At 43.2% G+C, this 144,179-nt stretch overlaps 1 protein-coding gene across 4 annotated transcripts; it reads right to left on the reverse strand.

The window, feature by feature from the left end:
• Window positions 1-264: 264 nt before the first annotated feature.
• On the reverse strand, window positions 265-80,662 carry RHOC (ras homolog family member C). Of its 4 annotated transcripts, none has more exons than XM_056558298.1 (5): window positions 80,390-80,662; window positions 13,882-14,039; window positions 11,792-11,912; window positions 10,832-10,962; window positions 265-3,496 (listed from the first exon to the last, which is right to left on the reverse strand). In XM_056558298.1, the coding sequence occupies exons 2-5, from the start codon at window positions 14,035-14,037 to the stop codon at window positions 3,323-3,325; spliced, it is 582 nt and encodes a 193-aa protein (XP_056414273.1). In that variant the 5' UTR covers window positions 14,038-14,039; window positions 80,390-80,662; the 3' UTR covers window positions 265-3,322. The 4 variants fall into 4 exon arrangements, with proteins under 4 accessions (XP_056414273.1, XP_056414271.1, XP_056414272.1 ...); XM_056558296.1 differs by lacking the exon at window positions 80,390-80,662 and adding an exon at window positions 36,362-36,516; XM_056558297.1 differs by lacking the exon at window positions 80,390-80,662 and adding an exon at window positions 36,358-36,507.
• Between the last annotated feature and the right edge of the window lie 63,517 nt (window positions 80,663-144,179).

The raw sequence follows: 144,179 nt of genomic DNA on the forward strand, positions 1-144,179 counted from the left end.
AAGAGGACTTGGGACCCCCATTCTAGTGATTTATCATCTACCAAGTATAAAGATGCAATAAATGCAACAATAAATGCAATCAAATACATATAGAAAAAGAAAGAAAAAAAACTTGCCCTCCGCATTTCACCCATGAATGGACACACAGTTTGCATTTATTTTCTCATTGTACATTTGTTTATTTTTCTTTTTTACATTCGAAAAGTTACGTGTCAAACTTACAGGCAGAGAACAGAATACAAAAACAGACTGACAAACAAAAAGTTATTTTACAATTATAAGCTTTATTTTTATAAAGGAATTTTAAAAGGCAGAAATGTGGAACACAAGCTGAAGGTCTCGAGAGAAGATAAAGCTAGTCTGAGTTTTGTTGTACAAAGCATGGGAAAAATGAATATTCAGTAGACAAAGCACAGAGACAGGTGGGTTCTGCAAATTGGTAATTCCATCTATCAAAAATGCTGGTGTATAATGTGTGCATTATTTAGCAATAGTGTGGGGGAGACTTGGTTCAAAGGAGTAGGAAGTGAAATATTTTAATACACAATGTAAAAAGTTGATCCCCCTCCAATATTTTGCAGAATAAAATGCTATTAGCTTAACCACAAACGCAAAGTACAGTCATGGCCGTAAATGTTGGCACCCCTGAAATTTTTCAAGAAAATGAAGTATTTCTCACAGAAAAGGATTGCAGTAACACATGTTTTGCTATACACATGTTATTCCCTTTGTGTGTATTTGAACTAAACCAAAAAAGGGAGGAAAAAAAGCACATTAGACATAATGTCACACCAAACTCCAAAAATGGGCTGGACAAAATTGTTGGCACCCTTTCAAAATTGTGGATAAATAAGATTGTTTCAAGCATGTGATGGTCCTTTAAACTCACCTGGGGCAAGTAACAGGTGTGGGCAATATAATACTCACACCTGAAAGCAGATAAAAATGAGAAGTTCACTTAGTCTTTGCAATGTGTGTGTGTGTGTGTGTGTGTGTGTGTGTGTGCCACACTAAGCATGAACAATAGAAAGAGGAGAAGAGAACTGTGAGGACTTGAGAACCAAAATTGTTGAAAAATATCAACAATCTCAACAAATCTAGATTTGAGTTTGTCCTCAGTGTGCAACATTATCATGACGTTTGCAACCCACGGCACAGTAGCTAATCTCCCTGGGTATGAACGGAAGACAAAATTTTATAAAAAGGTGTCCATGCATGATAGTCTGGATGGTGGATAAGCAGCCCCAAACAAGTTCCAAAGCTATTCAAGCTGTCCTGCAGGCTCAGGGAGCATCAGTGTCAGTGCAAACTATCCGTCGAAATTTTAATGAAACAAAACGCTATGGCAGGAGACCCAGGAGGACCCCACTGCTGACACAGACATAAAAAAGCAAGACTACATTTTACAAAAATTAACTTTAGTAAGCCAAAATCCTTCTGGGAAAACGTCTTGTGGACAGATGAGACCAAGATAGAGCTTTTTGGTAAAGCACATCATTCTACTGTTTACCGACAACTGAATGCATCCTACAAAGAAAATAACAGTACCTACAGTGAAATATAGTGGAGGTTCAATTATGTTTTGGGGTTGATTTGCTGACTCTGGCACTGGGTGCCTTGAATGTGTGCAAGGCATCATGAAATCTGTGGATTACCATTGGATTTTGGGTCACACTGTACAGCCCAGTGTCAGAAAGCTGGGTTTCCGTCCGAGATCTTGGGTCTTCCAGCAGGACAATGATCCCAAACATATGTCCAAAAAGCACCCAGAAATGGATGGCAACAAAGCGCTGGAGAGTTCTGAAGTGGCCAACAATGAGGGTGTGCAACCAAATATTAAGTTAAGGGTGCCAATAATTTTGTCCAGACCATTTTTTGGTGTGACATTATGTCCAATTTGCTTTTTTGGTATAGTTCCAATACACACAAAGGGAATAAACCTGTGTATAGCAAAACATGTGTTACTGCAATCCTGTTCTGTGAGAAATATTTTATTTTCTTGAAAATATTAAGGGGGGCCAACATTTACGGCCATGACTGTATATGGTTTAAATTGTGCCTTATTACAAGGACTATGGGGCTTGTCCCTTTAACCCCACTAATCCCCAATATTATTCATATACACATATATATATATATAAATAAAACAATACCCTTGTGCAGTGGTATGGCCCTGGTTCCCACTGAGAGCCAAAGTAGTATTTACTTAACCTGGTCTAGTAGGAGCATACAGCGTATATGCTACTTCCAGAAAAGAAGGGTCCAAGGAGACTGTGCGATTTTGGCACACATTGTAGGGAAGTGAGCAATAGGCATAAAAACAGGGCAAGGAACCTGCAGGTTTGCTGTGGCTGCATAACTAAAACAAGTGGAGAAAAGATCAACAAGTTTCATGTCCAAGTTTAATTTCCTGTCCTGTTTCTAGTCTCTGTAGCCCATTTGTCTTCTACCACTTATAACTTGCCCTCATACCAATCTTGTGACATGTGGGCATGTTCGAACATAACAACTGCTTATTGTTTAAGTCTGAACTATTATTAACACAAGAAGATTACTATCAATATACAAGACAAACATTGTCAGAGTTTCTATGAACATTCCGTGGGTCATAGCAGTCAGTCTTTTTGAGCTAAAGAACTGCATGGATTTCATAAAGCAGCTATTAAGCCTGAAAGACTGAAATAATTCATTTTAAGTAGCAAAGAACTGGGCAAAAATGATACCACCACAAGAACCGAGAGGACTTGAAAATGAAAAGGTGTGCAGAAACCATGTCCTGGATAACAAGATAGTGCAACTTGCTTATTGATCATATTGTGCTATGCAAATACAGCTAACCCATCAAGTACAAATGGTATTTCCTATGCCAATGTTGCTCCAATGCTACTAGATTGCCATCATAAGTCTAGTAAGCCATTTCAGAAGGGGAAATCCAAACAAAGATGAGATCAGATCAAGAAGGTTCTAAAACAAAAAATATGGCACAGAAAAATAATCAAACTCCCAGAATCCCACATGTGCTTTTCACTTATAAAACAAGACTGTTAAGGAGTATAGATTATGGGGAGAGAAGGAGGCACGGCAAGTACATTCTATGCTTCCTGAAGACTTTTCCACAATCCCACTCGTGCCTAACGCTAGATAGACGTTTATGTGGAGAAACAAATGAAACAAAACCATTGATACATACATTTACAGTACAAACGGTGCATATAGCTCTCTGCTACTGAAGTCTCTGGCATTGTATAGCAGGTGGTGCAGCAGCAAAAGAGGCTACTCACTTTGTTCTTCTATTCTTTTCAGAAAGGTTCTAGGACTTTATTTATAGGATGGAGCAACGTTGCTTCTTCCTGTGTTTTCGCACTTGCAGTGCTGCCCGTGTTGCCATTTCAAACACTTCCCGTACGCCATCCTTTGTCTTAGCAGAACATTCAAGGTAACCAAAGGCATTAATTCTATTAGCCATTTCTCTTCCATCTTCTGGCTTAACTGGCTCCTACAGGGGGTAAAATTAACATTGAATTTTCTTGGATGCATCTATGATACTCACTTTACCATTGCTCGATAACAAGTGATTTTGTATCTACATTTGTCTCCAGCAATGCCAAGAAGGCTTTCTAACTATAGTATGCCCACTAGAAGGGCTGACCGTGAACAAAAGTTGCCCGTTGCCTATAATCTGCTATGCTGAGTGAGAGGTGAAAAGAAATACATCTAAATATGATTTATAATTGCAGAAGAGGCATTCTGGGTAACTCAGAAATATATACATGTTGTATGGGTATTCTAATTCAAGGAGACACCTGTGCGGGTGCATACACATCAACACTGGTGTAATTGTCTACTATTACCTGTATGTACACATATGTGTGGAGGTGGGAGTGGCTACTCTGAGCTGATATATATATATATATATATATACACATATACACACATATACAGCAACAGAAGAATGCAGCAGCACACTGCCAGCACAAGGATATAGATGCAACATGAATATGCAGTTAAAACATGGAGAGCTATACAGCTATGGTGTAATAGATGCAAATGTGAAACTATGAAATAGTGAGGCACTTAGCTCGCAAATTTGTCTCCGCCGGCGGTCAAATAGCTTGGACCGTCCCACCGCGATAAGGTAGCCTCCTGGGACGGTGGGACGGTCCCAGGAGGCTACCTTATCGCGGTGGGACGGTCCAAGCTATTTGACCGCCGGCGGAGACAAATTTGCGAGCTAAGTGCCTCACTATTTCATAGTTTCACATTTGCATCTATTACACCATAGCTGTATAGCTCTCCATGTTTTAACTGCATATTCATGTTGCATCTATATCCTTGTGCTGGCAGTGTGCTGCTGCATTCTTCTGTTGCTGTATATCTAGCCTAGTAGCGTGCACCTTTAGGCCAGGTCCATATAATAGTTTGGTATCAACTAAAGTGCTGGCTGACTTATTCTTTGTCTGTATTACACACACATATACACACACATATACACACACACACACACACACACACACACACACAGGTCCTTCTCAAAAAATTAGCATATTGTGCTAAAGTTCATTATTTTCCATAATGTAATGATAAAAATTTAACTTTCATATATTTTAGATTCATTGCACACCAACTGAAATATTTCAGGTCTTTTATTGTTTTAATACTGATGATTTTGGCATACAGCTCATGAAAACCCAAAATTCCTATCTCAAAAAATTAGCATATCATGAAAAGGTTCTCTAAACGAGCTATTAACCTAATCATATGAATCAACTTATTAACTCTAAACACCTGCAAAAGATTCCTGAGGCTTTTAAAAACTCCCAGCCTGGTTCATTACTCAAAACCGCAATCATGGGTAAGACTGCCGACCTGACTGCTGTCCGGAAGGCCATCATTGACACCCTCAAGCAAGAGGGTAAGACACAGAAAGAAATTTCTGTACAAATAGGCTGTTCCCAGAGTGCAGTACCAAGGCACCTCAGTGGGAAGGAAAAAATGTGGCAGAAAACGCTCCACAACGAGAAGAGGTGACCGGACCCTGAGGAAGATTGTGGAGAAGGACCGATTCCAGACCTTGGGGGACCTGCGGAAGCAGTGGACTGAGTCTGGAGTAGAAACATCCAGAGCCACCGTGCACAGGCGTGTGCAGGAAACGGGCTACAGGTGCCGCATTCCCCAGGTCAAGCCACCTTTGAACCAGAAACAGCGGCAGAAGTCCATGACCTGGGCTACAGAGAAGCAGCACTGGACTGTTGCTCAGTGGTCCAAAGTACTTTTTTCGGATGAAAGCAAATTTTGCATGTCATTCGGAAATCAAGGTGCCAGAGTCTGGAGGAAGACTGGGGAGAAGGAAATGCCAAAATGCCTGAAGTCCAGTGTCAAGTACCCACAGTCAGTGATGGTCTGGGGTGCCATGTCAGCTGCTGGTGTTGGTCCACTGGTGTTTTATTAAGGGCAGGGTCAATGCAGCTAGCTCTCAGGAGATTTTGGAGCACTTCATGCTTCCAGCTGATGAAAAGCTTTATGGAGATGAAGATTTAATTTTTCAGCACAACCTGGCACCTGCTCACAGTGCCAAAACCACTGGTAAATGGTTTACTGGCCATGGTATTACTGTGCTCAATTGGCCTGCCAACTCTCCTGACCTGAACCCCATAGAGAATCTGTGGGATATTGTGAAGACAAAGTTGAGAGACGCAAGACCCAACACTCTGGATGAGCTTAAGGCCACTATTGAAGCATCCTGGGCCTCCATAACACCTCAGCAGTGCCACAGGCTTATTGCCTCCATGCCACGCCACATTGAAGCAGTCATTTCTGCAAAATAATTCCCGACCAAGTATTGAGTGCATAACTGAACATAATTATTTGAAGGATGACTTTTTTTGTATTAAAAACACTTTTCTTTTATTGGTCGGATGAAATGTGCTAATTTTTTGAGATAGGAATTTTGGGTTTTCATGAGCTGTATGCCAAAATCATCAGTATTAAAACAATAAAAGACCTGAAATATTTCAGTTGGTGTGCAATGAATCTAAAATATATGAAAGTTTAATTTTTATCATTACATTATGGAAAATAATGAACTTTAGCACAATATGCTAATTTTTTGAGAAGGACATGTGTGTGTGTGTATATATATATATATATTTATATTGTGTGTGTGTGTGTGTGTGTGTGTGTAGGTGATCATATGGATTATGATTTGATCCTTACCTTTATGAAGCAGAATTTTTGTTAATATGGGCAAATTGATGCCCTGTTCTTGACACTGTTGGATCTATTTTGTATATTTAGCACTAGAGGTGTGCACATTGGATACTCTGAGATGTATGGAACACTACGCTATATAGTATCTCCACCCCTCCCTTAGTCACTTTGATGAGGTCATTTTTTTTTTTTTCCATTTAATTTAGAAATATATACATGTTGCAGGGGTTGTCCAGGCTTTTCTCAAACTTGACTAGGGAGTGCGAGGATACATAAAAATAAATCATTAAAATACACACCCCTCCGCTAGCGTTCCTTCATTAACCCCAATGTCATTATATACACTCTGCTTGGGGCACTGCAGTCAATACTTTATCTTGCACTTCTGTTAAAGACCACACAGCGAATCAGCACCGGACCAGAAGTGACCAAAGGGAAGTGTTTGTTTTTTAAAACAGCTTGTGTTTCACAGTAGCATTATTAACCATATTATTCCAGAATGGAGCAGAAGAATGCATTACAAGCATAAAATAAATCTGCAGAATAGCAAAAGGGTCATCAAAGATGCCCAGTTAGCATACCTTAAAAGGGGTACTCCACTGGAAAACATTTTATTTTAAATAAACTGATGTCAGAAACTTAAAACATATTTGTAAATGACTTCTGTTAAAAAAATCTGAATCTTTCCAGTACTTAGCTGTTGTATACTACAGAGGAAGTTCTTTTCTTTTTTGAATTTCCTTTCTGTCTGGACAGTTCCTAAAATGGACAGAGTTGTCAGAGTAGGAGCAAATCCCCATAGCAAACCTATCCTGCTCCGGAGAGTTCCTTACATGGACAGAGGTGTCAGCAGAGAGCACTGTGGTCAAAAAGAAAGCAACTTCAAAAAGAAAATAACTTCCTCTGGAGCATTCAGCATCTGATAAGTACTGGAAGGATTAAGATTTTTTAATAGAAGTAATTTACAAATCTGTTTAACTTTCTGACACCTGTATATTTATAAGAAAAGGTTTTCCAGTGGAGTACCCCTTTAAGAGATGGTGCATTTGGAAAACCAAACTCTGGGAGATGCATTTAAGATGCAATTACTGCTTCCACCAACACAACTGCTACCAAATGTTGTAGGCAGTGCACTGGCCTGCATAAATGTGCGATCACAAGATTCCTTCTTCAAACAAGGCATACACTGTACTTTTGTGAGTACCTACTACTATAGCCAATTTTTACTTAGATTAGACAAATGCAGAAAAAAAAAAAAGGTATACGTACAGCAGCTCTAATTGATATGAATGTTAAAATGGTGCAGATGGAAAGTACAGCTCATAGTACAAAAAGCTAGGTAAATGTAAGATATAATTACGGCTGTCGAATTGTGTTTACAGAAAGAATATATATTACATCCTTTAATGGGGGTGATACATTTTTTTATTGTTGTGACTTAAAAATATTCAGAAATTTTGTTGCAAAATTTTTATTTATTTTGCAACTGTATTTATACCTGTGCATCATAATATTAGGGCAGCTCTGAAAGCGCTTTAATGAAAGAATTAAAGAAAAACATGTCCAGTGCCAAGAAATGTAAAAATATCTGATCGCAGGGGGTCCGAATGCTGGGACTCCTCGCAGTCTCCCGTATGGGGCCCTGACTCGGCCCTAACACACACAGCAGGTCAGCTGGTACAAACAAGCCTCCGCCATTCATCTCTATGGGAGAGGCGGAGACACAACGTTTGTCTCCGCCTCTCCCATAGAGATGAATGGAGGGGGCTTGTTTTTACCAGCTGACCTGCTGTGTACAAAAAGCACTCTAGCAGCGCAGAGCGGCCCATGTGGATAGGGGATAGATTTCTCAGCACTGGACATCTTTAAGGGTATGTTCACACGGTGGAATATTTACAATTCCACAAAAATTCTGTTCAGCAAAGCACGCTGAAAGGAATTAATTGAGGCAGAATTTGTGTTCTCAGAACATAGAATTCAGCCGAAATTCAAGCCCCATTGACTTCAATGGGATTCCACAGTGGAATTCCGCAAAATATAAGTCTGATGGAAATTCTGCTGTCTGAATAGGACTGCGGAATCCCATTGAAACACATAGGCTAAAAAATTTCAGCTGTATACGTTTTTGATATGGCCAACCAACTCTATAGAAAATTACAGCAGATTATGCTATCCTATGTTGTATAACAATAATGAATAACATACGTATACATACATTTGGGGAGAACTGCAACAAGTAGCACATCTGTCTGGATGACACAGTGCATCCATGTAGGAACACTAGGCTTTCTAGTGTTTATAACAGCTGATCAGCACATGCTAAGGGACATAAGTGTTGTCTAAACCAGACAACACCTATAAAAAAGGGAAAATGACAAGATCACCTCCACTAACCTGCTAACATAGGTTAATAGTGCAGGTGATGCCTATTCGGAAACAGGTTACCTTTTTCATATCCGTTGCCCCCTTCATTCCGGTATGGACAAAAGAGGCTACATTAGAGTTTGTACTACTACCCCCATCATGGAACAGACTGTTCCATGATGGGGGTTGTAGTACCGGGTCTCCCTTCTGAGACCCGATGCGATCAGAAGTTATTAAACAGGGGAGTGGGATGTACAATGTATTTTCACTTTCATTTTTAAAATTCCCCGCCGGGAGCCCTGAATGGCCGGTACGGAGGGGCCATTAAGGGCTCCTAGCGGGGTTTTTAAACTTACGATGTGCCTAATTACTGTATAATTACATTCCCCCTGACTCAAGTATATTCATTTTATTCCACCATGTGCATATGTATGATTCCCCCCTGCCTGCTTCCCAGTCATCTTCTAGCGCTGTCACAGCGCACAGAAGGGACATACCATTCCATTCCCTGCTGCTCATCTCCGTACTTGACAGATGAGCAACCGTGAATGGAGGGACCTGTCCCCCTGTGCGCTGCTTCATTCATTCACCTCGGCTGTCGGTTCCTGACATGTCCACGCTTCTGCCTTGCTCCAAGCGCAATCAGAGCGCACAGCAGGGACATGTCAGTCTATTCCCCACTGCTCATTGCTCATCTCCGTACCAGTCGGGCGGTGATGGGGACAGGTCAGGTACCAGTGGCGGCGGGGAATGGAGCGCTATAACAGCGCACAGGGGAGACCGTTCCCTCCATTCTCCGTTGCTCCTCTCTGTCAGATATGGAGATGAGCAGCTGGGAATGGAATGGTATGTCCCGGTTGTGCGCTGTGACAGTGCTAGAAGATGACCAGGCAGCAGGCGGTGGGGGGGGGAAAGAAAATGAATATTCATAAGTCAGGGGGAATGTGATTATACAGTATTTAGGCACACTAAGTTTAAAAACCCCGCTGGGAGCCCTGAATGGCTCCTCCGTACCGGCCATTCAGGGCTCCCGGCAGGGAATTTAGTAATGAAAAGTAAAAATACATTGTACATCACAGGGGAGCGGAGCATGCCGCCCACTCCCCTGTTTAATAACTTCTGATCGCATCGGGTCCCAGAAGAGAGACCCGGTGCGATCAATCCCTCAGCCCCTGTACTACAACCCCCATCATGCAACAGAGTCTGTTCCATGATGGGGGTAGTAATACAAACACTAATGTAGCCTCCCCAGCCACCGGCAGACTCCCGCAGCTGGGGAACTCCTACTCCCATCACGGAAACAAGTCTGTGCCATGATGGGAGTAGTAGTAGTCCCTGAGCACTGCAGCAGTCTGCTGATGTCACCTATTCTGAGCATGCTCAGAAATAATAACAGATATTATAAACCGGGTGCAAACCGATGACATTAAAGGCTCATATATTTGCCAAAGACTTCAATGTTAAAATTTTAACGGCCGTTATTCCACCGTTATTTTTGACGGAAGAAAAATTAGTGCATGTGCGGTTTTTCTTCCGTCACAAATAACATCCGTTATTCATGACCGGCTATAACAGGTCTTAACGGATAATCAAAAAATCCCATAGACTTTAATGGGATTTTGTAACAGCCGTTTAACATCCATTTTTAAAGGTTTTTCTAATGGAAGTTTATAACGGGTCTTTTAATGGAGCAACTTTATAGTGTTAAAGGGGCCTTTGCCTTTACCGTCCACTTTAAAAGTTACTTTTCGGTGGTGCTCTATCCAATGTAGCAACAGTAAAGTACTTGTATACAGAGTAAAAGATGGCACTCACTAAGTAGCAGGAATATTTTCCATTTATTTATCAGACAGCATAATTCCAAGATGTAGAAGGCCAACAGGCCGTTTCCCACAATACAGGGTGCTTACTCGTGACCTCTTACTTGCACAGTTTTGCCCACCTGAACCAGCCCTGAAATATACCTCCCTTCATGAATAACCTCATTCCTCTCTTAAGCACACTGCCAAAATGTGCTGTGTCATCATGCATGCATGCGCTGCTTTCCTGAGCGCACGGTACATATCAGCGATGTGCTGGAGAGAGGAATATGAATATTTATCACAGGGCCAGTAAGGGCAGGCTGGGGAATGGGACAACAGATCTGAAGAAGGTAGCCAGCATTTGAACCTGCCTCACCCACACCATTAACATGTATAAGAAGTTGTCAGTTTCCCTTTAGGAATTATATTTTGTATTTTTAGGTTAGGTCACTTCTTACTTGTTTCATTTTTGTTAGCTCCCTCCGGGTATGTTCATCATTTCTAAGATCTTTTTTGTTCCCTACTAGAATGATGGGAACATTTGGGCAGAAATGTTTTACTTCAGGGGTCCACTTCTCTGGAATGTTCTCTGTTTAAAAAGAAAAAACAACAAAAAATAAATTAGAAGGCATAAGTGTAACTGAAACTATGACAAATACATGGACAATACAACAACATAGTCATAGGCTTGTTTCCACTCTATGTAGGATATCAAAAGGGTGGCCAACATGCTGACTATGCAATGTTATAAAGGTAAGTTATACAACTAACTCCATGGGTTGATGGGGGTATTTGGGAGTAACAACTTATCCAGCGGTGTCCAGTCTTGGCCACTGATCGGCTGAGCTGGCAGGTCCTTCTCCCAGTGCTCTTCTCAGAGGCAGGAAGAAGAGAGAAGCTTTGTGGGACCAGAGCTAAGCAAATACGGTATGATTTTTCTATTTTTGCCCCACCCCAGCACAATTAAAAAAAAATAATAATATTATATATTTTAATAATCATAATAATAAAATGGAATATCCCCTTTAAAATGAGGTGGCTTATAGAAACACCTATCTGCAGTACAGGGTCTGAACAGGTGGTGCATGACATGGGAATTCAAAGGACACTATAGTGAGAAGCCATAGGTCACACACAATTGTCTTAAGCCATGCACTCATTTCTACCCAACGTTTACCCTACGTTAACAAAAGGAGTTTCTAAGATCCATTAAAATTTTGTATTCATTTATTATTATTATTATTTTTTTTTTTTTTTAACCAAATTAAAATAATCATGAATCTTAGGAAAAGGAGGTAAAAACCAGAAACTATGCAATGCCCTTGTATACAATCCATGAAATTAAATAATCCCCTTTGAATTTGCCTCAAATTTCCTTTTCCATGTAGTTGTTATCTCAGGTGTGTGAATTTTCTTACCTAAACTGTCTGGGCTGTCAATTGAGAAACACATCAGGATAACATCGGTATCAGGGTATGAGAGTGGGCGCAGTCTGTCGTAATCCTCCTGTCCTGCTGTGTCCCACAGAGCCAGTTCCACCTACATTGAAATAACCGAATTAGTTTGCACAGAAGGAGAGGAAGGATTATAGGATTAGGAACGAGCAGGAGAGATAAAGAGAAAAGTGGAACTTGAGAGATGCTCAGCGTTTAGCACATTCAGATTGTATACACTGGCACAAACACCAAGAAGAATCCAAAAATCCAGCTAAGAGCCATCCAATTAAAATGTAAACTCTCCTCTAAGATAGTTTTTGGTTTGCCATTCTTTAAGAGACACAATGTATTTGTATACAGCAAAACCCCATACGAAGACTGAACTGAAACCAATTCCTGCAACTTGAAAACCAAGAAGGTCTGGTAAGAATTAGCAAAAGGTATCTCTTCATCCTTACATGACCAGAGCAAAATTGGAATGTTGCATTCTAAGGGTAGGATCACACAATGGCCCAGATTTATCAAACTATGTGAGAAAAAAATGGTTGCTATGGGAAAATCACTCAATCACAGCTCAGCTTTCACTTTACCACAGCTCCTAGCTGAGCTGTGATTGGTCGCTGTGGGGAAAAAAAAAAAAAAAAAAAATCAAAATTTTTTTTCTCACATAGTTTAATAAATCTGGGCCATTATACGTAGCGTATTTCATGCTGCACAAAATCTGCAGTGCAGCGAGAAATGCCCTGCATATTCTCCTATGAGCAGACACACAGGGCAACCTGGTGGCCGCCCTCTGTGTGCAGTGAGGTTTAGAGGAAGGCCCACGTGATAGTCAAAAGTTTTGCAAAAAAGGTCTTCTTTTCTAAGCCCAAAAACTGATTTTATATGAGGCACACAGTGGGTGTTTTCTCTGTTAAGAATTTCATTTTGGTAAAAGGGTTGATGATGTGATAATGACCAAACAAATCTGTTCATATTTTGGCAGACCATTTATTTCAGTGTGCTAGTGGGACAACACACGCACAAAAAAAAAAAAAAAAAAAAGAAAAAAAATAATAATATTTAAAAAATATTATATAAATATATATATATATATATATATATATATATATATATATATATATATATATATATATATATATATATATATATATATATATATATATATATTTTTTTTTTTTACATTAGAATAAATACCGTATTTTTCGCCGTATAAGACGCACTTTTTCTCCCCCAGAACTGGGGGGAAAAAGTTGGTGCGTCTTATATGGTGAATACACAACTATCGGGTCGGTCCCTGCGGCCATCAACTGCCGGGACCTGTGGCTAATACAGGACATCACCGATCACGGTGATGCCCTGTATCAACCCTTCAGACGCGGCCATCAAAGCTGACCGCCGCGTCTGAAGCCAAAGGGACACTAACCCGGCTGCTCAGTCGGTCTGTCCGGGACCGCCGCGGTGAAATCGCGGCGTCCCGAACTGCTTACAGGACACAGGGAGGGAACTTACCTGCCTCCTCGGTGTCTGCTCCGGGCTGGGATCCCCTGCATGGCAGGCGCTCTCAGACGTCATCACGTCGTCGGGCACGCCGTCCTGTCATCCAATAGGATCGGCATGCGTAGCGACGTGATGATGGCGACGGAGAGCGTGGATCCCGGGGAAGAAGACGTCCGGAGCGTCGGGGACACCCCGGGGACGCGGTGACAGCGATGGAGCGACATCCAGGGCAGCGGTGACGGGTCCGGAGCGGCGGGGACACGTGAGTACTACCTCCTATACCAGTGGTCTTCAACCTGCGGACCTCCAGATGTTGCAAAACTACAACTCCCAGCATGACCGGACAGCCGTTTGCTGTCCGGGCATGCTGGGAGTTGTAGTTTTGCAACATCTGGAGGTCTGCAGGTTGAAGATCACTGTTGGGTGCAGAATCTTTTTTTTTTTTTAGATTTTGCACCTTTAAAATTGGGTGCGTCTTATATGCCGGTGCATCCTATAGGGCGAAAAATACGGTACATGGAATAAATAAGTCTTTTCATGCTGTTTTATGAATACACTTTGTAGGTGCTCACCTGTTTTCCATCTACTTCAATATCAGCAATGTAGTTCTCGAAGACAGTTGGCACATACACCTCAGGAAACTGATCCTTGCTGAACACAATTAGAAGACAGGTTTTCCCGCATGCACCATCTCCAACAATTACCAACTTTTTCCGAATCGCTGCCATTGCTGCAAAGAGAATAAGAGATTTTAATCATTCACAGAATAACCTGTTACCGGACAGGGTCATATAAAACCTATTTTAAAGTAAAATGCAGTAAAGTCATTTTAATCTGTTTAATTTCTGAAAAACTACTGTGTTTTTGAGACTAAAGTAAAGATGAAGCAGAAGCCCCCACAGAAGAAACACAGTATAACATGGCTGCCAAAAAAGATTGGCTGATCATGTAATACAAGGACAGCTAAAAGGGGTACTCCGGTGCGAAAACATTTTTCAAATCAACTGGTGCCAGAAAAGTTAAACAGATTTTTAAAATCTCAATCCCTCCAGCACTTAACTGCTATATGCTCCAGAGTAAGTTGTGTAGTTCTTTCCAGTCTGACCACAGTGCTCTCTGCTGACCCCTCTGTCTGTTTCAGGAACTGTCCAGAGCAGGAGAGGTTTTCTGTGGGGATTTGCTTCTACTCTGGACAGTTCCTGTGGTCTGACTGGAAAGAAAACATTTGTTTTCCACCGGAGTTCCCCTTTAAGTCTGTAAAAATGGCAACTGCTCCCACAGGGCAGTCTCCGTTCTGGCACATAAGGGGTTACTGAGAAGGGGGCCCACCTCCTATGAGGTTCTGAGCACAATCATAGCATCTGTGACCGATTCAGTCACCTTCTAGTTTTTCAGAAACTCAAACTCCATTTCAACTCAAATTGCCTCCTTTTATATACATTTATGACATCTCTAATGCAAAAAATAAATAAATAAATAAATAAATATAAAAAAAAGCTTCAGTTAACCATGTTCTCAAATTCTAGATGTTGGAAAGAAGAAGTTCCATGTTGATAATGGGTGCTAGACATACATTTTAATAGATGTGGGCTACAGAGGTATGACTTCTACCTAGCAGATATTAATGGCATCCCTTGGTGGATTGGCATGCCCCTTTAAAGGTAGTCACCGGTGGCATTTTTTTTTATGCTTTCACAAAATCTGCAGAACTTGACCTGCGGTGCATATTCGACATCCACAACCTGTAAATTTATGCTGCAGAACTATTGTGGATTTTCCCAATTAATTTCAGAGACAGTCTAAAGTCATAGCATATTGTACCACAAACACTACATGATTTGGTGCAGAATAGCTGTGGACTTTGCACTGTGTGTAGCTGGTCCCTTGAAGCCAAATGTCCACAATCAGATATCGGGGTCAACGCTATGGTGAAGTTATACAGTCAATTCTATCATTCTCTGGATATCATTAACCCAATGAGTATGTAAGGGAAGAGAAATGCAGGAACAAGATATCATAAGAATGGAATTTTGGACAACATTATAGAATCTATTCAACTGGGGCAGTACCAAAATAATGTGAAGTAAGGTTCCCTTTCCATCGCCAACATATCTGGGAGGCTGGTAGGAATATTGAATGGAGTTTATAATGCCCACAATGGCAAGGAGTGAGCAGCTTGTAACCATTTTTCTTATATGGGAAAATCAAATGCTTGGTTCCCTTTTATTACTTTATAACTCCAATATCCTCACCATCCTCTGTGAATGTTTTTGCCCCCAGGGATGTTGAGGATATTGAAGTTATAAAGTCTCCCCTGCCGCCTCGTAACTAGTCCCCTGGGCAGGGATCTACACTTACATGGTCCCATCGTTCTGACCACAGTGACGCCCTCTTCAGCGTGATTGACGGTCTGCGGCACCACTCTGCTCCGTCTGCTTAGAGTGACGACCCAGGCTGTCAATCAGGCCGAGGGGACAACTTTATAACTTCACATCCTCACCATCCCTGGGGGAAAAAACATCCCCAGATTATGGCGAGGATAGAGATTTTACATAAATAATGCATTGCCAAGAGGTATAAATGGAAAAATCTAATGCTTGGTTCCCTTTAAATTTGGCAGCAATAGATAGTGAGACAGTTTTTTAATTTGTGCATAAATCTTCTGACTAGGAAAAGCCTGAACCACTTTCCTAGCTAAACAAGTGGGAGGTGAGAAATGCTGCAAACAAGAGACAGGACCAAATTCAGAGGGAGTGACAAACAGGGTAAAATGTTCACCTATTAACACAGTGATATATATACCCAGTTCAGACTCCGAGCTCAATTTTGTAGGATATTAAACTCCAAATCCATTGCACAAGGTGGGATGATAACATTCGGTCTGCTTTGAGCCACCACGAGGGAGCTTAGGGTATACAGTTTTATGATCAAATTCAATGCATTAAATTATCACCTAATTCAATTAGAATGATTAAGCTTTTAACTGGTGTAAAACCTGGAGGTTTTAGGGTGTATTCCCACTTTTCAGTTTTAATTTTTTCTGTCAAATCCAGGAATGGATAATAAATGGAGAATTAGGCTATGTTCACAAGGAAAATCTCAATGCAGACAGTCTGACATGTCGGCGCTAGGACCACTCGAAAATTTGCTGTCTCAAACGGCAATGCATTCTGTGCGTTGTCCGCAGAAAGAAAAAAAGTCTACTGTTTCTGCGGACATCAGAATTTGAATTTCCACGCCAGATGTTCCCGCCGCAGAAATTCTACTATATAGACAGTGCAGCAGACTAGGGCTGGGCGGTATACCAGTTCATACCGAATACCGAAATTTTTGTCCTGCACGATATGAATTTTTGCCCATACCACAATACCGGTTTGGCCCCTCTCCCTCGGGAATGAATGAGTTATCAGCCCAGCGCTGCACTGTCCCCACATCGGGGAACTAATCATATGTGACCCGCGAGCACTGTTCTGCCCCTCCCCCAATTAATGATCAGCCCAGCGCTGCGCTGCCCCTATCAGGGTAAATACTCACATATCACCCGCAAGCGCTGCCCTCATCGTCCTCCTGTTTGGTGCAGGCTGCCGGCGCTGACACTCTATACTGTACGCTGCATCCCTATGCCCGGGCTGCAAAAGGTAAACAAAATAAACTTTAACTCCCCTTCCCCATCAGTCTGGACCAGCTTCCTGGGGAGGGTGACGTCTGACAGTCGTCAGCCTATCACCGGCCGCAGCGATGTTCTGCCTCGGCCGGTGATAGGTCGAGCGCACTGTCATGTAAGAAGCCGGCTTCTTACATGACAGTGGGCTCAGCCTATCACCGGCCGAGCTGGAACATCGCTGCAGCCGGTGATAGGCTGACGGCTGTCCAACGTTCACGTCCCCAGGAAGAGCGCAAGTCCGACATAGGAATGTGCGTTTAAGTTTATTTTGTTTACCTTTTGCAGCTTGGGCATAGGGATACAGCGTACAGTATAGAGGGTCTGCGCCGGCGGCCCGCAACAAACAGGAGGACAAGGAGGGCAGCGCTTGCGGGTGATATGTTCTGGGCTGTGTGTAGCAGAGTAAAGGAGGAAGTTCTCCCCAGTAGGGCTTCAGATGATGTCACACCTGCTGGGGAACACCCCTTCCCAGTCTGTGGAGCTGATCGAGACTGAGTTGAAGATACACAATAATAAAGAAGGTAGGAAATGAAAAAAAAAAAAGTATGGGTAGGTTTATCATAATGGGGGTTGTGAATTGGGAGGATTAAATAATTTATCAAGATCATGACAAGCACTTTTAAAGTAAGGCTGGAAACACGTTGCTATAGCAAGTCTTATATAATAGCCTAAAATATTATTGTGTTAACAGGATTTAGACCTTGAAAAAGAGAACAGCTAAACAGATCAAACCGAGGCAGAACACGGTGCTAATCGTCATAGCTAAACTGGTAAACCGTTTAATTCATTTATAGATTTGAATAAACAGTGTGAAAGGCATTGCAATAAGCAAGACAAACAATTGAAGAGAATGTGTCTGTCAATGTATATTAACTACAAGACTCTACCCACTAAAGGCTTATAGTGAGGGATTAGACGTAAACAGCAAGAGCCAATATCACAAAGCTGCAGTGACATGCATTCACATATAAAAGACAGAGTTATTACAAGGAAATGTACTTATACTTCCAAGGATAAGCAGATGATTATATTTTAGAGTAATAGTTTGTATACAGTATTTTCTGTCCAGGGTATTGGGACACTGATTCCTTGGGACCATGTTGGGGGTTCCCCAGAATATTTACAGTAGGCCAGATGTAACTGTAGGGGTTTCCTCAGGAAGGCAACAAAATTATATAATATATATATATATATATATATATATATATATATATATATATATATATATAAAGGGCTGGAAATAGAGTTTGCCTAAGCGAGATGAGCTGTGGCACTGTTTACCCCTCAGTCACACGGGCATTACGGAGGGGCTGTATAAGACATCCGTGGAGACACAGTTTACATTTTAAAATTGCAAACATACATACGTTTCAAGGTTGGGTGCACTATTATGCAGTACTCACTTAAGAAACCAGGAAGTAAAAAAAAATCCACAAACTGGGGTTTTCCAAAGTGTGATAGATAGTATGACTTCCTTGAAGAATTTACACTATGTATGCCAGCCTGTGAATTTCATGAATGTTCTAGTTTGCACTCTTAGGTAGTGTTCACACGCACAGTATCCTGCACATATTTGAGGGCAGTAAATTAAATCTCCTGCCAAGCTTTTGGTTATTGGGGTCTGTCTCGGTGGCTCTCTTTCCTTGGAAAACTTGTACCACCAGAGGGATAGAACAGTGTCTCTGTACTGCAGTTCAATATATCCGCACTCTTTACATATGAATAATAAATTATATAAGGGGTGTTAGTCACTTGTGACCAAGTCTCCATTGAAAAATAAACCTGCATACTCAGATCATCCGGATATCTAGGTTTAAGGAGGAGATGGGTGGGATAGCCATTTAGCTGAGAGTTATTTTAGGATTATGACCAGCTGAAGGTAAACTCCTGTTGACTCACTTTCTCTCCAGCATAGCTGCAGTCGAGCTGTAGTTTTACTACAGTAAACATCACTCGACTGGCTTGGCAGATGACAGTTTCAGTATCAGCAAAGCTAAACCCTGTAAACCATGTAAACTATCCAGTTAAACCACAAATCTTCTATAGCCCTAAGGAAAAGAATCGGCACAAAAAAACCTGCAATAGAACAAACACTGTCGTCCTGGAATGTAGATCCAACCCACAAAGGGGATGGAAAAGGACCGGTATTGTTATCAGAGACAGGTGTGGACTTTATTCAAAGTTATATAACCTTGACTGAATTTCACAACCTTTAATGAAGTAATATGAGCCACGATAGGAAAGGAAGACAGTAGTACAGACTAGAGAATAAATAGATAAATCACATTGTAGAAGGAAAGCTTGTCAGGTTTCTTGCCAACAACTAAATAACAGTATACACGAAAGGTTGCAAAGACCCATCTATTACCTCACCTGTTGACTTCCCACCCCTGTGACATGATGACGCTTCATACGCATGCCTATAGCACTACAATTTTCTGCATGACAGTACGTATCTGAAGGTCAAAGGGTGTAGCCTTAGTGAGAAAGATATGTGACTTACAATAGCTAACGCATAACTTAACAGCCCATATGACAGTAAGGAGACCATCTCTGTGCTTGGTATTCTACCATAAATGCAGTGGTAGTTGCGTACATGACATTTAACACAGGCATTTAACGTTCAGGAGAAACAATATAGGTCAACTTGAACTAAATGAAACTTCACTCAAAAAGCTAAAAGGACAATTATGTAAAAAATAAATATATAATAAAAAGAGTGAAATTGAACCCAAGCTCTAAGTGGTTGGATTTTTTCAGCCGTACTATTTATCCAGCCACAGAGGAAATGTATAGAGATCTCCAGTGAAGAGAGGGAAGCATTCATAGAATTCCAACCGCATTCCTTTTAAAAGCAGATTAGCTTCTACTTCTAACACATTATTGATCCAACATATCAAATTCACTCTCAACCACAAGATGCATCACGTCTGCCTGCACAGAATGTATGTTTCATCAATCTATCCAAACCGGATTGTTGATTTTACCAATTACTAGTCAGTACCAGACTTTGTTCACAAACCTGTCCAAATCATAAAAATAAAATTAAATAAAATCTAAAAATTCTCCTTGTGATCCTTCATTGTGTGATCACAAAACAGCCAAAAAACTATTAGACCTCTCTTGATATAGGTGTTCACCCTCTGGATTTTCTGAGCATAAATTTTCTGAGCTTGGGAATTACCATGCAGCAGAATCCCATTGCTATGATTTTGACGCTAAGGATTTCGTAGTGTGAACCTAGCCTAAGAGCAGAGCTGGGGTGCTAGAATACTCACTGGTTTTACATGTGTATTTTTGTGTCCATACTACAGATTTAAGTCCTACCCAGACTGATGACCTGAACTGACAAGTTGTAGAACAATTAAATGTACACTGTCACTATTGATATGTTGTAGAAACAGGTCAAAAGATTTGATCGACCGGGGTCCAAGTGTTCAGACCGCGACCTAGAACTAACTAGGAGAAGAGCATGCTAAGCAAGACAAACTTTACTATGCAAGTCTATGGGATTGTCTCGCTCAGCTGTGACTCGCTCATTTTAATAAGTGGTCGGGGTCTGAACAGTGCCATGTCAATTTTTTTACATTTTTTAAGCCACATTTGTAGTTTATTAATTACCTACAGAAATCATAGGATATAACCCCTTATAAAAATTATCCAATTGCCACGCTTTGAGGATGTTTATCTGTTTTTACTTTGTCAAAAATGGCAGATATGATACCATACAATGTTTGACAGCTGAACATTTGTACTTTGAACACACATCAAACCATGGAAGGTATAGGGGGAGATTTATGAAGCTTTTTAGTCAACTTAATCAAAGTGGTGTTTTTGCGAATAATGTGTGATTTTTTGCAAAGTAATTTTTTTTCAAAAATGACTTTGGTGCACACTTTTGGACCAAAGTTATGAAGTACAACTTTTCTTTAAACATAAAAAAATTATTGCAAGTTGTCACAGAGCCCTCAAACAAACAGGAGAATTAAATTGTCACAAATCAATAGTACAGGTGAATGTAAGAAGCTCTGTAATATATATCTTATTGGAGAAAAATGCTTCTTTCTCCCCTTTAAGTCTACTATCTACCCTATTGTGCTAACTTTTCATTCACTAAAACAAGAAAATTTAAAAATGAAAAAACACAAACACACACACACACACACACACACACACACCGCAACCCCCACCGCTACATTCTGGCTAGCAGCTTTCTGAGGGATCAGATTCCATGCTGTCCATACCAGTCTATAAAAAGGGGATAGGGCAAGGTGTGTCAAAGACTACAGTATTCAAGCTTTGAAAGGTTGAAAATAGACGTCTGCAGAGCAGAAATCTAATCAATGAACCACGTACAAGTGGTCAGAAATTAAACAGTATATCATATAAGTGAATACACCCCTAACATTTTTGTAAATATTTGATTATAATCTTTTCATGCGACAACACTGAAGAACTAACTCTCTGCTATAAATGTAAAGTAGTGAGTGCACAACCTGTATAACAGTGTTCAATGTTGTGTCCCCTCAAAATAACACACAGCCAATAATGTCTAAACTTTAGCAACAAACGTGAGTATACCTCTAAGTAGAAGTGTCCAAATTGGGCCCAATGACCGATATTTATCATAGTCTTGAGACAGTTTTTGTGTCTAGAAAAGGTGCCTTTTTGTTTACACATTTCTGCTGATTTTGAGATACAATCCACAGATTTTGGCAAAAACACATGATATGGAAAGGTTTTATGAACTGCGCCTTTTTGTCAAAAGGCGCAAAGCCACTGAAAAGTCTGTAAAACTACACTAGACCAGACTTTACTTAGCTTTTAGGTGTATGTGAAGAGAGAAATTTCAGAAAATGTGACCTACACAAAATGTATCAAATGCTCTGTGACCATATAATAAATTTGGTGTTCCTACACATTAACAGCACACAAAAAAGGTGTAGAAAAATGCTTCACTTACACCTACAATGATAAATGCTGGCCAAAGTGTCTATATTTTGTATGGCCATTATTATTTTCCAGCACTGCCTTAAGCATCTTTGTCATGGAGTTCACCAGAACTTCACAGGTTGTCACAGGAGTCCTTTTTCACTGATCACATCACGGAGCTGGTGCATGTTAGAGACCTTGCGCTCCCCCCACCTTCCATTTGAGGATGCCTCACAGATGCTCAACAGGGCTAAGGCCTGGAGACATACTTGGCTGGTCCATCACCTGTACTCTCCACTTCTTTGGCAAGGCAGTGGTCATCTTTGAGGTGTGTTTGGGGTCTTTATCATGTCACATTTCATGTTGGGATTCATGGTTCCCTCAATGAACTATAGCTCCCCAGTTCCAGGAGCACTCATGCAACACAAGACCATGACACTCCCACACCATGCTTGACTGTAAGCAAGACACACTTATTTTTGTACTCATGACCTGGTTCCCACAGCACATGTTTGATTCCACCTAAACCAAATAAATATATCTTTGTCTCATCGGACCACAAGACTTAGTTGTTTGCCTTCCGCAACGGTTTGCTGGCTTTGTGCTTTAGAAGAGGCTTCCTTCTAGGAGGGCTAAAACCAAGCAGTCCAATTTGATGCTGAGAGCAGGATATGGTCTAGGCACTGTCAGGCTGACACATTGAGGGTATTTAGATAAAATATGGGAAGATAATGGTTGTCATAATATAACAACTACTGTTGATGTAAAACCCTCTTTAATGACTGTTAGCCACAATTCAGGAAATCTGAAAGCTTATATTAACAGGTATTCTGGTACCAGAAAATTGTACACTGGTCCCCCGACATACAATATTAATGTTTTGGGACATCCATAGTATGTTGAGTCCATAATCTTCTGGAAAACTTGTAAGTAGTCCCAGAGCTCTCAAAACGTCAACCCAAAATAAGAAAATATGAAATTAAGCACAAAAATAGAATAATGTGTATTGTATACAGTACTGGATATGATGTGACAGCTGTACAGCACTGAACACTATAATACAAATTTTAAAACAGTGATAGCATCTGGGTGGGATACTTCATAGCATTGCTACACTGTTGCTTAGAGCTTTAATGTCTATTACTGGGAGGAGACAATAAGGGAGATTTAACAAAACCTGTCCAGAGGAAAAGTTGCCCAGTTGCCCATACCAATCAGAGCACTTTCATTTTTAACAAGGCCCTCCACAAAATGAAAGAAGCAATCTGATTGGTTGCTATGGGCAACATTTCCTTTGGACAGGTTTTGATGATCTCCCCCATTGTCTTCAGCTCCCTGTTTCCTCCCTCACTGCAACAACATTGCATCTTCCTCTGCTGTCTCAGGGGGCTTGGCTGAATCTTGTCCCTGAGCTTCAGTCCCACCTCTTGGTGAGGACATCTTCTCTGACCAGTCTCTACAGCCTAAATTACCATCTCCCTGTCATATACACATTTACTTCTTGGGACATTTAGGTAGAATAAGGTCTGTATGCACTATGCAGCCTTGTGATGAACCAAGCAGAGAAGCAGACAGGGAGTGAATAGCAGGTGCTGCAACCACACTGATTGTGCAACAGGCTGCTGTGAAACAAGATGTTCTGCAACAGCATTGGGTGGGAAACTGGTAGGAGTGCTTTGGAAATGGAGTAGTCTAGGTGGGAAAATTGTGATTAACTGAGGGAAAGCAATGCATTCTGGGAATTGTTATACTGAGCAACTGATCAATCAGTCCTGTACTTCATAAGACCCCCAAACCAAATACAATTTTGGTGGTTTCAGAACTGGGACAGACAAGTAAGCTAGCTATAAGCTTCTGCACTTTTTGATTCTCTACCAGACGTCAGAATACCCCTCTAATCACAAATATGGCAGCATTGTGTTGGCAAGCAGAGTAGTCATGGAATACATAACAGTAATGCCAGCACTGTAGAAACAAAGTGTTCTTGGTTCTATACAATGCAATTTAAAATGTTTTTTCAAAAGATAAGAACGTTACTCTTTTGTATTGGCCATCATCATCAGATCGGTGGAAAGAAAACTCTTTGCATCCCCACTGATCAGCAGTTAAAGAGCATGTGCACAGGGTCAAAAAAATGCTTGTGTGCAGCATTGTGGCTTTTTCTCAATAGTAAAATGTATTTTTCTATGTGGTCCTCAATCTACGGGTATACTCCACACTCGCACCATATTTTTGGCAGGGAGAATTTAAAAAAACTGTCTGCTGCTAGTCCAGCCAGACCACATTCATTTGAATGAGCCGGACAGAGTCAGATAATGACTCTGGTTACCTCCTTTTTGAACCGTATTCAGTTTTTCCGGACTACTAAGCGTGGTCTGCCACAGTGTTAGTCTGGGTGACATGTTGGATCCACTAACGATCCAAACCACCTCCTGTGAAAATAGGGGAGGGGATGCACGGCTACAGAGGGAGCCACTCCCCCCAAATTTGCACAGCAAAGAAAAAAAAACTGAAAATGTAGCCAGCACCTAAACCCAATACACGGGTGCACGCTGCTGTGGCAAGTACAAAACATGTAAAAAAAGAAAATGGCAGCAGCACACTTGGTCAACAAAATGGAGGCTCTTAGCGCACTTTTTGATCAAAACGTGTCCCCCATCCACCACGCGGAGGTTACATTTTCAGTTTTTTTTTCTTTGCTGTGCAAATTTGGGGGGAGTGGCTCCCTCTGTAGCCGTGCATCCCCTCCCCTATTTTCACAGGAGGTGGTTTGGATCGTTAGTGGATCCAACATGTCACCCAGCCTGAGGTAGGTGAGTGTTTAGGGACCCATCCGATAAGAGGCCACCTCCGCGTGGTGGATGGGGGACACTTTTTGATCAAAAAGTGCGCTAAGAGCCTCCATTTTGTTGACCAAGTGTGCTGCTGCCATTTTCTTTTTTTACAGTGTTAGTCTGGCAATGAAACGGATATGGTTCAAAAATGAGGGGTACTCCGCTGCTAGACATCTTATCCCCTGATGTCTGATCGCAGGGGTCCCGCTGCTGGGCCCCGCAATCTCCCGCAGCACCCGGCGTTCTAAACAAATGCTGTATTCCTGCGGCAGTGGTCATGACATCACACCATGGTGCATAATAAAAATAATGTCACACCAAACTCCAAAAATAGGCTGGACAAAATTATTGGCACCCTTTCAAAATTGTGGATAAATAAGATTGTTTCAAGCATGTGATGTTCCATTAAACTCACCGGGGCAAGTAACAGGTGTGGACAATATAAAAATCACACCTGAAAGCAGATGAAAAGGAGAGAAGTTCACTTAGTCTTTGCATTGTGTGTGTGTGTGCGCCACACTAAGCATGACCAACAGAAAGAGGAGAAGAGAACTGAGGACTTGAGAACCAAAATTGTGGAAAAATATCAACAATCTCAAGGTTACAAGTCCATCTCCAGAGATCTAGATTTGCCTTTGTCCACAGTGCGCAACATTATCAAGAAGTTTGCAACCCATGGCACTGTAGCTAATCTCCCTGGGCATGGACGGAAGATCAGGGAGCATCAGTGTCAGTGAGAACTATCCGTGGACATTTAAATGAAATGAAATGCTATGACAGGAGACCCAGGAGGACCCCACTGCTGACACAGAGACATAAAAAAGCAAGACTACTTATTCTACTGTTTACAGAAAACGGAATGAGGCCTACAAAGAAAAGAACACAGTACCTACAGAGAAATATGGTGGAGGTTCAATGATGTTTTGGGGTTGTTTTGCTGCCTCTGGCACTGGGTGCCTTGAATGTGTGCAAGACATCATGAAATCTGAGGATTACCAATGGATTTTGAGTCGCACTGTACAGCCCAGTGTCAGAAAGCTGGGTTTGCGTCAGATCTTGGGTCTTCCAGCAGGACAATGACCCCAAACATATGTCAAAAAGCCCCGAGAAATGGATGGCAACAAAGCGCTGGAGAGTTCTGAAGTGGCCAGAAATGAGTCCAAATCTAAATCCCATTGAACACCTGTGGAGAGATCTTAAAATTGCTGTTGGGAAAAGGCGCCCTTCCAATAAGAGACCTGGAGACGTTTGCAAAGGAAGAGTGGTCCAACATTCCGGCTGAGAGGTGTAAGAAGCTTATTGATGGTTATAGGAAGCGACTGATTTCAGTAATTTTTTCCAAAGGGTGTGCAACCAAATATTAAGTTAAGGGTGCCAATAATTTTGTCCAGCCCATTTTTGGAGTTTGGTGTGACATTATGTCCAATTTGCTTTTTTCCCCCTCACTTTTTGGATTAGTTTCAATACACACAAAGGGAATAAACATGTGTATAGCAAAACATGCGTTACTGCAATCTTTTTCTGCGAGAAATATGCAGAGACACCCTTCCCATTCATAACAGTCTAGCGTATAGAGAAAAAAATTGAAAATAAACAAATTAGCACAAAAAAAAAAAAAGGTTTTCAGTATCTGTCTCTGTTTACATGGTGCATTTTTTCATGAATGCCAGAAAACTTAACCCCGCAAAAAAACAAACAAAAAGCATGTGTGTTTGATGTTATTTTTTCCAAAAGGTCCCCTGTGAAACCCACACTGTCAATAACTGCATCACAATACTGCTGTAAAAAAGGTATGTATGTGTTTGTGCTAAATGTTTTCCTCAGATCTTGGAAGCTGAGCTGCATAACCCAGTTCAGCCACCACACAACGTATAAAAGCAAAGTATAAGTCTGCTTCTGGGATATTCACTGTGTATTGTGGGTGCCACCACTCGCAAACAGCTTATCAGTGGGGTGCCGGATGTCAGATATTGACGGCCAATTCTTAGAGCACCATAAAGTCAATGGGTCGCAAAATCAGCTGCAGAAAATATGCAGCAAAATATAGCATGTGTGACCCTACCCTTAAAGGGGTACTCCAATGGAAAAAAATAAGGTTTTCAAATAGACTGGTGCCAGCATCATAGCGATTCGGGCCCGGCCCGGGACCCGTGGCTAATAGCGCGCAGCACTGATCGCGGTGCCGCGCGCTATTAACCCTTTAGACACGGCGTTCAAAGTTGAATGCAGAGTCTAAAGTGAAAGTAAATCACTGCCGGTTAGCTCAGGGGGCTGTTCGGGATCGCCTCCTGGTGTCCGATCGCCGAATGACTGCTCAGTGCCTGAGATCCAGGCATGAGCAGTCAAGCGGCAGAATCATTGATCACTGGTTTCCTATGAAAACCAGTGATCAATGATAAAGATCAGTGTGTGCAGTGTTATAGGTCCCTATGGGAGCTATAACACTGCCAAAAAAAAAAAAAGTGAATAAAGATCATTTAACCTGTTCCCTAATAATAGTTTGAATCACCTCCCTTTTCCCATTAAAAAAAAAAAACAAACATGTGGTATCGTCACATGCGGAAATGTCAATTATAAAAATATATAATTAAACCGCACAGTAAATGGCGTACGCGCAAAAAAATTCCAAAGTTCAAAATTGTGTATTTTTGGTCACTTTTTATGTCATGAAGCGATCAATACAAAAATGGTACAGCTAAAAATTTCAGATCACGGCGCAAAATATGAGCCCTCATACTGCCCCACATGTGGAAAAATTAAGTTCTAGGGGTCAGAAGATGACAATTTTAAACGTATAAAATTTTTCTGCATGTAGTTATGATTTTTTTCAGAAGTACGACAAAATCAAACCTATATAAGTAGGGTATCATTTTAATCGTATGGATCTACAGAATAAAGAGAAGGTGTCATTTTCACCGAAAAATGTACTACGTAGAAACGGAAGCCCCCAAAAGTTACAAAATGGTGTTTTTTTTTTCCATTTTGTCTCACAATGATTTTTTTTTTCATTTCGCTGTAGATTTCTGGGTAAAATGACTGATGTCATTACAAAGTAAGCCATCATATGGATTTTTAGGTGCCAAATTGAAAGAGTTATGATTTTTTTTAAAGGTAAGGAGGAAAAAATGAAAGTGCAAAAACAGGGGTCCTTAAGGGGTTAAAAATCTTAGGGGGAGATTTATCAAAACCTGTCCAGAGGAAAAGTTGCCCCATAGCAACCAATCAGATTGAGTCTTAAATTTTTCAGAGGCCTTTTAAAAAAATGAAAGAAGCGATCTGATTGGTTGCTATGGGCAACTCAATTTTTTCCTCTGGACAGGTTTTGATAAATCTCCCCCTTAATCTTTCCAGTACTTAGCTGCAGTATACTACAGAGAAAATTGTGTAGTTCTTTCCAGTCCGACCACCATGCTCACTGCTGACACCTCTTGTCCATGTCAGGAGCAGTCTAGAGCAGGACAGGATTGCTATGGGTAGTTGCTCACGCTCTGGAAAGTTCCTGACACAGACAGAGGTGTCAGCAGAGAGTACTGTGGTCAGACTGGAAAGAACTAAACTTTATCTGGAGCATACAGCAGCTGATAAGTACTGGAAGCCTTAAAGGGGTTCTCCTCTGGAATTTTTTTTATTTTTATTTTTTATTAACTGGTACCAAAAAGTTAAACAGATTTGTAAATTATAATAAATTTACAAATTTGATTAACTTTCTGGCACCAGCTGATTAGAAAACATTTGTTTTCCATCGGAGTACCCCTTTAATGACTTCATTCTTGAGATGGGGCAGGTATCTCATCTGTTCAACCCCCCCCCCCCCCCCCAAAAAAAAAAAAAGCTCACTATCTCAACTGACATAATATAGAATAACTGTATTAATGGTAGTATTTTAAAATATGTATAAAAAAAAAAAGTTTCTATTTTTCCAGAAATGACCGTATGTCACGCTGTCCATGATCTGTATCAGATATTTCAGCCCAGTCCAATTTACTTTAAGTCTGAATCACAATACCAGATACAGCCAAAAAAAAAAAAAAACTCAAGCACTGCTCTTTGTGGAGACAGCCATGTTTTTCTGTCAACACACTATAAAGGGTATAAGGACATATTCACATGAGCAAAATCCATACCCCCTTCTTTGAGCTGCATTCAGACCAGGGGAAAGTGCCATTGATTTCCCTGGGAGCTTTAGAGCATTACTGTGCAGAAAAGTAGTGAGATATTATTTTTATTGTTTAAACCATGCTGTTTTCACAGTTTTTTACCCTTATATATAATACTCAAATTTTGAACTCTGGACTAAAAGTATATGTAAAGACCAATTACATGGCGTGAACAGGTCGATATTGCTCTGTGTAATAGGACCAGTGATCAGCCGATGAACAAACCTAATATATCTACATTTATCCAACAAGAACAGAATTTATCGCTCTAGTTTTTCTAGAAACTCCAGGCAAAAAAGGATAGGGGATAAGTTATAGATCGCGGGAGGTCCGAGCGCTGGGGCCTCCCGGGATCTCCTGGACGGGGCCGTGGCAGTCCGCAGTTTTGTCCCCAGCAGAAAGCCGTGGCAGACACGCCCCCTCCTTGTATCTCTATGGGGTACATGGAGGGGGAGTGTCGGCCGCCACGTCATGCGGGGACAGAACACCTCCTTTCCAGCATACTGCCGCGGCCCCGTCCAGTAGATCCCGGGGGCCCCAGCGCTCGCCCCCCCCCCCCGATCTTAAGTTATATTGCACTACAGATGTCCTTTAACATGTAACAGATCTAATAACTAATCGGAATGGAGTCTTCTAATACTGCATTTGTAAATATGCCATATGTTTAGGGTTTCCTGTTAAGTAAGACCAAAATGTGTCACTGCATTCCATGCTATTTTAACCCCTTAAGGACTCAGCCCATTTTCACCTTATGGACTCAAAACAATCTTCGTTTTTGCACTTTCGTTTTTTCCTCCTAATCTTCTAAAAATCCTAACACGTTCAGTTTTGCACCCATAGACCCATATAAGGGCATGTTTTTTGTGTCACCAATTGTACTCTGTAATGACATCACTTATTTTATTACATTATCTGTGGTGAAACAAAAAAAAAAAATTATCATTTGTGGGGTGAAATGAAAAAAAAAAAAAAAAAAAAGCCATTTTGCAACTTTTTAGGGCTTCAGTTTCTACGCAGTGCACTTTTCGGTAAAAATGACCCATTATCTTTATTATGTAGGTCCATATGGTTACAGGAATACCCAATTTATGTAGGCTTTATTTATTTTACTACTTTAAAAAAATGATATCTACATGCACCTAAATTAGTATGTTTAAAATTGTCCTGTTCTGACCCCGATAACTTTTTTTTATTTTTCAGCGTATGGGGCTATATTATGGCTTATTTTTTGCGCCGTGGTCTGTAGTTTTTATCAGTACCATTTTTTTTGATGGGACTTTTTGATCGCTTTATTAATATTTTTATGGTATATGAAGTGACCAAAAGGTACGCCTTGAGTCCTTAAGAGCTTAAAGGGGTGCTCCACTGGAAAAAATTATTATTATTATTTTTTTTTTTTTTTAAATCAACTGGTGCCAGAACATTACACAGATTTGTAAATTACTTCTATTAAAAAAATCTTAATCCTTCCAGTATTTATCAGCTGCTATATGCCCCACAGGAAGTTCTTTTCTTTTTGAATTTCCTTTCTGTCTGACCACAGTGCTCTCCACTGACACCTCGGTCCATATTAGGAACTGTTCAGAGCAGGATAGGTTTGCTAAGGGGATTTGTTTCTACTCTGCTGACATCTCTTGCCACTTTAGGAACTGTCCAGAGTAGAAACAAATCCCCTTAGCAAACCTATCCTGCTCTGGACAGTCCCTAATATGGACAGAGGTGTCAGCAGAGAGCACTGTGGTCAGACAGAAAGGAAATTCAAAAAGAAAATAACTTCCTGTGGAGCATAAAGCAGCTGATAAATACTGGAAGGATTAAGATTTTTTTTTAATAGAAGTAATTTACAAAATATGTTTAACTTTATGGCACCAGTTGAGTACCCCTTTAAACTTTAAGACCAGAGCTTCAGGACTTAGTCAAAGGGTCAAATGCCAGAGTTGACAAATTGGCAGATTAAGCCTGAGAATGTATTAGGGCTTCCAAAAAGAAAGACATTTCAATTATTTTCTTATTAGAACTGATAGGATGTTAATGAAGGCTGGCAGACCATCCAGTGATCACGATAGCTGCAATCTGCCAGAATAACCATTGTTTAGCTGACAAGATTATATTGCATCCCAGGTAGAGCCAAATTACATAGCAATTACTGGATCTAGATCAACGATCGGTCCTTTATACAAGTTGTTTATGAATCTATCCAAGTAAATGCTCATGTCATGCTATGGGGAAACGGTGCACATTTGTGTGACGTCCTATTTAATAAAACTGTCACCTCCAACACCCCTCCCTAAACTACAGTTATCAGGTTAAAGGGTTATTCATATCTGGGATATAGCAGTTCATGAAAAAAAATAATAATAACATGCCTAGGCTGTTACAGGCTCATCGACCACCTCTGGTGGCTGCAACCAGGTTGGAGGGGGCTGAGGTCCCTGGGGCTCAGATCCTAAAATTTGTCATTTTTATCTTTCTACTCACTTGCATTCCCAGCTATACACCTGAATATAGGACATGTGCTGCATGCTGATGCATAGAGTGGACTACTAAACTTGGTGCTACAGTATCATAAAGGGGTGGACTAATACTCCTGCATTTGCCTGTTTACGTCGAGAGAATGAAAGTAACAAAGATTACAGAATGTAATACATTACAGATTTGGACTTTTAAGCCATTTATCAATTACTGTATTTTGGAGGTGGGTTCAGAGGTGTCAAGCTTTTCAAATTATTACAAGTATATTACAAGTATTCCAGTTATGATGTAGTTAAAGGGAATGTGCCTTAAAAAAAATTAACTATTGTTTAAATCAAATTTTTTTTGTGTAGAATTATGCATGATATTTAGTTAACTAAACATCTTAAAGGGGTACTCCACTGGAAAAAATTTTTTAATCAACTGGTGCCAGAAAGTTAAACAGATTTGTAAATTACTTTGTTGTGTTCCAGTACAGGTACACATTTCTAATGTGTATTTGCACTGTTCTAACTTAGCAATCCGTTATTAGGTGTCTGTAGCTTTAAGTATGTTACCTAGCAACCTCATGCTTAGTCAGGGTATGTGAGAGTGGAGGACCGAGGGCTAGACAACTTTTGTGTAAGGTGTTAGATTATGTTATTACTTGTATGTAACTTTATTGTAAATCCTAAAGGGGATACAGACAACTCTATGATCCACAGCTGCCTGGCCAATGGGCTTTAGTTTAGCCTTCCCTTATAAGGGGTGGCATTTCCTGTGAGTCAGAGAGTAGGTGTGGAGTAGGAGGAAAGGAGAAAAAGCAGTTCATTCAGTTCAGAGTACAGAGTACAGAGTGGAGAAATATCAAGCCTTTACTTCAGCCTTGATCAGAGAATTCCTAAAGGACAATTCATTATCTTCTGGCGAAAAGCCACAAATCTACCGACACTTCAGTAAGTGACTTTAATCTCAAGCCTAATATGGCGCAGACCTAAAATTCCTAGTCCGGCCGTAAGAGCCAAGCATATATGCAATATCAAGTCCAGGCACGGCAAGCTGTGTGGTCCTCTAGAGACTGTCTGTTAAACCTTTGGGAGACTTTGGTTGAGCGCTGTGGAGATTGTACCACCTATCTTCAAGTTAGTAAAGCCTCCGTTAAACTGCAACCTAGTGTGGAGTCAATTCCTTCCTTGCTAGCCTGTGGGGAGACTGAGTTCCCCGGACCTGTAGTACCCCGGGAGATACCAAGACTACAGTAGAGTCACATGACATTAAGGGTTGATACCATCCAACCCTGGGTTCATAACCCCCCCCCCCCCCCCAAGAACCAAGTAGCTAACCCCAGCGTAGTGGCGATCGCGGGCTTCACTCGTGGTCAGCACAACTTCTATGTAAAAATCTTAACCCTTCCAGTACTTATCAGCTGGTGTCTGCTCCACGGGAAGTTCTTTCCTTTTTGAATGTCCTTTCTGTCTGACCACAGTGATCTCTGCTGACACCTCTGTCCATGTCAGGAACTGTCCAAAGCAGGAGAGCTTTGCTATGGGAATTTGCTCCTGCTCTGGACAGTTCCTGACATGGACAGAGGTGTCAGCACAGAGCAATGTGGTCAGACAGGAAAGAAATTCAAAAAGGAAAGAACTTCCCGTGGAGCATACACCAGCTGAAGTACTGAAAGGGTTAAGATTTTTTCATAGAAGTAATTTACAAATCCGTTTAACTTTTTGGCACCAGTTAATTAAAGGACATATCCAGTGGTGAAAAACTTATCCCCTATCCTAAGGATAGGGGATACGTTTTAGATTGCGGGGGGTCCGACCGCTGGGGCCCCCTGCGATCTCCTGTAAGGGGCCCCGACAGCCCGCAGGAAGGGGGCATGTTGACCACCGCTAGAAGCGGTGGCTGACACGCCCACTCAATACAACTCTATGGCAGAGCCGGGGCACTGCCTGCGGCAATCTCTATGGAGGGGGGAGTGTCGGCCGCCGCTTCGTGCGGTGGTCAACACGAGCCATCTGGCCAGCGAGCCGGGGCCCCGTACAGAGAGATTGCGGGGGCCCCAGCAGTCTGTCCCCCCCACGATCTGAAACTTATCCCCTATCCTTAGGATACGGGATACGTTTTTCACCACTGGACTACCCCTTTAAAAAAAACTTTTTTCCAGTGGAGTACCCCTTTAAGTGCCTTTCTATTTACCAACATTTGAACTAAAATTAGACTCAAAAGAAAATCCACACAAGCACTGGGAAAACACAAAAACTATGCTAACCACTGGGCCACCAAATGTTGCCTTAGAGCTGTTAGGTCACATGTGGAGTTAACCTCCTATCAAATAAATGCACCAGACGTGAAAATATAAATAAAATAACAAGCTTTATTAAACATAGATAATAATAAAATAAAAAACATAAATATTGAGAATCAGCAATAGCCAGAAAAAATGTGTAATGATCTAATAAAGACTATTCTCTTACAGGTTTGCCATTACTAGTTAAACATATACTGCAGAACAGCACTGCGACATAAGGCACACATAGAAAAGGCAAACAAAAAATAAATGATAATAAGAGAAGAGAGAGAAAAAAACGTGTACAGGTGATCTATTGGTGCACTGTGGGAGCCTGAGAAACCTAGAGAAAAAGGTGTGTTGATATGAGACCTGAAAAAATTAACAAGTACATCCACAGCAACATCACTGCACTAGGAAAATACACCAGCCCTCGGAAGGGAAAAGAGGATAAACACGCTGCCACAGTGCATCCAGAGTCACCACGTTCTACTCACATCAGAAATCACACACAACCCCTACGCCGTTTCGCTACCCGCTTCGTCAGGGAGTTAAGCTGAACCATAAATTTCTTACGTTTTACCTAGAGCAGTATAGTGGTTCAGTAGTTAGCAGAAACGTCTGCATGGAGTTGTATGTTCTCCGTTTCCTCCCATTCTCTAAAAACATATTTGTAGGTTAATAAGGTTAATTTGGAATTCAGGTTATGAACTTCATTGGGAACAGGGACAAATGTGAGCAATGACAATGGAGGAAATTTATCATTGCTTTTAGAGCATTTATTCTGCTTACTCCAGGCGCACAAATTGTTGCATGTGCGCCTAAGCACTTTTTATGCGACTTTAGTGGGTACGCATAAAGTAGGAAACACCCTAAGCAATTTTCAGTTCTCTCTTTGCAGTGGTCACCAATTTATGAAGTGCGAATGTTGCACTTATACAGGAATACAGGAGGCAGGGCTCTGCCCACCGAGGACAGGCAGGGCTCTGCCCACCGAGGACAAGCAGGGCTCTGCCCACCGAGGACAAGCAGGGCTCTATGACATGCTCCCGGCTCACAGCAGGATGATTGACAAGCCAGGAGCCTGCACAGAGCCCTGCTTGTCCTGCCCTCACAGCATATATTTGGTCTCCTCCTAGATACACACAGGCAATAGCTGCAGGGACAGCATTTTTTCACCCCAAAATAATTTTTTTTAATTAAATATACATATAATGGTATTATCTACATTATATAAAAAAAGTTTTATGTTAAGGACAGGTAGACTTTTACAGACCCTAAACTGGTTAAAGAACAATGGGCACCACCAGGTCCCATTGATTTTGCATGAAGTTCTTCGGGTGTCTGTTATTTTGGGAGGAATTAAGCGGAGAAAACTACCAGACATTAGGGATGTAAGAAAAAAAAAAAAAAATCGATTCCCGCGATTTTTCACTTGCCGATACTGAATGGATTCAAAATACTTTTAGTGATGTGGAATTTGTATCTCCTGATCCCCGGAACAGCATGTCCCAGGCATCAGGAGATACAAGTTCCACATTTTGTCAGCCGGATCTGACGCGGCGGCGCTCTGGGTGTACGGAGCGGGCTCCGACTCGTGCCCGCTCCATACTCTGCAGCCCCCGGCTGTTTTCAGTAGCCAGGGGCCGCCGCTAATAGCCGCGGCTGGCTATTAACCCTTTAGATCGCCGCTGTCAAAGCTGACAGCGGCGTCTAAAGGGACATGTGTATGCTCCCTGGTGGGCTAGATCGCCCCCCCGCAGCGCGATCGCGGGCGGGCGATCCACTGTGGAGGTAGCCGGAGGGCTTACCTCTGCTTCCCTGCTGTCCCGGCTCTGTCATTGATAGAGCCTGGCTGGACCAGGCTCTATCAATGCATCGCAGATAAATGGAGTTTAATAGAACTCTATTCATCTGTCTGAGGAATCTAATGATTCCTAAAAGACTAATAAAGTGTATAAAAAAAAAAAAAAGAAAAATAAAGTTTTAATAAAAGTGTAAAAGACATTGTTTTTTAGACAGAATCGGGATATATCGCGATGTATCGTCACCTAGACGGTATCGCGATATATCGGGATATATCGAATCGCCACACTTGTATCGCGATTCGAATCGAATCGCCAAATTCTTGGCGATTCACACCCCTACCAGACATGTAGTAGTTTTTTCTCCACTCAACTCCTGTCATTTTGTAACAAAACTCCCTTTGGCGGACCTCAGTGGCAGTGTGAAAGTAGCCTTACAAACTGCATTTGAAGAGCACTTTAAAAAAATATATATATAAAAAAAAAGTCTCAAAAAAAGCCGCTACTGAGAACTTTTGTGCAGAAAAGTCTCAGAGAAGGAATCATACAAAATGGTATTATGAAGGGATTTAATGTTTTTTGCTTATGTAAGCCAAATTGAATCAACCCCTGTGAGAGCATAATAAAAGTCTCACATAAGCAAAACCAAAAGGGGGAGAAAAAAAAATAAAAATAATAATTACTTTCCAAAGACAACAATGATAAATATCCCCCATTTCTGTACAACGCTGCTTAATATGTTGGCTTTATGAATGGCTCATACTATAAATATTAGACTAGTGTTTTTACAGCTCATCAGTCCTTGAGGGATCAGCAAATGGTCCATTATCTGTTGAGTGCAGTATGGCTAAAAGGGTTATCCATTCTTTGAAGAGAATTTAAATAGGATGCCCAAAGTTTAATAAAATGACATACCAACCTTTACCTCAGATTTCTGATCCCCAGAAACCCAGCACAGAAGTCCCTGTTTGTCCCCCGGTCTGTTTATTAGTGTTTACTAACTGTTGAAGCCAACTGTCACATGCTATACTACAGTCACATGCTATACTACTGGCATCCCCGCTTAGCAATGGAAACCATGATGCCAGCAGCATGGCACATGACCACTGCAGTGGTCATGTGCCGCCATTTGTTTAAAAAAAAAAACTGGGGCACCTAATGCCATCTAAAGTAAAGCATTACATGAGTGACTATTTTTTGGGACACCAACAGCTTTCCAAGCAAAGCATATGGCAATTTAGAAACAAACTCCACTTTTTGTACTAAGTTAGTAATACGATATCCACTTCTTCATGCCATCATAATAATAATGGCACCAGTAACCTACCAGTAAGTTTTGAGGTGTGGGAGGAAACCAGAGTGGCCAGAGGAAACCGATATAAACATGGGGAGAACATACTCCATTCAGATGTTGTCCTAGGTTGGACATCAGCACCAGGTTTCAGTTATAATGACTAGTATTGGAATTAGCCGTTTAACCTCTTCAGGACGCAGGGCATATGCATAGGCCCTGCATCCTGATTCTTTAAGGAAGCAGGGCGTACAGGTACGCCCGTGGGAATTTCGGTCCCCACCGCTAGCCGGTCTGTGACCGGACATAGATGCCTGCTGAAATCATTCAGCAGGGGGGTCCTGAGTCAATTCAGACCGGCGATCTGCAACGATTTCGGGTCATACAGGTCTCCGGTGACCCAGAAAATAAGGGGGATCGGGGAATCCCCCTGAAGGGTTAGGAGTGAGGAGGCAGGGGTGCCACCCCTCCTACTCCTGCTATTGGTCAGTCAGAAGCGACCAACCAATAGCAGATTGGCGGGGGGGGGGTTAAAGTTCGGTTCCCCCGCTCTGCCCACCCACGATAGTCCGTGCAGAGCAGGGGAACAGTGATGTGAGTGGCGGCGGAGGTCCCTTAATGGTCGGCGATCCTCCAGCTTGCGCGGCATGTAACGATCCTGCGGCAGGTGGCGAGTAGTTGCCTAGCAACATCTGCAGGGCGACAGTTTGGAGACCACTATGCAGTGGTCTCTAAACTGTAGCCCTCCAGATGTTGCAAAACTACAACTCCCAGCATGCCCAGACAGCTGTTTGCTGTCTGGGCATGCTGGGATTTGTAGTTTTGCAACATCTGGAGGGCCACAGTTTGGAGATCACTGTGCGGTGGTTTCTAAACCGTGGCCTTCAAAATCTTGCAAAACTACAACTCCCAGCATGCACGAACAGCGAACGTCTGTCTCGGCATGATGGGAATTGTAGTTGCATACCTCCAGTTGTTGCATAACTACATCTCCCAGCATGCAATCAGTACATGCTGGGAGTTGTAGTTTTGCAACAGCTGGAGGCATACTGGTTGGAAAATACCGAGTTAGGTAACAGAACCTATCTGAAGCTTTTCTGACCAGTGTGCCTCCAGCTGTTGCAAAACTACCACTCCCAGCATGCACGGTCTTTCAGTGCATGCTGGAAGTTTTAGTTTTGCAACAGCTAGAGGTCTGCCCCCGATGTGAATACACAGGGTACATTCACACGGTCGGGGGTTTACATTGAGATTTCTGCTTCAAATTTGAGCTGTGGCAAAATTTTCTGCCGCAGCTCAAACTCCTAGCGGGAAACTCCTTGTAACACACACTAACACAAAATAAAGGGTAAAACACAACATATACACACCCTTACACTGACTGTCCCTCCCTCCCCCCCCCCCCCCAATAAAAAATAAATGAAAAACATATCGTACAGCAGGGTTTTCAAAACGGAACCTCCAGTAGGTGCAAAAACAACAACAACAACAACTCCCAGCATCTCCAGACAGCCATTGACTGTCCAGGCATGCTGGGAGTTTAGCAACAGCTGGAGGCACCCTGTTTGGGAATCATTGGCGTAGAATATTTTTAATAGCGGAGTCAATTATAACGCTTGCATCAGAGTCCACCCCTATCTCTAATTTAGGCCTCAAATGCACATGGCGCTCTCTCACTTCGGAGTCCTGTCGTATTTCAAGGAAAAAGTTTAAGGCCACATATGGGATATTTCTGTACTTGGGAGCAATTGCTTTACAAATTTTGGGGGGCTTTTTACCACAAAAGAAAAGGAAAATTTAGGGTCTACACCAGCCTGTTAGTGTAAAAAAAACAACATTTACACCAACATGATTGCGTTGCCCAATACTTTTCAGTTTCACAAGAGGTAAAAGGAAAAAAGACCCCCAAAATTTGTAACACAATTTCTCCCAAGTACGGAAATACCCCATATGCAGGCGTAAAATGCTCTGCGGGCGTACAACAAGGCTCAGGAGTGAGAGCGCACTATGTACATCTAAGGCGTAAATTCGTGATTTGCACAGGGGTGGCATATTTTACAGTGGTTCTGACATAAAAAGCAAAAAAATTAATACCCACTTGTGAACTGTTTTGGAAACTACACCCCTCACGGAATGTGACAAGGGATATAGTGAGCCTTAACACCCCACAGGTGTTTGACGAATTTTCGTTAAAGTTGGATGTGAAAATGGAAAAAAAAAATGCTGGTGTTACCCTAAATTTGTCATTTGCACAAGTGAAAATAAGATAAAAGTCCCTCAAAATGTGTAACCCCATTTCTTCTGAGTAAGAACATACCCCATATGTGGAAGTAAAGTGCTCTGCGGGCGAACTACAAGGCTCAGAAAAGAAGGAGCGCCATTGGGCTTTTGGAGAGAAAATTTGTCCGGAAGTGAAGGCCACGTGTTTACAAAGCCCCCATGGGGCCAGAACAATGAAACCCCCCCACATGTGACCCCATTTTGGAAACTACACCCCTCACATAATGTATTAAGGGGTGCAGTGACACCCCACAGGTGTCCGATAGATTTTTGGAACAGTGGTTCGTGAAAATGAAAAATTGTATTTTTAATTTTCACAGCCCACTGTTCCAAAGATCTGTCAAGTGGGGTGTAAATACTCACTGCATCTCTTATTAAATTCTGTGAGGGGTGTAGTTTCCAAAATGGGGTCACATGCGGGGGGGGGGGGGTCCACTGTTCTGGCAACACGGGGGGGGGGGGCTTTGTAAACGCACATGGCCCCCGACTTCCATTCCAAACAAATTCCCTCTCCAAAAGCCCAATGGTGCTCCGTCTTCAGAGCATTGTAACGCGCCAGCAGAGCACTTTACGTCCACACATGGGGTATTATCATACTCAGGAGAAAATGCCCCCCAAAATTTGTAACCCAATTTCTTCTATTACCCCTTGTAAAAATTTAAAATTTTGGGAAAACCAGCATTTTAGTGAAAATTTCTCTTGATTTTACACATCAGACTTTTCATTTAAAGTGGTCAGACATCTGGGGGGTGTTAAGGCTCACTGCACCCCTTGTTACGTTCCTCGAGGGGTGTAGTTTCCAAAATAGTATGCCATGTGGATTTTTTTTTTACTGTTCTGGCACCATAGGGGCTTCCTAAATGAGACATTCCCCCAAAAACCATTTCAGCAAAATTTGCTTTCCAAAAAACATATGTGGCTCCTTCTTTTCTGAGCATTGTAGTTCGTCAGCAGAGCACTTGGAGTATTTCCTTACTTATAAGAGATGCAGATACAAATTTATGGGGGGCATTTTCTCCTATTACCCCTTGTAAAAAAAAAAACAAAAAAAAAAAACCAGCATTTTAGTGATATTTTTTAAAATTTTTATTTACACATCCGACTTGAACAAAAAGTCGTCAAACACCTGTGGGGGTGTTACGGCTCACTGTACCCCTTGTTAAGTTCCTTGAGGGGTGTAGTTTCCAAAATAGTATGCCATGTTTTTTTTTTTTGCTGTTTTGGCACATAGGGGCTTCCTAAATGTGACATGCCCCCCAGAAACCATTTCAGCAAAATTCCCTCTCCAAAATCCCATTGTCGCTCCTTCCCTTCTGAGCCCTCTAGTGCACCCACAGAGCACTTTACATCCACATATGAGGTATTTCCTTACTCAAGAGAGAAATGGTGTTTTTTTTGTTTGTTTTTTTTGGGGTGGGGGGGGGGGGTATTGGGGTGAATTTCTCTCCTTTTACCCTTTGTAAAAGTTTAAAAAATGGCTCTACAAGAGAGAGTGTAAAAAATGAAGATTTTGAATTTTCTCCTTCACTTTGCTGCTATTCCCGTGAAACACCTAGAGGGTTAAACTTTCTGAATGTAATTTTGAATACTTTGAGGGTGCAGTTTTTATAATGGGGTATTTCTAACATGAAAGCCTCTCAAATGGGGCTTTGAAAGCCCCTCAAATGGAGTAATCTGGAACAGATAACATGGAGTCCAGGAGAAATGGGACTACTTAAAAGACGCATTATTGAAGGCAACAGAAAATTGCAAGGAAGAGACCACTGTGGTACTCAGCAGAAGTGGTCAAAATCATAAAAAACTAAAAGCTAGCATTTAGTAAATATAAAACAACCCAGAGAAATGAAGATAGGGAAATCTACAAGACTAGGCAGAAAGAGGCCAAGCAAGTTATAAGAACTTATACAGCGCAGGCAGAAGAAAAAAAACTCTCTCAGTCTGAAAAAAGTAGATAAGATAATCTTCAGGTATATAAATGAAAAAGGAAATTAAAACAAGGTATAACAAAATTAAAAAACAAAACAAAGGAAGGTATGTAGAAGAGAATAAAGGGCTAGCTGACTGCCTTAAAGGGGTACTCCGCCCCTAGATATCTTATCCCCTATCCAAAGGATAGGGGATATGTAGTCAGATCGCCGTGGTCCCGCTGCTGGGGAGCCCCAGGATTGCCGCTGCGGCACCCCGCTGTCATTACTGCACAGAGAGAGTTCGCTCTGTGCGCAATGACGGGCGATACATGGGACAGAGCAGCGTGATGTAATGGCTCCGCCCCTCATGACATCACGGCCCGCCCCCTTAATACAAGTCTATGGCAGGGGCGTGACGACCGCCACGCGCCCTCCCATAGACTCGTATTGAGGGGGGCAGGCCGTGACGTCACTGGGGGCAGAGCCGTGACGTAACAATGCTCTGGCACCTGTACTGCCTGTCATTACGTGCAGAGCGTTTACCTTTCTGGCACCAGTTGACTTAAAGAGAAAAAAAAGAAAAAGAAAAAAAAAAAAAAAAAAACGTTTTCTTGCTAGACCACTGGACATCTTGAGTCATAACTTACTAAAGAGCCAAGTGTGGAGTTTGCTCAGATTGTATTTTAGTTTGGGTGACACCATGACCAGTGAAGCTCCATGTTTCCAGAAATGGCTGCTATAATAAACTGCAATGCAGCCACCTACATAGGCACCCTCCCACATTCCTACCTACCCACCTACTGTATTATGTACTGTTGGAATACAGCATATGGACTAATTTCTTAAGTGGAGTAAGAGTAAATGGATTAATTTATACATGGGGATACAGTATATGGTCTAATCTCATGTGTGGATTATAGTACCGTATATGGAATACATTTATATGTGGGGTTACAGTATGAATAAATGTATATGGGAACTCAAGAGTATTAATTAAAACACAGGGTACAGTATATAATTCATATATTAGAAGGCACAATGTGCTAATTCATTTATGTACAGTATATCAATAATTCATACATGGATAGCAATACATAATTCAATTATTTGTGGAGCACAATATTATTGTTTTCAAGGGGGCCCAGTGTGTTTTGATATTCAGGGTTATAGTGCATATTATAAAGTTTCCGGAGCGGCATGGTTTCAGGGGCTATTGTATGTGGCAGTATAATATTTTGTGGTAGTGTTTTATTCAGGTGGCATGGTGTGGGTTAGTAGTACATTCAGAGGGAACAGTGTGTGGCAGGGTTATATTTAGAGGGTACATTGAGTGGCAGGGATAAATTCAGGGGTTACAGTGTGTAGCAGTATTATATTAATATTAATTATATGCTATAATTAGTCCCCAGTGGGGACATAAAACATTTATTTAAAAAAAAAAAAAATGCTGTTTTGGTCATATCACATTCCAAACAAAAATTTAAAGAAAAAATCCGATCAGATAGTCATGTACACTGCTCAAAAAAATAAAGGGAACACTAAGAGAACATCATAGATCTGAATAAATGAACTAATTGTATGAAATACTTTCGTCTTTACATAGTTGAATAAGCTGACAACAAAATTACACTAAAATTATCAATGGGAATCAAATTTATCAACCCATGGAGGTCTGGATATGGAGTCGCACTCAAAATCAAAATGGAAAAAACCACACTACAGGCTGATTCAACTTTGATGTAATATCCTTAAAACAAGTCAAAATGAGGCTCAGTAGTGTGTGTGTGTCCTCCACGTGCCCGTATGACCTCCGTACAATGCATGGACATGCTCTTGATGAGGTGGTGGATGATCTCCTGTGGGATGTCCTCCCAGACCTGGACTTAAGCATCCACCAACTCCTGGACAGTCTGTGGTGCAACGTGGGATTGATGGATGGAGCGAGACACTATGTCCTCAATCAGATTCAGGTCTGGAGAACGGGCGGGCCAGTCCATAGCATCAATGCCTTTCTCTTGCAGGAACTGCTGACACACTCCAGCCACATGAGGTCTAGCATTAGGAGGAACCCAGGGCCAACTGCACCAGCATATGGTCTCACAAGGGGTCTGAGGATCTCATCTTGGTACCTAATGGCGGCAGTCCAGCTAGTTCTGGCAAGCACATGAAGGACTGTGCGGCCACAAAGAAATGCCACCCCACACCATTACTGACCCACCGCCAAACTGGTCATGCTGAAGGATGTTGCAGGCAGCAGAACAATCTCCACGGTGTCTCCAGACTGTCACGTCTGTCTCATATGCTCAGTGTGAACCTGCTTTAATCTGAAGAGCACAGGGCGCCAAAGCTGAATTTGCTAATCTTGGTGTTCTCTGGCAAATGCCAAATATCCTGCATGGTGTTGGGCTGTTAGCACATCCCCCACCTGTGGATGTTGGTCCCTCATACCACCCTCATGGAGTCTGTTTCTGACCGTTTGAGTGGACACATGCACATTTGTGGCCTGCAGGAGGTCATTTTGCAGGGCTCTGGCAGTGCTCCTCCTTTCACAAAGGCAGAAGTAGCGATCCTGCTGCTGGGTTGTTGCCCTCCTATGGCCTCCTCCGCGTCTCCTGATGTACTGGCCTGTACAGCATTCAAAAGTGTCCCAAACATCAGCCAGGAAGCATAGGAACTGATAAGTTGTCTGTGGTCACCACCTGCAGAACCACTCCTTTATTGGGGGTGTCTTGCTAATTGCCTATAATTTCCACACCAGCATGTGAAATTGATTGTCAATCAGTGTTGCTTCCTGAGGAGTGGACAGTGGGATTTCACAGAAGTGTGATAGACTTGGAGTTACATTGTGTTGCTTAAGTGTTCCCTAAATACCAAAATAAACTACAGATCACGGCGCAAAAAAATTGCACTCAAAAATGTGAAAGTTATAGGGGTTGAAATGGGGCAATTTTAAACATACAAATAACTTTTTGGATTGGCTGTACATCATATGGTAAAATAAGTGATGTCATTACAAAGTACAATTGGTCATGCAAAAAAAATAAATAAAAAAAAAAACACACAAGCCCTCAAATGGGTCTGTGGATGGAAATATAAAAGAGTTATGATTTTTAGAAGAACGAAAAAGCAAATATCAAAATTGGCTTTGTCCTTAAGGTTAAAATCAGCTGTGTCCTTAAGGGGTTAAAAAGTGTATGCACAAAAGACAACAAATTAATTCCATCCAGTTATAACTGAAGGGGCTAGTGTCAAGCAAAAAGCTGGCGAGTTAAATGGGCATTTTCATTAAAACTAATTTTTGCTATTGAACTCCTTATGGTAAATAAAAATATAAAAAAAATCTTTCTAATGTACTTTGTGTAAAAAAGAAAATAAAAGTTTTCTATGTTTTATTTATTTGTGTTTAAAAGAGCTGCCACTAGGTGTCTCCCTACTTGTCCAGAGCACATTTTCCCCTCTCTCTTGCACAGACTTTGGACTCCTGCTGGCCTGGCAGAAGTCCAAAATCAGGAAATGCAGTCTGGAGTGCTGAGGGGTGTGTATGCAGCCTTAGCCAATCATAGCTCACCTCACACTAAACTGCTCTTGGCTGTGTGTAGCAGAGTGAGGAAGTTCTCCCCTGTATGGCTTCAGATGATGTCACTTCCCAGTCAGCGAATCTGACAGACTGAGCAGAAAATACAGAGCAATATCAAGGTAGAGAACTAATAAATAAAAAAAAAAGGTAGGGGGTGGTTTATCATGGTGGGGGCAGTGAACTGGGAAGATTATAAAATTTAACAAGATCATGAGAAGTACTCTTTAAAATTAAAGGAGATCTGGAGCTGCATATAACTTATCCCCTATACGCAGGATCCCCGCCTCTCCCAAAGAGCTGAATGGAGGGGACGTGTCTGTCGACGGGTCCTGGTATGGGAGATCGTGATCAGACTCCCCTTTACTCCTTTAACTATGGGGGTATTGGCACACTTAGTGCTGAGCTTGGCCTTTGTAATTATTAGAGATGAGCAAAGTTACAGTAATTCGATTTGTCACAAACTTCTCGGCTCGGCAGTTGATAACTTATCCTGCATAAATGAGTTCAGCTTTCAGGTGCACCAGTGGGCTGGAAAAGGTGGATACAGTCCTAGAAGACTCTCTCCTAGGACTGTATCCACCTTTTCCAGCCCACCGGAGCACCTGAAAGCTGAACTCATTTATTCAGGCTAAAGTCAGCAAACGCCGAGCCGAGAACTTTGCTCATCTCTAGTAATTATGAGCACTTGCAAGTTATTCTTTCCTTTTCTGGGCCAAGGGGACTATGCAAGGTATTATTTATGACTGGAAGGCTTAGGTTGAGAATGCAAGTGTGGGGTATTGCTGCTATATTTTGTCACTTTACCTGACAGTCTTGTTTTGCACAGGCACCTTTGTACCCTGAACATTCCCATCTATACAAAATGGGGAATACTCAGCCCATACCCCCATTTATATCAACATTTTTGGAGCAAAAATCACAGACACCAGCCCCTTCTGTTATTACTGGGTCGGATCCATTTGCCATCTTTTGTGTATACCATTTTTAAAGTGTTTTCATGTTTTGTTGCTGTTTATGTGAACTCAATAAAGATTATGTACTTTGATTAATTGAAATCTACCATGATCATTATAGGATTTATTTCTTGCTTTGGGTAGCATGCGGTTGGGGTGGAATTTTTTGCAGAATTTATATTCCAAAGTGTCAGAAGCCAGATCGGTGGTCTTCTGCTGATCTTTGTAGTCTAAAACTTTGTTGTCTCAGAGGGCACAGACACACACAGGTCAAAGAATTAGGTTCTTGTCCTGTTCAAAGCTCACCAATAATCTGTCAAAAACATCCAGATTTCTCATTTTGAGGCTACACTTTATCAAAACCTGAAGATCGTATCACCACACTTCTCCCACTGTCAATATTTATAAAAATTAGCCATTAACTATATGTGTATACTTCCCACTAGGTTAAACGACATTATGGTTATTTTTGCATTCAAAAAGAATGTGCTGAAGACTTAATGGGCTACACAATGCTCTGTATAATCTTTATCAAGGAGACCATCAGGCAAACAATGCCAGGTTTCCATAGTAACCTTCTGACAGGCTCCACTGGAGCGAACAAGGCCCATGTCTACCATCTCTCATTGTAACACCCCGTATAAACAAGGAAGGTGAAGTCTTGCTTTACATGGATGTACGTAGATTTGCATTCCACAATTCTCACTTTCACACATTTTGTCAGCTTTGTATTTCCATTATTCCCCCCCCCCCCCCCCCCCCAATTTGTAAACCTTTATATCTTTACAGTAACCAGTGTTAACAGGCGTGAGAAATCCACACCTATTCAGTACAATATTAATAGCCCATAAAGTTTCGGCATGCTGAGGGAACATTTAACGTCCAGTTCAGTTCACAATATGGACAGCACCTCACTGTAGTCAAGAAATAATTACAAGATTCGAAAAAAAACATGGCTGCCAAGATGTGCCAAAGCTCCCCACTGGTTGTGTTGTGGTATTTATGTTGCAGGTATCAAATTATTTAGTTCCATATATTATCTATACCCTATAACTAAATTAATAGCAAATCCAATCTACACATTTTATAGACAGATGCTACAAGTACAGAAATAGCCAAATTCAGGAAAACACCCACACATGGTGGAAGACTACAATGCTTCATTGTCAGAATGCTCTAGATCTATACACAACACCAGTCCTGTTTTACCTTCACCCCCCCCCCCCCCCCCATTCAGGAAGATTGTTCTGTATACAGGCAAACATGAATCATTTCCAGCAAATTAGCAGTCAAATTGTTTTACAGAGGGGTAACCGGAATATCTGCTCCAAGTGCGTTTCCCGAACGTGGGCTATACAGGGGAATTCCATATTCACATCTCTATCATCCTGCCTCATACAAAACAAAGGTAGACAATGCAGCACCATGACTTGCAAACCTCCAGAGGGTGGGGTGATGGGAGGTAAAAGAGCAAAATGACAATGTACTACGATAAGTCAGACCATTAGTCATTGCCCTATATATGAAGCAATCTTACATCAAACAGACTTATGCTATGTATAAGTAAGGTCAACGCATTTACATATTACTGAATCCATTTACATTTCATTTGAGGGAAATAGAAAAGAAAAAAAAAGGCATAAAACATAACATAATTAATATCAATAGGCATTTAAGGTGGGGGCATCGCAGGAATAAGTCATCAACCTGGAAGATATCCAAACCGAAGGCTTATAAGAGGCTGCAAATACAAACCATACCTCACAGTTCACATTTGGACAACAGACCAAAAGTAGTCACTAGCTTCAGATTCAATAGATTTATAATCCATCTACAACAATAAGGCGAAATCCATGAAAATCTGCAATATAGTTAAGGTAATGAGGATGCAGCATGTTTAATTTTCCATGCATAAAAGATCTGTGGTACTGGGAAGAGATTTATCATCTGCAATGTACTGTGTGCAATGTACTGTGTGCGTTTAGTTTCACTGCAGATGTCACCTCTTAAGGGTAGGGTCACACGTAACAGATCCACAATGTATTTTACGCTGCAGATCTGCCGGTGACCAGTCCCATTTTGTGCCTCTAGCTGTTTCCACCCCCTGTTCCCCTAGCTCGCCCTGCCCCTGGCCTGCTCGCACAAGTCGGGGAGGTCACTTGACATCACAGAGCAGCATGTGCAGTGCACTCAGACATCGCGGCTGCTCGGTGATGTCAGAGTGCACTGGCTGCTCCATAGCAACGGATTGCCGCTGCAAGCAGGTCGGGGGCAGGGTGAGGTGGGGGAATGGGGGGGTGGCAACAGCTGGAGGCACAAAATGGGTCGGGTAACCGGCTGATATGTTACGTGTGACCCTACCCTAAAATGGAGTAGGGCTGAAATACAAATTTTACATGTCACAGATTTTAAGTTTAATGGGGTACTTTGGTGGAACAATTTTTTTTCTAATCAACTGTTTTCAAAAATGTAAACAGATTTGTAAATTACTTCTATGTAAAAATCTTAATCCTTCCAGTACTTATCAGCTGCTGTATGCTCCAGAGGAAGTTATATAGTTCTTTTCTGCCTGACCACAATGCTCTTTGCTGACACCTCTGTCTTTGTCAGGAACTGTCCAGGGAAGGTGCAAATTCCCATAGCAAACCTCTTCTGCTACGGACAGTTCCTGACATGGACAGAGGTGTCAGCAGAGAGCATTGTGGTCAGACAGAAAAGAACTATACAACTTCCTCTGTAGCATACTGCAGCTGATAAGTACAGGAAGGATTAAAGGGTAGCTCCCACCATCCTCTTTTTTTTTTTTTTTCTGTCCCTGCCTATTGCCCATCTATCCCTAACCCCATTCCTGCCTTTATTTTTTTTTTTTATCTTAAAAATGGCATTTTGTCTGCCTGGTAGTGTGCTCACTACCAGGCAGACTTCCCTAGCAGGCACCACGTCACTGATGCCTGCTGGGGGCCGACTTCCGCCCTTAGTTCTCCTGACAGGGTGCCTCCAGCTGTTTCACCACTACAACTCCCAGCATGCCCTGACATCTATTTGCGGAAGATGACAATTTTAAACACTCATTTTAGTGCATGTAGCTATAATTTTTTAGAAGTAGTAAAATAAAATAAAAACTATATAAAAATTAGGTATCCTTGTAACCGTATGGACCTACAGAATAAATATAAAGGTGTCATTTTTCCCTACAGTGCACTGCATAAAAATGGAAGCCGCAAAAAATTACAAAATGGCAAGTTTAAAATTTTTTTTATTTTGCCCTACAAGTAATTTTTTTGGGTTTCGCCATAGATTTTGTAGTAAAATGACGGATGTCATTACAAAAGTAAAATTGGTGGGGCGTAAAACAAGCCCAAATATAGGTCTGTACGTGGAAAACAGAGTTATGATTTTTAGAAGGTGAGGAGGAAAAAATTTAAGTGCAGAGTCCTTAAAGGGTTAAACAAAGTTCCACAAGATAAATATGCTGAAGGTTTCAAATCTATCACGACTGGATCCATCCATACATTGAATTGAAGAAATATGCAGTGGGAAAAAAAAACACTATCCATTGCCGCAAAACAGAAGGAGCATGCTGCAAAACCGCAGCATGCTTTAATTTTTTTCTAGTACATCCACTAAAATGTAAATTGCTATTGGTTTGTGGAGCAGAATCTGCAAATCTGTTGTGCCCGGACCCTGCATTTTAGTTCAGTTTTGAGACCTATCCAGACTGGAGGGGTATAGGAAGCTGCATAAACTCCTCCAATACAAAGCATTTACATGTAGCAGCTTGCATTAGAAATTAAGAATGCATGCTTTGTGTGCAAGAGAATGTAGGTCAGATAATTGAACCAAACTTATTTCGGTTACCTGGTGGGTGTAAAAGCAGCTTTACTAAAGGTAAAGGTGTGTCCCTCTATTCACTGAGGAGTGCGGCCCTCTTCCAGCCAGTGAAAAGCAAAACTGTTGCGATAGAAATCCACTGCTGTTTAGCAGAATCATTCCCTGAACATTTGCAGTTTCTTGTAAATAGTCCCCTGTGAGAAACATTGGGGAGTTTGTTCATGAAAGGGGATAGATACCTTGACAGGGGTTGAATGTGCCAACGTGAAAAGCTTCAGGCTATGTTCACACATCAGAATTTCAGTGCGGAATCCTGCAAGGAGATTCCGCTGCAGCAGAGTCCCATTGAATTGAAAAGGATTCTGTTGCGCTATGCACATGGTGGAATTTCACAGAAAAAGAGAACGTTAAAAGCTGGTCTTACAAATACAATAGCTATAACAATGCTTTTCCCATCTCAGACACTAAAAATAAAAATTTCAAATCTTACTTCAACATGTATGACTCCCTAATGTTTACAAATCTTATTAGGAGCATTTCTAAGAGGCTGTGCTGGTGCGGAGATTTCTAAATGACACAAATATTTGAGCAACTAGGGCTTTGCAAATTTGCAATAAATATATGCCAGTCAATGATGAATCCCCCCACCCTCCCAATATAAATAAGGCTTGGTTAACATTTCCCTGCCATATTGGGCCTACAGTTTGCACATAGGCCCAAGTTACTCCATTATAACAGACTACAAACTCACTGTTCCCAAACTCTGTTGGTAATGTACATTTGTTTAGTTAGCAAGAAGATACAGATCAAAAACAATATAACTTCAAGAGCAAACTATGAAGTTTGTTTGTTGTTGTCGGCTACCATAGAGTCACATAGGTCTAAACAAGAACCATAGGCACATAACTATATTTACATATTGGTAAATCTGCCTCATTTTAACTACACTGGAGCAATAAACCCTGTTTGTGTAGGGTTATAATCTTTCAAGGGCTTAAATAAAAATTACTTCAATGCTCACTTCAGTGTTCTACGGTACATACATTATCTTGTAAAATGACCTGTGTTATTTAACTCTTAAAAATGAATCGCTGTGTGAGGACAGAGAAATCTAGATGAGTGCGTCAGGACAAGTAGAAAATGTACACACTGCATGCCAGATTATAAATCACAAAAACAGAACAGCATAGGTTTGTGTGCAACCACTGAATGCTACACCAAAACCATATATAAAAGTCAACGCTTACAACTGAGTATAACAAATTATACCTTTATTAATCAAAACAGAGAAGAAGAAAAAAAGGAAAACTGTCAGCTTTCTCCCCCACAGTAATCAGCGGTACTGGCTGGTAGTGTAGGGGGCGCTGATCAGTTTGGTCCTTACTGTGCCCGGATCCGTCGTGCCGTTAGGCCGTAATCTTCTATTTTCGCAATATGCAAATGAGGTGCTAACTGGCACCAGCCGGGCTAACTGGCACTCTGACGTCAGTGCCGCCTGCCGCAGCGCCACCCAGCTCGTCAATATTTCTCCCTTCTCTCCATTACAGAGCGGGGAGAAGAGGGAGAGGCGGAGGGAGGGGTGGAATATTGATGAGCTGGGCGGCGCTGCGGCAGGTGGCACTGACGTCAGAGTGCCAGTTAGCCCGGCCGGAGCCAGTTACCTCATTTGCATATTCAGAAAATAGACGATTACAACCGAACGGCGTTGGGGACCGGGCACGGTAATTATCAAACTGATCAGCGTCCCCCAAACTACCAGCCAGTACCGCAGGTTAGTGCGGGGGGAGAAAGCTGACAGTTTTACTTTAAAATGGATATGGACATCAGGACACCTACTGAACAGTGTATATGGGAAGACATATTGACACTGGACCACAGGACAGACATGCAAAACCAAGGTTACCTATAGATATTAAATAATGGCAGATAGGACGCCCCCTGAAGAAGATCCCAGTGAAACATGCATGGGGCTGGGTATGTATAGTTATCACACCACACGTGGTTGTTCAGGGTTATCCCTTGTAAATCCCAGGATTTTCTTTTCATCTTTACTATACTTTGTTACCACTTTATTTATCCTGTTGAGTGCAGTATTTTCTATTTAGTATCATAGATAACCTTGGTTTTGCATGTCTGTTTATCTATCCAGGGTCAGTGTGTTCATATCAGTAAAACATTTTTGTGTGTTTGTTTAGAGTATAATGTTATACTCATTTGTAAGCGTGCACTTCTATATTTTGTTTTGGTGCAGCATACCAGATTATAACTGGAGACCTTTGTTAAAACTCTTACGTATGGGTAGACAAAGTAAGGACTGCACCAAACATGTGAACAGGAGTGATGATACAGCTGTCCAGCGAGGTAACGGACTCAGCTGAGCCAATAGACTGGGAACTAGCCGGGCGGTGGTGCTAGGATAAGCAAGAGAGATAGCTCGCAATATTATGTGTCAGGAGAGGAAAAAAGGTATATCCGCAAACTCCGCCGGGTTCGACTTCAATCGTTCCCAAGTGGAAGCGTCCACGGGACCATGAGGCCGGATGATGCACATGTGCGCGAAATAGCCGGTTATCGCCTGTGAGCGCACACAGCGTTATCTCCGCTCTGATCCCGTGGACGCTTCCACATAGGAACGATTAAAGTCGAACCCGGCGGTGAGTGCGGATATACCTTTGTTTAAACTCTGTGAATGGGTCCTTCACAATACCATATGCATACATATAAGATCCAGTTAACTTCGTAAAAAATAGGGATTCTCAGGCACTGACAGGAACAAAGAGGCTTCACAAAGAGGCTTCAGGTAGGTAGGTTCAGGTATAAAAAGCTTTATTCAGCCAAGATGTAATGCGTTTCGCTGCGCCTGCGCAGTGAAACGCGTTGCATCTTGGCTGAATAAAGCTTTTTATAACTGAACCTACCTATCTGAAGCCTCTTTGTTCCTGTCAGCGCCTGAGAATCCCTATTTTTTTTACGAAGTTCACTGGATCTTACAAGCTTTTATGGAAAGGCTGCAGACTAACGCAATAATCCTTGCTTCCACACGTGCTGACCATTGTTGTGTATGTCGGTACTCAACCGGAGCGGGTAAGAGACCATCTGTGCCCCCGTCCCTGTCCGGCATTAGCACGTGTGATGCTCCACAGGGAGCTACTCTGCTTTGTGTTTTAATATGCATACATAAGCTTTTTTTTTATTTTTTTTAAGGCTGACCACCACAAAACACAAATTGCTACCATACAAAGAAATGAAACAAACGAATAAAAACTCAAACATCAACAGTCAATTATAAACAGCATCCAAGAGGAGGGTGGGTAACATCGAGTGGAAAACTATCGCTACTCAAGTAGAGAAACCCTTTCTCATATTTTGTGGCCTTTCCAGCTCTTAACTTTTGACATAGATCCACGTGGAATAAGTTGACATTTTCTGCATCACAGTGTACCTTAAATTTGCTCTTCTGACTTTTTTCTTTAGTTTTTTTTTGTTATTGTTTTCCTTATGTTCTTCTTGTTTGCCAGTTATTATTTTGATAGGTAACTTCACTGACTATCCCAGTGCTTATAATACTCTAAATAAAACGTGTACATTATTGAACAAAATTCCTAGTTGTATCCATGTTTTTTCGAATTCTCATAATAAAAAAGGTAGGTGACAAACAAAACAAAACCAAAAGTACAGTTTTTTTCCACGCCTGTGACTGGAGCATTCACAACAGACAAACTTTCTATTTTAGGTAGCATGTGCTGGGCAGGATACCTAATAAGTTACTATCCACATGGCCCCCATAGGTCACTGTGGGTAAATGTGTGACTGACAAAAGTTCTGTCAGCTGTGGAGGGTCTAGCTAGAGGTACTCTCCCCCCCCCCCCCCCCCATACATAGTACTATACAGAAGCAGGTGACCACATTGGTGTCAAGCAGGGGTAAGCTATAGGGGGTGTGGGGGACTATATTGCACCTAATGTGGGGGGGGGGGGGGACTATATTGCACCTAATGTGGGGGAACATACTGCTGGCCTTTTGTGTGAAAATCATGTTTTCATTGTTTTGTTCATTTTGTGCACCTATGTATAAATATATACCGTACTTAAATATATACCTCCTATGTTTTGAATTTGAAAAAATCATATTTTATTTGTCCAATTAAGAGGGGTTCGGTGAATGCGCATATGAAACTGGTGGGGTTCAGTACCTCCAACAAGGTTAAGAACCACTGATCTATACTATCATAGCATTAGTCTGGGAGGTACAATATCCATGACAAATGCACTTTAAGCATGTGGGGAATACACAACTGTGTGATAGCAATACAAAAAACTATATGTATTCCGATTTATTCTCTCCCTCCCCCCCCCCCCCCCATTGGAGGAGGGGAGAAGAGGAAATGCTTAGTATGCACTGCTGTATTAAAGTAAAAAAGTATCGCATCCTATTCCTGTTTTTTGTGGGAAACCTGACTGACAACTCCTATGGCTACCATTATAGCTACGACAGAGGTTCTTGCCCAGATTCTTTAAGGCCTAGAGTATAAAAATGTACATCAACAATCTCTGTGGGGCTAAACACACACTAGATAACATACAAAGATCCACATTAACATTAGACTTGTTAAACCAGTCGTAAGAAGCCACATAATGTTATTAATAGTTACATAGTTCGTATGGTTGAAGAAGGGCATACGCCCATCAAGTTCAACCAAGGAATTGAATGGAAGGGGTATGGTTGGATGAAGGGGAAGGGATGGGATTTTATATTTCTGCATAATCATTAATGTTATATTGTTCTAGGAATGTATCCAACCCTGTTTTGAAGCTTTCATTAATAAGCAGCAGTACAAACCATCTGCAACCCTAGGTTATCAGAATATCAAACTTTGTAATAGAAATTAAGCTTTAACCCCTTAAGGACCTGGGCTTTTTCCATTTTTTCATTTTCAATTTTTTCTCCTTAACTTTAAAAAAATCATAACTCTTTAAAATTTTCACCTAAAATTCTATATGATGGCTTATTTTTTGCGTCACTAATTCTACTTTGTAATGACATTAGTCATTTTACCCAAAAATCTACGGTGAAACGGGGGAAAAAAAAATCTATGTGCGACAGAGTTGATGAAAAAACACTATTTTGTAAGTTTTGGGGGCTTCCGTTTTTACGCAGTACATTTTTCAGCAAAAATTATACCTTATATTTATTCTGTAGGTCCACACGGTTAAAATGATACCCTACTTATATAGGTTGAATACATGCTGGAAAATTTATACATTTAAAATGGTCATCTTCTGACCCCTATAACTTTTTTTTATTTTTCTGCGTTCAGGGCGCTATGAGGGCTCATTTTTTGCACCATGATCTGAAGTTTTTAGCGGTACAATATTTGTTCTGATCAGACTTTTTGATCACTTTGTATTCAAAGTTATTTTTGGACTTTGGAATTTTTTTGCGCGTACGCCATTGAATGTGCGGTTTAAAAAGCGGTATATTTTTATAATTCGGACATTTCCGCACGTGGCAATACCACATATGTTTATTTTTATTTACACTGTTTTTTATTCTTGAAAATGCCGGGTGATTCAAACTTTTATTAGGGGAAGGGATAATTGAAAGGGTTAATGATTTTTTATTTTTTTTTTACACTTTTCTTATGCAATATTATAGCTCCTATACGGGGCTATAATATTGCATTAACTGATCTTTTACACTGATTGATCCATTCCTATGGAGATGAATCAGTGTTTTCGGCCATTGAATGCTCAAGCCTGGATCTCAGGCTTGAAGCATTCATTCGGCGATCGGACAGCGCAGGAGAAGGTAAGAAGACCTCCTCCTGTGCTACAGCTGTTCGGGATGCCGCGATTATGCCGCGGCGATCCCGAACTGCTCCCTGCACTTTTACTTTAGTTTTTAGCCGCGCGGCTCAGCTTTGAGGCGGGTCCCGGCGTCACTATGACGCCGGGCCCGCCGCGATATGATGCGGGGTCACCGTGTGACCCCGTGTTATATCGCAGGACCGGGACCCAGGACGTACCCATACGTCCTGGGTCCTTAAGAGGTTAAAAGAACAACTGTCTCCAGCAGCCAACGTGGCAAAAACAAGGTTGTTTCTTTATTGTTGTAGAATTCGATCATGACAGTGCAGATAAAAGCAATAGTTCCAATGCGTTTCGGCCTGTGCAATGGCCTTAAAGGGGTACTCCGGTTGAAAACCATTTTTTTCAAATCAACTGGTGCCAGAAAGTTAAACAGATGTGTAAATTACTTCTATGAAAAAAATCTTAATCCTTCCAGTACTTAGCTACTGTGCAGAGGAAGTTCTTTTCTTTTTGAATTTGTTTTCTGTCTGTCCATAGTGCTCTCTGCTGACACCTCTGTCCATGTCAGGAACTGTCCAGAGCAGGAGAGAGTTACTATAGGGATTTGCTCTTGCTCTGGACAGTTTCTGAAATGGACAGAGGTGTCAGCAGAGAGCACTGTGGTCAGAAAAAAGAAATTCAATAAGAAAAGAACTTCCTCTGTAGTATACAGCAGCTTATTAGAACTGGAAGGATTAAGATTTTTTTAATATAAGTAATATACAAATGGTTTTCCAATGGAGTACCACTTAAATGATGGACGATGGTCCAGGATTAAGCACTTTGGATAGGCCGAAACGCTTTGGAACTATAGCTTTTATCTGCACTGTCATGATTTAATTCTATAACAAAGAAGCAACCTTTTTTTTACTGCATTGGCTGCTGGAGATCGTTGGACTTTTGGAGTTATTGGACTCATCCGAGGTCCAGCGGAGTGGCTCTCCATGCTCCTTGCACCCATGCAGGTATTGTAGGAGGAGGGCTGATCATTTCCACACCTGCCAGTAGTGGATACACTCCGTTTATTCAGAAATTAAGCTTTGTACACTAAGGGATATAATGTTTTTTTGATATTTTTGTTTCAAGTTGTATTTCAAATTTTAAGTCATGTAATGTTCATATGAATGGTAGCAAACCAAGGGAAATAAATATTCATATAATCTTATGAGAAAGAAGCAGGATACACTTTATTTCATGTTTCCTTACCTTCAGTGCATATACATGGTTGAAAGACTGACATAAGAAGAGTACCAGAAAATACCTAAATATTCAAGTGGATACACATTGGCCCTCATTTACTATTGCAAACCCGACATGTTTTGTTGGGTTGTGCGCCAGATTCTGTCGCATTGCGCCAGAAATTGTTTGCGCCAGAATTGAAAAAAATAAAATAAAAAAAGCCGGGGAAAGGGGGCGTTGTGTCCGAAAAGGGGTGTGTTCCCAAAATTTTCACAAAAAAACAACATATATTTACTAGGGATCGACCGATTATCGGTATGGCCGATATCGGCCGATAATCACGATTTTGGGCATTATCGGTATCGGCAATTATCTTGCCGATAAGCCGATAATGCCCCGCCCCCCACCGCACCGCGACCGCCACCCCCTCGACCCGCCGCACCGCACCCCCCACCGTGATGCTAGGCGGTATACCAGTATGGATTTTTGCCCATACCGCTATACCGGTCGGGCCCCTCCCCCACCCTCCGAGTCAAAAAAATTTAACTTACCCGTAATGGGGGTGGTCCGGGCCATCCATCCTTCCTGCCTGTAGTGTCCGGGGGCGTTCCGGGTGAAGAGCGAACCGGTCCGGGCTGTCCTCCGGCGGTCATCTTCTCCACTCCGGGCAGGCTCCGGCCTAGTACGCTGCATAGACGCCGCTACGCCGTGACGTCTGTGCGCAGCGGCGTCTATGCAGCGTACTAGGCCGGAGCCTGCCCAGAGTGGAGAAGATGACCGCCGGAGAAGAAGGACAGCCCGGACCGGACCACCTTCCACCCGGAACGCCGCCGGGCACTACAGGAAGGAAGGATGGATGGCCCGGACCACCCTGACAGGTAGGGGGAGAGAAGTGGGTGGTGGCGGCGGCGGCCTATGACCCCGCAAAAGCCACTGCAGATCATTGATTTAAAGCGCCCGCTTTAAATCAATGATCTGCAGCGGTGTCGCAGGGGGTTAAATAGCCGATAACTTATACCGGAATATTGGTATAAGTTATCGGCTATCGGCCCTAACCTGCACCGATTATCGGTATCGGCCCTAAAAAAACTATATCGGTCGATCCCTAATATTTACTAAGGTTTCCACATAAATTGTGGACAACTCAGAGCATGTGTAAAAAAAGCAAAGTGTAGGGAAAGTGGAAAATGTAGGGAAACCTTAGTAAATACCGTGGGAAATAAATTGTAGGGAGTTATAACCCACAAAGAAACCTACACTCCACTCTTAGTAAATAAGGGCCATTGAGTCACAGTTATTACAATTACATACTTGCATATATTCTGTTTTGTTTTACAATGTTAACATGTTACGGTTTATGAAAAATTTCAATACATTTTTCTTCATTGAGCCAAAATATTTAAGTTTTTTTTAGATAGATTTAATGTAAAGCCAAATGAGAAAGAAGAAAAATTATTATACAGGAAAACATTACATTAAGGTTGAGGCTACATTGACAAAACAAAAACTGCCTTGCCATATATTTAGTCACAAGTCGCATGCGACAGTGACCGAATTGCAACTTTGCTATGTTTTACAGCCAAAGCTCAATTGTGAAAAATCTGCCAAAAAAATAATTAGCCACGTGACTTATGTTGCCATGTAGCTCTATCCTTAGGATTGCTTATTCTAATGAAATGATAGCCCTGGTTGAATCAGAGTTTAGGCTAGCCAACAAACTAGTCCATGGCTTATATTCGTAGAACATACCTAATGTTGAAATGGTTGAATTTACATTGCTGGAACCCAGCCAGGCCAAAGTAAGCATTTGCCAACCACAGTGAATGAGGCCCACATGCCTTTTCGCTTGCAGAACCATGCAAATTTCCAGTGAATTTCAAAGTAAACCCTCAATCAGATTTATTTTAACTACCCAGTAAAGATGGAATATGCCTAGATTTTAGATTATAACTAAAGTGATTACATAAGTAAAAAACACCAGCCTGATTTTTCCCCCTGCCAGTAGAAGAAAGCACATTGTACAAGGCATTACAGCTTGCAAACAGGTGTCTAATTTAATTCCCAGTAAATAAGTGTGTGGATATATTTTATATTATTGTTTTAAGTGAATGGGACTGAAAGGCAAGAACAGGCGCTCTAAGTGTAAGCCGGTGCCAAGAGTAAGCTCATGTCCGACTCTGTTGACCATCTGGATCATCCAGGATACAGTAAGGTAACTTGTAAAAACTGTACCAAGCAATGTGTGTGGATCCCCTGTACTACTGAACAGGTTTGGCTTTGGGCCACATGCTGAAGCAGAGTTTGAACTCTCGAGGTCTTCCCCTAAAGGGTACAAGGGCTCTCCAAGCATGGTCTTCATGTGGGTAATGGCTGGCCCAGCAAACCAGATGAAACCCCAGCATGGCACCAAGAGGTGGTGGTGGGGCAGGCAAGTAGGCACAGTCAGCAGTATGGCTGGAGCACACAGCAGTAGGCACAACACACTAATAACAGACAGAACCACAGTCAGACACAGGCATGGTGGTCAATGCAGGTAGCAATCCAAGTGGGCAAAAGGAGAGGCTGTGGGGTGTACAGGTCGGATCAGGCAGTGCCAGAAACCAGGGGATGGACACAAGTCAATACACAGAAAAGCAAAATCAGATCTAGCACACCTGCACTAATAGACACTAGGAATCACAACCATCCTCTAGTACAAGATAATGGGGGGAGGGAGGGGAAATCAGTCTAACAAAAGGACATGCTGAGGGTGGATAAGTGGGGGAAGGTTATAGGGATGTGTGCACTGGTCCTTTAAACAGGCAGCCATATGCTTAGGTCCAACTGCAGGATGTGACCATGAGAGGATAGTGGGGCACCCTGCGTGGCGGAGAGCAGGATGATGCCAGCATAGAGTACTTGTCGTTGTTCCTTAAATACAACAGTACAAAAATAAAAGACATGGTAAGAAAGCAGAGCTAAGAGTTCATATTTTATAAACATAACATACAACAACAGTACCTAGATAGAAAGAACGGTGTGGAATGGTCTTGGAAGGGCTCGTTGGTTGTTATGGAAACTTATTGAGCTAGCTCTTAAATTTGTGAGTCACCTACAAGATTTGACTAAGAGCAGATAAATGCAGTCATATAGAAAAAAAATATTTTTGTTTATATCTTTTGGGAAATATAGGCAGATTGCAGAATTTCTGAGCCTTAGGCACTCCATGTGCTGTAGTATGGTGCCTTCATACGGTACCCTAAGGAGCCCTAGAAGAGCTGCTTCTATAGGAGACCACCTTCATAACTGCAACATTTTATAGCATATGAAAAAATGGAATTTTGATTGCATTCTTACTTACAGTATAAATGTAATCGGTGGCCTACTAGAGTTTCATACAACACACATTTGTGTCATGGGCATGGAGGTCATTGTATATTAGTCACCAAGAATAGGAAACATATATACATCATTGTTAATTTCAAGAATACTATTAAAGATACATACTTAAGCTCTCTTGGGAAGTAAAGCTCCTTATTGTGTGTACGTTTATGCTGGGAGCTGTCTGAATTATCACCCATAAATGTATGGCATGGCACAAGAACTACCATATACCGTATATACTCGAGTATAAGCCGAGTTTTTCAGCACGATTTTTCGTGCTGAAAACACCCCCCTCGGCTTATACTCGAGTGAACTCCCCCACCCGCAGTGGTCTTCAACCTGCGGACTTCCAGAGGTTTCAAAACTACAACTCCCAGCAAGCCAGGGCAGCCATCGGCTGTCCGGGCTTGCTGGGAGTTGTAGTTTTGAAACCTCCGGAGGTCCGCAGGTTGAAGACCACTGCGGCCTTCAACATCATCCAGCCCCCTCTCACCCCCTTTAGTTCTGAGTACTCACCTCCGCTCGGCGCTGGTCCGGTCCTGCAGGGCTGTCCGGTAAGGAGGTGGTCCGGTGAGGAGGTGGTCCGGGCTGCTATCTTCACCGGGGAGGCCTCTTCTAAGCGCTTCGGGCCCGGCCTCAGAATAGTCACGTTGCCTTGACAACGACGCAGATGCGTCGTTGTCAAGGCAACGGCTCTATTCCGGGCCGGAAGCGCGGAGAAGAGGCGCCCCCGGTGAAGATAGCAGCCCGGACCACCTCCTCACCGGACCACCTCCTTACCGGACAGCCCTGCAGGACCGGACCAGCGCCGAGCGGAGGTGAGTACTCAGAACTAAAGGGGGTGAGAGGGGGCTGGATGATGTTGAAGGCCGCAGTGGTCTTCAACCTGCGGACCTCCGGAGGTTTCAAAACTACAACTCCCAGCAAGCCCGGACAGCCGATGGCTGCCCGGGCTTGCTGGGAGTTGTAGTTTTGAAACCTCTGGAGGTCCGCAGGTTGAAGACCACTGAGGGCGAATGATGAGAAGAGGATGATGAAGGGGGGGGGGTGTGGGGATGATGAAGGGGGGTGGGGATGATGAAGGGGGGGGTGTGGGATGATTACAAGGGGATGATGAAGGGGGGATGTGTGGGATGATAAGGGGATGTGTGGGATGATGACAAGGGGATGATGAAGGGGGCATGTGTGGGATGATGACAAGGGGATGATGAAGGGGGGATGTGTGGGATAAGGGGATGTGTGGGATGATGACAAGGGGATGATGAAGGGGGGATGTGTGGGATAAGGGGATGTGTGGGATGATGACAAGGGGATGATGAAGGGGGGATGTGTGGGATGATGACAAGGGGATGATGAAGGGGGGATGTGTGGGATGATAAGGGGATGTGTGGGATGATGACAAGGGGATGATGAAGGGGGGATGTGTGGGATGATAAGGGGATGTGTGGGATGATGACAAGGGGATGATGAAGGGGGGATGTGTGGGATGATGACAAGGGGATGATGAGGATGTTAATGACGGGTCTGGATGATGACAGGGGGGGATGAGGTATTTCCCACCCTAGGCTTATACTCGAGTCAATAACTTTTCCTGGGATTTTGGGTTGAAATTAGGGGTCTCAGCTTATACTCGGGTCGGCTTATACTCGAGTATATACGGTAACAATTAGAACTGTTAGATTGCGTATAAAAATCAGACAATAATAGAGGTACAGTAAAGCCCCAGATAAGTAGAAAGGTACTGTAATTGAGTAAGTGATAATTCATACATGCACAAGGCCAACATAAAAATAAAAATTGCACTTACCGTATATTGGAGGTACAAATACTTTCAATGGGCACTGTCAGATACAAAAACTCTTGATATGTTGTAAAGCATGCAAAACCAATAGGTTTTGCAATTGCCTTCATTAGAAAATGCCCCCCGTCTGCTTGGACACATACTAGTCCTGCTGTGTCCATGCATCATCACCTACATCATGGACACACACATCCTTGATTGACAGGTGTGAGTGCAGGGCTCACAGCTGGAGGAAAAATCCTCCCACTGTCAGCTTGTGTCCCGCTACTGTCAGTGAGGGCAAGCTGGGAATTGTAGTTTTGCTAATGCTAGGGAAGATGTGAGCTGACGGCATACTGACGGAGGGGCTCGGAGACCAGCACAGTGAGGCCACACCCTCTCCATTTGAGAGGAATTCAGACTAGTGAGCTAAATTAAAAGTGTAATAAAAAAATAAATAAAAGGTGCTAGACACAAAAATTAGATATACATAGTCAGGATTAGGTACTGAGTGATATATTTAAAAAAAAAATGATTTTTTGGGGGGATCTGACGGAAAATTAATCCGCCAGAAAATTCTGCTTGGAAATGCAGTTTCAGCAGAATCCCATTGTATTAAAGGGATTCTGCTGCAATACGGCGGAATTTCCTGATTCTTGGAGTGGATAACTTGCAGCGGAAATCCTGATACCTAGCTTTTCCAGGCAGGCATTCTGCCGTGTGAACATACCCTAAGGGTAAATCAGTTAACCTCCTCTCAAAAACAGAGGGGAATTAATCATAGTCTTACTAAATAAAGTTGTTTTTACCACCATTTGCCTGGGGGTACATGTGTACTTTCCCCACATTTATCAAAGAAGCGCACATTCTTCATTAATTGCAAATTTTTTTTTTTTTTTTTACATGTTTGTAAGTCTAGTCCAGGCAGGTGTGAGTTTGTGACAGAATTTCATGTTTTGAGCAATTTTTTGCGCCTACATATTAAGAGTGGGGGGGGGGTAGGTCGTCCGGTGGGATAGTCATTCCGGGCTGCCATCTTCACTGGGGGGCCTCTTCTCCGCGCTTCGGGCCCGAAATAGAGGCGTTGCCTTGACGACGACGCAGAGGGACGTTGCTAATGAACGTCCCTGTGTGTCGTCGTCAAGGCAACGTGACTATTCCGGGGCCAGGCCCGAAGCGCGGAGAAGAGGCCCCCCCAGTGAAGATGGACAGCCCATAACGACTATCTCACCGGACGACCTCCCCACCGGACGGTCCTGCAGCAACGGACCAGCGCACCCCAACGTCCCGCCGAGCGGAGGCGAGTACAAAACTAAAGGGGGTGTGGGGTCTGGATGATGTCGAAGGCCACAGTGGTCTTCAACCTGCGGACCTCCAGAGGTTTCAAAACTACAATTCCCAGCAAGCCCGGACAGCCGATGGCTGCCCGGGCTTGCTGGGAGTTGTAGTTTTGAAACTTCTGGAGGTCCGCAGGTTGAAGACCACTGAGGGCGGAGAGTTCACTCGAGTATAAGCCGAGGGGGGTGTTTTCAGCACGAAAAATCGGGCTGAAAAACTCTGCTTATACTCGAGTATATACGTTACTTGCAGCCACACCATGTAAAAAGGCGTAACATTTTTAAAATTCAAATATAGACAATAAAAGTTGTCAGAAGCCCAGATTCTCACCAGGACCCGCTGTCCACATTGTGCCTGTGAAAGAAGGAAAACCTAGACATGCGAGGAGCTGCACAGCGGAGATGGGAAATGAATAGAGACTGCTCGCTTCAGATTGCAGTCCGTGAACATAATCAATGCAGGTTCCTGTCAAAATATTTAATATCCTTTCTTCTATTCAAGGACTCAATTAAATTGTTTCCAGTTGAAACCTTATGTTTTGTAACAAACAACATTGTCACCACCTGCCTAAGCAACAGCATGTAACACACGGCGTCATATATGAACACAAGCTTCATAGTGGAGAAGGATCAACCACATGAGATTTACTGTATCAGTGACTGAACCGAGGCACTGTCACACATCAATCACACCTTCTTTTCAGGCTGCCACTTGAAATTTTCCTCTCTATTTCCTAGTGTTCACAGTTCTGGCAAACCCAAGTCTCATGGTATAGCGAGAAGTCAAGATGAACTGCTCCTGACCCCCTGAAAAGAGGATTGCAAATATTTTTAATGGATTTTCTACTTTTTACATACATTCCACAGGGTTTAAACAAATACAAGACGCAGAGGTACTTTGTGCCACCAAAGATAAAGCTTTCCATTTCATAACTCCAAACTAGTCCTAGATTAATTCAGTTTGGAAGAAAAATAATAAAAAAGGTCATGTGTCTGTATTGTATTTTCCGCCTATATAGATGTCCATTTTACAAAATCACATCACTTTCCCCCCCCCAAAAAAAATAAAATAAAATGTACAGGATTTTCTTCACCTGAGGCAAAGATTTACTTTACTGCCCTAGCCCTGTAGTAACTACCCTGGGAAAAGCTAAGAAGCTTGTTGGCACCCCCTGGAACCTGGTTGGCACCCCCAGGGCACATGCTTGTCTCATGAGCCTCATATGTCCTGTAGTAACTACCCTGGGAAAAGCTAAGAAGCTTGTTGGCACCCCCTGGAACCTGGTTGGCACCCCCAAGCACACATGCTTGTCTCATGAGCCTCATATGCATTTTATGGTGGGATTCTGACTGCATTTCTTGTTCTCAAGAACTCCTGATTAGCCAGACAGTGCACAGATAAGCTCTACTAGGTGGGGTAAGGATTAAATATGTATTGAATTACTAAGTCATTACAAATGCCATTTACGTTGCGTACATCTAAATTAAAATGAATCTAAGTTATTAATGTGTGATTGTGCCATTCATTGTACTCCATTTAGCATAATTAAATAACTAGTTTAAACCCAGTCAAAAAGGATCTAAAATACACACAAACAAAAAAACATGTATACAACAAAATCACTATATAAAAGTACAGTAATAAACAGTGATTTTTTTTAAAGGGTATTCCAGTCAAAACCATTTTAAGAAGCAGTCATTTTTTTTGTGTGCATTCTATGCCTATTGTGCCAGTATAACTGTGCCTTATTTTTCTGAAATCCTTGTTTCTATCTGGTCTGTTGGGCCATTTGATCTAGAAGTGACCCCCGTGAGTTACCAGTGATTGTCTTCGGAAGTCACCGTCTTGTGGCATGACATTATTGACTTCATGCTTCAGTACTTGCTGCCTAAACTCTTCACTGAATTACCCCTCTTCTGCATGTCAGGAGTCACAAAGCCATGCAGCATACAGAAAGACTCCATCCAGTGGTTTCCCAGCAACAAAGTCATCATGGGACAAGTAGTAGCAGCCCTACCCCTGTATCTCCACTAAGCAACCAAGACACAAGCCCCAACTTAAAAGGGGTTATCCACCATAAGATGATTTTAGTACATACCTGGCAGACAATAATGGACATGCTTAGGAAGGATCTGCGATTGTCTTGGGGCTAAATGGCTATGTTGTGAGATCACCATAATACTGTGGCTAGCTTTTTGTGAACTGGTATTTCCTGTTTGACTTTTTTTTTTTTTTTTTTTTTTTTTACTACAAATTCCACAATTCCATTTTCCTCCCTCCCACACATCAGCCCCACCACCCATTGAAACAAATTAGTTGCATCCATGCAAAAGACCTGTGGTTTTCAATCAGGGTGCCTACAGCTGTTGCATTAGTTGCAGATTGATCCCTGTCCCACCAAGCGATCGCTCCACCCATTGAAGCAGACAGGCTCCCTGTCATTAGCTGACTAGTGAGTCAGGTCTCGGCCACATTGCAACCTGGGAAAAATCTGAGACAACAGTCATTTTGTATGCTGTTAAAAATAAATATTGGAGTGAAAATCACAGAAGAATTGTGAGAAAACCGTCACACACAGGTACAGACACTATATTATAAACAACATTAACTTTACAGCCCCTGTAGCATAGTCAAAAAATAAATAAATCCTGGAATACCCCTTTAAATGAAGAAGGCTTGTTGCACCCGCTTCAACAGCTTGCGTGATTAGTGACCCCCCAGACTTACGATGGCCCCGACATATGATCATTTCAACATACGATGGCCTCTCAGAGCCCATCATATGTTGAAGGCAGCATCGACATATGATGCTGCTGTGTGTTGGGGCCATCGTACAAACAGCTATCTGACAGCCCTGACAACTTCAGCAACTGACAGATAGTTGTTTAATGTGCCCTGTGCGCCCCGTTCTGCCTCCTGTTACTCACATGCTGTCCTGCTAACTCATACAGGCTTCCACTGTGAGCTCTGTGTAAGCCCCCCCCCCCCCAGTGCAGCCATAGCCAATAGCCTGCAGCATCTTGCAGGCATCCAATGAGCTGCTCCCCTTCCTTTCCTATAGAGCTGTAGCCGTCAGGATCGTAATGGAGGACATTCTGTCCCCCCTGAAGGTATTTAAAGAACTGTACAGTACTGTATGCAATGACACACATCACATACAATACATCAATGTTTCCCTATCAGTGTGCCTCCAGCTGTTGCAAAACTAAAACTCCCAGCATGCCCAGACAGTCAATGGCTGTACATGCATGCTGGGAGTTGTAGTTGTGCAACAGCTGGAGGCACCCTGGTTCGTTAAACACTCCCCATACACTCCACATACAATGGTCATCACAGAACCAATTAGCAGTTTCCCATAGAGATATGTATTCAACATACAATGGTTCCGAGGCCCCAGAGCCTATTACCATTTTTACATAGACATATGTACTCGACATATGATGGTTTCAACATATGATGGTTCTCCTGGAACCAATTAATATCATATGTTGAGGGACCACTGTATTCAGTTGCTGTGGGGCATTTGTCTCTGATGTTCAGTACTGGGGGTGCCAAAACACCATTCTGCCTTAACTAGGGCATTTAGATCCAGAGATAAGGAAGCAAATTGTGTGTTTTCCGCAGTTAGGGATAGTCTAGCTACAACTCTGCATAACACACTCAGGTCAAAGAAACACTATTTTATCATTGAGTTGGATGTGTGGCGTGACAGCCAGCTAAGGCTGGATTCACACTACGTTTTTGCCATACTGTTTTCAATCCGTTTTTCTAAAGAAAACCGTATGGCAAAAAAACGGATGGAACAGTATAGAAAAAAGTAAACCGTATGCGTTTTTAAAAGTGCATACAGTTCCGTCAGTTTTTATAAAAAAAAAAAAAAAAAAAAAAAACATACGTTTTTGAAAATGTTGTCCATTTTTAATGGGAGGGGTCTTGGGTGGGGACTTTAGGATTCAAATGCGCATGTGCAAAGTAAAAACGTATACGTTTTTCCCGTATGGAACCGTATACATGTGCGTTTCCCATTGACGTCCATGTTAAAAAAAAAAAAACGTATGCAGTTGCAGTACGGTTTTTAAACCGGAGACCAAATCGTGGTCAACCATATCGCATATCGCATTTAGAAAGCCCCTATGGTGCCAGAACAGCAAAAAAAATAAAAAAATATATAAAAAAAATAAAAAAAAAGCCATACTAAATTTTCCCCCCCTCATTTTCACATCCAAATTTAAAACGAAAAATTCGTCAAACTCACTATACCCCTTGTTACATTTCATGAGGGGTGTAGTTTCCAATATGGTCACATGTGGGTATTTATTGTTTTGCGTTTATGTCAGAATCGTAAAATCAGCCACCCCTGTGCAAATCACCAATTTAGATCTCAAATGTACATAGTGCACTCTCACTCCTGAGCCTTGTTGTGCGTCCGCAGATCACTTTACACCCACATATGGGGTAGTTCCGTACTCAGGAGAAACTGTTACACATTTTGGGGGTCTTTTTTTCCCTTTACCTCTTGTGAAAATGAAGAGTATGGGGCAACACCAGCATGTTAGTGTAAAAAATTTTTTTTTAAAATTTTTTTTACACTAACATGCTGGTGTAGACCCCAACTTTACCTTTTCATAAGGAGTAAAAGTAGAAAAAGCCCCCCAAAATTTGTAACGCAATTTCTCCAGAGTATACGTGGCACTAAACTGTTGCCTTGAAATACGACAGGGCTCCAAAAGCGAGAGCGAGTGCCATGCGAATTTGAAGCCTATTTTGGGGGATTTGCAACCACCACCAAAATAGTTTCGCAAACAGCGTGTCTCCAGCTGTAGCAAAAACTCCCAGCATGCCTTGAAGTCCGTTGCTGTCCGACAATACTCAGAGTTGTTTTTTCAACAGCTGGAGGCTCAGTTTTGGAAACCGTGCCATAAAACCTTTTTTTATGGGGGCACAACTGTGTAAGGGAATATCTATATGTAGTGTTTTACTTTTAATTTTGTGTAGTGTTTTTTAGGGTACATTCACACGGGAGCAGGTTTACAGTGAGTTTGAGCTGGGGCGGAAAATTTGCCACATCCGCCGCCACTAATGATGGGACCCCCACCGGGCCAGGGAGAGATAGGAGACCCCTGCCAGCCCTGATCATTGCCCAGCAGGGCAGTGATTGGTCGGTCGTTCCGACCGATCAATCATGTGATCGTGAGGTGGCATCCATGCTGGGTAAGGGTGAATAGGGCTGTCCCGGAGAGCCCTATTCAACCTTTTTTTTCCAGGTCACCAGAGACCAGATACCCCCGGTCTGAATTGTACAGGTGTACAGGTACACCCTGGGTCCTTAAGTCCCAGGTCGTTGGGGCGTACCTGTATGCCCTGGGTCCCAAAGTGGTTAAAATCTTAAGGGTGGAGACATGCGTACCTACCACAGCACAGCAATGATATGGCAGGGAAGGAACTATGTCAAAGAGCAGTTTTACTGAAACTTGACCTCATCTTCAAATTGATGTCCAAGCAGATATACATTTGAAAACTACAGCAACTTGCAGAAAATCTGCATGCAGATGTGATTTTTGGTCATGCTGTGGCCACTATATTTGTCTCCACTGTTTAAATCAAATACAAAAGGGCACACCTGGGCAAATTGTGAACCATTTGTTCTTGTGTACTTTCTCAGGGCTGTATTAGATGGCGCAGGCCACCCTGTAAACATAGGCACATCACATGACTTAAGTGATGCAGGAAGGGCCACACAAACAATGGCTGGATCATTCACATATAGTCCTTTGCAGCAATCAACAGTCAGCCGCACGTCCCCTATTACATGGGGAGATAAGGGCCGTCGGCCACACAATTCTTTAGAGGGCCACAATGAAGTTTGTCCTGATCTTTGGCTCTATTACACAGGGTGATGTTGGCCTGTTTGGCTGAAAATCATCCACTGTAATAAGGCACTTAGGCAGATCTGGTCAGTATATTGAACAATTCCATAAAATCAAAGATGGATTCTAAACAAAAAGTATATAATAAGACATAATGGAAATATTGATACATCTTTTCTTGTTTGCTTTTACTCCCAATTATGGTGTCAGAATAATCTAATTTACAATGTGTGAATAAGGCCTTAAAGTTGCTAAGTCACAATTTCATACATAAAAAGGTAAAATACATGAATACAAAATACCAGCTTTAATGGGTTTTGCTTAAAATCAATCCAAAAACCAAGGTCACATGGGTAGGTCTACACTACATGAGGAATAATTATTTTTGAAGATAAACATAGTGTGTAACATTTGGATTTTGCTACCAATTCACTGGCAACAGAAATTGGCATACTCCAGGTTTAAAAATTGTTTTTTTCATTGACTTACTGTATACTGCCAAAACTTTACAGATTAGGGCTCCCACAAACTAGTGAATTACAAGTGTATTTTTGCATCTGTATTGCAAGTCATGACATGACCACAGGTATAAGGTGACTATAATGCAGACATAAAACTGAGTCCTTAATTTAATCATGTAAAACTGATCAAAAGCCACAGCATTTCAACCAAATGCTAATTTAAAGGGGTATTCCAGGATTTTTTTTTTTTATTTGACTATGAAGTTAGTGTAGTTCATAATATAGTGTCTGTACCTGTGCTTGACTGTTTTCTCACAATTATTATGCGGTTTTCCCAGGTTGCAATGTGGCCAAGACCTGACTCACTGGTCAGCTGATGAGAGGAAGCCTGTCTGCTTCAATGGGTGGAGCAATCACTTGGTTGTTGAGAGATCAACTGCAACTAATGCAACAGCTGTAGGCACCCTGATTGAAAACCACAGGTCTTTTGAAAGAATGCAGCTCATTTATGTTACAAAGGGTGGAGTGGCTGTTGTGTGGGAAGGAGGAAAATGGAATTATGGGATTTGTAGGCAAAAGAAGAAAAAACTCAAACAGGAAATACCTGTTCAAAAAAAGCTAGCCACAGTGTTACGGCAATCTCACAATACAGCCATTTAGCTCCAAGACAAGCACAGATCCTTCCTAAGCATGTCCATTACTGTCTGCCAGGTATGTGCTAATATCACCTTATGGTGGATAACCCCTTTAATAAGAGGCGCAATTGACTTAATACTTTTTTACCCATGGGCCTCAATACCCCAAATGTGGTCTACTAGTGACTATGTTTGGTCTACTACAAGCTTATAAGGTCTGTTATCCATTTGTGATAAAAATCTGCATGATATACTATTCTTCTGTGCCCCACTGTAAATGATGTGAAACAGACCAAGTCACAAGTAGACTACATTTGATCTATTAAAGTCTATGGTTGTGCTGCAGTAATTCTTCTTTGAAAGTATAAAGTAACATACCATAGACGTGCAGCCCAAACGTGATGTGCATCAGTCTAAAAGCTGTAGGATTTACTAAGCAATGATGTCTGACACTGATATAAAAATTATTTCACCACTAGTATTTTTGGCTGTAAAGCACAGCTTGTGCTACATACACTATGTACATGCTATTATAAGTGAATAAACAAGAAAACATTTGCAGCCTTGTATTTTGGACCATTTGTGGTAAACTTTCTGAAAGCCACCTGGGCTACTGTGCCTGTATATAGAGAAGGAGTTCAAGGCTTGTATTGAAAACTGAGACCGTCACATGACATTTCCAAGGCTAGCAAACGAGATGGTAGTTGTGAATGCAGAAGAAAGTACGAGCGGTTAATGGACAATCATAACAAATACATGCTAGTCCACTGAGACCTAATTACTCAAGTCTTTTGTTTAAGAGCTTCAGCTACTAAGTGATGCAGATTTTAATTTGTGCCAAGTTTGACAGGAACACATGCAAGAGAGTTTAATCTTGGAATTAATGATACGTCTGTGGTAACAATGTACTTAATCATTTAGGACTACCACCCCCTAGCACAGACCATTAAAACAAAATCTGCTTAATGTCTACCTAGATTAGTACTTTTAGCTTCCCGCAAACTATCCGCGAGTTACTGTAAGTTCTCTAAAGAAAGTACAGTTAGGGCTCAAAAATTTCTATTGATACCATATTACAGTTCTAGAACACCTCTAGAAAAGCTATAGAGACCGCAGGCGCCTGTATCACAAAAACCCACTAGTATTATAAATCACTCAAGGTAGGTGGATGCCCATTACAGAACTTGAGTTGGGGCCCTTAAAGCGGTACTCCACCCCTAGACATCTTATCCCCTATTCAAAGTATAGGGCATAAGATGTCTGATCGTGGGGGTCTTGCCACTGGGGACTCCCGCAATATAGCATGCGGCACCCGCCTGTTTCAGCTTCGTAAGTGCTGGATGGTCTGGGTCCTGACCACCGGAACGGAAGTCCATGACGTCACGACTCCACCCCCATGTGACGACACACCCCGTCCCCTCAATGCACATCTATGGATAGGGGATAAGATGTCTAGGGGTGGTGTACCCCTTTAAGTTTCAAGCTATGCCTTTGTGGTTGTGTGCATGAGTCAAAACAAAAAATCTCTGTCTATAAGGGTATGTTCACAGCAGAATGTCCGTGTAGAATTCCACCTGAATATTTCGCACAGACATTCCACTGCAGCAGAGTCCCATCGATTTCCCATCTCCGCATGGTGGAATTTCCATTGCAGATGTCTCTGCCACAGAAATCCCGATTCGGGCATCTGCAAATAGACGTCTATACTTTTTGCAGATTTTGCTCGGAAATGCCTTGCAGTCTACAAGACTGTATTTTCGAGTGGTCCTAGCGCCTGCCGGATTATTCAAATAAGCTAAATGTCTGCACGTATTTTTGTGGACGGATACTCATTTTACACTATATGACCATACCCTAACTGTTACTGCAATTCACAGGCCATGCATTCCACTGATAACCCATGGGACAATGGAGAATTTCTAGGAACAGAGAAGAAATATCCAGCATCCAGGTAAGTTCCAAGGGTATACTTTATTGGAGGTAGCAAATACACATATAGCTCTGACGCGTTTCGCTAACACACGAAACGCGTCAGAGTTATACGTGTATTTGCTACCTCCAATAATGTATACCCTTGGAACTTACCTGGATGCTGGATATTTCTTCTCTGTTCCTTCGTTGTGTGGCCGGAACCGGCCTATCCGAGCACAGGTGCTAATAGTCCGGAGGTGAGCTGTTTCCACTTGGATATTTAATGGGGAATTTATATTCTTCTGGATACCTGTGACTACAAGGTCCTTTAACTTATATAGTGTCTATAGTATTCACTCCCTGAAAAAAGGGAAATCCCTAATAAAGCCTGATCCAAGCAATACACTTGAGAAGTCACAAAATTAGAGAAATGTTCCCCCATTTGTGCAATCAAAGTGCCACATTATATCAAAGTGTCACAATCAGTATAAATGCAGCTGTTCCGAAAGGCCCCCAAACCTGCAACACCACTGAGCAGGTAACATGGAAACCAAAGAGCTCTATGAACAGGTCTGAGATTCATTTGTGGAGAATTATAGATCAGGGCTGGGTTATCTAAATATACACAACCTAATCTATGAACATCCCACGGAGCACCAATAAATGCTTAAAGTGTACCTGTTGTCAACAAAAACTTTTAATATAATGTAGATAATACAATTATATGTATATTTGTAATTTAGATTGGTTAAAAAAATGTTATATTTATGGGTGAAAAAAATACTGTCAATGCAGTTACCGCATGTGAGGAGTCAAAATACAGGAAGTGAGGACAGGACAAGTAGGACTCTGTGTAGGCTCCTGGCTTGTCAATCATCCTGATGAGTGAGCCCATAGCATGTCATAGAGCCTCAGCGCACAGAGCCCTGCTTGTCCACCCTCACTCACTTCCTTTATTTGGACTCCTCAGAGACACACCGGCAATAGCTGCAGGGACAAATTTTACAAATATACATATATACCGTAGCTGCGGGTATATTACAAATATACATATCATGGTATTATCTACGTTATATAAAAAGTTTTTATAGATGACAGGTACACTTTGAAAGCAACACAGAAAGCATATGTCACAACTATACAAACCATATAAGAGAATGTCACCCTCCAAAACTTAACCAGGGCTAAAAGGCATGATCACTGTAATGCAAGTCTACGGGACCTACTCACTTCAGCGGTGGAGAAGGGACTTGATTGGGTTTTGCACTGGAATCCTGTCTCCTGGGTGAAATGAGAGTTTAGGGTGTATTCACACGTACAGTATTCTGTGCATATTTTATTTGAAGCTACAGATTTCAATGTTAACTAAATTATTGAACGCAGCATCCAATCTGCAGCTTCAAATATGCGCAGAATACTGTACATGTGAATAGACCCTTAAAGGGGTACTCCGCTGCTAGACATGTTATCCCCTATCCAAAAGGATAGGGGATAACATGTCTGATCGCGGGGGTTCGGCCGCTGGGGACCTCTGCGATCTCTGCCCCGGCACCAGTGGCGTTGCTAGGGTTGGTGTCACCCGGTGCGGTAGAAAATGGTGTCACCCCATACCTCCCCCCTCCCCCCAGTAAGTTTTTAGCCTGTTGTGACAGACACCACTGTTGTAGCGCATTGTGAGAAACTCCAGTATAATAATCAGATATACCAGTTGCCACAGAATAGGAAAGTGTTAAAGAAGTTTTCACCATTTAAATATACAGCTCCCAGAATTACTTAAAGGGGTACTCCACTGGAAAACATTTATTTTTATATCAACTGGTGCCAGAAAGTTAAACAGATTTTTAAATTACTTCTATTTAAAATCTTAATACTTACAGTACTTATAAGCTGGTGTATGCTCCACAGGAAGTTGTGTAGTTCTTTCCAATCTGACCACAGTGCTATTTGCTGACACCTCTGTCCATGTCAGGAACTTTCCAGAGCAGGATAGGTTTGCTATGGGGATTTGCTCCTACTATGGACAGTTCTTGACATGGACAGAGGTGTCAGCACAGAGCACTGTGGTCAGACAGAAAAGAAATTAAAAAAGAAAATAACTTCCTGTGAATCGCTTATACAGCAGCTAATAAGTACTGGAAGGATTAAGATTTTTAAATAGAAGTAATTTACAAATCTGTTTAACTTTGTAGCACCAGTTGATTAAAAAAAAATGTTTTCCAGTAGAGTACCCCTTTGAGCAGTGGTGAGGTTATGCTGGGAGTTGTAGTTTCACTGACCTAACTGTATAACTGACAAGTGACTCCAGCTCTGATAGGACATAGAGAGGAGAATGTACAATGATATCAGTGACTACAGGTAACGTCTTCTCTATAGTGAGGAGAATACACAATGATATCAGTGACTACAGGTGACGTCTTCTCTATAGTGAGGAGAATACACAATGATATCAGTGACTACAGGTGACATCTTCTCTATAGTGAGGAGAATACACAATGATATCAGTGACTACAAGTGACGTCTTCTCTATAGTCTTCCCTTATCTAATTCAGATGGTACATACCCCCTGGTCCAGCTAAAACTTCTCTCTGCAGAATGTGACACCCAGACATCTCCTCACTATGTCAGCGCATTCTCATCCTCTATATGATGACGGACGGGCGCACTGAAAGGGGGGGGGGTTGCTAACGGACGGGCGCACCGCACACACAGCACGGGGGGGTGCTGACGGATGGGAGGCCGGTCGGGCACATAGGGGGGTGTCAGAGTAGCTGGGGATGGGGTGTGGGTGCTGCGGAGCGTCTTGGTGTCACCCCATTAGGTTGGTGTCACCCGGTGCGGGCCGCAACGCCACTGCCCGGCACCCCAGTCAACCCGTACACGGAGCAAACCCCGCTCCATGCTGGATGACTGGCGAACACCACGCCACGACCCCTACATTCATGTCTATGGGATGGGGCATGACTGCTAGTACACAACTGTCACGCCCCCTCCCATAGACATGAATGGAGGGGGCGCGACATCATGATCATGCGCGTAGCTCCGGCCCAGAGATCAAGGGGGTTCCCCATGGCTGGACCTCCCGCGATCAGACAGGCTATCCTCTATACTTTGGATAGGGGATAACACTTCTAGGGGCGGAGTACCCCTTTAAAGGAGAAAATTGTAAATATCTTGGAATGAACTGGTCACAGCCCAGACCTCATTCCAATTGAGAATCTGTGGCATGACTTGAAGACTGCTGTACACAACATATCCCATCTAACTATATGGAATATGCTAACAGATTGAAGCAGGTACGTAACAGAAACACATTTGCCCATGTCTGAGATATGCAAAAGATATGTTCATGTTGGCCTGAAATCATATTCTTGTGCAAGGCCAATGTAGACCATTGCCTTCAAAATATTGGTACTTTGGGATTTTAGACAGGACCTTTAAATGTGGAACTTCTTAATAAGTCGTTTTTGTAGGTAAACAACCATAATATGCCTACAGATGGCCTTCTAAATGGGAATGCTGCAGGATTAAGAACACAAAATGAAAATGGTACCAATTTATGCAGGCAAGTGACCAAGATGGTAGTCATCAAGATGAGCAATAGTAATAATTATCTCCACCGTCAGTGTAAAACCAGTTGACATATGTATGAACACAGCCATTTCTTCAATACGCATATACATCACATTCTCCAGCAGCTTATTTAGGTTGTCAGAAACCTCCACTTGTACAACTCCGCCATGACACATGGGAAAATATTACATACGCGGGTTCCTCGGACAATACATTAACTATTGAAAGGGAAACTTTCATTTCAGTAACAAATTTTTTTATTTTTTTTAAATCTAGATGAAGTTATGAAATATCATGTACAGAAAGGAAAATCTCAATGTACAGTGATCCCTCAACTTACAATGGCCTCAACATACAATGGTCTTTTCTGGACCATTGTAACTTGAAACCAGACAACATACAATGTTATGGAATCTGCGAAATGTGTCAAGGGCTGGAAGAACTGACCAATCAGAATGGACATCTCACTGATAAAACCCCTGTATTACTGAAGTGTATGCACTGACTGGTGTCTGGTAGCGCCCCCTACAGTACAGGGAGGTATTACATGTTCTATACTCTTTACCTGTGCCAGAGTTAGCTGCTCCTTTAGGACATTGCGTGTTCTGTACAGGACCCTGAAGAAGCTCCTTTCCTCTACATAGGTCAGTGTTTCCCAAAGAGGGTGCCTCCAGCTGTTGCAAAACTACAACTCCCAGCATGCCCGGACAGCCGAAGGCTTCCCAAGGACAAAATTTTCAAGCAGTATCTGGTGGAAAAATTCTGCTTGGAAATTCTGTTTCAGCAGACTCCCATTACTTTCAATGGGATTCTGCTATACGGTGCACAAGGCGGAATCATCTGCCATAGAAATCCTGATTACAGCCCCTGCCAATCCGCTTGGAAAAGCATTGTCATCTATTGAGACAGCACAATTTCTGCCGGCGCTAATTGAGAAATGTCCGCCTTGGGCTGGGTTCACACTGCTGAATTGTCTCCATCTCTCCGTGCAAAAGTTAAGGACACACAAGTAATTTGAAGCAGATTCAAGCAGAATTTTCATACGGAAGTTTTGCCGGGAATCCTTGTGGACAAAAAGGAAATTCACAGGAATATTCCGCTCGGAAATTCTGCTGCAGTAGAGTCCCATTGATTTCAATGGAATTCAGCTGCACTGTGCAAATGGCGGAATTTGCAGCAGATGTTTCTGCCGTGGCGATTCCCCAATTCCAGCATCCATGTTTTCCACGTGGACATTCTGGCAGTGTAAACATGGCCGCAGAGGAAATTCAGTGGGGAAATACAGGACAAGCTCTTAAAAGGGGTATTCCAGGAAAAAACCTTTTATATATACCTATCTCAACTGGCTCCAGAAAGTTTAGCAGTTGTCCTTTAAGCAGATTTGTAAATTACTTCTATTAAAAAATCTTAATCCTTTCAATAATTATCAGCTGCTGAAGTTGAGTTGTTTTCCGTCTGGAAACAGTGCTCTCTGCTGACATCTCTGCTTGTATCGGGAACTGCCCAGTTTAGACGAGGTTTGCTATGGGGATTTGCTTCTAAACTGGGCGGTTTCCGAGACAGGTGTCATCAGAGAGCACTTAGACAGAAAAGAACAACTCCACTTCAGCAGCTCATAAGTACTGAAAGGATTAAGATTTTCTTAATAGAAGTAATTTACAAATCTGTTTAACTTTCTGGAGCCAGTTGATATATAAAAAAAGTTTTTTCCTGGATAACCCCCTTTAACAGGTTGGAGGCAGTGTGCCAGTAAATGAAATCCATTTGCCACAACCACATTTCGGCAACTCCATGCAGAACTGGTTTACTGCAAAGTCAAATCTTAGATACAGTAATAATCAATGAATGTTAAGTTTAGAATGGACTTGAGGGACATTTACAGTTAACATTTCATTGAAAAAATAAATTTATTTCCCTTTTTTTCTTTTAACAAATGTGAACATTATCAGGAAACATGGTGCATATCTCACTATAAAAGTTACATTGTCATGTTAACCCTGTCATGCATTGAAAGCAAAAAGGAAAAGAAATAAGCTTTCACAATATACAGTGATCCCTCAACTTACAATGGCCTCAACATACAATAGTTTCAACATACAATGGTCTTTTCTGGACCATTGTAACTTGAAACCAGACTCAACATACAATGTACAGACAGTCCAGATCTGTGAAAAGTGTCAATGGCTGGAAGAACTGACCAATCAGAATGGGAATTTCATTGGTAAAACCCCTGTTCTGAAATACATGCACTAACTGTCTGTCTGGTAGCGCCTCCTACAGTACAGGGAGGTATTACATGTTCTGTACTCTTTACCTGTGCAGGGTTACCTGCTCCTTTGGACACCAGGTGAGGGCGACTCCATGTTACTTTTTTTAGGACACTGTGTTTACTGTACAGGACCCCGAAGAAGCTCCTGTCCTCTACATAGACCAGTGTTTCCCAACCAGGGTGCCTCCAGCTGTTGCCTTTGGCTGTCCGGGCATACTGGGAGTTGTAGTTTTGCAACAGCTGTAGGCACCCTGGTTGGGAAACACTGACATAGACAGTGATTTACAGCTCCCAGCAGATCTTTCTTACTTTATCTGTATTAGTTATCTACTTATTTTTCTTTAAAGGGGTTATCCAGGGAAAAACATACATACATACATACATACATACATATATATATATATATATATATATATCTCTATCTATCTATCAACTGGCTCCTCCAGAAAGTTAAACAGATTTGTAAATTACTTCTACAAAAAAATCTTAATCCTTTCAGTACTAATGAGCTGCTGAAGTTGAGTTGTTCTTTTCTGTCTAAGTGCTCTCTGATGACTCGTGTCTCGGGAACGGCCCAGTTTAGATGCAAATCCCCATCGCAAACCTCTTCTGCTCTGTGCAGTTCCCAAGACAAGCAGAGATGTCAGCAGAGAGCACTGTTGCCAGATAGAAACTCTACTTCAGCAGCTGATAATTATTGAAAGGATTAAGATTTTTTAATAGAAGTAATTTACAAATCTGCTTAAAGGACAACTGCAGCGGCATTACACTTATCCCCTATCCACAGGATAGGGGATAAGTGTTTGATCGCGGGGTCCGACCGCTGGGACCCCCCCGATCTCCCTAACGGGGCGCCGCCATAAGCACTCATGGTGAGCGCTAAGGCGCGTAGCGTCGACCTAGACTGTGACGCCCAGTCTCAAACGGACCCCCTGCGATCAAACACTTATCCCCTATCTTCAAGATAGGGGATAAGTGTTTGTAACGCTGCAGATGTCCTTTAACTTTCTGGAGTCAGTTGATTTAAAAACAAAAAAAAAAATTTTTTTTCCTGGAATACCCCTTTAATTCTCACTTTTTCCTATTTTTGGATGACATTTTGGTGGCTTCAGAACCAATTACCAGGTTTCCATAGAGTTATGGTCTCAACATACAATGGTCATCCTGGAACCAATTAATATTGTAACTTGAGGTTACAGTAACCCCCCCCCCCCCCCCGACATGCGATGGCCCCGACATATGATCAAATCGACATACGATGCTTTTATATGTCGGGACCATCGCATTAACTGCTATCCGACAGCGCAAAATGCTTAAGCTGCTGCCGGACAGCAGTTTAAGCATCCCAGATAGGTTCACTTACCTATCCCCGCTGCTCCGGGTCCACTTCGCGATCCTCCAGAGTCTTCTGCATCTTCTCCGGGGTCTGGGTCTCACTTTCCGGTGTCGTTATTACGTCCTGCGCACGCCATCCCGGAATAACGTCACCAGAAAGCGAGGCCCGGACACCGGAGAAGATGCGGAAGAAGCCGGAGGATCCCGAAGAAGACGCCGGAGCAGCGGGACAGCATTGGGAGCCCCTGGGACAGCACCGGGAGCGGTGAGGACAGGCGAGTATTAAATGCACTTTTTACATTGCACGAATCCCTCAACATGCGATGGATTCGACAAATGATGGTCGTTTGGAACGAATTACCATCGTATGTTGAGGGACCACTGTATTTGCATCAATAACCATTTTAGAAAAGTAGACAATAATAAAGGCAGAAAAACTTCTTTAAACTGGTTTCCATGGAAACTGAAGAGAGCTTCCCAAGCTGATAGTCTCTATAGAACAAGTCACACCCTCATTCCTTCCCACTCCCTTAACAGCCATTCCTCCGCCCCTATGCCATCACCCATGGATGCCACCTCTATTCAGGACACTCCTGTCCCTCCTTCTCCTCCACAAGGCAAACTGGTTCAGATAAACACTAGTGCTGTGCTGTGCTGTGATGTGCTGTGCTGTGCTGTCTCAGTCCCCAGAACAGTAGCTGCTTCAAAGTATCAAAAGGATCAGACAACACATAGATCTATACAACAGCAAGTGATAGAGGGAGCACATCACAGTGATCGCTGAATAGATACATCTAGACCTTCCATATACATATTTATATGAAATGTCCAAGTATCCATTAACAATTCACTGTTTACAAATATACAGCTATAAACAGTCTTTGTTTATACATCTCAGCCATGAATCTTATTATAGAAACCACCACAACAACCTGTGCAGGATCTGCCTAGTGCATCCACAATCTAACCTGTGGATACTAAGGAATCCACCCCCAGCCCAGCCATTCAATCTGATGCTACTCGCTCAATACTTCACTAGAAAACGCAGAAAACTTGGATAAAAGCAGAATAAACTTTACTACAGATCCGGAGCCTGAAAACAGCAGAACTGTACACACGGCATAAACAGCAGAACTGTACACACGGCATAAACAGCAGAACTGTACACACGGCATAAACAGCAGAACTGTACACACGGCATAAACAGCAGAACTGTACACACGGCATAAACAGCAGAACTGTACACACGGCATAAACAGCAGAACTGTACACACGGCATAAACAGCAGAACTGTACACACGGCATAAACAGCAGAACTGTACACACGGCATAAACAGCAGAACTGTACACACGGCATAAACAGCAGAACTGTACACACGGCATAAACAGCAGAACTGTACACACGGCATAAACAGCAGAACTGTACACACGGCATAAACAGCAGCAATGTCTGCCAAATGAGTGGAGTGTAGACTTCTCCTCCTGTAGAGGTGTGGTACGTGCCCCTCTGGCTAAACACACAGACCCCCCCCAGATGTTGGGGCTCCTCACCTTACACTGCAGCAGCTCTGGCTCCTCTGCTCGGCTCCTCTGCTCGGCTCCTCTGCTCTCCTCTCCTCTGCTCTCCTCTGCTCTCCTCTGCTCGGCTCGGCTCGGCTCCTCTGCTCTCCTCTCCTCTGCTCTCCTCTCCTCTGCTCGGCTCTCCTCTCCTCTCCTCTGCTCTGCTCTGTGGTGCTCGCCCGGGAAGGACTGCAGTGTCTTGGGTTTGACTGTGTGAGCAGTGGAAGTGACAGGCAGCTCCCACTCCCTACTCTCTAGACTGCAGGCTTCTCTGAAGGAAGGAGGGGCAACTCTGTGCTAGAGGAAGAATTAAATCCTCCACCCCCTCAGGGTTCACCATGACATCATTGTCAAAGGATTGTGGGAGAGGAGGTTGAAAGGGAAGAAAAATGCAGCTAATTAACCTGTGTGGCGCTGGAAAGGCTCCATGTACATTGTGTACCAGAGTCAGACAACTTGACATGTACTCCTACATGGGACTGCATGCCTGAGACCTGCTGGAGAGAGATGTCTATATTACCTGTTGTTTATATGGCACTGCCATAGTCCGCAGTCTCCTGCTCACAGGCACTCCCATTCTATGGTCAGGTGACTGCCAAAGCAAAACTTATAGACACATTGTCAAACTATTTTTTTTATGGCCCCAATGCATATAACAGATACAATAAAGTAAATCTTATTAAAAATGTCCTGTTTTTTTTATTTTTTATTTTTTATAGAACTATGCAAATCTATGTGTCTCCATAACATCAAACAAACCCTGTATACACTGTGGCCCTGGTTTACTAAGAGTGGAGTGTAGGTTTCTTTGTGGGTTTTAATTCCCTACAATTTTTTTCCACCGTATTAATTAAGGTTTCCCTACATTTTGCACTTTTCCCTATACAGTGACCCCTCGACCTGCGATGGCCCCGACATACGATAATTTCAACATGCGATGGCCTCTCAGAGGCAGCATCAACATACAATGCTTTTTATGTCAGGGCCATCGCATAAACGGCTATCCGGCAGTGCAGACTACTTCAGCTGCCACCGGATAGCCGTTTACGGTGCCCCCTGTGGTCCGCTGACAATCACTTACCTGTCCTCGGGGCTCCGGCACGTCCTCTTCGGGATCCCTGCATCGTCGGCGCTCTCTATCGACGTCATCACGTCGTTGCGCATGCCGTCCCGTCATACAATAGGAGCGGCGTGCGTAACGACGTGATGGCGGCGACAGAGAGCACGGATGCCGGGGAAGCAGAGGCCTTACCGGAGCTTCGGGGACACCACGGGGACGCAGCGACATCAATGGACGGCTACATCCCGGGCAGGTTGACGGTCCGGAGAGGCGGGGACAGGTGAGTACAACTTCCTCTAACAGTGGTCTACAACCTGCGGACCTCCAGATGTTGCAAAACTACAACACCCAGCATGCCCGGACAGCCAACGGCTGTCCGGGCATGCTGGGTGTTGTAGTTTTGCAACATCTGGAGGTCTGCAGGTTGTAGACCACTGTCTTATACTTTGCATTGCACGGATCCCTCAACATGCAATGGTTTCAACAAACGATGGTCCGTTTGGAACGGAGTACCATCGTATGTTGAGGGACCACTGTATTTAGCTTTTTTTTTTTTTTTTTTTTTTACACATGTTCTGATCTGTCTGGTTTTCCTCAGCTCAAATCCACCACATTTTATGTGTAAACCTTAGTAAATGTGTTGGATTTTTGTGAAAATGTTGGGAACACGCCCCTTTTGTGTGACCATGCCCCCTTTCTCCAACAGACACGCCCCTTTTTCGGGTTTTATCAGTTTAATGGACAGTTGGTCAGGTCTTTCATTTCTGCTGTAGACAGAATTTGGCGCACATTCTGGCGCAGACAGAATTTGGCACACAACCCGACAAAAACTGTTGGGTTTACAATAGTAAATCAGGGCCTGTATGTGCAGTCCCCTACTTTTCTTGGTATCCTACTGAATGTAGGGATGGAAGAAAGTATGGCCACAGGATGCTGGTGTAGATGAGCTGCGATAACCTTTGTATTGCCCCTGTTTGGGAGTTAGCAGTAATCCGCATGTCACCACAGTTTGGTTGCAATGTGTTCTGGCACTCTGAATGTCGCCATACACTTTATATTACTAGGCTAGGTTCACACTACAAAATTTCGCTTTGAAATTCTACTCAAATTCCAGCGCAGCAGAATCCCATTGCCTTCTCTATGAAGAGGGGAGGGGTAAGCCACAGCTCTGGCGGGGCTAAGGTCCCTCAGAACAATAGAGTTGGGCAGTTGAAATTAAACATGCCCTATCCTTCTCTACACAACATCATCTGTTAGGGAACAGCCAGGAGGCAACCATACACTTAAAGGGGTATTCCAGGCAAAAACTTTTTTTTTTATATATCAACTGGCTCCGGAAAGTTAAACAGATTTGAAATTACTTCTATTAAAAAATCTTAATCCTTCCAATAGTTATTAGCTTCTGAAGTTGAGTTGCTGTTTTCTGTCTAACTGCTTTCTGATGACTCACGTCCCGGGAGCTGGGCAGTTCCTATGGGGATATTCTCCCATCATGCACAGCTCCCGGGATGTGACATCATCATTGAGCAGTTAGACAGAAAACTTCAGAAGCTAATAACTATTGGAAGGATTAAGATTTTTTAATAGAAGTAATTTACAAATCTGTTTAACTTTCCGGAGCCAGTTGATATATAAAAAAAAGTTTTTGCCTGGAATACCCCTTTAAGAGAGTTGGCCAAACCCACTTATGTCTCAAGTGCATGGACACTTTTAGATTATACATGGTTTGTTATCCATTACCATATGATGCATTGGTACAATTAGAAAATGTGATTATGGATATGTACACAGCTTTGGCCACACCAGGGGTGGACTGACACCTCATAGGACCCCTAGAAAATAGAAGTTCATGGGGCTCCCGTGTGCCCACCCTTTATAGACACCCCGCCAACATGCAATATCATTTATTTCTTCTCCTGTACAGTCTGCTGGGGGTGATAGTTCTGAGGTTCCTCTATGCACACTCCTGTCACTCTTAGGCGGCCTGTACATGCTGAGATCTCACAGTGATAGGAATGTGCTATTTGATGGCCAAAAGGGAATTGCAACGTTGGTGCTGCCTACCTCACTGACGAACACTTACGGGGGAGGTGGAGTCAGGGCAGCCAGGCTTCGGGCACTAAAGAGGAAGGCATTCTCCAATACCTGAAGTTTGGCTGCGCTTACTCCTCTCCTGCAGTAAGTGTAGGCTGCACAGCAGTGACCTGTAAGTTACAAAGCTGTGCATTGTAAGGCTGCATTCACACCACGTTTTGCAATACAGTTCCCATATACGTTTTCTATGTGAAAACCGTATGGAACCGTATTGAAAACCGTATGCATTGACTCTCCATTGAAAACCATATGGCAAAAGATGCATCAGGTTGTGTCCGTTTTGCATCCTGTACGGTTTTGTCAGTTTTTTTCCTGTACCCAAAACCGTAGCCTACCATGGTTTTTGGTCCGGGTGAAAAACTGTATTAAACCGTATACGTTTTTTTTTTTTTTTTTTAACATGGGAGTCAATGGGAACCGTGCAGAACTGTATGTGCAGTTTTCACCATACGGTTTTTTACTTTACACAGTTTTTTTTCTTGGAATTTCAATCAAACAAGTGAAACTTTATTCATAATGGAATGAAAGTTAAAAACGTATACTTTTTTTTTCTTAAAAACGGATGCAACAGGACATCATTTTTTAAACCGTATACGGTTTTTAACTGTATACGGGTTAACATTTGTACACACGTTTTGATACAATTTAGTGGTTGCAGGTCTGGAGGTGATAGGAGGATACGACATGATTTTACAGCAGAATAGTGGCTGCAGCTCTGGAGGTGACAGGAGGATAAGACATGATGTAACAGTGCAATAGTGACTGCAGCTCTTGAGGTGACTGGAGGATAAGGCATGGTGTAAACGCAGAATAGATAGTGCAGCTCTGGAGGATGACATGATGTAACAGTAAAATAGTGTCTGCAGCTCCGGAGGTGACAGGAGGATAGGATATGATGTAAGAGCAGAATTGTGGCTGTGGCACTGGAGATGACAGGAAGATAAGACATGTTGTAACAACAGAATAGGGAGTGCAGCTCTGGAGGTGACTGAAGAATAAGTCATGGTGTAACACCAGAATAGGGAATGCAGCTTTGAAGGTGACTGAAGGATAAGACATGGTGTAACACCAGAATAGTGAACACACACACACCTTTTACTTGTCTTCTTACCAGTGGCGTACCAAGGGGGGGCGGCCCATCCCGGTTGCCACTCACAAGGGGGGTGCCAGGGGCGGACTGACCCGCCGCCGCCACTACTGAGGTCCGGGACACTCGTCCCAGATCCCCAGCAGACAGCGGTGCCTTCTCCTGTATGCACGATACACGCACATACAGGAGAAGGAGTCCCCTCTGTGTGAGCCGCATCTGCAGCTTACACAGAGGAGAAGTGACCTCCGCCCCCACGCAGCACGCAGTACAGGCACCGGTGACGTCACTCATCGGCGCCTGTATTGATGAGGGGAGAAGACGCAGGCCCTGCTGCTGAGGAGATCGCTGCGTGGGATATCAGGTGAGCATCCTTTTTTTATTTTCTCCCCCCTCAACTCTGCATATACCTATGGGGGAGGGGGGGATACTCTGCACATACCTATGGGGGAGGGTGGGGGGGTTACTCTGCATATAAATATGGGGAAGAGGGGGGGGTTACATTGCATATACCTATGGGGAGGGGGGGTTACTCTGCATATACCTATGGGGAACAAGGGGGAGGGGGTTACTTTGCATATAACTATAGGGAACAGGGGGGAGGGGGGGTGTAATTTTGCCCATACGTACGGGGAAAGTGGGTGGGGGGGACTCTTCTGCCTACACCTAAAGAGAAAGGGGGGGGGGGTTAACTCTGTTCCTATACCTATTGGGAAGGGGATTTAAAGGGATTTTTATATCAACTGGTGCCCGAAAGTTAAACAGATTTGTAAATAACTTCTATTAAAAAATATTAATCCTTCCAGTACTTTTTAGGGGCTGTATACTAAAGAGAAATCCAAAAAAGAAATACATTTCCTCTGATGTCATGACCACACTGCTCTCTGCTGACCTCTGCTGTCCATTTTAGGAACTCTCCAGAGCAGGAGAAAATCTCCATAGCAAACATATGCTGCTCTGGACAGTTCCTACAATGGACAGCAGAGGTCAGCAGAGAGCACTGTGGTCATGACATCAGAGGAAATGCATTTCTTTTTTGGATTTCTCTTTAGTATAAAGCCCCTAAAAAGTACTGGAAGGATTAAGATTTTTTAATAGAAGTGATTTACAAATCAGTTTAACTTTCGGGCACCAGTTGATTTAAAAAAAAAAAAAGTTTTCCACGGGAATACCCCTTTAACTCTGCTGCCTATACCTATGGGGAAGGGTGGGGGGCTAACTCTGCTGCCTATATCTTTGAGGGAGGGGGGTTAACTCTGCTGTCTATACCTACAGGGAACTACCTAGCTAGCCCCCTACCACCTAACATGTCACCTACCTACTTATTTGGCTTCCTGATCTACCTACCTAGTTACCTGGCTACCTAGCTACAAGCCCTTTTACTGTGCAGGACACCAATGAGGGCATTATTACAGTTTGTGGGTCTATAGATGGAAATATTGTAGAGGAGGGGAGGGTACTGGAAAAATGCAGAGTCTGACATGTTTTTCCTGCAGATGTTACGAGATCCACACAAAGGGTCCGCTCCGGGAGCCAAATGCTCTAGGTACGCCCCTGCTTCTTCCTTTGTGCATTAAGGCTTAAGGACCTGCGGGTCATGTGACTCAGGTCCTTAACGACGCAGGACATAAATGTACGTCCTGGTGGGGTGGTACTTAACGCACCAGGACGTACACTTATGTCCTATACATAACCGCGAGCATCAGAGCGATGCTCGGGTCATGTGCGGCAGATCCCAGCCGCTGATAGCAGCCAGGGACCCACCGGTAATGGCCGAAATGTCCGCCATTAACCCCTCAGATGCCATGATCAATACAGATCACGGCATCTGCGGCAGTGCGGTCACTAAAATGGATGATTGTATCGCCTGCAGCGCTGCTGCGGAGATCCAATCATCCAGAACGGCAGACGGAGGTACCCTCACGTGCCTTCGCTGCCTTCCACGGGTCTTTTGCTCTGGTCTGAGATCGAGCACACCAGAGCAGAAGATGACCGATAACACTGATCAGTGCTATGCCCTATGCATAGCACTGAACAGTATTAGCAATCGAATGATTGCTATAAATAGTCTCCTATGGGGACTATTAAAGTGTAAAAATAAAAGTAAAAAAATTAAAAAATAAAAAATTTTAAATCCCCTCCCCCAATAAAAATGTAAATTGTCCCATTTTACTCATTTTACCCCCAAAAGGTGTAAAAAAATTTTTATAAACATATCTGGTATCGCCGTGTGCGTAAATATCTGAACTATTAAAATATCATGTTGATGATACTGTAAATTGTACAGCGTGAAAATGAAACCTTCCAAAATTAGCAAAATTGCGGTTTTCTTTTTTATTTTCCCACACAAATAGTATGTTTTTGGTTGCACCATAAATTTTATGGTAAAGTGAGTGATGGTATTACAACAGACAACTGTGGATACTAGCCTGTGGATAAAAATATAAAAGAGTTATGATTTTTTGAAGGCAAAGTAAAGCAAGGAAAAAACAAAAATGTCAAAAAATAAAAAGGTCAAAAGGGGCTTAAGCACTCTCCTACACAGGTCATGAAGAGGAGAAGAGGAGAAGTTCCTGCAGTGAAGTAAGATATAGTGATGCCCCCTCACTCCGTCTTATCTGTCACTAGAAACATGCCCCCCCCCCCCCTTGCTTTCCTCCTGCATTAGATGTTAAAAGATCAGGTAACATGCAAGCTGGTGGTCTGTATATTTCAAGCTCGCGTGTTTCAAGTCCTGCCATGGGTGTGCCCCCTCCTGACCCGTGCCTGACTGCCAGACCTGTCAGTCCCCCCCCTGGGCCACACATTAGTAAGCTTAGCTAGGGGCTGTATCAGGCTGTGTAAGTACTTCAAACTTTTACATCTGGTGACTTTACTCAAAATCCATTTACAACCTACTGTTAATGTCTGATTATTTTGTATTTGTACAGTCCATTGCTCAATGAACAACTGAACAGGTTGCTTTTTGACCTGTCCTACCCTTCAGAGGCGGCTCTAGACTTTTTGAGGCCTTAGGCGAAAATAAATCTGAGCCCCCCCCCCCAAGCGCGATAAAAAGAAGAAAAAAAAAAGTAAGCAGGCGATATTAAAATTAACTGTATAAATTGCATATTTTAAGGGAAACTTTAATATTTATCATAACCTCGCTATTCACAGCTTATTAGCGGCTGCATACTACAGAGGAATTTTTTTTCTTTTTGGATTTCTTTTCTGTCACGACCACAATGCTCTCTGCTGACACCTCTGTCCATTTTAGGAAATGTCCATAGAAGCATATGTTTGCTATAGGGAAGTTCTCCTGCTTTGGACAGTTCCTGACATAGACAGAGGTGTCAGCAGAGAGCACCGTGGTCGTGACAGAAGAGAAATCCAAAAAGAAAAGAATTTCCTCCACCACGCCGGAGTTCAAATCGCCTCTCCCAGGCAGCCACTGCGGTTCTCTTACAGGGTTGCCGTGGCTGTGTGGGAGATGCAAGCCAGCAGCGCCGTTCTCCGGGCCCGAGTGTGTGCTGGGCCTGGGTGTCGCAGGCAATCATAAAAAATAATTTTTAATTTAATGTGACAGGCGCGGACAGCGGGCCCTTTTCCTGGCCCGGGCCTTCGGACGACGGCCGAATGGACCGGCCAGTCAGTCCGCCCCTGACATATTTTTTATTACAGCAGCCTGCAGCTCTCTAATTACACCAGGGGTCTCAAACTCAAATTATCTGGGGCCACTGGAGGTAGCAGCTGGGTGAGGTTGGGCCGCATGCGTTCCTTACATATAATGCCCCCATCATGCGCCCCTTACATATAATGCCCCCATCATACGCCCCTCATCATCCACCAGCAAACCCCCCGATTCCCCCTACCCCCCTGTGGTAATAGCATGAGCTGACGGATGATGGGGGTGCTACTTCTGGGGGTTCCCCACATTAGGTAGGCAGCAGGTTCCCCACATTAGGCAGCAGGTTCCCCACATTAGGTAGGTAGTAGCAGTTTCCCCACATTAGGTAGGTAGTAGCAGGTTCCCCACATTAGGTAGTAGCAGATTCCCCGCATTAGATAGTAGCAGGTTCCCCACATTAGGTAGTAGCAGGTTACCCACATTAGGTAGTAGCAGGTTCCCAGCATTAGGTAGTAGCAGGTTCCCCACATTAGGTAGTAGCAGGTTCCCCACATTAGGTAGAAGCAGGTTCCCCACATTAGGTACAAGCAGGTTTCCCACATTAGGTAGTAGCAGGTTCCCCGCATTAGGGGAACCTGCTACTACCTAATGTGGGGAACCTGCTACTACCTAATGTGGGGAACCTGCTTCTGCCTAATGTGGGGAACCTGCTACTACCTAATGTGGGGAACCTGCTATTACCAAATGTGGGGGAACCTGCTTCTACCTGTGCATTAGGTAGTAGCAGGTTCCCCACATTAGGTAGTAGCAGGTTTCCCCACATTAGGTAGAAGCAGGTTTCCCACATTAGGTAGTAGCAGGTTCCCCGCATTAGGGGAACCTGCTACTACCTAATGTGGGGAACCTGCTACTACCTAATGTGGGGAACCTGCTTCTACCTAATGTGGGTAACCTGCTTCTACCTAATGTGGGGAACCTGCTACTACCTAATGTGGTGAACCTGCTATTACCAAATGTGGGGGAACCTGCTTCTACCTGTGCGGGTCTGCGGAGGGACGTCACATGCGTGACGTCCCTCATCAGACTCAGGCTGGCCGGCAAACCGGAGACCGGGAGGAGAAGGGTGGGCTAAGTGAAGCCTTCTGGCATTTAGTGCTGCTTGCCCGAAGAAGTTACCTGCCGGCACCTGGAACTGCATGTCCCGGGCGTCGGGCAATACAAATTACACATACCTGGTGCAGGCCGCAAACTTTCGTTCGGCCGGGAGTTTGAGACACCTGAATTACACGAATTAGGCAGCTGTGAGGCCCCTTTTAGCGCGAGGCCTTAGGCGGCCGCCAAATTTGCCTAATTAGAGAGCCGCCTCTGCTACCCTTAGTTCCCAGTTCCTCCTCACCTCAGCTTATGCCATTATGTATTTATATGTATGTAGGATTTGTAAAACCTTTTATTGTGTATAAATGAAAGTAAATTATTTAAGCCAACAGGCTCCACAAAATCCACAATGTATATAAAACATGAATTGACATAAAAAATATGCAATGCTGGTCAATTACCATGTGGTTCTGTGAGGTCACCCACCTCAGCCAGTAATTGACTGAGGGACTTCCTTGTGTTTTGAGAAAGGGACCAGTAACTGGAGATCAGTGGTGACCTGGGCACTCTTTAAACACCATCAGGGGGTATTAGTTCAGTGAGTTTTGCTCTTTTTATTTTATTTTTTTACCTTTTTAAAAATGTTATCCTGGCAGACAACCCATTTCAGGTATTAAAGTTAGTGTCTCTAGACAGTGTATGCACCTAGTCAGAGTGTACCTCCAAGATCTAGTCAGTCTAGTCAATCTTAGTTAGTGACCTGTCAAGTTAAAGTCTGCTGCAAGCAAGAAATAACAACTGTTCCAGTTGCAAAAATCATCTAACCTGCAAATGATCTAGGTCACGTGCGCAGTGAACACAGCACTGTGCAGAGTTTTGGTGGATGTCGCACAAAAGGTCATCATCAGTCCATGCTGTGAGGGCATCATTCTTAAAGTACCCTGTTTCCGGCTTCAAGAAGAAAAATCTACTAGCCAGAAGTGGGTAATCCGCTGAGTAAGGACCCTTCTGCAAACACTAATCTCTTTGTAGACTTTGTAGAGTTAGTGATGCGTATCAAAACACAGCACAAACAGTTTCTTTAGCATAAGCCCTGCATGTAGGAAATCAGGCTGTAAAACCTTGAGTAAAATTCCAAGAATCTACACCACAGTAGGGTTGTGCCATAAAGCATATCACTAAATGCTGCTAAAAACAGTCCAGGGAAGATGGCAGTCCCCAATCAGAAAATAGGAATAGATTAGAAAAGAAACTTGTTTCAGTATTTGTCTCTAATCAGGAATAAAATTCCCTGTAGGGGCTATTCACACGTACAGTTTCCTGCGCATGTTTGATGCTGTGTTCAATCATTTAGTTAACATTAAAGTCTACAGCTTCAAATCAGCAGCGTCAAATATGCGCAGGATATTGTACGTGTGAATAGACTCTAAGGGTCACTTCACACATTTTTATTTTTGCTGTAGATTTGCTGCAGCAGCTTTTACTGCCCATTGACTTCAATCGGTAGCAAAATCTGCTGCAGCAAATCTGCAGCAAAAAACAAGGACGTGTGAACTGACCCTAAGGGTCACATCAGAGGTCACATCACTAAGAGGACGTAAAATGGCAGCCCTGGAAGCAGCAAAGGGTTAACTGGTTAAATTGGTGAATGTAGCTTTGTTTGTTATTTTATCACAATTTCCTGTTTCCTCTTCTCTGATAAGTATGTCTTTTGTTTTTTTTTTACATTTTTTTTTTTTAATTAACCTGCTTACTAAGGTTCTAGTCACACCTTTTCTGTATTGTAAATTTTGGTGTTTTTAAGGTCTGAATTAATTCACAATTTAATTTATTTTGGGTTTGATGTCTCTCATCCTAATCCTGCATTTTCTACTTATATGGCTAAGAATATGTCTGGTACCATTGTCCCAGCAAGCGCTGATCATTTATCAGGTAATGCTGAAAGTTTTTGCAGTTGTTTTTTTTCCACTGCAATGCAAGTTTGCCTTCACCCCATCACATAAAGCTGGTAAAAACTTCAAAATTTTGGCATGGGGCCCAGCACTTATTAGTTGCACCCCTGTATAAAGTCAAGTATTGTAGTCTCTGAAGAGTGTGCAGTGGCAGCTGTAGAGGACAGATAGTGGACCTATCCAGTAGTGTCAGGAGTGGCTGTCACAGGCTGCATGGAATTGACTAAGATAAGGAGCAGCAAACTGGTCTGGCCAGTGACTGTAGCATTGGGTCCAGGCAGCATATCACACCTGATTAAACCTGTTCTAAATCTAGTAATTACAGACAAAGGTAAATAAGCCTACACTGTATACCAGCCTGTTCTTTAAACAAACTGTCCTGCAGAAGTCCTGCAGCGGACACAGTAGATTTAATACTTATCGCTCCCATTTCCTGTTGGCGAGTGTCGGAAAAGCATTGCTTTCTACTATAGAAAGAGCAATGAGGGGAAAATTTATTGAAGCCAGTTGTCTTAGGCTAGGTTCACACTGCGGAATCTCCGGGCAGAAAATTTCCGCCCGGAGATTCCGAGTGCGGCCAGCGCCGACCATGCGGACACTGCAGTCTCCAATAGACTGCAATGTGTTCCGCGAGTATTTCCGCCTAAAGAATAAGCAACGCCATTCTTAAGGCAGAAATTTCCAAGCGGATTTTCCGTTCACAAATTCCGCTTCACAAATTCCGAAGTATGAATTTGTGAACGGAAACCCATTCACTACACTATACATTTTAGTAAGCGGAATTTCTGACTGCAATTTCAATGCGGAATTGCAGGCGGAAATTCTGTAGTGTGAACCTAGTCCAGTGTTTCTCAATTCCAGTCCTCAGGGCCCCCTAACAGGTCATGTTTTCAGGATTTCCTTAGTCTTTCACAGGTGATGCCTGATTCACTGACCATTATGTCACCTGTGAAAGACTTAGGAAATCCTGAAAACATGACCTGTTAGGGGGCCCTGAGGACTGGAATTGAGAAACACTGACCTAGTCAGACAATGTAAAGTGGGAAGGAAGGAGAAATGACCTTCCAGTGCACACAGACATGTTTTTTAAATATATTTCTTAGTTTTATTTGCAGTATGAGACAAAAATAGGGTCAAGGGAAAGGAGGGGCTTAAAGGGGTTTTCCCATAAGGGACCGCTGGTAGAAAAGCTTGCAAAATCAGATGTGCACCAGATAGATTTAGGCAAAAGAGTACAAGTTTGTTAGGTAAAATTACCTGCATCGCTGTACTGTTCTTCTAACCCATTAATCTGATCACTTCCTGGTATCTTCTATGAACTGTGACCCTGCTGTTGCTATGCAACAGAGCACACATTTTTTTATTTATTTATAAATGTCTGTACATTGAAAGTATGCGGAATTTCACATAATGCATCAGATTAGACATATTTATCTTCGTGGCAAAACCCTTTTAAGGAAGGAATTGCAGTTAATTTTACTCTTCTGTAAGGCTGCTTTCACACTATGAAGTTCACCCGTTAATAAACGTGAGTTTGAAAAATAATTATTAACTCCCGTTAAACAACCCCATTCAAGTCAATGTTTTTTTTCCTTTACCCGTTATCACCCGTTATAGCCCGTCATGACTAAACAGACGTTAGTTATGACGGGAGAAATAACGGGACATGCACTAATTTTTAATGCCCGTTATTATAACGGACGTTATTTTTACTGAGCATGCTCAGAAGAGGTGACATCAGCAGACTCCTGCAGTGCTGAGGGACTACTACTACTTCCATCATGGAACAGACTTGATTCCATGATGGGAGTAGTAATTCCCCACTGCAGGAGTCTGCCAGTGGCTGGGGAGGTTACATTAGTGTTTGTACTACTACCCCCATCATGGAACAGACTCTGTCCCATGATGGGGGTTGTGGTACAACAAGGGCTGAGGGATTGATCGCAATGGGTCTCACTTCTGACACCCTATGCGATCAGAAGTTATTAAGCAGGGGAGCATGCTTCACAACCCTGCGATCATGATGTATTTTTTACTTCCATTTTTAAATTCCCCGTTGGGAGCCCTGAATGGCCGGTACTGAGGAGCCATTCAAGGTTCCCAGCGGGGTTTTTAATAAAATGAACATTGTGAGGGGACATATGTATATTAAAAGTGTTGTGGGGGAGGGCAAGATATATAGCGCTGCAGGGGGCATAAAGCGCTATATATCTAGCCCCCCAGCGCATTTATAATATGCCTCCCGCCAGAGCATTTATAAAAATATATACCCCCGCCAGCGCAGTAAGAAAAATATGATCCCCGCCAGCGCATTAATAAAAATATGACCCCCACCAGCGCATTTATATCTATACCCCCAGCCAGCGCATAATGTGATCTCGCCGGCGCATTTGTCTTAATTTTCAATTGCAGCCCTATATGTGAATGGTATATTTATCAGAACGCATCCAGCAGCTGCCGGCCAGATGATCCTGATAGATATACTATTCATTCATAGCGCCGGCGGCTACATATGTATATAGATGTGCTGGAAGGGGGGGGGGGGCAGACATATAGCGTTATCTGCCCCCCACAGCGCTTCTATATACATATGCAACCGCTGGCGCTATGAATGAATAGTATATCTATCAGGATCATCTGGCCGGCGGCTGCTGGATGCGTTCTGATAGATATACCATTCACATATAGCGCTGCAATGGAAAATTAAGACAAATGCGCCGGCGCATATCTGTCAGCAGCGCATCCAGCAGCCACCCGGCGATGATGCTGACAGATATACTATGGATTCATAGCGCCAGCGGCTGCATATGTATATAGAAGCGCTGTGGGGGGCAGATAACGCTATATGTCTGCCCCCCTGGAACATCTATATACATATGCAGCCACCAGCGCTATGAATGAATAGTATATCTATCAGGATCATCTGGCCGGCAGCTGCTGGATGCGTTCTCATAGATATACCATTCACATATAGCGCTGCAATGGAAAATTAAGACAAATGCGCTGGCAGGGTCACATTATGCGCTGGCGGGGGGTATGGAGGTATACATATAAATGCGCAGGCGGGGGTCATATTTTTATTAATGCATTGGGGAGCTAGATATATAGCGCTCTATGCCCCCCCTGCAGTGCTATATATCTTGCCCCCCACAACACTTTTAATATACATATGTCCCCTCACATTGTCCATTTTAAAAACCCCGCTGGGATCCCTGATTGGCTCCTCAGTACCGGCCATTCAGGGCTCCCAGCGGGGAATTTAAAAATGAAAGTAAAAAATACATTGTGTACATTGCAGGGTTGTGGAGCATGCTGCCCGCTCCCCTGCTTAATAACTTCTGATCAATCGGGTGTCAGAAGTGAGACCCTGTGCGATCAATCCCTCAGCCCCTGTACTACAACCACCATCATGGAACAGACTCTGTTCCATGATGAGGGTAGTAGTACAAACACTATATGTAACCTTCCCAGCTGACTCCTGCAGCCGGGGAACTACTACTCCCATCATGGAAACAAGTCTGTTCCATGATGGGAGTAGTAGTAGTCCTGGCTGTGGGAGTCTGTAGGCAGAGGTGTTAAAACGTCCATACATGACGGATGTTATAACGGGTCTTAACGGATGAATATGCCTGTTATTTGGACAGACATTATTCAGCCGTTAGCATCTGTTAATTCACCCATTATTAAACGTCCGTTAACAATACATTATAATGGCCGTTTATTAACGGGTGAACTTTATAGTGTGAAATCAGCCTAAGTAGATGTATAGTGTTCTTTCTAGTGACAATGGGGGGAATTTGTTATTCTTGTACACCATGTGCACAAAAGTTGCAATTTTTTAAGCAAGCCATGGTTTATCCAAACATTTGCACATTCTCAGGCTAAGTTTTGTGGCCCAAAAAAATGTGTTGACCATGCATGCATTCAAAATGCGTTGACCATGTGCAACCAGGAAGAAGACGGTAGCGGAGGACTGGAACAGCGATACCGGAGCACTGAGGAAGAGGCAGCAGGTATGTCCAGTTTGTTGTTTTCGATGCTGGCAGCTCAGGCATAAAGGCACAAAAAAGTGTAATGGGACATCTCCTTTAACGCCGACATGTGAAATACTGGTCTTAGTAAAATTCCAATTACTTTTTTCACCTGTAACTGGAGTTTGTAGTTGTACCTCCAAAAATGACTGTGATGAAATGCTTATGGATCATCTCTGTCTGCAACGATATCGCCATGTAGTGGACTTTTTTTTAATTCTTTGATGGTAGTAGCTGTCTGGATGCCAGATCTCCATATAAAAGATGGAAAAACACCTGTCCACAGATATGGTCTTATCATACAGTCTTTGCATGACGTTTGTTAAGTATCATCAAGCAAATACTGTAAAACACTGTATGAACTCCCTATAGATAATCAGATACAATAAACTGAATTTCCAAACTATTAGTCCACAATAAAATCTAATTTGCCCTATTTTGCAGCAATGCTGAATTATTGGTTGTTAATGAGTAGCCGTGGTAAATATGTATTGAATATATTAAGCATAGTGTTCAAGACAGCTGTTCTGCTTTATCAGCCTAACATTGGTCTCAAATATTAGCTTAAAGTGGACTTATTCCCCTTGTCCCATTACTAAGCATATGTATATACTATAATGTATTTTGCCTGTTGTATATATCTATACCTAATGTAAGATTTAAGGGTTTCCATACACCTATATCAGATTAAAATTATTTAGATTTTTCTGACAAAAATACTAAGGTCTATAGAATTGGTTTTGAAGTAAAAAGAGCAGTGCCCCAGTACAAGGGAACATCCTGAATCTGCCACACTTGGGAGGCTAGCCAAGCCTTAGCTATAGTTCAGGGCGGCATCACATGAGTAAAACCAGCCTTAGAGATTGAGATGCACTGGTTTAGAATACCTTAGTGATATAGGGCTTATAAATTATGACATTTTAATCTGGTCCATAGAGTGAAATGACTCCAGCTTAGGCATTATCCCTTTTCCAATTAGCAGTATGAACCCACAAAGGGCTCTAATTTCCTTCATAGCCTCTGCAACATTTCATAGTTCTTCAAATGTCATTCAAATTTGTGAGAAAAAACTGTGCAGTAATGTAAACTTAGAAATGAAATAACATAACCAGTCTTCCCCTCTCTCCTACAAAGCACTGGAAAAGTAATTTAGCTAGGGAGTGTCACACCCTTCATGAACAGCCTTGCCTGTGATTACTGTCACGCCTCTACATTTGCATGATCTGTGTTTCTTTGGTACATATCTATTTTTGGGAACTCCTAAATGAGCAAATTTGAGGCATGGGAAATAGCCACTCTCACACTTGCATTCTTGTGAAAAAAATTATAATAATTGACAGATGCATTTTTATTATGTTTTTACTTCACTGACCTCAATGTGAAAAGAAAGTATGTGTTAGACAACTACCGCATTTTTCGCCGTATAAGATGCACTTTTTCTTCCCCAAAACTGGGGGGGAAAAGTTGGTGCGTCTTATATGGCGAATACACACCTATCGCAGCGGTCCCTGCGGCCATCAACGGCCGGGACCCGCGGCTAATACAGGACATCGCCGATCGCGGTGATGCCCTGTTTTAACCCTTCAGAGGCGGCAATCAAAGCTGACCGCCACGTCTAAAGGGAAAGTGACACTATCCCGGCTGCACCGGGAGGGACCTTACCTGCCTCTTCAGTGTCTGCTCCGTGCCGGGATCCCCTGCATGGCCGGCGCTCTCCTTCGTCATCATCACGTCGTCGCGCACGCCGTCCCGTCATCCAATAGGAGTGGCGTGCCTAGAGACATGATGGCGGTGACGGAGAGCGAGGATACCGGGCAGCAGAGACGTTCCGGAGCGACGGGGACACCCCGGGGACGCGGCGACAGTGATGGAGGGCGACATCCAGCGGTGACAATCGGTGACGGGTCCGGAGCGGCGGGGACACGTGAGTATTACCTCCTATACCAGTGGTCTTCAACCTGCGGGCCCGGCTGTCCGGGCATATTGGGAGTTGAATTTTTGCAACATCTGGAGGTCCGCTGGTTGAAGATCACTGTGACCTATACTTTACATTATTTTCTAGATTTTGCTCATTTAAAATTGGGTGCATCTTATATGCCGGAGCGTCCTATAGGGCGAAAAATACGGTAATATAAAAAGTCTCAATTCTGCTATTAAGAAAGAATATAAAGGTTAATGGAATTACATGAAAGCAAAAGCAACTCCTGGCATCACGAACTGTAGTCTACCTATACAACACCCATTAGGCCACCACAACTCTGTGACTGCCATCGATACATCGTGAAGTAAGCTGCGCATGCGCCTCATGTGACCCTGCCCTTTGGGGAGATTTATCAAAACATGTGCAGAGGAAAAGTAAAGCAGTTACCCCTGGCAACCATCAAATAGCTTATTGTTTTTGTTTTTCATAGGCCTTTTTTAAAATGAAAGAAGCAATCTGATCGGTTGCTTTGGGCAACTACTCTACTTTTCCTCTACACAAGTTTTTAAATAAATCTCCCCCATTGTTCCTTAGCACAGATGGGCTTTAACAGCAGATGACCAGTTCCAGTGCCGTTGCTGTGTAAAGGAAATAGAAAGGCAAACGAATGCAAAAATTGGATCACTGAATAATATAAAAACAATGCAGGGTCAGATTTCTGTTGTACCATGGAAGGTGTAAATAACATTATTGATGAACCCCTCCTCTCAGATGCCAACAGTGGTGACAGCTGGTGGGGGAGGTGGCGTTATGGTGTGAGGAATGGTTTGTTGCTACACTCTCGGTCCTCTGAGACTTAAAGGGGTACTCCACTGGAAAATATTTTTCTTTAAATCAACTGGTGCCACAAAGTTCAACAGATTTGTAAATGACTTCTATTTAAAAATCTTAATCCTTCCAGTACTTATCTGCTGCAGTATACTACAGAGGGAATTGTTTTCATTTGAATTTCTTTTCTGTCTGTCCACAGTGCTCTCTACTAACACCACTGTCCATGTCATGAACTGTCCAGAGCAGGGGAGGTTTTGCTATAGGGATTTGCTCCTAATCTGGACAGTTTCTAAAATGGACAGAGGTGTCAGCAGAGAACACTGTGGTCAGACAGAAAGGAAATTCAAAAAGAAAAGAATTCCCTCTGTAGTATACAGCAGCTGATAAGTACTGGAAGGATTAAGATTTTTTAAATAGAAGTAATTTACAAATCTGTTTACAAATCCAAGCTGTAGCTTGGAAATATGATCTTTTCATACAAAGGATTTTTTAAAGTTTTTTTTTTTCTAGTCAAATGTAAAGCATAATACATTTTAAAAATATTCTAGGCATGGACTTTTTGTGGTGATTTTAAAAAACAAAAACCAACAAAAAAAAAACAGAAATAAAATAATAGATGTAAAGAGCACATAAAATGTATTAATGCAATACATGTATGCGTGGTCTTCTATTAAAACCGTGCTTGGAACATTTCCTTAAGAAATGTTTTGTTGAATAATATCTGCTTTGCAAATCATTTAGTTGACAAATATGGGATTTTTTAGGCTTTTTAGTGACATTTTTCAGGCTGGATTCACCACACATTTATCATCTTTTTTTTTAAACATTTGCAGAGGTTTCATGCAGTCTTCTTCAAGCCTAAGATGTTAATACAAAGGGACAGATTACTATTAGGCTGGGAACATACATACATCATTTTTATGAACAGTATTTGGTCAGTATTATAGCCAAAAGCAGGAGTGGATCCAAAACACAGAAGAAGGTTCAAAACTTTCCATTAGGCTAGGATTCCACTGAGGTTTTTTTTCCCACCCGCAAAAACACTAGGAAAACTGCCACTGAATTTCCCTGTGTTTTTGCAGTTTTTCTGGTGTTTGGAAACAGACATATTTCCCCTGTGGCAGTTTTTTCACTGTCTTCAGGTACCACTCTGTGGGTCGGATGCTGAGCACCCGGTCCACAGAGTGTAAGGAGATGAGGAGGGATGTACAGCATTACTACTCACCTCCCCGGCCGTATAGTATACAGGGGGGCATAGTGTACCCGTGTGTACTATACCGGAGCCAGGGACAGGGAGCGAGGGAGGTAAGGGGATCTCCTCTTCTGTATACACTATATACAGCTATCTATAGATAGCTGTATATTCTGTATACCGCCCAAAGGAGCAGGAGCCTGGAGTCTTGTTACTCTGGTGATGGGATTCCCGGCTCCTGTATAGTATACACGGGTACACTATGCACTTCTGTATATTATACGGCCGGGGGAGGTGAGTAGTGATGCTATACATCACTCCTCATCTCCTTACACTCTGTGGACCGGGCGCTCTGCATCCGACCCACAGAGTGGTACCCTGAAGGCAGTGAAAAATTGCCCCAGAGTACAAATTTGGCTGTTTCCACACACCAGGGAAAACACCAGAAAAACTGCCAAAATGCAGGAAAAAGCTGTGGCAGTTTTTCTGGCAGTTTTTTCTGGCGTTTTTGCTGGTGAGAAAAAACCTCAGTGGAACCCTAGCCTTACAGTGTTTTGTCTAAAAATACATACCAAAATAGTGACCAAAATCCTATGGGGATAATTTACCAAAATTAAAGTGCAGCCCCTCTCACCAGTGAAAGGGTTTATTACAAGGTGCACGCTGCTGCCTTAGAAATCTGTGCCAGCTCCAAGCTGACGTGGATTTTTTATGGAATGTATGCCTGTTTGCAATGACCCCTTCTTCCCATGCCATGCGCACCCACATGGGAAGAAAGTGACAGAGAGAAAAACTGGAAAAGATTGGAAAAAATTTAAAGATTTGACCAAAAACTAAATATTAAAGGGGTATTCCAGGATTTTTTTTTTATGTAACTATGCTACAGGGGCTGTAAAAGTTAGTGTAGTTCATTATATAGTGTCTGTACCTGTGTGTGTTGGTGGTTTCACAATTCTTCTGTGATTATTGCCCCAATATTTATTTTTAACAGCATACAAAACTACTCATGTATCGGGATTTCCCAGGTTGCAGTGCGTCGAGACCTGACATCACTAGTTAGGTGATCAGGAGGAGCCTGTCCTGCTTCAATTTTGCAACAGCTATAGGCCCCCTGGTTAGGAAACACTGTGTTTTAATGCGTGGGGTGGCTGATGTGTTGGAGGAAGGAAAGTGACCTCAAACTTTCAAGCATGGAACTGTGGGATGTGTAGTTTAGAGAACAAAATCCAACAGGAAATACCCAGTTCTGGCAGGTAAGTACTAAAATCACCATATGGTGGATAACCCCATTAAAACTAAACTAAATATTATTAAAAATAGTTACCAATATTGCACAAATACTGATCAAAAATATCTTGTCAACCCGCCAAAATGTTAAAGAGGCTGCGGGTAATATATACATATATATATATATATATATATATATATATATATATATATACCCTATTCTTACCTCTTTTGGTTCCCCAAAGCTACCATGCTGACATTCCAAATGCCCGGGCCACACCCCTACTACTTCTTTCTGATGATGTTTTGTCTCGGCATATGGGAGCAAAGAAAATGGAGGCATGGTATGTATGCTGGGTCCTTCCTCCATTGCGCAAAGGACCACATTAGCTTATTAGGAACAGACACTTATACTTCTTGTATATCCTGATTTGAGTAAGTTCATAGTCGTGCCCACAGGGTGTGCCTGGTGTGCCTGGGCCCACCCTAATCAAGCCTCAAACTTGAGGCTCTATCAAGGGTCAGACTGGCCGATCCGCCTCTGCTACTGAGGCTCCGCTGCTCCCAGATCCCCAGCAGACAGCGCTGCCTTCTCCGGTATGTGCTATACACGCACATACAGGAGAAGGCGCCCCCTCTGTCTGATCCGCATCTGCAGCTTACACAGAGTAGACGTGACCTCCGCCCCCACGCAGCACACAGTACAGGCGCCGATTACGTCACTCATCGGTGTCTGTACTGTGGAGGGGAGAAGACACGGGCCCCTGCTGCGTGGGACATCAGGTGAGCATCATTTATTTTATTTCTTAACTCTGTCTATATCTTTGGGGAAGGGGGGGAGGTAAATCTGCCTATATCTATGGGGAAGAGGGGGTTACTCTGCCTATACCTATGGGGAAGAGGGGGGGGGGGTAACTCTGCCTATGGGTAAGAGGGGGGAAACTCTGCCTATACCTATGGGGAAGAGAGGGGGGTGTGTGTAATTCTGCCTATACCTATGGGGAAGAGGGGGGGTGTATCTCTGCCTATACCTAAGGGGAAGGGGAGGGGGTAACTCTGCTTATACCTATGGGGAAGGGGGAGTAACTCTGCCTATACCTATGGGGAAGATGGGGGGGGGGGGGGGTAACTCTGCCTATACCTATACCAATGGGGAAAGGGGCTCTGCTGCCTATACCTAAGGTGAAAGGGGGTTAACTCTGTTCCTATACCTATTGGGAAGGGGGGTTAACTTTGCTGCCCATATCTATGGGGAAGAGGGGTTAAGTCTGCTGCCTATACCTACGGGGAAGGGTGGGTTAACTCTGCTGTCTATACCTACAGGGAAGGGGGGTTAACTCTGCTGCCTGGATGCCTAACTACTTACCTACATACTAGGCTATCTAACTACCTACATACCCAGCTACCTAACTATATTACATACCTGGCCTTCATACATGGCTGCCTAACTACCTAGCTAGCCCCCTACCTACCTGGCTTGTCACCTACCTACATATCTGGCTTCCTGAGCTACCTACCTAGTTACCTATTTACCCTGCTACTTACCTACCTGCCCTTTTACTGTGCCGGACACCAAGGAGGGCATTATTACAGTTTGTCGGCCTATAGATGGAAAGATTGTGTAGAGGAGGGGAGGGCAATGGAAAAATGCAGAGTCTGACATGTTTGTCCTGCAGATGTTAAGAGATCCACATGGCGGTCTGATCCGGACAGAAAAGAAAAGGAAAGAGGACGCCGCTGATCAGAAAAGACGGAATTGTGAGTCCCGAAATGTAACTGTAATCACGTATATGGTATATACATCCTGTTCAGAGCTGATATCTACCGCCATATGGTTCTGTGTATATAATAACTTATATTGTATACAGATCCTTTATAGCATACTGGTCTGTGTATAGTGGTTTTATTCAGTACATTATGGCGGTATTATTGGTCATAGAAATTTACATATGTTTAAGTGCTTCTTACATATATATATATATATTTTAGTTTATTGTGTGTGGGATTTGGGTGGAATAGGAGCGTGGCAGATGATTGACAAGCTGCAGAGCGTAGCAGGGGCCCTTGCCTTTTTTGCTCCAGGGGCCCTGAGTGTTGTCAGTCTGCCCCTGGCTCTATCACCCCCGTGCTGCACTGCCTTGCCGTGCATTTGTTTCCCTGTCGATCCAATCCTCCTACACTATGCGAGCGATATCGCCGCACAGTGTAGGACGGATATGCTCCTCCTCCAGACCTCCCCTGTAGCATGCTTGGCGCGTTCTTTGATGTCACACAGAGGCGGAGTCACGGCAACGCAAGGGTGAGGCACGGCCAGGTTACTGCACAATACCAGCGGCATTACTCTCGGTATCCCACTCTCCCAGAACGTCTTTCTATGGATTCTCTAGTTGGTTAGTCACCCTAATGTTTTAGTTTAGCAACTTTTAATGTTAACAGATATTGTTTATTTATTTTATATATTTTTTCAGATTTTTTTTCCCTCAGCCATGTACACTAAGAATTTATTTATTCTTCCTTCATGCTGCATTTTTATTTCATTTACTCATTCGTTCAGCTTCAGTCAGACCCATCTGTGTCACATATTAAAGGGGCAAATGGCTGCCTACTGATTACCGTATATGCCGGCGTATAAGACGACTCGGCGTATAAGACGTCCCCCAACTTTTACAGTTAAAATATAGAGCTTGGGATATACTTGCCATATAAGACTACCCCTCCTACCGCCATGTACAGTACCTTGTAGTTCCCCCCATATTAAGTAGGCAGTATAGTTCCCCCACATTAGGTAGGCAGCATGTTCCCCCACAATAGTAGGCAGCTCCCCCACATTAGGTCAGCAGCTCCCACACATTAGGTCAGCAGCTCCCCCACATTAGGTCAGCAGCTCCCCCACATTAGGTCAGCAGCTCCCACACATTAGGTCAGCAGCTCCCACACATTAGGTCAGCAGCTCCCCCACATTAGGTCAGCAGCTCCCCCACATTAGGTCAGCAGCTCCCCCACATTAGGTCAGCAGCTCCCACACATTAGGTCAGCAGCTCCCCCACATTAGGTCAGCAGCTCCCCCACATTAGGTCAGCAGCTCCCCCACATTAGGTCTGCAGTTCCCCCACAATAGTAGGCAGCACCCCCACAGGGATGTCCGGCATAGGAATACTTATGATTATCGGGTCGGCTCCTGTGTGCGGCTGCAGGCGGGGGCCGGCCAGAGCATGTAAAAACTAATTCATGTATACTAAAAACCAGGGTGCCTCCAGCTGTTGTGAAACTACAACTACCAGCATGCCCGGACAGCCTTTGCCGGTCCGGGCATGCTGGGAGTTGTAGTTTCACAACAGCTGGAGGCACCCTGGTTTTTAAGTATACAGTTATTAGTTTGTACATGCTCTGGCCGGCCCCCGCCTGCAGCCGCACACAGGAGCCGACCCGATAATCATAAGTATTCCTATGCTGGAGCCCAATACCCGGCGTATAAGACAACCCCCGACTTTTCAGAAGAAAATTCGGGGTTAAAAAGTCGTCTTATACGCCGGGATATACGGTAGTTTTCTGTATTTAGATTCAAATACAGATAGTTCTGATTTATTGTTTTAAACTTGCATGATACTACATGTTGTTCACATAGAGCACCTGACCTGGGCTGGTTTACTGAGTGCAATTCACATAGAGATCATGAGCAAATTGTGCTGGCCTGTTTATGTATGTGTACATGCAAGCAAGAGTGTATTTGTGTGTGTGTATATATATATATATATACGCTCGCGCGGCGTGAGTTTGTGCTTTAGGGTGCACACCCTTATGCAATAGGCTGCGCACGCCTATGAGTAAGTTATATCTCATTTTAATCCGGTTTATCCACACTATAACCCTGTGTTGGGTTAAGTGTGGGTGAACCAGCTGTCAGTTTTTAAAAATATAGATCTTGGAAAATATGTTTAACATAAAAACTTGATTTAAACAATATGTAATTTTCTGATTACGCATTCCCTTTAAGCATATGCATCTGATAGGAGAGCTGACTCATTCCTGTGTCTGAGCAGTAATAAGCGGTACACTTACAAGATTTAGCTATCCGGGACATGTTCATTAGTTATCTTCAAGTGGGTAGATTAATCAAGACTGGAAAATATATTCTGTGACTAAGAATTGGTCTACTTAAATTTTTCTTTAACAACATTCTTCTGTGAGACATTTAGTTTTTTTTTTTTTTGTTATTTGCAAAAATGCACTCTGGGCAGGCAATACGGTACGGAAGTATTAAATGCACTAAATTAACATTTAATTTATATTCTTTTTTTTAAACTGCATTTAATAACACACACTACTAATTATTAAATGCAAATACAAAGAACAAAAACTACAAGCAATGTTTATTTAGTAATAAACTGTATTGTCTTTACTTGTATGTATTTTTGTAATGTATGTTCATTATAACATAAAAATTTTATTAATATGTACAGTGGGGATCAAAAGTTTGGCCACCCCAGGTAAAAATTTGTATTAATGTGCATAAAGAAGCCAAGGAAAGATGGAAAAATCGCAAAAAGGCATCAAATTACAGATTAGACATTCTTATGTCAACAAAAGTTAGATTTTTATTTCCATCATTTACACTTTCAAGAGAACAGAAAACAAAAAATGGCGTCTGCAAAAGTTTGGGCACCCTGCAGAGTTAATATATTGCACTGCCCCCTTTGGCAAGTATCACAGCTTGTAAACGCTTTTTGTAGCCAGCCAAGAGTCTTTCAATTCTTGTTTGAGGTATCTTTGCCCATTCTTCCTTTCAAAAGTCTTCCAGTTCTTTGAGATTTTTAGGCTGTCTGTCACGCACTGCTCTTGTAAGGTCTATCCATAGATTTTCAATTATGTTAAGGTCAGGAGATTGTGAAGGCCATGGCAAAACCTTCAGTTTATGCCTCTTGATGCAATCCCTCATGGATTTCGAGGTGTGTTTAGGATCATTATCCATCCTCTCTTTAACTTTAGCTTTTTCACAGATGGCATCAAGTTAGCATCCAAAATTTGCTGAAATTTTATTGAATCCATTTTTCCTTCTACTCGTGAGATGTTCCCTTTGCCACTGGCTGCAATACAACCCCAAAGCATGATTGATCCACCCCCTTGCTTAACAGCTGGACAGAGGTTATTTTCATTAAATTCTGTTCCTCTTCTTCTCCAAACGTACCTTTGCTCATTCCGGCCAAAAAGTTCAATTTTAACCTCATCGGTCCACAGAACTTGTTTCCAAAATGCATCAGGCTTGTCTATATGTTCATTTGCAAAGTTCAAACGCTGATTTTTGTGGTGAGGAGGTAGAAGAGGTTTTCTTCTGATTACTCTTCCATGAAGACCATATTTGTACAAGTATCTCTTTATAGTGGAATAGTGTACCACAACTCCAGTGTCTGCCAGATCTTTCTGGAGGGATTGTGCAGTCAAACGTGGGTTTTGAATTGTTTTTCTCACAATCCTGCGAGCTGTTCTGTCTGCTATTTTTCTTGGTCTTCCAGATCTTGCGTTGACTTCCGAACAGAGGATATTGACATCTGAAAACGTTTTGCTATCTTCTTATAGCCTTCTCCAGCTTTGGGAGCATCAACTATTTTCAGTTTCAGATTTCTAGACAACTGCTTAGAAGAACCCATGGTGCTGATTGTTGGGGCAAGGTCAGATGAGTCTGGGCATTTAAAACCTTTGAGACTGACATCACCTGGTCTTCCCAGATGATGATTTAGAACAATCCATGACACTGGCAGGTCTCAGCTTTACAAAGGGGGCAGTGCATGCTATAAATTCTGCAGGGTGCCCAAACTTTTGCAGACACCATTTTTTTGTTTTCTGTGATTTTGAAAGTGTAAATGATGGAAATAAAATCTAACTTTTGTTGACATATTATAAGAATGTCTAATCTGTAATTTGATGCCTTTTGGAGATTTTTCCATCTTTCCTTGGCTTCTATGCACATTAATACAAATTTTTACCTGGGGTGCCCAAACTTTTGATCCCCACTGTATGTATGTATAACTCTTCTGGAATTCCACTGAGACTAGCTGTTTGCATGGCGTCTCATAGAGCACTCACTGACATCAGTGTCAGACCCGAGTACCATGCTTGACACAACCATTTAGCTTTCAGAAGTGAGCCACAGGAGATTTTTATTTAATAAAAAGGAAAGGGCCCTTAGACCCCTTGAGGACTTTTAGTCGACAGAGATTTATTTTTGTTTTATTTTACATTCCCACGATCATAACTTTTATAATTTTTGTCTGACTGTAAACAGGCTGTACTTCATTGGAATTTTTTTTAAATTATATAGTAGGATCCAAATCCAGGCACCCCAAAGCTCTGTATATTTTGTATATTATTTTGTCTTGGGACATACCGTATTTTTCGTCCTATAGGACGCACCGGCGTATAAGACGCACCCAATTTTTAGGGACAAAATCTAAAAAAATAAAGATTTTGAACCCAATAGTGGTCTTCAACTTGCGGACCTCCAGATGTTGCAAAACTACAACTCCCAGCATGCCCGGACAGCCGTTGGCTGTCCGGGCATGCTGGGAGTTGTAGTTTTGCAACATCTGGAGGTCCGCAGATTGAAGACCACTGCAGGAGGAGGTAATACTCACGTGTCCCCACCGCTCCGGACCCGTCACCGCTGCCCTGGATGTCGCTCCATCGCTGTCGCCGTGTCCCCATCGCTCCGGAACGTCTCTGCTGCCGGCCGGGTATCCTCGCTCTCCGTCGCCGCCATCACGTCGTTACGCACGCCGACGCACGTACGCGACGACGTGATGACGAGGAAGGAGAGCGCCGGCCATACAGGGGATTCCTGAACGGAGAAGACACCGAGGAGGCAGGTAAGGTCCCCCCCGGTGTCCTGTAAGCACTAACCCGGCTATTCAGTCGGGCTGTTCGAGACCGCCGCGGTGAAATCGCGGCGGTCCCGAACAGCACGACCGAACAGCCGGGTTAGTGTCACTTTCCCTTCAGACGCGGCGGTCAGCTTTGATCGCGGCGTCTGAAGGGTTAATACAGGGCATCACCGCGATCGGTGATGTCCTGTATTAGCCGCGGGTCCCGGCCGTTGATGGCTGCAGGGACCGCCGCCATAGGGGTGTATTCGCCGTATAAGACGCACCGACTTTTTCCCCCCAGTTTTGGGGAAGAAAAAGTGCGTCTTATACGGCGAAAAATACGGTAATTTAATATACAATAATTTACTATAGTATCCAAAGTATAGGACATCAATATAAAAATTCCAGATAACCCCTTTAGACCTCAATTACACAGAGCAATGCAGGAATTGTTGTGCATTTATTTCACGTTCCACTCTTTGGAGGTTTGGATTCTGTCTGATCTGTAGGCAGTTCTCCTTATTGAAGCAGGAGATTGCATTGTTGAAATCTGAGATTTGTAAATTGTCTGTTAAACAAACTCAGGTTGGGACAGTTGTAATGCAACTGCCTCAGAGGCCCCTTAGAAATGGCAGATGGATCACTGTAGGTTCTGGTAGACTTAGAGTTCTGGATAGAAGGCATGTTCTGCAGTCTGCGGCTCTCCATAATCCATTTCCAGCTCTTTCAGAGTGTAAGGGCAACATAGAGGTTGGCTCGGGCACAGAGGTTAAGGAACCATCATCCACTATGTCTAAGGTATTAAAGACTGCAGCCAAAGACAAAAAGGATAAGGTGAGGACTGATAGAAAGCAGCTTTCTAGGTAGGAGACTCTATCAAAAGAGGTGTGGAGTTAGGAGAAAATGGTTTTGTGAGATGTCTCCCTGGTGCTACTGCTAGCAGAAATGGAAGACATATTCTTAATATTTTTGAGCAAGCAAATAAGGAAGGGGAAGTGAATGTTCTTGTCCATCACGGTTTAAATAATCTGGCTTGCAATGAGATTTCACAGGTGAAGGCAGTTTTCGCACACTTAGTAATGATATACAGAAGATCGCATCCACTGTTTCATTCTCTCTTGTTCTTCCTGTGCAAAACCTTTAGATTGATAGACAGATGCGCATTAGGGAATTCAACTTATGGCTTCGTGAATGGTGTCAGAAGAAAGGTTTTGGCTTTGTGTCTCACGATAGCTCCAGTTGGAATAGAAAGTTACTGTACAAGAAAAATAGTTTGCATCTTTCTCTCAAGAGGACAAATGTCCTCAGTGAACAGTTTTTTGCGGAACAAGCTGTACTTTTTATTGGTATAATTTTTGCTATACATGCTTCCTTTTGATCTTTTTTATTCCGCTATTTGAACCAAAATTAGCAAATTTAGCGTTTTGGTTTTTTTGCGTGATTTTTTTTTAGGATAATACAGGGCTTTTATTGAGAAAGGGGAATTTATTTTACACTTTATACTTTTATTGGAGAACCTTTTATTATTATTTTTTTCACTTTTTTTTTTTACAGGTTATACAATGCTGCAATACATTTGTACTGCAGCACTGTATGACCTGATGAGATGCACGCACTACAGCCTGTGCGATCCAGCCTCTGGCTGGATCTCACAGGCTTCCATAGCAGGCATCTTGTTACGCCGAGCGCTCCGGGTCCCCGCTCCTCCCCGGAGCGCTCGCTTCTCTCTCGCTACCGCAGCGCTCCGGGCAGCTCCACTGACCCGGTGCGCTGCGATACCGTCTCCAGCCGGGATGCGATTCGCGATGCGGGTAGCGCCCACTCGCGATGCGCATTCCGGCTCCCGTACCTGACTCGCTCTCCGTCTGTCCTGTCCCGGCGCGCGCGGCCCCGCTCCCTAGGGCGCGCGCGCGCCGGGCCTCTGCGATTTAAAGGGCCACTGCGCCGCTGATTGGCGCAGTGGTTCCAATTAGTGTGTTCACCTGTGCACTCCCTATTTATACCTCACTTCCCCTTCACTCCCTCGCCGGATCTTGTTGCCATTGTGCCAGTGAAAGCGTTTCCTTGTGTGTTCCTAGCCTGTGTTCCAGACCTCCTGCCGTTGCCCCCGACTACGATCCTTGCTGCCTGCCCCGACCTTCTGCTACGTCCGACCTTGCTTCTGTCTACTCCCTTGTACCGCGCCTATTTTCAGCAGTCAGAGAGGTTGAGCCGTTGCTAGTGGATACGACCTGGTCACTACCGCCGCAGCAAGACCATCCCGCTTTGCGGCGGGCTCTGGTGAAAACCAGTAGTGACTTAGAACCGATCCACTAGCACGGTCCACGCCAATCCCTCTCTGGCACAGAGGATCCACTACCTGCCAGCCGGCATCGTGACAGTAGATCCGGCCATGGATCCCGCTGAAGTTCCTCTGCCAGTTGTCGCCGACCTCACCACGGTGGTCGCCCAGCAGTCACAACAGATAGCGCAACAAGGCCAACAGCTGTCTCAACTGACCGTGATGCTACAGCAGCTACTACCACAGCTTCAGCAATCATCTCCTCCGCCAGCTCCTGCACCTCCTCCGCAGCGAGTGGCCGCTTCTGGTCTTCGACTATCCTTGCCGGATAAATTTGATGGGGACTCTAAATTCTGCCGTGGCTTTCTTTCCCAATGTTCCCTGCACTTGGAGATGATGTCGGACCAGTTCCCTACTGAAAGGTCTAAGGTGGCTTTCGTAGTCAGCCTTCTGTCTGGAAAAGCTCTGTCATGGGCCACACCGCTCTGGGACCGCAATGACCCCGTCACTGCCTCTATACACTCCTTCTTCTCAGAAATTCGAAGTGTCTTTGAGGAACCTGCCCGAGCCTCTTCTGCTGAGACTGCCCTGTTGAACCTGGTCCAGGGTAATTCTTCCGTTGGCGAGTACGCCGTACAATTCCGTACTCTTGCTTCAGAATTATCCTGGAATAATGAGGCCCTCTGCGCGACCTTTAAAAAAGGCCTATCCAGCAACATTAAAGATGTTCTGGCCGCACGAGAAATCCCTGCTAACCTACATGAACTCATCCATCTTGCCACTCGCATTGACATGCGTTTTTCCGAAAGGCGTCAGGAGCTCCGCCAGGATATGGACTTTGTTCGCACAAGACGTTTTTTCTCCCCGGCTCCTCTCTCCTCTGGTCCCCTGCAATCCGTTTCTGTGCCTCCCGCCGTGGAGGCTATGCAGGTCGACCGGTCTCGCCTGACACCTCAAGAGAGGACACGACGCCGCATGGAGAATCTCTGTCTGTACTGTGCCAGTACCGAACACTTCCTGAAGGATTGTCCTATCCGTCCTCCCCGCCTGGAAAGACGTACGCTGACTCCGCACAAAGGTGAGACAGTCCTTGATGTCTACTCTGCTTCTCCACGTCTTACTGTGCCTGTGCGGATATCTGCCTCTGCCTTCTCCTTCTCTACTATGGCCTTCTTGGATTCCGGATCTGCAGGAAATTTTATTTTGGCCTCTCTCGTCAACAGGTTCAACATCCCAGTGACCAGTCTCGCCAGACCCCTCTACATCAATTGTGTAAACAATGAAAGATTGGATTGTACCATACATTTCCGCACGGAGCCCCTTCTAATGTGCATCGGACCTCATCACGAGAGGATTGAATTTTTGGTCCTCCCCAATTGCACTTCCGAAATCCTCCTTGGACTACCCTGGCTTCAACTCCATTCCCCAACCCTGGAATGGTCCACTGGGGAGATCAAGAGTTGGGGGCCCTCTTGTTTCAAGGACTGCCTAAAACCGGTTCCCAGTACCCCTTGCCGTGACTCTGTGGTTCCCCCTGTAACCGGTCTCCCTAAGGCCTATATGGACTTTGCGGATGTTTTTTGCAAAAAACAAGCTGAGACTCTACCTCCTCACAGGCCTTATGATTGTCCTATTGACCTCCTCCCGGGCACTACTCCACCCCGGGGCAGAATCTATCCTCTGTCCGCCCCAGAGACTCTTGCTATGTCGGAGTACATCCAGGAAAATTTAAAAAAAGGCTTTATCCGTAAATCCTCCTCTCCTGCCGGAGCCGGATTTTTCTTTGTGTCCAAAAAAGATGGCTCTCTACGCCCTTGCATTGACTACCGCGGTCTTAATAAAATCACGATAAAGAACCGCTACCCTCTACCCCTCATCTCTGAACTCTTTGATCGCCTCCAAGGTGCCCACATCTTTACCAAACTGGACTTAAGAGGTGCTTATAATCTCATCCGCATCAGAGAGGGGGATGAATGGAAAACGGCATTTAACACTAGAGATGGACACTTTGAGTATCTGGTCATGCCCTTTGGCCTGTGCAACGCCCCTGCCGTCTTCCAAGACTTTGTTAATGAAATTTTTCGTGATCTCTTATACTCCTGTGTTGTTGTATATCTGGACGATATCCTGATTTTTTCTGCCAATCTAGAAGAACACCGCCAGCATGTCCGTATGGTTCTTCAGAAACTTCGTGACAATCAACTTTATGCCAAGATAGAGAAATGTCTGTTTGAATGCCAATCTCTTCCTTTCCTAGGATACTTGGTCTCTGGCCAGGGACTACAAATGGATCCAGACAAACTCTCTGCCGTCTTAGATTGGCCACGCCCCTCCGGACTCCGTGCTATCCAACGTTTTTTGGGGTTCGCCAATTATTACAGGCAATTTATTCCACATTTTTCTACCGTTGTGGCCCCTATCGTGGCTTTAACCAAAAAAAATGCCAATCCCAAGTCTTGGCCTCCTCAAGCGGAAGACGCCTTTAAACGGCTCAAGTCTGCCTTTTCTTCGGCTCCCGTGCTCTCCAGACCTGACCCATCTAAACCCTTCCTATTGGAGGTTGATGCCTCCTCTGTAGGAGCTGGAGCGGTCCTTCTACAAAAAAATTCTTCCGGGCATGCTGTTACTTGTGGTTTTTTTTTCTAGGACCTTCTCTCCGGCGGAGAGGAACTACTCCATCGGGGATCGAGAGCTTCTAGCCATTAAATTAGCACTTGAGGAATGGAGGCATCTGCTGGAGGGATCAAGATTTCCTGTTATTATTTACACCGATCACAAGAACCTCTCCTATCTCCAGTCTGCCCAACGGCTGAATCCTCGCCAGGCCAGGTGGTCTCTGTTCTTTGCCCGATTTAATTTTGAAATTCACTTTCGGCCTGCCGATAAGAACATTAGGGCCGATGCTCTCTCTCGTTCCTCGGATGCCTCGGAAGTTGAACTCTCTCCGCAACACATCATTCCTCCTGACTGCCTGATCTCCACTTCTCCAGCCTCCATCAGGCAAACTCCTCCAGGAAAGACCTTCGTCTCTCCACGCCAACGCCTCGGAATCCTCAAATGGGGTCACTCCTCCCATCTCGCAGGTCATACAGGCATCAAGAAATCTGTGCAACTCATCTCTCGCTTCTATTGGTGGCCGACTCTGGAGACGGATGTCGTGGACTTTGTGCGAGCCTGCACTGTCTGTGCTCGGGATAAGACTCCTCGCCAGAAGCCCGCTGGTTTTCTTCATCCTCTGCCTGTCCCCGAACAGCCTTGGTCTCTGATTGGTATGGATTTTATTACAGACCTACCCCCATCCCGTGGCAACACTGTTGTTTGGGTGGTCGTTGATCGATTCTCCAAGATGGCACATTTCATCCCTCTTCCTGGTCTTCCTTCAGCGCCTCAGTTGGCTAAACAATTTTTTGTACACATTTTTCGTCTTCACGGGTTGCCCACACAAATAGTCTCGGATAGAGGCGTCCAATTCGTGTCAAAATTCTGGAGGGCTCTCTGTAAACAACTCAAGATTAAATTAAACTTTTCTTCTGCATATCATCCTCAATCCAATGGACAAGTAGAAAGAATTAACCAGGTCTTGGGTGATTATTTACGACATTTTGTTTCCTCCCGCCAGGATGATTGGGCAGATCTTCTACCATGGGCCGAATTCTCGTATAACTTTAGAGTCTCTGAATCTTCCTCCAAATCCCCATTTTTCGTGGTGTACGGCCGTCACCCTCTTCCCCCCCTCCCTACTCCCTTGCCCTCTGGTTTGCCCGCGGTAGATGAAGTGACTCGTGATCTTTCCACCATATGGAAAGAGACCCAAGTTTCTCTTTTACAGGCTTCATCTCGCATGAAAAAGTTTGCCGATAAGAAAAGAAGAGCTCCCCCCATTTTTGCTCCCGGAGACAAGGTATGGCTCTCCGCTAAATATGTCCGCTTTCGTGTCCCCAGTTACAAACTGGGTCCACGCTATCTTGGTCCCTTCAAAGTCTTGTGCCAAATTAATCCTGTCTCTTACAAACTTCTTCTTCCTCCTTCTCTCCGTATTCCTAATGCCTTTCATGTCTCTCTTCTTAAACCACTCATCATCAACCGTTTCTCTCCCAAATTAGTTTCTCCCACTCCTGTCTCCGGTTCTTCTGACGTCTTCTCAGTGAAAGAGATACTGGCCTCCAAGACGGTCAGAGGAAAAAAGTTCTTTTTGGTGGATTGGGAGGGCTGTGGACCTGAAGAGAGATCCTGGGAACCTGAGGACAACATCCTAGACAAAAGTCTGCTCCTCAGGTTCTCAGGCTCTAAGAAGAGGGGGAGACCCAAGGGGGGGGGTACTGTTACGCCGAGCGCTCCGGGTCCCCGCTCCTCCCCGGAGCGCTCGCTTCTCTCTCGCTACCGCAGCGCTCCGGGCAGCTCCACTGACCCGGTGCGCTGCGATACCGTCTCCAGCCGGGATGCGATTCGCGATGCGGGTAGCGCCCGCTCGCGATGTGCATCCCGGCTCCCGTACCTGACTCGCTCTCCGTCTGTCCTGTCCCGGCGCGCGCGGCCCCGCTCCCTAGGGCGCGCGCGCGCCGGGTCTCTGCGATTTAAAGGGCCACTGCGCCGCTGATTGGCGCAGTGGTTCCAATTAGTGTGTTCACCTGTGCACTCCCTATTTATACCTCACTTCCCCTTCACTCCCTCGCCGGATCTTGTTGCCATTGTGCCAGTGAAAGCGTTTCCTTGTGTGTTCCTAGCCTGTGTTCCAGACCTCCTGCCGTTGCCCCCGACTACGATCCTTGCTGCCTGCCCCGACCTTCTGCTACGTCCGACCTTGCTTCTGTCTACTCCCTTGTACCGCGCCTATCTTCAGCAGTCAGAGAGGTTGAGCCGTTGCTAGTGGATACGACCTGGTCACTACCGCCGCAGCAAGACCATCCCGCTTTGCGGCGGGCTCTGGTGAAAACCAGTAGTGACTTAGAACCGATCCACTAGCACGGTCCACGCCAATCCCTCTCTGGCACAGAGGATCCACTACCTGCCAGCCGGCATCGTGACACATCTGACCTCCTGTTGCCATAGCATGGATTGCAAGATGAAAATCAACATGGGATTACTTCAGGGAGATCATGTCAATTTATTCTTATTAATTTTTTTGATTGGGTAACTAAAATAATAGATTGTGGAGGTGCAGTAGACATCACTTATCTAGATTTTAGTAAGGCTTTTGACACTATCCCACATAGAAGACTTAGCAATAAACTGCAGTCATTGAGGTTGGACTCACATAGTGTTGAATGGATTAGGCAGTGGCTGAAGGACAGACAACAGAGGGTTGTAGCCAATAAAGTATATTCAGCGCAGGGTCTTGTTACCAGTGGGGTACCCCAGGGATCTGTACTGGGACCCATTTTGTTTAATATCTTTTTCAGTGATATTGCAGAAGGTCTCAATGGTAACGTATGTCTTTTTGCTGACACAAAAATGTATAACAGGGTTGATATTCCTGGAGGGATAAGCCTAATGGAAAAGGATTTGGGTAAACTGGAGGAATGGTCAGAACTCTGACAACTTAAGTTTAATGTGGCTTGACCCTGTTTGAGCTGCTGTATGTGATGTTTCGCACACAGCAGGTCAGCTGGTACAAACACGCCCCCTCCATTCATCTCTATGGGAGAGGCAAAGGCACAGAGTTCCTGTGTCTCCACCTCTCCCATAGAGAGGAACAGAGGGGGCGTGTTTCGACCAGCTGTTGTGCTGGGAACAAATCGTGCTCTAGCAGTGCAGAGCCGGGGACAAGGTGGGGGCCCATATGGGAGATCACGGGGGTCCCAGCGGTCGGACCCCCTCAACTATAGGGGATACATTTCTTAGTGAGAGAAAAAAAAGGAAAAAATTGATATAGATCACTGAATCCTTTGTATCTCTTGATGCTCAAATCTCCAGGTGCATGGAAAAAAGCACACAGCCATTTGTGAGAGACAAACTTGAAATCACATGATCCAATGGAAAAAGGATACAATTGGCAAATAACTCCAGCACTTCACCAGAAGATAGAATTATAAAAATTCTACTTTATTGTAGACTTCAGCATAAAAGGTCCAAATGGACTAAGGTGTATTGAAAATCGACATGTTTTGACTGACTTCTTTGTAACTATGTTGGGCCATTATATTTGTTTATGTAGTGAGTCTCAGAAGCATGGTCCTCTGTGCTTTTGAGTCTTATTAAACTATGTTTGAGCCACTAAATGGGCCCACTGCCAGTATGCCATGAAATAAATTGCTATAAGTTTTTTTACTGGCAGGCTTCTTACATGACAGTGGGCTCAGCCTATCACAGGCCGGGGCGGGACATCGCTGCGGCTGGTGATACGCCGATGGCTCTGTGGCATCCCCGTCCCCAGGAAGTGGAATGAGGTCAGCACTGCCGGACCATGAGGCCTGTGCCGGACCAACGGGGGCTCGTAGGAAGGTATGTATGAGTTTATTTAGTTTATTTTTGAGGCACGGGCATATAAAAAAGTGTTCCACTACAGTTGTCCTTTAAATCTCACGATCCAGATGGCTTCATTCTAAAAAAGGGATGTACGCTTGGGACAAATCTTTTAGCGAAAAACATTGCAAAAAAGAACAGTACCGCTAATAAAATGCCATGTTTAAACACAGCCTCAGTATTTGTAATTTATTAAAGTTTACCTGTCATCAACAAAAACTTTTTATATAATGTAGATAATACAATTATATGCATATTTGTAATGTACATTGGTTAAAAATTATGAATATTTTTGGGTGAAAAAATGCTGTCCATGCAGCTATTGTGTGTTTCTATGAGGAGTCCAATGGTATTATCTGCATTATATAAAAAGTTTTTGTTGACAACAGGTAAACTTTAAAGGGGTACTCCGGTGGTCAACGTGTTTTTCCGTTTGTGACTTACCCTTTTTGTTTTGTTTCATTTCTATTCTTGTTGTTTAGGTAACTCTATTTCTGTTCTTTGTTGTCTTTTTATCCCCCACTTTGTTTTCCTATCTTTGCTTCTATTTCCTGTTTCTTGCTGTGCTGAAAACTACAAATCCCAGCATGCCACATGCCTTGCTGGTTTGAGGCGGCTCCTTTTTTTTTGTTTGTTCCGTCCTTTACCCACCCTACTATTTTACCAGGTTGGCCCCCTTATACGCAACACACTAATATAATCAGCCCTGGTTGGGATACACTGGAATACACACACAAAAGGGACTACAACTCCCAGCGTGTGTCATTCAGGAGTCCTCAGTCTGTGGTATAACACCAGCATGCTGCTTCTGTAGTCTCCTGGGGGTTGTAGTTCACCACACCTCTATAGGGCATACACCAGTGTTTCCCAACCAGGGTGCCTTCAGGTGTTGCAAAACTACTACTACCAGCATGTCCGGACAGCCAAAAGCTGAAGACACCCTGGTTGGGAAACAATGCACTTTGTTTGTAATATACTGAATAGGCTAGGCCAGTGTTTCCCAATCAGGGTGTCTCCAGCTGTTGCAAAACTACAACTCCCAGCATGCTCAAAGGCTGTCAGGGAATGCTGGGAGTTGTAGTTTTGCAACAGCTGGAGGCACACTGGTTTGGAAACAATGGTGTAACATGATGTGTATGCTGAATAGGCTAGAACAGTGTTTCCCAACCAGTGTGCCTTTAGCTGTTGCAAAACTACAACTCCCAGCATGCCCAAAGTCTGTCCCGGCATGCTGGGAGTTGTAGTTTTGATACAGCTGGAGGCAGACTGGTTTGTAAACACTAGCATACACACACATAACAGGGACTACAACTCCCAGCATGTGTCATTCAAGAGTCCCCCCCCTTCACACAGAAATCATCCCCAGTCGGAGATTTATTCCCCTGCAGTCTATACATCCCCAGCCCGTGCACCTTGTTATCCCTTCACATAACACTTCCTCCCCTTCACATACATCTTCTCTGTCTTCTTTCAGTGCAGACCTAGGTCCTCACAAGACAAAGCAGGGGGAGGGGAGGTAAGGAGCTGTGTACTATGGTTTCTCATGCACACCTGTGACCACCTGGAGGGGGCGTGGCTTATCTCTCTCATGCAGTTCTGAAAGAACAGAGAAAAAAAAAAGCTATGACATCTTGTCCACAGCCTAATCCTAACCTGTGGACAACAGTCAGAGATCCAACACAGAACTACAGAACTTCCTGGCCCACAAACAGGTAAGAAAAAAAGACACATGCTACACAAACATATAATACATGTCAATTGCAAAAAACATATATATACATACATATATAGCCAAAAATCTTAACCACCGGAGTACCCCTTTAAGGGAGAAGAGGTACAGGAAGTGAAATCAACACAGCTTCATAGGTGGGTGGGGCATGACGTCATGAGGGTACTGGGCTATGACGTTACGAGCTGCCGGCTCCAGCATTCGGAACAGTTTGTTCCAAATGCTGAGCAGTGGAGTACCACATTAAATATAAAAGCCCATACAGGCTTGATGGGTTTACGCTGGGTGGGATCTCAAAAACAGATTGTATTCTAAGCTGGCATACGAGAGCTAATATGTTTAAATGTGGTCTTGTTGAGGGTAATAAACAATCAGAGACAACACATAGGCCCAGATTTATCAAACTGTGTGAGAGAAAAAGGGTGAGGAATTTTCCCACAGCAACCAATCACAGCTCAGCTAACAAGCTCTGGTAAAGTGAAAGCTGAGCTGTGATTGGTTGCTGTGGGAAAATCTCCCCACTTTTTCTCTCAAACAGTTTGATAAATCTGGGCCATAGTCTTACTGATTGATGTTATCAATAATTCAACAGAAACTGCTACAATAATTTAATACAAATACCTTTTATTTTTATATTTTCTTCTATGCACTTAAAATTTGTGATACCCATAAACAGTTAATATAGCTGCCCCCTTTGTTATAGCCACCACCGCTGCATTGTTGTAGTGGCTGGGCCCAAAAACGCATTGGTTGCTTATGTGTTGAAGTTCCCTGACTGGTCACCCCTAGATCAGTGCCATAGAGACAAACTAAGAGGCTCTCAGGCAAGCGTGGTTACAAGAAAGTATTTGCCTATTCTCAGAGCCTATTTGCATTTCCAAGTCTAGCCAAGAACTGTACATGACTGCAGATTGTTACTACTCCTGAGGATGCTATTGAGACTAGATTACAACATTGTGAGTGCGCATTGAAGCAACACAGTTTTGTAAACAAAAATCTCTGTGCTGAGCTATAGAATATGCAATGCCCACATAAACAAAGAAAGTGCCAAACAATGAGCCAAGTGGCACATGCCAAGGAACTACAGAAATAGTTGACGTAAAACATTTATCTGTGTTAGCACTATACATGTGTAATATATTGTAGATATATGTAGGGCTGCAGCTAACGATTATTTTAATAATCGATTAGTTGTCGATTATTTTATCGATTCATTGGGAAAAAAAAAGACAAAATAAGGGGTCCAGCTGATTATGAATTATGTACAATGGCCACATTAAAAGTATTGTAGCATGTGATGTGACCAAACAACAGCAATTTTTGACTTTTTTATTTTTTTTACGTTTACGCCGGTTGCTTTACAGGGTCATTTTTAATGATCCTGTACAGAAACCAGCGTAAATTTGATACTGCTGCATGGGTTACTTTCTGAACTATTAAAATAAAATGTTAATGATTTACTAACATTTAATTTTAATAGTTCAGACAATTAGCCATGCGGCAATATCAGATATGTAAAAAAAATTATTTATTTTTTTTACGATTTTTGTATAGCAATAGGGAAAGGTGGAGCTAATTTTTATTGGGGGGGGGGCGGTTTATTTACATTTAATTTGTTTTTACTTTACACTTTTTCTATAGCACTATACACATGGGGGTATTTGCAGACTGCAGACCCATGTCTGTAGTACAGACACTAGGATGCAATGCTCTGCACCCCCCCCCCATGTGTATAGCAGTGTATATGTACTACATACACATTGTTTTACCCATGGGGGTATGTGCAGAGCATTGCACACAAGGGTGGAATGCTCTGCACAAACCCCCACGGGTAAAGCGGTGTGCACTGCTTACCGATATACACATAGGGGTATATGCAGAGCATTGCATCCTAGTGTCTGTACTACAGACACAGGTGCAATTCTCTGCACACACTGCTATACACATAGGGGTATATGCAGAGCGTTGCACCCTTGTGTCTGTAGTACAGACACTAGGATGCAATGCTCTGCACATACCCCCATGTGTATAGTAGTGTAAGTGTGTACTGCATGCACACTGCTATACACATGGTAGTATGTGCAGAGCATTGGATCCTTGTGTCTGTACTACAGACATGGGTGCAATGCTCTGCACACACTGCTATACACATAGGGGTATATGCAGAGCATTGCACCCCTGTAGTACAGACACTAGGATGCAATGCTCTGCACATACTACCATGTGTATAGCAGTGTGCATGTAGTACACACTTACACTACTATACACATGGGGCTATGTGCAGAGCATTGCATCCTAGTGTCTGTAGATCTAGAGAGAGGAAGGAAGGCGCCTCATGTGCGGGATCAGTAGATCTTGCAGGTGGGGGTAGGGGAAAGTGATTCCCAAGCCGCTTACCGAAGTTGGTTGTGCGCCCACACACAACAAGGTTAGGAGCAGAAGAAATATGAAGGCAGGTCCACTGCAGCCCTCCTGGATAGGTGTAGAATCAAAGGCGAATGACCAGGGAGTCAGGAGTTTGTCTGGCGCAGAGAGGAACCATCAGACAGCCAAGTAAAATCAATGGATTTATTAGATGCAACGCGTTTCGCTGCGCATGCGCAGCGAAACGCGTTGCATCTAATAAATCCATTGATTTTACTTGGCTGTCTGATGGTTCCTCTCTGCGCCAGACAAACTCCTGACTCCCTGGTCATTCGCCTTAGTGTCTGTAGATGACACTAGGGTGCAATGCTCTGCAGACACCCCCATGTGTGTGTCAATAAGCAATGCGGCAGTAACAGGGGCAGGGCGCATTAAACTGCAGGAAACTGTCCTACCGGCGGCAGTAGTATGAAGTCCTCCACGGCAGGCTGAGGCTCTATAAGTGTAGAGCGTCCACACAGGGCGGGGGAGGGGAGGAGTTCAGAGAAGCTGCCGCACACGTGATTGGTGAGCAGTGGGTAGCGGAGGGTGGTATAGGGACTAGACACAGAGGCTGCGTGGTGTGAACTAGCATCTGACCGCGCGCCCGCAGCAGTGTTATCACAGCCGGAACCTGGACAACGAGACACAAGAGTGCAATGCTCTGCACATACCCCCATGGGTAAAACAGTGTGTATGTAGTACATATACACTGCTATACACATGAGGGGGTGCAGAGCATTGCATCCTAGTGTCTGTACTACAGACATGGGTCGGGTGCAATGCTCTGCAGTCTGCAAATACCCCCATGTATATAGGAGTGCTATAGAAAAAGTGTAAAGTAAAAACAAATTAAATGTTAATAAACTGCCCCCAATAAAAATTAGCTCCACTTTTTTCTATTGCTATACAAAAATCGTAAAAAAATAAATAAAATAAAAAAAATTACATATCTGATACTGCCGCATGGCTAATTGTCTGACTATTAAAATTAAATGTTAGTAAATCATTAACATTTTATTTTTATAGTTCAGAAAGTAACCCATGCAGCAGTATCAAATTTACGCTGATTTCTGTACAGGATCATTAATAATGTCCCTGTATAGCAACCGGCGTAAACTTAAAAAAAAATCAAAAATTACTGTTGTTTGGTCACATCACATGCTAGAATACTTTTAATATGGCAATTGTACATAATTCTTCAAGTAGAATCAGCTGGGCCCCTTATTTTGTCATTTAGAATTTTTTTCCGATTAATCGATAAAATAATCGACAACTAACCGATTATTAAAATAATCATTAGCTGCAGCCCTAACCTACATAAATTAGAAAGGTATAAATGGTTTAATAAAAGAGCAGATATTCACTTGTACTCAGGGCCTGGAGCTTGCAGGTATCTAGAATGTCTTTCTGGAACATTTTTGTTTGCATTGGGCCCAGAACAGGACCAATTCAAGGCTCTGGTGAGCCCTGGGCAAAAATATGATAGTGCCCCCCACCAATCCTATAAATCTAAGTGAGTGGTGATTCAATGCATTTCTACTCACCAGGGACGCACATTGGATTTATCAGGGGTTGGGGTTTATCAACTTGAGGTTGTGAAACATAAAATAATACCTTCCCTCCAGGACAACATATTACTACTGCAATAATTAAATAATGCCATCATATTGACAGGGTAATACCCCCATACGGATATAGAATAAAAACCACTATATACACCAATTTCCCCATATATAGGTCATCCAAGGTCTACACAGGTACTGTAGACCATAAAAGTGATTACATTGCAATTACATCCAGTGACTCACAAGGGGCATCTTCTTGTTTTCATTCTCTTTCCTTTTCTTTTTTAACTGGCTCACACCACCATGAAGACTTCTTCCAACTCGTCTCCAAGGATCTGACATAAAAACGTATTAGGCATTTTTCCAGAACATTCACAACCTTTTCCCTATTCTCAGTGCTCCAAATAATGCCTTCCTTGGTGCCCTGGATAGTATGAGGGAGTAGGTATGTGTGTTGGGGGAAGAGTAGGGGTGGTGAGTAGGCAATTCCCCCCATTATGTAGATGCCTCTAGCAGGAGTTAGATAGGTAGGAAATACCCCCCGTAAGTAGGTAGGTAATCCCCCCCCCATCTAACTATAGGTAGATAGGTAATGAATCCTCCCAGTAGGTAGGTAATTCTTTCCCCTTCCCATTAGGTAGATGCCCAAAGTAGATAGGCAGGGAATCCCCCAGTATGCAGGCAGGTAAAGAAACTCCCCAGTAGGTAGATAATCCCCCACCAATTAGGTAGATGCCCCCAGTAGGTAGATAGATAGGTAGGGAATTCCCTAAGTAAGTAGGTAATCCTATATATGTTACACATTTCCCAAAAGTCATGCGAAAATGCTAACCTTTGTCATTGACTCTTGCTTAATGAGGTACCTAGAGAGGTTTACGGGTTGCCAGTTTAAGATAACTAAGGGTTATGTGGAGAGGGCAGATTTAGCCGATTTTCTGGACATGTAATTTCATGGCGGCCAGATGCGACTAAGTTGCGGAAAAAGTGAATCATGTTGCGCCAAACCAGCATTGTCGCAGTTAATAAATTCTACTGCAGTCAAAGTAGCTATGCTGCGCTACATTACGGTTCAACATGATTTTTTACGGACCACGATTGTCGCAAGCAAAGTCGCAAAAACACAAAGACGCAAGACATATGCGCCAAAGAACCGCCAAAAAAATGGAGTAAAACGCATTATAAATACCCCCCAAAGGGGAGATTTAGCAAAACCTGTGCAGAGGAAAAGTTGCCCAGTTGCCCATAGCAACCAATCAGATCGCTTCTTTCATTTTACAGAGGCCTTGTTAAAAATGAAAGAAGAAATCTGCAACTTTTTGGTAAATCTCCCCCAATGTGTCTATATTCAGATGTACTACCAAGTGTAATCACTCATGCACAGTATTTCCACCAGTAGATCATGGTTAACATATATCTCCTCAGCAGCTAGTAGTAGCATTTTCTGTTGTTTATATTGTATTGACAACTGCCCTGGTTTTGGGATTTCTCCTTGATTATCCAGTTCTGACCAATGGTTCCATCTGACTACTCTCGTGTGACAGCAACTTATTCGTGACTAAAGAGGAAATTATGACCTAAAGATCCAAACATGTAAGCCCAAACCTCCCTGCAGGGTTTTTTGTTTTTTTCTTTTAAAGAAAATTTAGAGAATTCCATAATTTTATACAATCCACACCTCAGGTTAGTCAGTGCCAGACTGCAGTATCAAGGTTTCAAGTTCCAAGGTATACCTTTATAACAGTTTCATGTCTGGGCAGATCACTCAAATATGCAGCATTGAACGTCTTACTTTTGCAGCTCCACCAAAAGGTCAGACACCATAGGGTAGATGTAACTTCACCAGAGGGTCCTAAGGAGAAAGATAGTTTGTGTGTAGTAAAAAAGGTTTTATCCAAGTATAAACATTCATCATAGAAAGGGGGGTCAAATAGCATCTCCACCTCTGTAAGATTTCCTACTGCTAAGGTTTACAATAAAACACTGTATTTGTCCATAAGTGTATTATGTATCACCAAGGAATGAACAAGAAGTGTTTAACTTTAGTTAAAGTTGCAATCTATAAAACCTAAAAGTATGGACATGGACATGCAGCCAGGGAACAGATACTATGGCAATTGGGCATCAGTAGGAGAAATGATGCAGATTGTGACTCTAGGTACAATGGTCCCCCGGGGCCCATGTTGGCATTTTGAGTACATGGGCATTATTCTTTTGACATGTTTTCACCTGTTGCCTCTAATTGTTTCTATGGGAAATGTATAACTACAAAATATAGAGATGTGCTATGACTCAATGTGGATTTAGACATAGAACTGTGTTTTTGTAGAGAAATTTGAGAGTTTTCAAATGAGTTTTCCCATTAAGCAAATCTGGTAACAAAGAGGGACATTTATCAATGTTTGCTTATGTATTCTTTTTTTTTGTAATTTTTTCCTTACTTTTTTTTTTGCTTATGTGCGACTTATTTATCAACTGGTTTCAGCCTGTTGATAATTTTCTTTCACGTAAGCAATTTTTCCTTTTTTTACTTTGGTAGTAGCTTTTTCTGCTCCATGTTTTAGCTGGAGTAAATTTAGTCAATTTTTAACGCTGTTGCGACTTTTTTTTGCGCAGTTGCGACTGTCGCAGTTAATAAATACCTGACTACCCGTAGTCCATTTTAAAATTATTACTAAATAGTAAATTTTAGGAAAACTTGCTTTTCTCGCTTTCCAGTCAAAATGTCGCACGAAAAATCGAGTAGTCGCAGTTGAGACAATTTTGCGACAATTATAGTAAAGAAAACCTGACTACACCCGTTGATAAATGTCCATAAAAGTTTGTAAACTCGAATGTGTAATATACAGTATGTGTGTATATATATATATATATATATATATATATATATGTGTGTGTGTGTGTGTGTGTGTGTGTGTGTGTGTAAAAGAATACAAATGTGCTATTGTTTAGGTAAAATGACCTACATCCTTTTACTATTCTTACACCTCATGCATCTGGTTACCTTCTAGATTCCTCTGACATAGTCAGTCTCACAAGATCCTGTTACCCACATTAGAAGGAAGCTGGAGGAGCTGCAGAGAAGTAAGTTATTCACGCCCCCAGCCCGATAAGCCCACCCATACCTCCAGCGCATCATAATTATGCATGCCCATCTGACAGATTCAGGAATCTGGCAGATAGGAATAAAACACTGCATAACTCCCGATGGCAAAACAAAAAAACGTAAAAAGGTCAGTAATCAGCCTACCTAGGGATCTATACATACCAGTACACCACAGGTCCTCTTTAAGGTTGCAATTTTATGGAACTAAGTCTTGGAAATATACAATGAATATATTATCATGCAAAAGAGGCTTATTTATTAGATAAGTATATAACTTATTTCATATACATACTGGCATTCCTCCATATTTGTACTGGTTTACTCTAACACCTTGAATATAGTACAGTGGTCCCTCAACATACGATGGTAATTAGTTCCAAACGAGCCATCGTTTGTCAAATCCATCGTATGTTGAGGGATTCGTGCAATGTAAAGTATAGGAAGCTGTACTCACCTGTCCCCGCTGCTCGCGATGGTGTCCCCGCCGCTCCCGATGGTGACCCCGGGCCTCCGCTGGGCTCTCCTGGTCTTCTCCTGTCCTCCGCTGTCTTCTCCGGTCCTCTGCTGTCTTCCGCAAGGCCTTACTGGGCCTGCGTAGCGACGTCATTACGCCACTGCATACGCCATTCCTATTGGATTGTATGTCGATGCTGACATCGACATGCGATGGCCTCTGAGAGGCCATCGTATGTCGATTTGATCATATGTCGGGGCCATCGTAGGTCGGGGGGGTCACTGTATTAGAAATGACAAAGACTGAGAGCATATATACCCTATAATAGTCAAGTTATTGGGTAAATTTGCCATGTGTCCTAATGGACTTTTGAGTTATAATATATACGGCAAAGATTATATATTACAAACATAATAGAACAGAGGTCCCTTGTCCCTTAAGAAAATGGAGTAGGAGCAAACATGCTCAACAACAGCTCCATTTACTTGGGGAACAAGAGACCCCTGTTCTAGTGATTGGTGGGGATACCAGTAGTCACACCTAAAGTGATCAGCCACTTAGTCATCCTTTGAATAAGTGAGGAGATACTCACTCTCACATGTACAGCAATCACCACAGATATAACACCCCACATGTGGCCCCCTTAAATTAAATAAGTTTGGTACTTTGCCACATAATGTCATCTAACTAGAAGATCTTTCAAGTTTTTTACTGTTTTAGCACCACATACACTCGTTCAGGTAGTTGTAAAATCAACATGTGGTCAATTTGTAATACATCCCGATATTTCTGAATAGCAGCTCTAATCCTTTCAAATTGACAATTATATGTAGAAATATACAGTTTTAATTTCCTATTTTTTTTCTTATGCCCCTTATTCTGTAAAAGTTCTGCTCTTTGCGTAAGACATGCTCCCCTATATACATGTTTGGTGTTCCTTTTACTATACCCTCTCTCCAATAAGTGCTCCATGCTCTGATGTTTACATTTTTCTGACTCTTATATGGGTTTTCAGGTGGAATTCATTATTTTACAATTGTTCTTAGGCTGCCAACAAAATAACAAAAACTTAAAGGAGATATCCGGCTGATTTTTTTTTTTTATCCATTGTGTCTGGGCTGCAAAAAATAAAATAACAATCTGTAACTGCCTTCTCCCTGCTGCCTGGGATTGTTACATGACACTGCGCTCAACATTTCACTGCCCAAGGCAGGACATTGCTGCGGCCGGCAATAAGCTGATCTCTGTGTGACACATTGGGCTCCAGGTTGTGGAAGAGGACTGGGCCCAAAAGACCGAAGATATATATCGGCACATCGGGGGAGCAACGGAGGTTGAGTTGCAGTTCAGTATTTTATTTTTTGGAGCCCAGACACAATGGATAAAAAAAAAAAAAAAATTCCAATAGATATCTCCTTTTAAACTTATCTTCCTCAGCTCCCTCGTCGGGTTCTATCAGGATGCCCTGTCTCCAGCCTGGTCTCCTCTCACAATGTGCTTCACGGAGCCAGCTGAGTTGTAGGTGTCCTGCCAGTGATTGGCTAGTGGCACTATTAGTTCCCCTGGCCCTGAAAGAAGAGTCACTGGCCGCAGACAGAGCACCCTGATACCGGAGCTATGAAGGAGTAGAGGATGGTGAGTTTTTGTTTTGCTATAAGGCAGCCTGTGGACAACTGTAAAATAATACATTTCACTGGACAACACCTTCAAGAACTGGCCTGTTGGTACAGCCCTAATCGTAGATTTTAAATGTGTTGAGGCAGAATAAAGGAGCAAATTAGTCGCAGTTGATTTACAAAACATGTGAATGGACAGGGACCCATTTTACTCTCTTTATATCTGAGTATTAAGACAATCAGTCAATGCTCTGATGACTATGGTTTATGTTAATATGCCATTGTCTTTACTTTGATTCAGTGTCATCATAAACTGTTCCAGCGGTGAAGCTGTCCCCTGTAATATGAATGGAACATGATTGATATAGCGCAGCAAGCACTGCACATAGTTGCCCTCCCCCCCAGCCCAACCCCCCCCCCCCCACAGGGCCCTGCCCAATTGAAAAAAAGAACCCTTCTCATAGTATCCAAGGAAGGGTTGGCATATCCAGGGGCACGGGCTGTCCCCATGGCAGTGCCAAGCTCCTGTAAGTAATATGTGCTCCAATACCAATATCGGATGGCAGGTATCAGCAACCCAGCAGGTTGACTCCAAATAAAATCTTACTACTCGCAACTCCTCTTCATGTGATATACATGTATACAGAGATTTAACATCTGCTGTCACCAACATTATATCAGGTTTTATAACAATCCTATCAAGGATGTCCATTGAGTATTACTGTTCATGTAAACAATCAACCCTTAAAAAAAATACAAATTATATAAATTTACATACTGGATGAGACAGACCATCTATTTCTGGTATGATCGGGCATATCAGTGGATCGAGGAGACTTTAAAAAGGAATTAAATAAAATGTTAGAAATTGAGGGAAATGTAAAAATAATGCCTCTATTCTTGAGTATAGTATGCTATACTATAATATAGGGTACCAGTCCTGAGAAGGGGCTGGTGCCAGTCAAAACTACACCCGCAGGTGATGACCAATGGCTCCACAATATTGTGACGCCATCCTGGAGTAATTAGACTTCGTTTGGGGTACATTTTCGCCCGCAAGCGATGATCTTGACTGGCACCCACACACTCATGTCTTAGAAGGTATAGTTCTGAGACATGCAGAGGGCAGCAGTGAGCACCAGGGAGGAAACGTATAAATTTTTTACTTTTCATTCCATTATGAATAAAGTTTACTTTTTTGATTTGAATTCCAAGAAAAAACAACTGTGCAAAGTCAAAAACCATATAGTGAAATCTGGATGGAACCATACGCATATACGGTTCTGTACGGTTCCCATTGACTCCCATGTTAAAAAGAAAACGTACAAGTTTCAATACGGTTTTTCACCCGGACCAAAAACCGTGGTAGGTACAGTTTTGGGTACGGGAAAAAAATTGACAAATCCGTACAGGATGCAAAACGGACACAACCTGATGCATCTTTTGGCATATGGTTTTCAATGGAAAGTCAATGCATATGGTTTTAAATACGGTTCCGTACGGTTTTAAAATTGAAAATGTATACGGGAACTGTATTGCAAAAACGTGGTGTGAACCCAGCCTAAGCCAGGTCTGGGCTGGTGTAGATTTGCAACAAATTGAGGGCTTTGCTATAAACTTGCAACTTTTTAAAGTAAAGTCACACTTCATAAATCAGCAACCACTGCAAAATGAAAAACCAAAAGTGTGTACCAAAGTCACTTTAGACATAAATACTTAAATGGGCACTTCCATTAAAAATTTTTGCTATTACACTCTTTATGGTAAATAAAAAAATCTTTCTAATGTACTCTGACGTTCTTTGGCCTGACAGAAGTCCAAAATCAGGAAATGCAGTCTGGAGTGCTGAGGGGTGTACAGCCTTAGCCAATCATAGCTCATCTCACACTGAACTGCTCTGTGCTGTGTGTAGCAGAGGAAAGAAGTTCTCCCCTGTATGGCTTGAGATAATGTCACCCCTGCTGCGTAACACCGCTTCCCAGCTTGTGAATTTGACTGAGCAGAAAATACAGAGCAATATCAAGGTAGAAAACTAAAAAATAATAAAAATAAAGGCAGGGGGTGGTTTATCATGATGGGGGAGTGAACTGGGAGGATTATAAAATTTAATAAGATTATGGCAGGTACTCTTTAAGCAAAAAGTCACACAAATGTGCAATAGAGAAATTTCTCCAACTTTTATACTCCAAAAATCTGTTGATCTGCTCTAAATCTGTTAATAAATTTTCGACTCAATGTGTGCACCCTATGGTTTGGCCTAGCAGAAAATGGAGAAAAGCAAATTCTATTTAAATGTCACAAAGATTAAATATTTTGTTTTTCGGTTTAACTCATGGATGGCATTGTGTGTCAGGGCTCTTTTAATCCCTGAAAACAATCTCGGACACATGTGATAATTCGATTGCCAGGTGAGCCCAATTTAAGGAAAAACTACTGAAGGTAAAGCAATATGGGGAAGAAAAAGGATCTCTCTGCTGCCAAAAAGAGGGAAATAGTTCAATGCCTTGGACGAGGTATGAAAACATTAGATATTTCATGAAAACTTAAGCGTGATCATCACACTATTAGAAGATTTGGCTGATTCAGAACACAGATGGGTTTTTGCAGATAAAGGCACATTGAGGAAGATTTCTGCCAGATCCATGCATCGGATCAAGAGATTACATGGCAGCAAACAGAGATTTGTAGCTGCTGGTGCCTCTGACATCAAGGTGTAGAGTCCTCCAGAGTCTTGCTGTACATAAAGCTATTCGGCAACCACTAACCAATGCTCACAAGCAGAAATGGCTGGCTTGGGCAGAAAAATACATGAAGACTAATTTTCAAACAGTCCTGTTCACTGATGAGTGCCATGCAACCCTGGATGGTCCAGACGGATGGAGTAGTGGATGGTTGGTGTACGGCCACCCTGTTTCAACAAGGCTGCAACATCAGCAAGGCAGTGCTGGAGTCATGTTTTGGACCGGAATCATGGGAAGAAAACCGGTCAGCCCCTTTAGGGTCCCTGAAGGTGTAAAAATGACCACTGCAAAGTATGTGGCGTTTCTGACTGACCACTTTCTTCCCTGGTACAAAAGGAAGAACTATACATTCCATAATAAAATCATCTTCATGCATGACAATGCACCATCTCATGTTGCAAAGAATACCTCTGCTTTAAGGGCTGCTATGGGGATAAAAGGAGAGAAAGTCATGGTGTGGCCTTGATCCTCCCCTGACCTCAATCCTATTAAAAACCTTTGGAGCATCCTCAAGCAAAAGATCTATGCGGCTGGGAGGCAGTTTACATCCAAACAGCAGCTCAGGAACTCTCCAAAAACTCACAAGTTCAATGGATGCAAGACTTGTGAAGCTGCTATCAAATAAGGGGTCCTATGTTAAAATGTAACGTGACTTGTTAACATGTTATTAAAGGTTTGATTGAAATTACTTTTGATTTCAGTAAATATGCCGCAAACACAACAAATGACAGTTCTTTACAACCTATAAAGTGTTTTGAAACTTACTTGGGGGGGGGGGGGGGAGATTTATCAAAACCTGAAAAAGTTGCTGAGTTGTATATAGCATCCAATCAGATCGCATCTTTCATTTTTGAAAAGGCCTATGAAAAATGAAAGAAGCAATCTGGTTGCTATGGGCAACTCAGAAACTGTTCCTCTGGACAGGTTTTGATAAATCTTCCCCACTGTGAGTAATAATTTGGAACAGTGCATTGTAAGTTTTTCATGTTTATAAAAAATACTGTTATCATTAGGAGGATTGTTCAATAAAATTTTAATTGTACTCCTAATACCGTATATACTCGAGTATAAGCCGACCCGAGTATAAGCCGAGACCCCTAATTTCAACCCAAAATCCCAGGAAAAGTTATTGACTCGAGTATAAGCCTAGGGTGGGAAATACCTCATCCCCCCCTGTCATCATCCAGACCCGTCATTAACATCCTCATCATCATCCCCTTGTCATCATCCCACACATCCCCCCTTCATCATCCCCTTATCATCCCACACATCCCCCCTTCATCATCCCCTTGTCATCATCCCACACATCCCCCCTTCATCATCCCCTTATCATCCCGCACATCCCCCCTTCATCATCCCCTTGTCATCATCCCACACATCCCCCCTTCATCATCCCCTTATCATCCCGCACATCCCCCCTTCATCATCCCCTTGTCATCATCCCACACATCCCCCCTTCATCATCCCCTTATCATCCCACACATCCCCCCTTCATCATCCCCTTATCATCCCACACATCCCCCCTTCATCATCCCCTTATCATCCCACACCCCCCCCTTCATCATCCCCACACCCCCCCCCCTTCATCATCCTCTTCTCATCATTCGCCCTCAGTGGTCTTCAACCTGCGGACCTCCAGAGGTTTCAAAACTACAACTCCCAGCAAGCCCGGGCAGCCATCGGCTGTCCGGGCTTGCTGGGAGTTGTAGTTTTGAAACCTCCGGAGGTCCGCAGGTTGAAGACCACTGCGGCCTTCAACATCATCCAGCCCCCTCTCACCCCCCTTTAGTTCTGTACAGTACTCACCTCCGCTCGGCGCTGGTCCGGTCCTGCAGGGCTGTCCGGTGAGGAGGTGGTCCGGTGAGGAGGTGGTCCGGGCTGCTATCTTCACCGGGGGCGCCTCTTCTCCGCGCTTCCGGCCCGGAATAGAGGCGTTGCCTTGACAATGACGCAGAATTACGTTGGCAATGAACGCACCTCTGCGTCGTTGTCACAGCAACGTGACTATTCTGAGGCCGGGCCCGAAGCGCTTAGAAGAGGCCTCCCCGGTGAAGATAGCAGCCCGGAACACTATCCCACCGGACCACCTCCTCACCGGACAGTCCTGCAGGACCGGACCAGCGCCGAGCGGAGGTGAATATTCAGAACTAAAGGGGGGTGAGAGGGGGCTGGATGATGTTGAAGGCCGCAGTGGTCTTCAACCTGCCGATGGCTGCCCGGGCTTGCTGGGAGTTGTAGTTTTGAAACCTCTGGAGGTCCGCAGGTTGAAGACCACTGCGGGTGGGGGAGTTCACTCGAGTATAAGCCGAGGGGGGTGTTTTCAGCACGAAAAATCGTGCTGAAAAACTCGGCTTATACTCGAGTATATACGGTAGTTAATAACATGAGAATAATGCTGACTGTTATTTACATAAATCATTGAGGTAAATGAGAAAAATATAATTTGCATAATAATTTGGAACAGGGTGTATGTTGCACACTCAGGAGTGCACGTCATAGCAGGATGTCACGGTGGCTATATATGGCATAGCATATTGCATAGCATTGTTCAGTGTATGCAATCTAGCGATTGCATGTAATAGTCCCCTATGAGGACTTAAAAAAGAAATGGTGAGAAAAAAAATGTAATAAATGTGAAGTAACCCCATCCCTAATCAGTTTGAATCGCCCCTTTTCCCTTTAAAAAAAATTAAATTAAATTAAAAAAAAACAGCATGGTCAATGGTGTGTATGTAAAAAAATACCAAAGTCCAGAATTGTGTATTCTTCGTCACTTTGTATAACATGAAAAAATGTATAAAAAGTGATCAAAAAGGTGTTCCAGTTCTGTCCCACATGCAAAAAAATAATTAAAAAAAACATTAAAAAAATGATCTTCCCACACTATGCTTGCTATCAGAATTGTACCTATGATGTAAGTGAGGAACCAGGAGAAAGAGGAAACCAACTTGACTCAAATCAGAGCAGGCAAGTTTCCTGCTACTCCAGGCATTTGTCCAACAGGAACTGTCAGGGAGATAATCAGCTTTAACACAGCGGTTTAAGAAATAAAAGCTGAGCTATGATTGGTTACCATGGGCAACAATGAGTTTATCTTTTAGACAGTTCTGATAATCTCCCCCACAGCTTGTTCTGTTACTTATTTTTCTTAATAAACATCTGTGGCGTAAGAGGAACTGACAGACAGAGGGGGAGATGAGATATTCGAAAACTACAGTGATTTCTGTTATAGCGATGTTAATCACACCTTTTTTTTTTCTCCTCTCATTTTCAAAGGTCTCTTGTACTGAAAAAAAGAAAGTTTTAGTTTTCTTTTTTTCACACCAAAATTGCCAAGTTTGGCACCCAAGAAATTTTTTGGGATGCCACATAAAAAATTTTTTTTTGCCAAAATTGCCAAGTTTGGCACCAAAATTGGCATTTTTGCCACCAAATTGTAGATCACGGAAAAATCTAGCAGAAGCATCTCACGTAATATTCCATGATTACCAGTGCCCATACAAGCGATAACTGTATCAATAAAGCATTTCCACAACTGACCATAAAAAAACAAAAAAACTGTTTTTCAATAATTAATATTTATTTTTCAACAATTGATTAAATAACCATTTTAGTGATTTCTATACTAGCAAAGAGCTAGTGTCAATTTTTTTAAATGTAAAATATCACGTAAAACAAACATTACCAACCAAGTTACATAACCAAGCCCACTTTAGCAAAACTGGCGTGGCTAGTGTAAGCCTTGGAATATTCTCATGTAAAACACTTTGAATATTCGATGGAAATGCAAAGAGTTTTGAATATGACCCCATTGTAGAGACAACAGTATTGAGACATTTACACATTACACATACAAGAGCTCCCACTCTAAATCCATAGGCATTATTATAGACATGGCCACTTCATTGCAGTCACAACACCTTACACTCTTAACAGGATTTTACAGAGAAACATTTGTTTGGTCAGACACTGCTGTTGGACAATAGTCTGACTTGCAATCACTGTTCCAGTTCATCCCAAAGGTATTTGATGGGGTTGAGGTCATGGCTTTGTGCAGGCCAATCAAATTTTTCCACACCAAACTCATCCAACCCATGCCTGTTAACACTCTAGCTGGGAATTCAGTGTACACATTTATCAGACAGTTGAAAATAAGTTTAACCCCTTAAGGACCAAGGGCGTACAGGTACGCCCTTGGTCCTGCTCTCCTGATATAACGCGGGGTTACACAGTAACCCTGCGTCATATCACGGCGGGCCCGGCGTCATAGTGAAGCCGGGACCCACCTCTAATAGCGCGCAGCGCCGATCGCGGCACCGTGCGCTATTAACCCTTTATCCGTGCGCTCAGAGCTGAGCCGCGCGGCTAAAAGTGAAACCGAAAGTGGCCGGCTAGCTCAGTCGGGCTGTTCGGGATAGCCGCGGCTAATCGCGGCATCCCGAACAGCTGACAGGACAGCGGGAGGGCCCCTACCTGCCTCCTCGCTGTCCGATCGCCGAATGACTGCTCAGTGCCTGAGATCCAGGCCTGAGCAGTCATGCGGCAGAATCGTTGATCACTGGTTTCTTATGAGAAACCAGTGATCAGCATAGAAGATCAGTGTGTGCAGTGTTAAAGGTCCCATAGGGACCTATAACACTGCAAAAAAAAAAAGTGAAAAAAAAAAGTGAATAAAGATCATTTAACTCCTCCCCTATTAAAAGTTGAATCACCCCCCTTTTCCAATAAAAAAAAAAAAACACAGTGTAAATAAAAATAAAAATAAACATATATGGTATCACCGCGTGCGGAAATGTCCGAATTATAAAAATATATCATTAATTAAACCGCTCGGACAATGGCGTGCGCGCAAAAAAATTCCAAAGTCCAAAATAGTGCATTTTTGGTCACTTTTTATATCATTTAAAAATGAATAAAAAGTCAATAAGTCCTATCAATACAAAAATGGTACCGTTAAAAACTTCAGATCACGGCGCAAAAAATGAGCCCTCATACCGCCCCATACACGGAAAAATAAAAAAGTTATAGGGGTCAGAAGATGACAATTTTAAACATATTAATTTTCCTGCATGTAGTTATGATTTTTTCCAGAAGTCCGACAAAATCAAACCTATATAAGTAGGGTATCATTTTAATCGTATGGACCTACAGAATAAAGATAAGGTGTCATTTTTACCGAAAAATTTACTACGTAGAAACGGAAGCCCCCAAAAGTTACAAAACTGCGTTTTTTTTTCAATTTTGTCGCACAATGATTTTTTTTTCCATTTCACTGTAGATTTTTGGGCAAAATGACTGACGTCATTACAAAGTAGAATTGGTGGCGCAAAAAATAAGCCATCATATGGATTTTTAGGTGCAAAATTGAAAGAGTTATGATTTTTTAAAGGCAAGGAGCAAAAAACGAAAATGCAAAAACGGAAAAACCCCCGGTCCTTAAGGGGTTAATAGTTGGAAAATCCCATTAGGGTATTTTCACACACACACAGGATCTGCTGAATATTTTCTGCAGCTGAATTTGCTGCCCATGGATCTCAAAATCATCAGGAGAGAATATGCAGCAAAATATGCAGCAGATACTCCGCCCCTAGACATCTTATCCTCTATCCAAAGGATAGGGGATAAGATGTCAGATCGCCGCGGTGCCGCTGCTGGGGATCCCCGGGATCCCCACTGCGGCACCCCGCTATCGTTACAGCACAGAGCGAGTATGCTCTGCACGTAATGACGCGAAATACAGGGGCCGGAGCATCAATACGTCAGGGCTCCGACCCTCGTGACGTCACGGCCCGCCCCTTTCAATACAAGTCTATGGGAGGTGGCGCGGCGGTCGTCACGCCCCCTGCCATAGACTTGTATTAAGGGGATGGGCCATGATGTCACGAGGGGTGGAGCCATGATGTCACGTGGCTCTGTCCCCTGTATCGCCTGTCATTACGCACAGAGCGAACTCGCTCTGTGCTGTAATGATAGCGGGGTGCCGCAGCGCGGATCCCTGGGGTCCCCAGCAGCGGCACCGCGATCCTTTGGATAGGGGATAAAATGTCTAGGGGCGGAGTACCCCTTTAACCCCTTAAGGACCCAGCCATTTTACACCTCAGGACCCGGCCATTTTTTGCACATCTGACCACTGTCACTTTAAACATTAATAACTCTGGAATGCTTTTAGTTATCATTCTGATTCCGAGATTGTTTTTTCGTGACATATTCTACTTTAACATAGTGGTAAAATTTTGTGGTAACTTGCATCCTTTCTTGGTGAAAAATCCCAAAATTTGATGAAAAATTTGAAAATTTTGCATTTTTCTAACTTTGAAGCTCTCTGCTTGTAAGGAAAATGGATATTCCAAAATTTATTTATTTTTATTCACATATACAATATGTTCACTTTATGTTTGCATCATAAAATTGATGAGTTTTTACTTTTGGAAGACATCAGAGGGCTTCAAAGTTCAGCAGCAATTTTCCAATTTTTCACAAAATTTCCAAACTCACAATTTTTCATGGACCAGTTCAGGTTTGAAGTGGATTTGAAGGGTCTTCATATTAGAAATACCCCACAAATGACCCCATTATAAAAACTGCACCCCCCAAAGTATTCAAAATGACATTCAGTCCGCGTTTTAACCCTTTAGGTGTTTCACAGGAATAACAGCAAAGTGAAGGAGAAAATTCACAATCTCCATTTTTTACACTCGCATGTTCTTGTAGACCCAATTTTTTAATTTTTACAAGGGGAAAAAGGAGAAAATGTATACTTATATTTGTAGCCCAATTTCTCTCGAGTAAGCACATACCTCATATGTCTATGTAAAGTGTTCGGCGGGCGCAGTAGAGGGCTCAGAAGCGAAGGAGCGACAAGGGGATTTTGGAGAGTACGTTTTTTTTAAATGGTTTTTGGGGGGCATGTTGCATTTAGGAAGCCCCTATGGTGCCAGAACAGCAAAAATCCCCCACATGGCATACCATTTTGGAAACTAGACCCCTTGAGGTACGTAACAAGGAATAAAGTGAGCCTTAATACCCCACAGGAGTTTCACGACTTTTGCATATGTAAAAAAAAAAAAAAAAAAAATTTCACTAAAATGTGTTTCCCCCCAAATTTCACATTTTTGCAAGGGTCAATAGCAGAAAATACCCCCAAACATTGTAACCCCATCTCTTCTGAGTATGAAGGTACCCCATAAGTTGACCTGAGGTGTACTATGGGTGAACTACAATGCTCAGAAGAGAAGGAGTCATATTTGGCTTTTTGAGAGCAAATTTTGCTCGGGGGCATGTCGCATTTAGGAAGCCCCTATGGTGCCAGGACAGCAAAAAAAAAAACACATGGCATACCATTTTGGAAACTAGACCCCTTGTGGAACGTAACAAGAAATAAAGTGAGCCTTAATACCCCACAGGGGTTTCACGACTTTTGCATACGTAAAAAAAAAAAAAATCACTAAAAGGTGTGTTTCCCCCCCCAAATTTCACATTTTGCAAGGGTTAATAGCAGAAAATACCCCCCAAAATTTGTAACCACATCTCTTCTGAGTATGGAGGTACCTCATAAGTTGACCTGAAGTGCACTACGGGCGAACTACAATGCTCAGAAGAGAAGGAGTCATATTTGGCTTTTTGAGAGCAAATTTTGCTCGGGGGGCATGTCGCATTTAGGAAGCCCTTATGGTGCCAGGACAGCAAAATAACCCCCACATGGCATATCATTTTGGAAACTAGACCCCTTGAGGAACGTAAAAAGGCGTAAAGTGAGCATTTACCCCCCACTGGTGTCTGTCATATCTTTGGAACAGTGGGCTGTACAACATTTTTAATTTGCACAGCCCACTCTTCCAAAGATCTGTCAGACACCAGTGGGGTGTAAATTCTCACTGCACCCCTCATTACATTCCGTGAGGGGTGTAGTTTCCAAAATGGGGTCATATGTGGGGTTTTGTTTTTTTTGCGTTTGTCAAAACCGCTGTAACAATCAGCCACCCCTGTGCAAATCACCTCAAATGTACATGGCGCACTCTCCCTTCTGGGCCTTGTTGTGCGCCCCCAGAGCAGTTTGCGCCCACATATGGGGTATCTCCGTACTCGGGAGAAATTGCGTTACAAATTTTGGGGGGCTTTTTTCCCCTTTACCTCTTGTCAAAATGAAAAGTATAGGGCAACACCAGCATGTTAGTGTAAAAAATTTTTTTTTTTACACTAACATGCTGGTGTAGATTACAACTTCACCTTTTCATAAGGGGTGAAAGGAGAAAAAGCCCCCCAAAATTTGTTAGGCAATTTCTCCCGAGTACGGCGATACCCCATATGTGACCCTAAACTGTTGCCTTGAAATACGACAGGGCTCCAAAGTGAGAGCGCCATGCGCATTTGAGGCCTGAATTAGGGATTTGCATAGGGGTGGACATAGGGGTATTCTACGCCAGTGATTCCCAAACAGGGTGCCTCCAGCTGTTGAAAAATTCCAGCATGCCTGGACAGTCAACGGCTGTCCGGCAATACTGGGAGTTGTTGTTTTGCAACAGCTGGAGGCTCCATTTTGGAAAGAGTGGCGTACCAGGCGTTTTTCATTTTTATTGGGGAGGGAGGGGGGCTGTGTAGGGGTATGTGTATATGTAGTGTTTTTTACTTTTTATTTTATTTTGTGTTAGTGTAGTGTTTTTAGGGTACAGTCACACGGGCGGGGATTACAGCGAGTTTGAGCTGCCGCGCAAAATTTGCTGCATTGCAAACTTGCAGCCCGATACTCACTGTAAGCCCCCTGCCCATGTGAATGTACCCTGTACATTCACAGGGGGGGGACCTCCAGCTGTTGCAAAACTGCTACTCCCAGCATGAACAGTCTATCAGTGCATGCTGGTAGTTATAGTTTTGCAACAGCTGGAGGCACACGGGTTGGGAAACACTGAGTTAGGAAACAATGTTTCCCAACCAGTGTGCCTCCAGCTGTTGCAAAACCACAACTCCCAAACATTCTCAGGCATGCTGGGAGTAGTAGTTCGGCAACATCTTTAGAGCCAGATGTTGCCGAACTACAACTCCCAGCATGCTTGGAGTTGTAGTTTTGCAACATCTGGAGGACTACAGTTTGCAGACCACTAATACAGTGGTTCCCAATCTGTGCCCTTCCAGATGTTGCAAAACTACAACCCCCAGTATGCCCTTACTGTCCAGGCATGCTGGGAGTTGTAGTTCTGCAACATCTGAAGGGCCAGATGTTACAGAACTACAACTCCCAGCATGCCTGGACAGTAAGGGCATGCTGAGGATGTGTAGTTTTGCAACATCTGGAAGGGCACAGTGGTCCAAAAACTGTGGACCTCCAGATGTTGCAAAACTGCAACTCCCAGCATGCTGGGAGTTGTAGTTTACAGGGTCCTATTACAGCAATGCATGTCGCTTTACGGCGACGTGCATTGCTGTAAAGGGCCCGACCGCGGCTGAAGATCTACTCACCTGTCGCCGCCGCCGCCATCTTCCTGGCCGGGATCCGGGTCTTCGGGGACGAGGTAAGTACCGGGGCCGGTCCCCAGCACTCCCCCGTCCCCCGCAGCGTCCTCCGGTCTTCCTCTCGTCCTCTCCGGACTTTCAGGGGCCGGGCAGGACGGGAGGAAGTAACCGCCCCCCCTCCTGCGATTGGTCGGTTAACTAACCGACAGATCGCTGGGAATAGGAGGAGGTGGCAGGTTTGCCACCTCGCTCCTAGTCTTCAGCATGGTCCTGGCTGTCTGTGACAGCCAGGATCATGCGAAATTACCGGGCGGTCGGGTCCCAGGGACCGGTATCGCCGCAGATCGCAAGGGCAATTTCCCTTGTGATTTGCGGCGATCGCAGACATGGGGGGCCTACATGGCCCCCCTCGGCGTTTGCCCTGGATGCCTGCTGAAGGATTTCAGCAGGCATCCAGTTCCGATCTCTGCCCGGCGAGCGGCAGAGACCGGAAAACGCCATGACGTACGGGGACGTCCTGGGTCCTTAAGGCCCAGGGTGCGGGGACGTCCCCGTACGTCCTGGGTCCTTAAGAGGTTAATGCTTCCACTCACAGTTAAAGGGGTATTCCAGGCCAAAACTTTTTTTTTTATATATCAACTGGCTCCGGAAAGTTAAGCATATTTGTAAATTACTTCTATTAAAAAATCTTAATCCTTCCAATAGTTGTTAGCTTCTGAAGTTGAGTTGTTGTTTTCTGTCTAACTGCTCTCTGATGACTCATGTCCCGGGAGCTGTGCAGTTCCTATGGGGATATTCTCCCATCATGCACAGCTCCCGGGACGTGACATCATGATTGAGCAGTTAGACAGAAAACTTCAGAAGCTAATAACTATTGGAAGGATTAAGATTTTTTAATAGAAGTAATTTACAAATCTGTTTAACTTTCCGGAGCCAGTTGATATATAAAATATATAAAAAAAGGTTTTGCCTGGAATACCCCTTTAATCCTGAAATAGAAGAGAAGACATTTTGTGAACTGACCTGTTACAGCAGTGGGAACCTATTACAGTACTTTGCTTGAATTTAACAAACTCTTCAGAATCACCCATTCTTTCACAAATGTATGTAAAGGCAGACTGCATTGGCAGGGGCGTGATTTTATACACTGTACCTGTGGTAATGGGATTGAAGAAAACATCTACATTTAATAATTAAGAGGTGTGTGCCAATACTTCTGTCTAGGGTTGCCACCCAGCTGGTAATTTACCAGTACAGCCGGTATTTCAACCCTGCTGCCGATAATTTCACACCACAAATACCCGCCATGCAAATTGCCGGCATTTTACATTAAGGAGCGCCTCGCGGCCGTCCCCCGATGCAGCGCAGAAGCCACTGCCGCTCACTGTGGTAAGTGGCCTCGGCCCGAGATTCCCTGTGCAGGAAGCGCGCGCCGCAGCCACTTTAAATTAGTGAGCTGCGGCCTGCGAGAGTGACGAGTGACGTCCCCTTGCACCAAGGGGCCACACAGGAGGACGTCACACGTCACTAAAGGTGCTGCTCTCACCACCCGCTGGTGCCAACAGACTGCAGTGTGCTGAGAGAGAAGCTGCCTGCAGTGAGGAGGCCCAGGCAGGTCTCTAGACCGTGGCGCCAGTGGGAAAAGAAGGAGGGAGGGGGTCCATGTCTTAATGGTATTAGGGTGGGGACCGGACGGTGAGGATGGTGTTATGATGGGGTTTAAATGGGTATTCCAGGCAAAAACTTTTTTTTATGTATCAACTGGCTCCGGAAAGTTCGAGGCCAATCTAGTACAGTGGACAACTTGTTAGGATCCATTTGTAGACCATGACTGGTCACAATATACCCCAGAAACGGAAGGCTGGTCTTTTCAAAAGTACACTTTTCAAGTTTTGCATAAAGATGATTGTCTCGGATGCGGTGTAAAACTTGGTGGAGATGAGAATGATGAGTGTGGAGGTTGGGCGAGTAGATGAGAATGTCATCCAAATAGACAACAACACAGGAGTATAGGAGGTTATGAAAAATGTCATTGATAAACTCCTGGAAGACTGCTGGAGCATTACAGAGTCCGAATGGCATCACCAGATACTCTAAATGTCCATCATGAGTATTAAATTCAGTCTTCCACTCGTCCCCTTCTCGTATACGAATCAAACTATAGTACCCACGAAGGTCTAGTTTAGAGAAGATCCTGGCAGCCCGCAGATAATCAAATAATTCAGAGATTAACGGAAGTGGGTAGCGGTTCTTTATTGTAATTTTATTCAAGCCTCGGTAGTCGATGCAAGGTCGCAAAGACCCATCTTTATTTTCCATGAGGAAGAACCGGGCTCAAGCAGGTGAAGAGGACTTTCTGATAAATCCCTTCTGAAGATTCTCCGGGATGTATTTAGACATAGCCTGAGACCGACAAAGGGTAGATTCTGCCCCGCGGAGGTGTGGAGCCAGGCAGTAAATCAATAGGACAGTCATAAAAACGATGTGGTGATAGGACTTCAGCTTGGTTTTCACTAAAGACATCAGCAAGTCCTGAAGGAACGAAGGCAAACCGGACAGAGAACAAGAAGATGATTCCAACTTAGCCAAACGTATTTGAATACAGTGGTTGATGCAATGCGGTCCCCGACGAAGAACTTCTCCAGTTTTCCAATCCAACTGCGGGGCATGGAGTTGCAACCACGGTAGGCCAAGCAGGAGAGGAGAAGTACAATGAGGGAGTACATAAAAAGTCAAGTTCTCCTTATGCAAGGCTCCGACCTGCATAGAGATCTGTTCAGTGTGGTATAGCACAGTACAGTCCAGTCTTTCTCCATTGACTGTAGAGATGTACAAGGGCTTTAACAGGCGAGATACAGGAAGATGATACCTATGTTCTAGGGAGGCATCAATAAAATTTCCCGTGCCAAGAACAGAGACAATCTCTTTGGAGGGTAGAAAAAGCTGGTCTGTCAAATGTAAGCGTGGAGAGGTGGTATTCACACCTAGGGAGGCCTCTCCCACAAACCTTAGGTGCGAGAATTTCCCTGTGGCTGTGGACTTAGAGAACAATCTTTTAGGAAATTATCCGCAGTGGCGCAGTAAAGGCATAGATTTTCAGTTCGTTGGTGAGTTCTTTCCTGTAGGGTCAGGCGAGACCGATCCACCTGCTTAGCCTCCACTGCGGGAGGCAATGTAGAAGATTGTGGTGGTTGCTGGAAGACAGGTGCCAAATGAGTTGCAGCCTCTTACTAGTGTTGCTCACGAATATTCGCAATTCGAATATTATTCGCGAATATCGCATATTCGCGAATTCGCGAATTTCGCGAATATAGCGCTATATATTCGTAATTACGAATATTCGTTTTTTTTTTGTTTTTTTTTTCTCTTCACAGTACACATCACAGTGATCATCCCTCTCTGCTTCCAGCTTGTGTGGTGTAAAGAAGGGTCTAATACTACTGTGAGAGACTGGTGTGCGAAAATTCGCATATACGAAAATTCGCATATGCGAATTTTCGCAAATGTTAATTTTGTATGGACTGATATTCACATATGTTAATTTTCGCATACGCGAATTTACGCATATGCGAAAATAAAACGGGAATATAACGGATATGCGAATATTCGCGAATATATGACGGATATTCATCCATATATTCGCGAATATTCGCAAATTCGAATATGGCCTATGCCGCTCAACACTACCTCTTACAGCCTTTACCCATTCCAGACACTCCCTGGTCTCATATCGCCATGGATTTCATCAACGATTTGCCCCATCTCATAATAACACTGTCATTTGGGTCGTTGTTGATCTGTTTTTCAAGATGGCTCATTTTATTCCTCTACCAGGTCTTCTTTCTGACCCACAGCTGGCAATGTACTTCTTGTTGCATGTCTTTCGTTTACATGGTCTTCCTCAGCATATTGTTAAAGATCGTGGTGTGTAGTTTGTCTCTAAGTTCTGGCGAACCCTTTCTAACCATCTGGACATCAATCTGGACTTCTCCTCGGCCTACCACCCTCAGTCCAACTGTCAGGTGGAAAGGATTAATTAAAGTCTTTAGACTTGTCTTCGGCATTATGTTTCAGCTCGTCAAGACGATTGGGTCGACCTTCTCCCGTGGGCTTAATTCTCATATAATCATAAGGATTCCGAGTCCACAAGGCCATCTCCCTTTTTTGTTGTCTACAGACTCCATCTCCGTTCTCCTCTTCCTCTACCAGTTTCCTCCAGTGTGCCTGCTGTTGATAAGCTGGCCCGTGACTTCTCCACCATCTGGCAACAGACTCGACAGTCGTTATCCCACGCATGAAGGGGCAAGCTGATAAAAGTAGAAGACCTCCTCCGTCCTTCTCTCCTGGTGACATGGTATGACTTTCATCCAAGTACATCCGCTTCAAGATACCCTGTTACAAGGTTGGTCCTTGCTACCCTGGTCCCTTCCAGATTCTACAAAAAATTCATTCTGTCTCCTACAGACTCCGTCTACCTGCAATGTTACGTATTCCCAATTCATCTCTCCTCAAGCCTCTTGTCATAAACCCGTTTTCTCAAAAGAATCTTGTCCCCACACCTGTCTCCGGCTCTTCTGACGTCTACAAAGTTAAAGAGATTCTTGCCACAAAAACCGTGAGAGGTAAACAATTTTTTCTGGTCGACTTGGAGGGTTACGGTCCTGAGGAGAGATCTTGGGAGCCTGAGGAGAATATCCTGCACCGTGACCTTCTCAGGAGTTTTCTGAATTGTAAAAGGAGGGGGAGACCAAAGGGGGGGTACTGTTACTGCACACGCTGGCTATGAGCGCATGGTCCCGTTACCTGCTGCTTCAGGTGGGGCTGGGATTCGCATTGCGGGATGCGCCTGCATGCAAATCCCACCCGTCACTCACCTGGTGCTTCTCCTGCCCCCGCCTCTGCCTCTCTGTTTCGGGGCACGTGTCCCGTCCCCTAGTGCGCACACGCACTGGAGCTTTAAGATTTAAAGGGCCAGTCCCCCATTGGTGAAGTAACACCTGTGGCTCATTGATAAATTCCTCCA

The sequence above is a fragment of the Hyla sarda genome, chromosome 2, assembly GCF_029499605.1.
Source record: "Hyla sarda isolate aHylSar1 chromosome 2, aHylSar1.hap1, whole genome shotgun sequence".
Taxonomy (NCBI): Eukaryota; Metazoa; Chordata; class Amphibia; order Anura; family Hylidae; genus Hyla; species Hyla sarda.

Excerpts from the sequence above, each read along its gene's own strand:
- RHOC (XM_056558298.1), bottom strand. The coding sequence starts at position 14,037 with ATGGCAGCGATTCGGAAAAAGTTGGTAATTGTTGGAGATGGTGCATGC. Across the intron at positions 11,913-13,881 it reads TTGAAGTAGATGGAAAACAG|GTGGAACTGGCTCTGTGGGA; the intron begins GTGAGCACCTAC and ends ATTTCAATGTAG. Across the intron at positions 10,963-11,791 it reads TGACAGCCCAGACAGTTTAG|AGAACATTCCAGAGAAGTGG; the intron begins GTAAGAAAATTC and ends CTTTTTAAACAG.